At 40.3% G+C, this 144,179-nt stretch overlaps 1 protein-coding gene and 1 pseudogene across 2 annotated transcripts; both read left to right on the forward strand.

Moving 5' to 3' along the window:
• Nucleotides 1-12,357: 12,357 nt before the first annotated feature.
• On the forward strand, nt 12,358-98,388 carry WAPL (WAPL cohesin release factor). Of its 2 annotated transcripts, none has more exons than XM_049894339.1 (19): nt 12,358-12,837; nt 15,930-16,450; nt 29,829-30,872; nt 34,241-34,359; nt 56,630-56,725; nt 58,307-58,459; nt 58,744-58,880; nt 59,969-60,080; nt 62,533-62,760; nt 66,932-67,043; nt 67,401-67,498; nt 68,186-68,262; nt 70,165-70,340; nt 70,659-70,774; nt 71,155-71,319; nt 79,340-79,547; nt 81,987-82,075; nt 95,652-95,747; nt 96,039-98,388. In XM_049894339.1, exons 2-19 carry the CDS (start codon nt 15,952-15,954, stop codon nt 96,102-96,104), a joined length of 3,591 nt encoding a protein of 1,196 aa, XP_049750296.1. In that variant the 5' UTR covers nt 12,358-12,837; nt 15,930-15,951; the 3' UTR covers nt 96,105-98,388. The 2 variants fall into 2 exon arrangements, with proteins under 2 accessions (XP_049750296.1, XP_049750297.1); XM_049894340.1 differs by having other exon boundaries at nt 34,259-34,359.
• On the forward strand, nt 73,803-74,468 carry LOC126082040 (60S ribosomal protein L17-like; annotated as a pseudogene).
• Nucleotides 98,389-144,179: the final 45,791 nt, after the last annotated feature.

Genomic DNA, 144,179 nt, shown 5'->3' on the forward strand with positions numbered 1-144,179 from the left:
AGCACCTGGGAGACTGCTCACCTCTGTTTTCACAGGCTTTACTGTGGTAGTGAGGGTGATGTCACCAGGCCATGGAAGTGAAACACCTGAAATGGCATTGCTCTGGCATCCCAGCTTGGGTGAGCAGAGTCAGAGGCAGGTTGACTTTCAGAGCAAGTGACACCCCAGAGGCCTCTCCTGTGGCCAGCGGGCAGTCAGCTAACAGTCTCACCACTGAGATCTTGCTCCTAGCTGGGTATCCCACTGCCTGTGGCCTAGGAGGTGAGCCCAAGCTGATCTTCACTTAGACATTCAATAGCTTTGATCTGTTTCCACTATTTCCATCTCAAGGACATTAATCCCTAGCCAGAGGCTATCAGAATTCTCTTCCAACATTCCCAGGATTAATGTAGACAGCCATCATACCTATTCTCCAAATTCTCATTAGAAAGGGGCATAAAAATGACCCAAATGCCATATGCTAAGTTTTCTGTATCTACTTTTAATACGGACCCTTTGGAAACAAGGAATAGAGGATGATCGATTCATATGAGAGGGTGTACGGCACATGAATGGGGACACTGGTGTTTCAGTGATAGAATTCTTGCCTTCCATGTGGGAGACCCGGGTTCAGTTCCTGGCCAATACACCTCATGTGCAGCCACCACCTGTCAGTGGAGGCTTGTGTGTTGCTGTGATGCTAAACAGGTTTCAGCAGAGTTTCTAAACTAAGATGGACCAGGAAGAAAGGCCTGGCAATTTGCTTCTGAAAACCCACCAATGAAAACCCTATGGACTACAACTGTACAATCCACAACCATTCAAGGGAATGGCACAGGACTGGGAAGCATTTTGTTCTGTTGTGCATGGGGCTGTCATGAGTAAGGGGTCTACTGGAAGACCACTAACAACCATGACTCATGATAAGATTCCACAGGCAAAGAGGGAGGACATTTTAGGCAGGCTGACTGCATGAACCCAGGCACACAGGCGTGATACCCTGAAGTAGGGTCTGGTATTGCTACACATAGTGGAATAGAAGCTGAGGAGGGAAATGGGGAGTGGTAAGGAGGCAAACTATTGTAATTGTCATGATAATAGATGTAAACTCATTTCCCATAGACAGTGGGGAGCCAGCGAAGATTTTTCAGGAGAGAAAAGTGACATCAAATATAGTTTAATAAATCACTTTGGCAGCTATGCAGAGGTGAATTAATTTTTAAAAATACTTTTTTTCTATTTTTACTTACTGTTTTAAGTGAAAGTTCACAAATCAAGTCAGTCTCTCATACAAAAACTTATACACACCTTGCCATGTAACCCTAGCTGCTCTCCCCCTAATGAGACAGCACACTTCTCCTCTCTACCCTGTATTTCCCGTGTCCATTCAGCCAGCTTCTGTCCCCCTCTGCCTTCTCATCTCCCCTCCAGACAGGAGCTGCCCGCATAGTCTCATGTGTCTACTTGAGCCAAGAAGCTCACTCTCCACAAGTATTATTTTCTGTTTTATAGTCCAGTGCAATTTCTGTCTAAAGAGTTGGCTTTGGGAATGGTTCCAGCCTTGGGCTAACAGAGGAGGGTCCAGGGGCTGTGACCTCTGAGGTCCCTCCAGTCTCAGTCAGACAAATAGACTATTTTTTAAAAGTTTTAGGTCACAGAAAAATTGAGCAGAAAGTACAAAGTTTCCACATATTCTCTCCCACACAGAGTTTCCTGTTACTACATATTTGTTATGATTAATGTAATGATGTTCATACATTATTAGTTAAAGCCCATAGTTGACAGTAGGGTTCACTTGCGTTGTATAGTTCTATGGGTTTGATAAGCACATAATGTCAGATGTCCGCCACGACAGTATCACGCAAAATAGTTTCACTGCCCTACGTATGCCCTGACTCCACCTATTCAGCCCCCCACCTCACTTTCCCCTAGCAACCACTAATCTTTTCCCTGTCTCTTTTGTTTTGTCTTTTTCAGAATGTAATATGGGTGGAATCATACGGTATATAACCTTTTAGACTGGCTTCTTTCACTTGGTAGCATGCATTTAGGGTTCTTTCCGCATAGCGGCTTCAGAATTTTTTTTGTGAATTCATTTTTTATATTTTCCTTTTACTGAGCTTCTATGTTAGTGCTGCCCAAGGGACATATTGCAAGCCACAAATGTAATTTATTTTTCTAATAGCCACATTAAAAAGGTAAAAAAAAGAAACAGGTGAAATTAATTTTAAGAACATACTCTATTTAGGAAACCCTGGTGGTGTAGTGGTTAAGTGCTATGGCTGCTAACCAAAGGGTCGGCAGTTCAAATCCACCAGGCGCTCCTTGGAAATTCTATGGGGTTTAGTTCTACTCTGTCCCATAGGGTCGCTATGAGTTGGAATCGACTCGACAGTACTGGGTTTATTCTATTTAACTCAGTATACACAAAATATCGTTTCAACATCTAACGATAATAAAAATTATTAATGAGATATTGTATTACATACCTGTTGCCGTTGAGTTGATTCTGACTCAGAGTGACCATACAGGACAGAGTAGAACTGCCCCATAGGGTTTCTGAGGAGCAGCTGGTGGATCTGAACTGCCGACTTTTTGGTTAGCAGCTAAACTCTTTAACCACTGCACCACCTAAGTCTTTGAAATTGCGTGTGCACATTACATTTTCAGCACATCTCAATCCGGACTAGCCACATTTCAAGTGCTCAGTAGATACGTGTTGCTGGGGGCTATCGTGCTGCACAGGACAACACTGGGCTGGATGCTGAGGGCACAGCAGTGAATGGAGCCCACAAGGTCTCTGCCCTCACACAGCTGACATTCTAGTGTCAGAGTCAGATCAGAAAGAAGTAAATAACTTTGGAGAGCGATAGTGTTATTAAAAAAATAATACATGGTATTAAGGTAGAGACTGGGAAACTGCTTTCAATTACTTAGGAAAGCCTCCTCCCGAGTGAGGTGGCATTAACCAGGGGAAAATCACTGCTTGTATCAATTATCAGTTGCCACTGCATAAGAAACTGTCCCCAAATAAAAAGATTTAACCCATTAACTACTATTGCTCATGAGTCTACAGGTCCGTTGGGCAGTTCTGATCCTGCTGGGCTTACTCAGGCATCTGTGCGAGATTACCTGCAGCTACAGGTCAGAAAGGTGGCTCTGCGGGCTGAGCTCACAGGTTTGGGGTCTGCTGGCTGTTGTCTAGGATGACCTCAGCTCTTTGCCGTGTGGCTTCTCACCCTCCAGGAGGCTAGCCCTGGCTTGCTCTCATGGCAGAAACAGGGATCCAAGCACACCGCGGGTGCATTCAAGGTTTCTTGAGGCTTAGTTTCAGAACTAGTAACTTCTGCGACATTCTTTTGGCCAACGCAAGTTAACAAGGGTAGGCCAGACTCAAGAAATAAGGAAATTCTGTCTCTTAATGAGAGCAGCCACAAAGTCCCATTGCAGAAGGTGCGGATAGGGGGAAGGGTAGAAAATTTGGGCTATTTTTTTGGAATCAATCTCCCATATTACTTAAAAAGGAAACCCCGGTGGCGTAGTAGTTAAGTGCTACAGCTGCTAACTAAAGGGTCGGCAGTTCAAATCCGCCAGGTGCTCCTTGGAAACTCTATGGGGCAGTTCTACTCTGTCCTGTAGGGTTGCTATGAGTGGGAATTGACTTGATGGCACTGGGTTTGGTTTTTTTATTACTTAAAAATGTTTTAATTTCACTAGAAAGCTGTATTTCTAAACTTTTGTGTGTCCAATAAAATAGCATTTAACCAGTTGCCATCAAGTTGATTCTGACTCATGTATCAGAGCAAAACTGCACTATAGGGTTTTCAGTGGCTGCGTCTTTGGAAGCAGACAACCAGGCCTTTCTTCCGAGGTGCCTCTGGGTAGAGTCAGACCTCCAACTTTTCAGTTACCAGCCAAGCATGTTATCTGTTTGTAGCACATACATACACATATTAAATGAAACTACAGGGAGAAAATGACAAAATTATCTTTATAGTGGGAGGTTTCAAAGTACCCTTTGCAATTATTGATAGGTCAGGCAAACAAAAACATTAGTTTATAGAGGAATTGAACACAATTTACAAGCTTGATTTAATACAGGTATTCCATCAATAAATGTTTACAGCACACTTTCTGTATGCAAAGTTGTATTGTAGACGTGCTGGGCATATGTTGTTGCTGTTAGGTGACTTTGAGTCAATTTGGACTCATAGCGATCACATGTGACAGAGTAGAACTGCCCCATAGGGTTTTCTTTTTATAATTTACTTGATGTTGTTGAGAACATACACAGCAAAACATACACCAATTCAAAAGTTTCTACATGTACAATTCAGTGACACTGATTACATTCTTCAAGTTGTACAACCATTCTCGCCCTCCTTTTCCGAGTTGTTCCTCCGCCATTATCACAAGCTCGCTGCACCCTAAGGATCCTATCTATCTTTCAAGTTGCTGTTGTCAGTTTGATCCCATCTTAGATAGAACTTAAAAGTGCATAATGCTCAAGGCAGACTTTTTTAGTAGTTAAGCTTCAGGGGCTATTTTTGGTTTAAGGTTTGAAGATGACCTCAGGGCAATAGTTTCAGGAGTTCATCTAGCCTCCATGGCTCCAGAAAGTCTGAATTCCATGAGTATTTAAAATTCTGTTCTGCATCCCCCCCTTTTTGATCAGGATTCTTCTACAGAATCTTTGATCAAAACGTTCAGTAATGGTGGGCAGGCACCAGCCAGTTTTTCTGGTCTCAAGGCAGAGGAGGCAGTTTTCATGGAGGCAATTAGCCACCATACAGTTTTCTTGGCTGCAATCTTTAAGCAAGCAGGTGTGGTGCAATGAGTTCCTCTATATGGCCTTTTGCCTCGGTTCTTTGGAAAAAGTTTGGGAGATTTTCCCCCCAAACCCTGTGGAGTTACTACCTTTGCCCAAGTTCCTTGGAGAAGCAATTTGGGGGTGGGGGACTCCCAGGTTGTTTCTTACCCCAGAGAGTTTGCTACTTTTGCCCAGGGGATTCCCCACAGTGACTGATATTTCCTGAGTTAAGGGATAAATAACTTGATGTTTTGATACTTTTGTCTGGCCTGGCCTGGTAATTAACAAGACTTGAGTTGATTGGCATTTCACGCATAATTGAGGATTTGTTCAACTCTGGTCACGAGAGGGAACTCTGGTGGTGTAGTGGCTAAGAGCTCTGCTGCTAACCAAAAGGTTTGCAGTATGAATCAACCAGCTGCTCCTTGGAAACTCTATTGGGCAATTCTACCGTGTCCTGTAGGGTCACTATGAGTAGGAATTGACTCCACGGCAATGGGTTTGGTTTTGGTCTGGTGAGGGAGGCCCTGCCTTATAAATGATGACAATTGGGATATATAAATAGCTGAAATGCAGAGATTTTAGAGTGGCCTCCTGGTTGAGAGAGATGCTGGCTAAGAGCTGGGCCAGTTAGCAGCAGAGAGGCTGATGACAGAGAGGCCTCATGGCCGAGAGACCAAAAGCAGATAGCCTGATGGTAGAGCACTCAACGGCAGAGAGGCCTGATGGTGGAGAACTGTTGCTAGGAGAGGGGCAGCTGAGCTGAGTAAGCTGGGCCAGTTAGTGGTGGATAGGCCTGGCCTGATGTCAGAGAGCAGCTGAGAGAACTGAGCAAGCTGCTACACTGGCTATGAGTTAGGCCAGTTAGCAGCAGAGAGGCTAACAGCAGAGAGGCTGAGGCAGATAGCCTGACGGCACAATGCCTGATGAGAGGCCTGATGGCAGAGAGCTGTTGCTAAGCGAGTAGCGGCTGAGAGAGCTGAGCAAGCTGCTACACTGGCTGGGCCAGTTAGCGGCGGAGAGGCCTGGCCTGATGGCAGACAGCAGCTGAGAGAACTGAGCAAGCTGCTACACTGGCTATGAGTCAGGCCAGTTAGCAGCAGAGAGGCTGAGGGCGCATAGCTGACAGCACAATGCCTGATGAGAGGCCCGATGGCAGAGAGCTGTTGCTAGGAGAGTAGCAGCTGAGAGAGCTGAGCAAGTTGCTACATTGGCTGGGCCAGTTAGCGGCAGAGAAGCCTGACGGCGGAGAACAGATGAGAGAGGGGTCCTGATGGGAAGCTGTTCTGCAGTGAGGAACGGAGGGATGTGCTCTCCACTTCTGGGACCTTTCCGAAACCTGCCTGTGTGCTTCCAGATCCTGATCCCGAGTTATACCCTGTTACTTCCCTAATAAACCACGTAACTGTATGGTCTGTGAGTTGTGTGGCCACTGCAAAAAATTATCAAACCCAGCAGAGAAATAAGAGTGCTGTGGGGGGAATGGCTGGTGTCAGACACCGTGAAGAAGTCGGGAAAGTGGATCTATGTATAATCTCCACCCCGTAGGAATCAGCTTTGTGCTGATCCTGATTGTTATTCCTCATGAATTTAGATAATTCACTATGGTAGACTACATCAGGTCTTTCCTCTGCAGAGCTGCTAGGTAGGTTCAAACTGCTAACGTTCCCGGTATCAGCTGAGCGCTTAACTGTTTGCACCACCAGGGCACCTTGCTGCGCATATAGTAGTGAACAAAAGTCAACCCCTGTCCTCATGGAGTTTATATTCTAGTGGACTGATAATACGTAAAACAAACATGATGGCTACTATGGAGAAAAACAGCAGAGAGAGGGGATACAGAGTGCTGGCATGGCACGCTGAGGGTTTTAACTTAAGCAGCATGGTCAGGGAAGGCACTACTGAGAAGACACTTGAGCAAAGACCTGAGGAGGCGAGGGAGTGAGCCATGTGCCTATCTTGAGGATAGCAAGGGAACAGCAAGTTCAAAGGCCCTGAAGCAGCAGCTGGCTTGGCATGTTCTAGTAGAAGACAGAGGCAAGCTTGGCAAGAAGGGAAAGGATAGGAGTAGGCAGGGGCCAGGTAACACAGGGCCTTGTAGGCCATGGTAATGATTTTAGATTTTAGTCTTGGTGATGGGAAGACCCTGGAGGGTTTCTGATCAGGAGAGGTATCACAGAACAGTAGGGGTGAGGACCCCACGGAGAAGAGGGCTGTCTCCAGAGGCAGGGGTCAGGTCACGAGAATTCTAAGAGTTGCTGGGTACCAATCCTTGTCAAGCAACACGTCCCCAGGGAAAGTTTCCCTTGCTTTGTCTTTCAACTACTCAGCAGTTTATTCCCCAAAGGATGTTACCATCTCTGGAGAACATATTCCAATTATCCTTGAAAACAAGGTAATTGGGATTATAGTAGTATTCACATTCTCAGTTCTCAGAATGAAAACCTATCCAAGGCCAGAACAAAAGGTAACTCCTGAAAGCGTCCCCTTCCTATTGGGAAAACCCAGTCAGCAACCATTCATGGAGCCACTAAGCTACTGGAAGCTATTGCTAGTGATTTTAAGGTCACTTTCTTTCTAAGACATAATCTTACGCAAGAGAAGGACGTAAGTGGGGGTATTTATTCAACAAATATTTACTGAGGTTCACTTTGTGCCAGGTGCTGTTCTAGGTGTTAGGGGTGCAACAGTAAATAAGACAAAGAGCACTTCCTCACGGGGAAGAGAAATACAGAAGATAAATATAACAAATATGTGATAGGTTTGATGGGGGAGATAAGTGGCCCCGAGAAAAATAAAGCACAAACAGAGAACACTTGGGATTGACAGTGTTGCAATTTACAACAAGCTGGTCAGGGGGAGAGTCACTGAGAAGCTCCATTTGGGTAAAGACCTAAAGGAGTGAGGGAGCTGAGGGAAACTTGTTGTAGAAGAGGTCCTGACAAGTGCAAAGGGCCTGAGGTGGGAACATATGCCCGGCAATTTTGTGAAACAGCAAGGAGATCATGCAGGGCCTTGCCACACAACCAGTACAATGAATAACTGTACAGTTCATAACTGTATTCCACATTCTATCACAAGGGAAAATTCACTGTAGGCAATGTAGTAGTCTCTGACACCAGGTTCCCTGAACCGAATTCTCTTAAGTTGTAATACATTTTACCACATATTATCAGAAAAGGCCTTATTAGAAACTCCAGGTCTGACAGTTCATGCCCATGCCTTGCTAAAAGGGGTGCAGCAATAGCAGAACAGTTTTCTTTGCAGGATTTTCTTAAACACTCAGCCAAAGGAAGTACTAGCCCACCCCTGTGCAGCCCAAGGTAATGGGGTTCTGCCCTCCTCCAGGTAGCACAGGAGGATGTCCTGTGCCACCGAAGGGTACAAACAACACGGCTCACGTCAATATTTTCAGTTTTGGGCATACATATGACATTTCATAATAAAGAAAAATCAGAGAACTTGCATAAAACAACAAAGAAAAACAGCTGCTGTCGACTCCAACTTATGGCGACACCACGTGTATCAGAGAAGGGCTATGCTCCATAGGGTTTTTAAATGACTGATTTTTCAGCAGCAGATCACCAGGCTTTTCTTCCAAGATGCCTCAGGGTAGATTCAAACCACCAACCTCCTGGTTAGCAGTTGAGTGCGTTAACAGCTTGTACTACCCAGGGACTCCAGGGCTTGCATAGAGGCATTCTATTTTAACAAAGTACCTATTGTCTACCTGGTGTATGTGTGTAGCAGACTGAGAACCATTCTAGGGCTACAGGGTGTGAGTGAGGGGGGTGCTGGTTATGAACTAAAACCTATTGCTGTCAAGTGCATTTTGACTTACAGCAATCCTACAGGACAGAGTAGAACTGCCCCCTAGTTTCCAAGGAGTGGCTGGTAGATTTGAACTCCTGACCTTTTGGCTAGCAGTTATGAACTAAACGAACCAAGAAAACAAAAAACAGCTCACCCTGGCGTAGAACTCGGGGCCATGGCAAAGGAATGGAATGCGGCCTCCGAGGGCATTTGTCTGCCTCAGTGGAACCAGGGAGATAAAGGGTAGATACCTCTAACCACTCAAAGGAAACTGAACTCCAGATTTCAAGGTGGCGGTACAGGCTGAAGGCCCAGGGACCCTGAATTTCCTTCAAGGAGGGGCCCTAGAGTGAGCAGGCTCTCCACCTGTCTTTAGTGTGGGGCACCTGAGAGTAGAGAGCAATAGCACAGCTCTGTTCAATATTCATATACTAAATAGGGGGTCAGTGAAAAAAGAGGAAGTCCCTTAATGAGATGGATTAACACAGTGATTGCAACAACAGGCTCAAAACACAGCAAAGACTGTGAGGATAGCGCAGGACTTGTCGACATTTCGTTCTGTTACACACAGGGTCACTGTGAGTCAAAACCGACTCCATGGGACCTGATAACAAGCTTCCATAGATTAAACACATACACCTACAGACATAGTTTTTTACTTTCTAAATCCTGTACTACTTTCTACCAGATTCAAGATTATCTATAAGTAATGAGTACCCAATGCTTAAATATGTTTGATTCCTCCTATAGTTGCAGTGTCTTCAGCAAATGCCAAACCTTCCATTCCTCACCTGTTAAGACAAAGACAAAAGGCTGGGATACCAGCTAAGTCCCTGAAGAGCCTAGGATTGTTCCTCACAAAGACTAGGTTCTTGACATTTACCCTTCCCCTCCTAAGAAAAATGTTAGATTGGGGTCAAATGTTATAGGTATGCTTTAAGTCAGTGCCTGCCAAAATTCAACGTGTGGACCAGTCGCTGGGGGGAAACTTGTTAAAGTGAAGATTCTGATCCAATGGAGTCGGGGCTGGGATGGGAAATATGCCTTTCCAACAAGCTTCTATCCTATGCTTCTGCTGCTGACCAAGGACCACTCTTTGAAAAGCTGGAATTTTTGTCTTTTATTAGCATTAAAAATTTTTTTTTTATTGTGCTTTAAGTGAAAGTTTACAAGTCAGTCTCTCATACAAAAATTTATATACACGTTGCTATATACTTCTAGTTACTCTCCCCCAATGAGACAGCACAGTCCTTCTTTCCACCTTCTTTCTGTGTCCATTCAGCCAGCTTCTGACACCCTCTGCCCTCTCACCTCCCCTCCAGACAGGAGCTGCCCATATAGTCTCCTGTGTCTACTTGACCCAAGAAGCTCAGTCCTCATCAGTATCATTTTCTATCCTAGAGTCCACTCCAATCCCTGTCTGAAGAGTTGGCTTTGGGAATTGTTCCTGTCTTGGGCTAACAGAAGGTCTGGGGACCATGACCTCCGGGGTCCTTCTAGTCTCAGTCAGACCATTAAGTCAGGCCCTTTTACCAGAATTTGAGGTCTGCATCCAACTGCTTTCCTGCTCCCTCAGGGGTTATCTGTTGTGTCCCCTGTCAGGGCATGAGTAGCGGGAATTTAACAATACAAAGTTCCATTATTGGAAACCCTGGTGGTACAGTGGTTAAGAGTTCGCCTGTTAACCAAAAGGTCAGCAGTTCAAATCCACCAGATGCTCCTTGGAAACCCTATGAGGCAGTTCTACCCTGTCCTACCGGGTCGCTATGAGTTGGAATTGACTCCACGGCAATGGGTTTGGAAGTTCCATTATTAACACAACCACCACACAAACAGTTCTGGTGGAGACCTTACCTGTTTTGTGGGATAACAAGAGCTCCAAGGACAATTTCTTTAACTAAATTCTTTCACTTCAGCATACTTCAGTCACTAACCTACTCAACTGCCCAGCCCCGCGGAGGCCAGGGCATAACGAATACATCCTTTGGTCTCAGGGTTCACAGCATTCTCCTACAGGAAAACCTTGCAATTGTCTCTCTGGCCACTTTGGGCTTTTTGATCATAGCTTTTGCCTCTGCTGATAATTACTCCCTAATTAGCACCCTCTACTGTGTTTTTACTGTGTCATCTAAATAATTATAGGAAGTAAAACCTGCGCCGCTGCCTGCAATTCTCAAACTGATAAAACAAGATCCTACCCTGGTTTTTCAAAAAACACAAAACTGATCCAACTGAAAATCATGTTGGTACAACCCTCAGTGGAATACACAGACGACTGGTAACTTCCATTAACGTAAAAGACAGAAGAGTTGATTTCTTTCACAACGAGAAAATACTTATATAGCGGTTGGAAAACTGTAAATGTCAAAATATAAAATTTGCAAGCAGTCACGTCCAAATAAAACAATCCAACCATGCTAAAATCCACCTTACATTCCTATTGGGAAGAGCAGCAAGGTCTCTGAACTACTTTTTCAGGGTTTGCCCAATATATCGGAGAGAGCTTGGTAACTTACAGGTGCATTCAAAGCAAATTATTCATTTGTGGAAGAAAGACAGGCGTTTCACTGGAAGCAATTACGGTAGTACTTTCCCCATTTCCCAGGTGTGTCTATCAACAGCCTTCCGAACAGCAGGGTCGTCAGAGCCTGATGAATCATGCATCTCTATTAGGACGAGCCCATTGTGCTACTCTTTGGAACGGTGTTTTCCCACTGCGGCCTTTTAAAAACAACTTTCCAATTTTCTTAATAGGTAATGCTGACAAGGAAAAAAAACCTTAAACAGCACAAAAGGATGTGCAGCGAAAAATAAGTCTTCCTTCACCCCCTCATTCCCCTACTTCCCCAGAGACAATCACTGGTTCAGTTCTTTAAACTTTTTACTACAAAAAATTGCAGATACACAGACTGGTATAAGGAGCCCGCGTGTGACGCATCACGCAGCCTCCACAATGGAAAACATCCCGCCGTCCTGTATTATTCCCCCTCCCCCGGCTTTTTGCTGGAGTATTTTAAAGTAAATCTAAGGCACCAGATCATTTTACCTGTCAAAAATTCAGTACGTGAATTTAAAAATGGGGGGGGGGACCACATTACCATTATCACGTCCAACAAGATTGCCCATGGCTCCTTAATACCACCCAGTAACCCCGGGGTCATTTTAACCCGAGGGAGTGGGACGGCCAGGAAACTACGAGAGTCAGGTCTGCGGAGCCGGACGGTGGCGCATGAAGGCGCCGGGGCTGAGATGACCGTGGCAGTCGAGCGCCCAGCGCCCGGGCCTCCCGCAGCGCCGTCATTACCTGCGCCGGGCCCGCACAGGCCAGGCCGGGCCGAAGGCTGCTGGAGCCGCGAGCTCCCTGCCTCCCCTCTCCCGGGCGGTGGCCCCAGCAAGCCCGGCGCAGCTGCACAATCCACTGTCCCCAGACACCGGCGGGTCCCAGGAGGGGAAACGATTGACACAGCTGCCTGCACCGCGCCCCCGGCCCTCCCCCGGGGCACCTGCGTCTCCCGGCGGGCCCGGGAGCTGGAACCGGCTCCCGAGCCGGGACGGGCCAGGCCCGCGGCGACCGCTCCACCCACCGCCCACTCCCGCGCCGGGCTCTCGACACTGCGATTCGCGGACCGGGACTACAACTCCCGTCGGGCCCCGCGCCCGAGCCAATGGCGGGCCCCGGAGCATGCGTGTCGCGGCGCCTGCGCGGCAGTTTGAGTAAGCGGCCGCTCGATTGGCTGCGGGGTCGGGCGGCCGCGCGGGGCCTGTGGGAAGCGGAGTGACGGAGCGAGCGGCTGTTGGAGGAAGGAGGTGGGGGCCGGGAGCGCAAATGGCGTTGAGATGGTTCAGGGCCCTGTTCAAACTCCAGCGCTGACCATTCACCGGCGGAAGCGGCGGCGCAGGAGGCGGTGGCGGCCCAGCAGGGGCACGTAGCGGGCTCCGGTACCGGCTCCGGCGGCGGCGAGGCCAGGGAGGCCTAGGCCCGGGCCCGGCCGGCGGCGGTCAAGGCGGGGAGGGAAGTTGCGGGGTCTCCGCTGCCCCCCCGCCCGGTTTCCTATTTACCGAGAGCGGAGCGGCAGGTTTTGACGGTGGCAGATCCCCCTTCCTCACCCCCTTCCTCTCTTCGCTCACCGGCCGGCCCTGCGCTCACGCGCGGGGCTCCCGCGCCCGCCCGTGGGCCGTTGGGAGCGGGAGAGGCGGAGGCGACCCGAGGCCAAAGCACCCGCCAGGCGCCGAGGGTAAGTGAGGTTTCGGGCGGCTGCCTAGGCCGGGAGCGAGCCTGGGAGGGTGGGGGACGCCGGGGCGGCGAGAGTCTCGCTACCTCACCCGCCGTGTCTCTGAGGAAGTTGGGCAGGGGAACAAACTGCACAACTCTTTTTTTCCTTTTTTTCTCATTTTTTTCCCGGCAGCTGCTGATTTACTTCCCTCGGTATACCTGGTCGAGTGTGTAGGTTTCAGCTCTAAGACCTTTCCCGTCTTTTTCTCCACTGAGGAGACGGCCACTGAGGCCTTTACACTGTCCTAGGGATTTGGTGGCAGAGGCTTCCGGGGCGTTGGAAACTACATCCCTTTCCTGGGCGGTCAGGGTAGGAAGGGTCGAAAAGTTGCTTGAGTTTCCAGCCGCAGGGGCCCCCTCTCCCATTACCGTCCTCCGCACCGTTCGCCTCCAGGTGAGGATTTCTGAGTGGTTAGGTTTGCCCCTTTCGACTTTCCTTTTTTTTTATGGAAGCTCCTAAGCCGGACAGACGCTAGATATGGTCGGTGGCTAAGTGTGAGGACTCTGTCTCAGCTCGTTTCCCTGAAAATTTGACCTGCCTTTGGGCTGAGGCAAAGGCCCAATGACCGAAAAAACTTAACTGTGCATCATTCTTTCCTTTTTAGTTAGGGTAGTCTTTGGAGTTTGAAGCCTGAACAAGATAGTCTGTGTACTTGAGGCCCCACTTAAAACACGTCCAGTACGTCTGCGTGCTGGTGTTTTAATTTATACATGTTTTACACTTTATGCTTAGAGACAGCCACTGCAATAGTCTGTTTACTGACTTTTAAGAAAACTTTTTTTTAATGGAAAATTATAAAGGAAATAAAAAATAGGGGTTTTATATAATGAACTCTTTTGTACCCGTCGCTCGGTTTCAACACGTTAACTTTTAATCAAATTTGTTTCACCTACACAGGTTCCATTCTGCACACCGTAGCGTTAAGGAAAAAAAACGCTGAGACTTCATCAAGAAGTATTTTAGTATTTACTTGTTAAAAGACGTGGACTCTTTCGAAAAATATAGGCTCAGTATTATTATCATTTAGCCAAAAGCCAAACCCGTTGCAGTCCAGTCGATTCTAACTCGTAGGGACCCTATAAGACAGAGTAGAACTGCCGCATAGTGCTTCCAAGGAGTGGCTGGTGCGTTTGAACTACCAACCCTTTGGTTTGCAGCCATAGCTCTTAACCACTGCGCCACCAGGGCTCCATTATCACTTTTAAAATAATTAACCATTCATTTGTATCAAATGCCAATGTATGAAGTCTATTGCTAGACTTTAATTTTCAACAGTGAATCTTTTGTGGTTCTAAGTGCATTTTTATAATGATTTTTTCTTGTGTGGGCTTAAAGGAGCTCAAGTCTAAATTTTTGGTTTGGCCCTTCAGTCTGCATTTTTAGGTGATTACTGCATAAGTGTATCCAAAACATTCTAGGGTTGTTGTTGTGTTCTAAATGCAGGTCTGCAGATCAGGGCTTTATGTTCTTGAAGGAATAAGGAGAAAAAATGACTATTTTTCTGGTCTATGGTAGCTCCCCAACGTGCTTAGTTTTGTTTAGAATGTAAGTAACAGGAAAGATACAAGATTCTTTATCGTAAATCTGTAGTACAAGGAGAAATCGATCTTCTCAGGAAAAAGTTTTATGACATGTTAGGAAGTTTTTAGATAAATTACCAATTATTTTAAGACAGATGTGTATGATGACCAAATTAATCGTTATTGTGTCAAGTTATAATCATGGGAGGCAGGAATGTTCTACTTAATATATATAACTAAGTTGGACAGTGATGAGTCACTATAAAATGTCTTTAAAGCATAGGCCGTATATCATTAAAATTGTTCTAAGTTTCAAAGTAATGAAGATTTTCAAGTCTGGAGGCAGCTGCTCACTTTTTTCCTTGTTATATTGGTATTTGGAAACCCTGATGGCGTAGTGGTTAAGTGCTGTGGCTGCTCAACAAAAGGTTGGTGGTTCAAATCCACCAGGCGCTCCTTGGAAACTCTATGGGGACAGTTCTACTCTGTCCTGTAGGGTCGCTATGAATCGGAATCGACTCGCCGGCAGAGGGTTTGGTTTGTTTTGGTTTATATTAGTATCTAAACTTCACAAGGGCAAAGTGTAAGAAATCGATAAGAAGTATTTAAAAATAACGTAATTTGCTTTTTAAAAATGTTTGATTCTTGACTTACTGTCCTGACAATTTTTTTTTCCTTCCTAGTATCTGTTGTTGTTATAAAGATAAATCAATTTGTCCCTTATAAAGGTAGTAGGAAAAATAAAGATAATGTGTTTGTATTGCTTTGCTTGATAATCCACGGAACAACGTAGTACGCTAGATTTCACCAGCCCCAGAATATATAACTCGGCAAATGAGCACAGCGCTATGGGGACAAGGAAGATAGAATAAGGATGGTTTCTTGCACTCTGGGACATGACCACCTAAGCAATAGTTTTCAAGTCACTGTCCGAATTACATTAGACCAAGAATCAGAATCTTCAAGTTTGGGTTAAAAGATGCAGGTTGTAATACATAAGAACACTGCACCAAATTCTGGCTTTCTTTTCTGCTGTGAATAAGTGCTCTGAAATTTCAAGAAAACTAAACTTAGTCGAGTATTTAACGTTTCTGAGATGCTAACAAAAAAAAATTTTGTTCTACCTAAGATTTTATATTAGGGTAATTACCCTATTTAGAGTACATTTTTAAGGGTAAACTTGATGTTTGTACAAATAGTAAATAGTTCATTTAGAACACAGATGTTTCACTATAAGTAAGTTTTGTGGATGCTATCTTATAAATTGGCTGGTCATGCCTTTTTTACTTTGTAAGTAGTGTATGAGTATGTACTCATCGTTAAAAAAAAATTGAATTGGCGTATGGAAGTATATGGAGTAAAAATGAGCCTCTTTACACCCTTTCCCAGTATTTTTTAAACCGTTTTTAAAGGCTTGTATCTTGTCCTGAATGTTGAAAGTAAGATGGGGAGAATCTGTAAGTTCTTATTTTTATATTTGGTATTAGTTACTTGGAGGTTATATATATGTATGTTTTTTTTTTTTTTTTACAGGGAATATGAAACAGGTGTCAAAATGACATCCAGATTTGGGAAAACATACAGTAGGAAAGGAGGAAATGGCAGTTCAAAGTTCGATGAAGTCTTTTCCAACAAACGGACTACCCTTAGCACAAAATGGGGAGAGACCACATTTATGGCTAAATTAGGGCAGAAGAGGCCCAATTTCAAACCAGATATCCAGGAAATCCCAAAGAAACCTAAGTTGGAAGAAGAAAATACTGGGGATCCTTTTGGATTTGATAGTGACGATGAGTCTCTACCAGTTTCTTCAAAGAATTTAGCCCAGGGTAAGGGTTCCTCTTATTCAGAATCTAGTGAAGCTGCTCAGCTGGAAGACGTCACGTCTGTACTTGAAACTAATAGCAAAATTAGTCATCCAGTGGGTGAAGACAGTGTTGAATCTGATAAATGCTTACCTTTGGAAGATATTCTGGTTGGAAAAGAAAAGAGCACAAACCATATCTTTGAAGGTGACGCAAGCAAAAGTAGCTGTGCTAAATTAATAAGTTCAGGTAAGTTTGGATTTTCTTTATCTTGATCCATGTAGCATCATGCAAGCCATTTAGTTAAATGGTTTAAATTCAGAAATATTAAAACTCTTGGATTTTGTTTCTACACTTAAGATTATTGGAGACTGTTGACAATTTTGTAAAGGAAATTTAAGAACTTAAACCAGTTGGAGGTTGGAATTTTATTTAAACAATTTGGACTAGATGTTCTAGACTGTTTTTCCGGGTACATTTGGGGAACAGTCATTCATAAATCCCTGATTCCAGTTCCAACTAGAAACATCTTTTTCTGTTGTGTCTCATTTCTGTTATTGTAGAGGGTTTGGATGGTTATTGATAATGAAAGTGAGATGAACATTTACAGTGAAGATGAGCTTTAGGAGTGATACACTTTTCTCCAGAACTAGTTCAGGATGGTTAAGGAGGTATTGAGTGGAATCAGTGAAGAATTGAACTGTATTGTATATTGAGATCAGTTTGGAATCTTTCTGGGGCTAGTAGCAACTTGTATTAGTAAATTTTAATCCATAGAACTGGTTGTATTTTATAAATGTTAATTGGTAAATATGGAATCTAGTAGTCAAGAAACAGTTCGTTTTATTAGTTACACTCCTGCTGTAAGGGCTGAGACATAATAAATGGTAAAGGTACGATTAATTAAAGCTTGAGGAGCTAAAAAGGAAGTGCAAGGAAGGGAGCGAGCCTGTTGTCAGCAATAGGACAGAGGTGGCCACTGTAGTGGCAGACAGCTTAGTTCACAACTTGTGACAGTCACAATTTAGCAATATGAAAGTTTAGATAGATCTTATGTTTTGAAAAATTAAAGACAGGCTGTCCTGGTACTGAATTCTTAAGAGGAAATTTGTCCTTTGGGAGCTCAGTATTTTATGTCAAGCTGCATAATGGACTGTGCCTTGCATAGTTTCACTAAAAATGCTGAGCATTTTTCACTCCTTTTTTGAATGTCTCACCCTTGGATGAGAGGATAAGCCAGCTGTTATTGTCATTCCCTTGATCTTCTGGGTTAATTCTGATTTGGCTGTCCTTACTGCTTTGTCCACATTTCTCTGGAAGCATTGTTCATAAACTAATGATAAGCTAAATCTTCATGAAAAAACACAGTATAAAAACTGTTCCCAAGTCAGCTCCAAAGAATGTATTATAACCATAGAATTATTGTGCTGCAATTAATTTTAACTAAACTCTTCGTTTTTTTCCCTAGATTTTATTTATTTATTTTATTGTTGTTGAGAATACACACAGCAAAACATACACATATACATTCTTTGAATCATGCAACCATTTTCAGCCTCCTTCTCTGAGTTGTTTCTTCATTAACATAAACTGATTGCCCCTTACGATTCTTCACTAACTTTTTGAGTTGCTCTTGTCAGTTCGGAAACCCTGGTGGTGTCGTGGTTAAGAGCTATGGCTACTAATGAAAAGGTTGGCAGTTCAGATCCACCGGGCGCTCCTTGGAAACCATATGTGGAAGTTCTGCTCTGTCCATAGGGTCACTATGAGTTGGAATCGACTCGATGGCAATGGGTTTTTATGGGGTTGTCAGTTTGATTCTGTGTAATTCTTAACAAGTGCATAATGCTCAAAGTAGACGTTTTTATTTTATTTATCACTTATTTTTATTGTGCTTTAGATGGTTTACAGAGTAAATTAGTTTCTCATTAAACAATACGTATACTATTTTGTGATACTGGTTGCCAAACCCACCATGTGTCAACGCTTTTCCCCTCCTGGGCTTTGGTTCCCCATTTCCATTCATCCAGCTTTCCTGTCCAGTTCCCTTTTCGTCCTTGCCCCTGAGCTGGTGTGCCCATTTAGTGTCATATACATGATTGAGCTACATGTATCATTGTTTGTTTTATGGGCCTGTCTAATCTTGGCTGAAGAGTGAGCCTCAGGAGTGACTTCAGTACTGAGTTAAAAGGGTGTCCTGGGTTAAGGAAGAACTTTTTTACGAGTTAAGCTCAACTATTGTTCGGTTTTAAGATAAGGGAATGATTTTTGGTTTAAGGTTTAAAGATTATCTCAGGGCAGTGTTTTCAGGGGTTCATCCACTCTCCATGGAAACCCTGTGGGGCAGTTCTACTCTGTCCTGTAGGGTTGCTATGAGTTGGAATTGACTTGACAGCACCTAACAACAATAACAACGTGGTAGTTCTATGTTTAGTTTTTTGAGGAACTGTGACACTGTTTTCACAATGACTGTAGCATTTTGCATTCCCACCAGCAATGGATAAGGGTTCCAATTTCCCCACATCCTCGCCAACATCTGTTGTTATTTTTTTTAATGCCTTAGACATCCTAGTGGGAGTGAAATGGTATCTCACTGTGGTTATGATTTGCATCTCTCTGATGGTTAATGATGCTTAGCATCTTTTTATGTGGCCAGTTGAATGTTTTTTTTTTTTTTTTTGGTGAAATGTCTGTTTGGGTCCTTTGCCTGTTTTATGATGATTGGATTATTTGTCTTTTTGTTGTCAAAATTTTATGTTGTATTTTGGTTATTAGATTCTCAGTGGATATATGGTTTCCAAAGATATTATCCCAGTCGGTAGCTTGTCTTTTCACTTTTTTTGTGATTTTTTTTTTTAATTGTGCTTTAAGTGAAAGTTTACAAATCAAGTTAGTTTCTCATACAGAAATTTATATACAACTTGCTATAAACTCCTAGTTGGTTTCCCCCTAATAAGACGGCACGCTCCTTCCCTCCACTCTCATTTTCGTGTCCATTTGGCCAGCTTCTGACCCCCTCTGCCCTCTAACTGGTAATATCTTTTGATGAACAAAAGTTTTTAATTTTTGTGTGGTTCCATTTTTTTATTTTGTCTTTTGTTATTAGGTAATCCGTTGTCAATAAAGTCTTCATTTTATGAACACACACAGAGGTTAAGTGACCTGTCCAAGGTCTGCTAGTGACTGATGGGAACTAGGTTCATTTATAGATTTTTCAGTATGTTTGTTGAGCACCTACTATGTGTCAGCCAAATGCTATTCCACTTCAGTTAACTAGTGTTCTTAGTGTCATATCTTGCTGTGCCCCAATAGTTAATCCACAGTGTAAGGCAGATAGGCTGGAAAAAGATGAGACTGGGCAAGTGGTGAGAGTGGTCAAGGAAGACAGGCGCAGGCTCTGGTGGCAGAGGGTATCAACAGGGATGAATGCTTAGCCAGAGGGGTTCCAGGAACTGGGAAGCTGAATATTCATAGGCAGCAGTTACATAGCTGTACTAATGATAACTGTATTTGTGTCTCAGTTGCCATTTGAACTGGAACGGGAACTGGCAACAGTTTCTGTACATGAGATACTAGCTTCCCGGTCTGAAGTTTGTAGCTAAATAATAGTTCTCAAGCTGATACTGTGAAAATAGGAACCCAAAATGTTTACTAAAGTACAGGGAAATAGGTATTCAGGAACATCACCCTTAGTTGGAAGGGAATCATGTAGCACTATGAATAGTCTTTTTTTTTTTTTTCCTTTGTCTCCCTTAACCACTCAGAGCTCAGCAACCCTGGCAGCCCCCTGTAGGATAAGGAAGTAACTTTGAGGAAATACTTTTAATTCTCAGATAGTCTTATCCTATACCTAACATATACAGATTAGCTCTTCTTATAAACTGCTTGTAAGTTTATATGTTTATAAGTCAGTTATATGTCTGGAAATGCTTGTATACGTTATGACTTTTCCTTTCTTTGCCCCTCCCTCAAAAATTTGGCATTTGTGTCTGGAGCGTTGTGTAACATATGTCAGAGTGTCATTGCCTTTACTTCCACTCAGAAAGCCTTTTGATTTTAGTTGAAGTTTAGAAAATCAAGTTATGATAAGGGGATTTTATAAATTCAAAGGGGTTCCTAACCATTTTTGAATTAGGGACTGTTTTTGAGAATGATAAAAATTTTGGACCCTTTCTCAAGAGAAGAATGCTTGTGCACCTACTTAGATCTCAGAAATCTTTTGGAGGGCATGTTCAGGCATTTTATCCAGGAACCTGTGGTAAATTTTACCAACAAGTTGTTCAGACTACACAGGTTAAGTTCCATAATATCCTTCTCATTGAGTGTTCCTGCTCATTCAAAACATTTTTTGCTGTAGAAACATATCATAGAACAGGGCTCATCCAACTCAAACTTTTACTATATTCTCCTAGTATTAAGTTTGTAAGTGTATTCTCTTTCAAAAGGGAAATAAGTGTTTAATTCTTAGGCACTGTTAAATACTTTATAACACATACTATTTTTTCCCCCCCTTTTTTTAATTGTGGCTCATTTGAAAGGGGCAACTCATGGTGAAGTCATGATAAAATGTGTAGTGGTTGCCATTTTCCATTTAGGTGCATGATGGGTAGAAAACCGGGAAGCTAGATTACAAACTGAATGAGAACTGTAGGAAAAGGATTGAGTTGCTTAAATATCCTAACCTTTAGTTATTTAAAAAAAAAAAAACTCTTGTTCAAATTTCAGCCACACTAGCATAAAATCGTAAAAACACCTTCTGTTTTTTTAAAAAAAAAACATAGCCATCGAATTGATTGTGACTCATAGTCACCCTGTAGGACAGAGTATAACTGCCCCATAGGATTTCCAAGGCTGTAATCTTTACAGAAGCAGACTGACACATCTTTCTTTTGCGGAGCAGCTGGTGGGTTTGAACCTCAGACCGTTTGGTTAGCAGCTGAGCGCTTAAACCGCTGTGCCACTCGGGCTCCAAAAAGAACCCCCAAGTACCCATTATCCGGGTTTAACAGTTGTCAGTATTTGGCTAGTCTTGTTTCATCCGTTCTACACACTGCTCTCTCCCACCTCTTATTCTCTACCCCCTTGATTATTTTAAAATTATCTAATCTTTTTAAAAACAAAAAATTCTGATTGCGGCATCCATAGAAATGATCATGTAGTTCTTTTCCTTAGCTCTGTTGATGTGGTGTATTATGTTGATTGATTTTCCAATGTTCAACCATCTCTGCATTACTGGAGTAAATCCCACTTGGTCATGGTGTATGACTCTTAATATGCTGTTGGATTCTGTTAGTATTTTGTATCTATGTTTGTAAGGGATATTGGCCTGTAATTTTGTTTTCTTGTGGTGTCTTTGTCTGTGTCTGGTATAAGGGTTATGTTTGCTTCATAGAATTAGAAAGTATTCCTTCTCTGTCTTTTGGACTTTAAACAGGGTTGGTGTCAGTTCTTTTCTAAGTGTTTGGTAGAATTCCCCAGTGAAGCTGTCTGGCCTGGGACTTTTCGTGTGTGTTATTTATTTTTTAAATAGTTTGTCTATTTCGTTTAGGTTATCCAGTTTGTTGCTGTACAGTTGTTCAAAATATTCTATTGTAATTCTCTTTATTTCTGTGTGGCCAGTTATAATGTCCCCTTTCATTTCTTATTTTGGTTATTTGCATCCTCTTTCTCTGTCTTTTTTGTCAGTCTAGCTAAAATAAAGGTTTATCAGTTTTATTGATCTTCTCCAAGAACCAACTTCTGGTTTTGTTGATTCTATTTTTCTGTTTTCTATTTTATTTATTTCTGCTCTTATCTTTGTTATTTTCCTGTGGGTAGGTTTAGGCTTAGCTTGGTCTTCTAGTTCCTCGAGTTATCTGTTGGGCTGTTAATTTGAGATCTTTTTTTTATGTGGGCATTTATTGCTATAAAGTTTACCTCTGAGTATTGCTTTTGCTGCATCCCATAAGTTTTGGTATGTTGTGCTTTCATTTTCATTTGACTAAGAGATTAGTGATTGCTTCTTTGACCCATTGGTAGTTTAATAGTGTGTTGTTTAATTTTCATATATGAATCTATTTTCCAGTGTATTGTTATTAATTTCTAGCTTCACCCTGTTGTCGGAGAAAATACTTCCTAGGATTTCCATCCTTTTAAATTTGTCAAGACTTGCTTTGTGACCTAAAATGTGGTCTGTCCTGGAGAGTGAGTGATCCATGTGCGCTGGAGTAGAATGGATATTTTGCTATTGTTGGGTGAAGTGTTCTATGTATGTCTGTTAAGTCTAGTTGGCTTTAGTGTCATTCAGGTTCTCTGTTCCTTGTTGCTGTTTTTTTCTAGATGTTCTATAATCAAAGTCGTGTATTGAAGTCTCCAACTATTACTGTAGTGCCATCTATTTTTCCCTTCAGTTCTCTCAGTGTTTGTTTTATATATTTAGGTGCCCCAGTGTTAGGTTCATATGTATTTATGATCTTTACATCTTGGTGAATTGACCCTTCTGTCACTATGTAATGTCCATCTTCATCTCTTCTAAAAAATTTGTCTTAGAATCTGTTTTGCGTGATAAGATTGCCACCGCAACTCTTTTGGTTATTATTTGCACAGAATGTTTTTGCCATGCTTTCACTTTGAACCTATTTATGTTCTAGGATCTAAGGTGTGTCTTAGTTACCTAGTTTCTTTATAATGTGTATCTGGTTTTGTTTTTCATATTTAAGTCTTTGATTTATCTAGAATATATCTTCATGTTTGATCTGGAGAACTCTGTTTTCCCCAGGAATTCAAATGCCCTTCATCATCCGTCTTCATGTGGATTTGAGGTTGCACAGTCAACATACACTTAATTCCTGTATACGTTTTCCTCCTCTTTTAAACCAATTTTTAGAAAGTATATTTTTAGAGTGTTTGAAAACTTGGTGACACTACAGGTACTCTCCTTGAAAAATGTGTGCATTTTTCTCATGCAGTTTCACAAGATTTGCAGGACCTGTCCATAGATCCCAAACCAAACCTTCCTCCCCACTTTTTAAAGAAGTGAGGGGTTTTACTTATAAGAATTGACTTCGCTCAAACCAAAAACCAAACCCGTTGCTGTCAAATCGATTCCTACTCATAACAGCCCTATAGGACAGTGGAACTGCCCCATAAAGTTTCCAAGGACCACCTGGTGGATTTGAACTGCCGACCTTTTGGTTAGTAGCTGTAGCACTTAACCACTAAGCCACCAGGGTTTCTGACTTCACTCAAGGAAGCCTTAAATCATCCTACCTGTTTATTTTAGCACTCAGTCCTTTGTAAAACTATGTATGCTTGTGCTATTGCAAGTACTGATATTGTTAGTGTTTTTATTTTTAAGGGATTGATCTCTTTACAAAATTAAAAATCCTTAAGGGAATAATGAGCTGAAGTTGCTTATTGTTTTTTGGACAAGTAAAATGAGGCTTATAGAAGTTATATGCTTTGCCAAATTTTCACACACCTAGTTACTGGTTTAGCTGTGGTTCAGCCTTAAGCTTCTAAAACTCTAAATTCCATATTGTCTTCTTTAGTATGCTGAATTTCCTCCCTTGAATACTACCTAGTATATGGAAGACTAAGCACCAATCTAGGGATGCAAAGAACTAAAATTCAAAAGCATTTGCAGGCATACTTTGGAGGTATTATGGATTTGGTTCCAGACCACTGCAATAAAGTGAATATCTCAATAAATGAGTCACACGGATTTTTTTGGTTTTCCAGTGCATATCAGAGTTATGCTACCGTAACTGTTAAGTGTGCGATAACATTATGTCTAAAAAAAAAAGTACATACCTTAATTAAAAAATACTTTGTTGCTAAAAAATGTTAACCATCTTCAGAACCTTCAGAGAGTCATAATCTTTTTTGCTGGTGGCGGGTCTTGCCTGGATGTTGATGGCTGCTGACTGGTTGCTGAAGGTTGGGGTGGCTGTGGTAATTTCTTAAAATAAGGCAGCAGTGAAGTTTGCTGCATCAATTGACTCTTCCTTTCACAAGAGATTGTAGTATGTGATGCCGTTTGATAGCATTTTACCCACAGTAGACCTTCTTCCAAAATTGGAGTCAGTGCTCTCAAACGCTGCCGCTGCATTATCAACTAAGTTTGTGTAATATTCTAAATCCTTTGTTGCCATATGTCAACAGTGTTTACATCGTCTTCACTAGGAGTAGATTATATCTCAAGAAACCACTTTCTTTGCTCATTCATAAGAAGCAACTCCTCATACTTTAAAAGTTTTATCATGAGGTTGCAGCAGTTGAGTGACCTCTTTAGGCTGCACTTCTAGTTCTCTTGCTGTTTCCACCATGTCTGCAGTTACTTCCTCCGCTGAAGTCTTGTACCGACTGAAAGTCATCCATTAGGGTTGGCATCAGCTTATTCCGAACTTCTGTTAATGTTTGTGTTTTGACCTCCTTCCATGAATCACTGATGTTCTTAATGACATCTAGAACGATGAATCCTTTTAGAGAGTTTTCAGTTTACTTTGCCCAGATCCATCAGAGGAATCACTATATATGGCAGCAATCACCTTGCAAAATGTATTTCTTAAATTTTAAGACTTGAAAGTTGAAATCACCCTTGATCTGTGGTCTTCAAACGGATGTTGTGTTAGCAGGCTTGAAAACAGCGTTAATCTCCTTGTATGTCTCCATCAGAGCTCTTGGGTGACCAGGTACATTGTCAGTGAGTAGTAATGGTTTAAAAGGACTCTTGTTTTCTGAGCAGTAGGTCTCGACAGTGGGCCTAAGATACTCTGTAAACCACGTCATGGAGAGACGTGCTGTCATCCAGGCCTTGTCGTCCCATGGACGGAGCACAGGCGCAGTAGATTCCGCCTCAGTCTTAAAGGCTCTAGGAGCTGTGGAGTGGTAGATGAGCGTTGGCTTCAACTTAGTCGTCAGCCGTGTTGGCCCTCAGGGAGAGAATGAGCCTGTCCTTCGAAGCTCTGAAGTCAGGCGTTGACTTTTCTTTACCTAAGGAAGTCCTAGATGGCATCTTCTTCCAGTGTGTAAGGCTGTTGCGTCTGCACTGAAGATCTGTTGTTTAGTGAAGTCAGGCATTGACTTCTCTTTACCTAAGGAAGTCTGAGATGGCATCTTCTTCCAGTGTGTAAGGCAGTTGCGTCTGCACTGAAGATCTGTTGTTTAGTGAAGTCAGGCGTTGATTTCTCTTCACCTAAGGAAGTCCGAGATGGCGTCTTCTTCCAGTGTTTAAGGCTGTTGCATCTGCACTGAAGATCTGTTGTTTAGTGAAGTCAGGCGTTGACTTCTCTTCACCTAAGGAAGTCCGAGATGGCGTCTTCTTCCAGTGTTTAAGGCCGTTGCGTCTGCACTGAAGATCTGTCGTTTAGTGAAGTCAGGCGTTGACTTCCCTTCACCTAAGGAAGTCCGAGATGGCATCTTCTTCCAGTGTGTAAGGCCGTTGCGTCTGCGATGAAGATCTGTTGTTTAGTGAAGTCAGGCGTTGACTTCTCTTCACCTAAGGAAGTCCGAGATGGCATCTTCTTCCAGTGTGTAAGGCCGTTGTGTCTGCGCTGAAGGTCTGTTGTTTAGTGAAGTCAGGTGTTGACTTCTCTTCACCTAAGGAAGTCCGAGATGGCATCTTCTTCCAGTGTGGCTCGTTGAATCAGTTATCTTAGCGAAATGTTCTCGGTAACTTGCTGCAGCGTCCACATCAGCACTTGCTGCTTCGCTCTATATGTCTGTGTTATGAAGATGGCTTCCCCTTAGACCTCTGGAATCAGCCTCTGCCACGTTCAGACTTCTCTTCTGCGGCTTCATCACGTCTCTCAGCCTTCATAGAATGGAAGGGAGTTCAGCCTTGCTCTGGTTTACGCTTTGGCTTAAGAGAATGTCCTGGCTGGTTTGATTTTTCTATCCACACCACTAAAACTTTCTCCATATCAGCAATAAAGGCTGTTACTCTTCCTTATGTTTCATGTGTTCACTGGAGCGGCACTTTTAATTTCCTTCAAGGACTTTTCCTTTGCATTCACACTGTGACTGTTTGGTGCAAGAGGCCTACCTTTCTGCCCGTCTTGGCTTTTGACGTGCCTTCTCACTAAGGTTAAATCGTTTCTGGCTTTTGATTTAAAGTGAGACACGAGCGAATCTTCTTTGACTTGAACAGTTAGAGGGCATTGTAGGGTTATTAATTACCATAATTTCGGTATTGTTGTGTCTCAGGGAATAGGGAGGCCCAAGGAGAGGGAGAGAAGCAGGAAACGGCCTATCGGTGGAGCACTCAGTCATCTTGTATGGTCATGGTTCTTGGTGCCCAAAAACAAATAGTAACATCAAAGATCACTGATTACAGATCACCATAACAGATATAATAATAATGAAAAAAATATATAGTGAGAATTACCAAAATGTAACACAGACACGAAGAGAGCACATGCTGTTGGCACCAGTAGACTTATTGATGCAGGGTTGCCAGAAACCTTCAGTTTGTAAAAAATGAAGTATGTGCAAGTCTCAGTAAAGCTAAGTGCAATAAAATGAGGTGTGCCTGTGTTCAGTATCTGATAACAGATGGTGCTGGGCTGTCTTGCACAAAGGTCTATAGATCCAGTCTTCACCCTTTTTCCTTGAGGAAGAACATTAGGCTCTAGAATGTGGTTTTAGATCCCTTGCACGAAGCAGGAGTACTCAAGAATTAAGGGATTGATGAGTTTATAGGTTAGATTCCCCTAAGAAAAGTCTTACAGATTGCTAAAAGTACTTCCCAAATTTTGGTGAAGTTGTAATAGTTTGAAATTACTTGCATTTGTGTGATGTTCTATAAGCTGCAAAATATCTTGAAGTGTATTACCTTCTTTTATCTGTTCAGTGTACTTTAATAGTAACGGATCTGTAGTTTATGCTACGTAGTTGAATAAATGGATAGATTATGTTTGCTGATGATACAGTTCCTTTAGTGAGAAAACTTCTATGTGGTTAGATGCTGGCGAGTCAGTTCCAATTCATAGTGACCCTATGACCCTATGTATAACAGAAGGAAATGCTGCCCAGTCCCGCGCCATCATTGCTGTTTGAGCCCATTGGTGCAGCTACTATGTCATTGCACGTTATAAGGGTCTTCCTGCCATACGCATAGCATATGACACAGCTTCTTTCCGTAGAGCACTTTATTACTATTTCCGTTTGAAACAAATTTACAAGATAAGCTCACAACAAAGTTCGACCCTTATTATCATATGAAAGGCAGCCTATTGATATGAACAGTAACTCAAAGTATTATCCCTTTAGGCCAAAATGCAAACACAACATAGTACACTCTCACTCAGATTTTAGGGGAAATGAGGGCAATTTAAGTAAAACCTGATGTAATTTTTTAAACATGGGCAATAAAGTTTATTAAGACTGTATAGAGCTGCTGTGAGTCAGAATCGACTTGATGGTTTTTGGGGGTGGTGGGATAAGTTTATTGTCATACTCTTTTTTTTTTTTGATCAGGAGAATGATCATAAAACAATTAGAAACAGCCTAATTAAATTGTTGTATGAAGACAGTGGAATGCTGTACAACTGTAAGAAATGGTGTAGTATATAACATTTAATGGTGTTTTACAGACTTTTATTTTTTATTACCTCTTATAGATTTTACGTAGCTAAGCTTACCAAGCATTTATTAAACGTTTCTGTAGTCATTTATTTTCAATAATTCCTTCAGTAGACTTTGTTGGTGTCTTCCCCATTGAAGAGGTGAGGAAGTTGAAGCTGTCAGGAATACTTTCAGAAGTTAGACCCCAGAAGTTAGGGGTTTTACCTGAGATCTACAGAGCTAGTTAACCAGGGCGACACATGCCTAGGGTCAGCTGCCAGTGCTGTTTCCACTTGTTATGAAAGCATTGGTATCTTTTCCTCAGATTTGGTTTTAGACTTGACTTTGTTTCTATCCCGTTTAAGTTGTCAAATATCAGAGTTAGCTTTTAATCTTTAGCTTTTCAGTGTCTTACGATTAGTGATTAGCATTGCAGAGATGATGAGAACTAATGTTTGGAAAATCACTAAAAATAAAAAAGATATCCCTTGTTTGGGGCCTGAGTGGCATGGTGGTTAAGAGCTCTGCTGCTAACCAAGAGGTTGGCGGTTTGAATCCACCAGCTGCTCCTTGGGAACCACACAGGGCAGTTCTGCTCTGTTCTGTAGGGTCGGTATGAGTCAGAATCTTTCTTGATGGCAACAGGTTTTTTTTTAATCCCTTGTTTATGTATTAAATGCTTTCTAAAGTTAAGTAAATACAAATTTAACTTAGATTATATTTAAACCTATTGAGTAGCGTTAAAGTTTTTACAGCGAATCTTTGTAAACCATATCTTTCACCTGTATCTGATAATTGAAAGTTATATATGTTTTTCTTAAATATAGGTACAACTTTTTGTAATTTTATTGCTTGGCATCGGGGTGTTTTCTGCCAATAAGTGCAGGGGTGATTAATCATAATACTAGTTTGAATCATATTCCCTTTTCTCTTCTGTGGATTCTAAAACCATAGCAGTGAACGTGTTACATTGCTGTTACATTAAAATCTGTTGGTCTCTTTCATACTTTGAATGAATCTTTTTACCATGCATGCTTTTATAACATCATAATTTGGTCATTTAGAAGATAGTGGTTCGTGAATTATGCAAATATTTCAAATGGTGGCACATTTCATTATAGAGTATCAACAAAATCACATTTGAAAAGATTTTTGAAGTGTTTTTGAGGATAAAAGTTTAAGACAACAAAAATGAACTCCCCACGTACAAAACAAATAGGCAGTTTAAGGCTTACTATTGGCTCATAGGCACATCCACTGTAGCCATTTAACCTTAGGCACTACAGCCACCATTAAAAATTCTTTGCAGTTGCATATGGCTTTTGGGATTAGAAGAAAGGAAAGCAAAAATAGCTAGAGAAACCTGTCCATGGGGACAGGTCCGTGCTAGACAAAGCTGGCATGCCTTATTGGGCAGCCCTATCCCAGATAAATGTGGACACTGCCTGAATGTTTCTATTTGTTATACTGCTTTAAAAAAACATTGCCATAGAGTCAATTCCAACTGATAGTGACCTTGTAGGACAGAGTACAACTGCCCCATAGGGTTTCCAAGGCTATAAATCTTTACAGAAGCGGACTCTCAAATCTTTTCTCTTGTGGAGTAGCTGCTAGGTTTGAATTGCAGACCTTGTGTCTGATTAGCAGCCAAGTGCTTAACCAACACACCACCACCAGAGCACCTTTACTGGTTTAGGGTCTGCGAAATAATTTTTAATTTAGGCCTCTTTATGTGAAAAACCCGTGCCCCCGAGAAGTTGTAACAGAGTTGTTTACATGTCACTCTGAATTGATTCAGTTCCTTCACGGTGCTGAAATCTCTTGGGAGAAGTTTAAGGCAACAACTTTAAAGGATTTGGATGCCTGGGGAAACGTTGTCACTAGAAGACATGAGAGTTACATGTTGGAGTGGGGGCAATGTCAGATATAAGCATTGATTTATTCACAATTTAAGATTACTGCAATTATTTCAAGATTTTGAAATATATTTTATGTTATTAGCCAGATAGCCTAGTTAGTTAACTTTGAAACTGATTTTATTCATGCTTTTATTCTTTGACGTAAATATTTTTCATTTTCGTAGGTAAAGTGGAGAATTTTAGTGAAGAACATGAAAAGAACATTCACCATATTTATAAAAATGCTGAAGACAGTAGTAAGAAACCCAGTGCGGAAACTACAGTGACCTCTGAATGCAAAGCTGATGAAATCAAGGAAACAAATGATACTTGGAATTCCCAGGTTGGGAAAAGGTCAGAATCTCCATCAGAAATATCTCCAATTAAGGGATCCGTAAGAACTGGTTTGTATGAATGGGATAATGATTTTGAAGATATCAGATCAGAAGATTGTATATTAAGTTTGGATAGTGATCCTCTTTTGGAGATGAAAGATGAGGATTTTAAAAAGAGGTTGGAAAATCTCAATGAAGCCGTTGAGGAAGACATTATGCAAAGTGTTCTTAGGCCAAGTAACTGTAGGACGTACTGTAGGGCCAATAAAGCAAAATCTTCACAAGGAGCATCCAATTTTGATAAGCTAATGGATGGCACTAGTCAGGCCTTAGCCAAAGCAAACAGTGAATCAAGTAAAGATGGCCTGAATCAGGCAAAGAAAGGTGGCGTAAGTTGTGGGACCAGCTTTAGAGGGACTGTTGGACGGACTAGAGATTACACCGTTCTCCATCCGTCTTGCTTGTCAGTTTGTAATGTCACCATACAGGATACCATGGAACGAAGCATGGATGAATTCACTGCATCAACTCCTGCAGATTTGGGAGAAGCTGGCCGTTTAAGAAAAAAGGCAGATATTGCGACTTCTAAGACCACTACTAGATTTCGACCTAGTAATACTAAATCCAAAAAGGATGTTAAACTTGAGTTTTTTGGTTTTGAAGATCATGATGAGACAGGAGGTGATGAAGGAGGTTCTGGAAGTTCCAATTACAAAATTAAGTATTTTGGCTTTGATGATCTCAGTGAAAGTGAAGATGATGATGATGATGACTGTCAAGTGGAAAGAAAGACAAGCAAAAAAAGAACTAAAACAGCTCCATCACCCTCTTCTCAACCTCCCCCAGAAAGCAGTGATAATTCCCAGGACAGTCAGTCTAATACCAATAATGCAGGTAAACTTGTATTTTTTTTATTACAGTAAGTAGGTGTGTTTTTTCAGGCTTAAATCAACAGCTGCCTAGTTGCCGCTTAGAAACTCAATTTTAGCCTGTTACATTTAACTTTTAATAGAAATACCTGTTTAGAACTAAAGGTATGGCCTTTTAAATGTTAATGATTAGGTCTCAAGTTGTAAGGAACCGATTTGTAGATTGAGGAGTCTTTTCATATTTGTTTTTTAATTCTTCTGTTAGCACTTGAGAATTTTAAAGTGTGCAAATACGGAGTCAGGGTTACCAAACATCTTGACTTTTCAGCTTTGAAAATCCAAATGCAATGTAGACATAAGGATAGATTTTGGACATTTAGAACCAGTTGTTATTAAAAGGTTCTGAAAGGGAGAGACACAGTCAGCCCTCATTACTTGCAGATTCGATGTTCTGCCTGTTTGCTGAAGATACTCGCAGCACTTTCACGCTCATTCAGAGGCATGTGCAGAGTGGCCAAAAATTCCCAGCTGAGGTCGAACCAGCAGGTTGGATATTCACTCGTGCACTGTTTGCTGGGACTTTATAGAATGTAGCTACATTAGGTAACAAAATCAGCTGTAATAAAAAATTAAAATGAATAAAAATCCTTTGTAGTTGGCTCAAAACTAATCAGCTAATAAAGATTTTAGAAATTCTCAAACCCCCTTAAATTGACTCAATAAAATTAAAAAGTACCAGTTAAGTATTCATTTACTCTTAACAGTTAAAATTTAATTTAACTTTTAAGGTAGTAGAACCAGGAATGACTTCAGAGACCCTCAAGGAGTTTATAGTCTCCACTGAGAAAGACAAACAGAATAGGTTAGCTGTGCTGTAATTATTACCTGACTAGGGCTTTATGAAGTGGGTTGACTACTGCATGATCAAGAATATGGGGAAGCCTCCATTCATCTTTATCGGTTATTCAATATAACTTGTCCTGTTAATGTGGAAGGAAAAGTGTCATCATGGTGAGTTAGAATTATAGTAGTATTTTTAAACATAGATTCTTGGTATAGTATAAGTCATACTTGAGTCTGCCTATCGGCTTGCTTTATTTGGCCTACTCATAGTTTTGCTAGGTTAAAATTAATCTTATCTTCAAAACTAGAATTATATAGGAGTAGTCCCAAGGGAAAGAGCCTTGGTGGTGCAATGCTTAAGTGCTTCACTGCTAAACGAACCAACCAGTAGTTCTGCAGAAGAGAAGACCAGGTGGTTTGCTCCCTTAAAGATTACGGCCTAGGAAACCCTTCGGGGCAGTTCTACTCTGGACTATAGCATTGCTGTGAGTCGGAAACTACTCGATGACACACAGTCCCTAGGGCATACCGCAGGCCCCCCCCACCAAAAAAAAAAAATTAAGGGTATTGTCAGAATTCATCCAGTGTTTCCTCAAATCCCTCCTGGGGACTAAAGTCTGTAGCAGCCTTGCTAGTCACCTCTGAGTTCCGGCTGGCCAGAACAGCTATACAGTTGCTTTCTCCAGGGTGATGGGTAACACTATACCATACCTGGCTCCTGTCCTGCTGCAGTTTACTTAACAGCCCTTGTGCTAACCTTGAAGTAAGTTATCCTAATCTGCAGTGGAAAGTCTGTGGCTGAAATTTACATCTTGGAGTAATATAACTTTTTAAGGTTTAAAATGTGAAATTGTTGTTAGTTGCTGTCCAGTCGACTCTGACTCATGGTGACCCCACGTGTGCAGAGTAGAACTGCTTACGGGGTTTTCAAGCCTGTGACCTTTTGGAAACAGATCGTCAGGCCTGTCTTCTGAGACGCCTCTGGGTGGGTTTGAACTGCCAACTTTTCCGCTAGTAATTGAGTACTTAACCATTTGTGCCACCTAGTGAACCCATGAAAGTGTTGTTGGGTGCCATCGAGTCTACTTTCGACTTAGATAGTGACCCCAAATGACGTAGTATAATTGTTCAATAGAATTTTCTTAGGCTGTAATCTTTACAGGAGCAGATTGCAAGGTCTTTCTCCTATGGAGCTGCTGGGTGGGTTCAAACTTCTTACAAAATCCTTCAGCTCCCTTTTAAAAAACTTGAAGTTGATACCAAATAAAACCAAACCAAACCTACTGCCATCGAGTCGATTCCGACTCATAGCGACCCTATAGGACAGAGTAGAACTGCCCCTAGAGTTTCCAAGGAGCGCCTGGTGGATTTGAACTGCCGACCTCTTGGTTAGCAGCCGTAGCACTTAACCACTACTTCACCAGGGTTTCCTGATACCAAATAACATGTAAAAATTAGAGACCACGTGGTTGTAATACTCAAAATTGGAGTTTGAGTCTTCATATAATTTGCGAAACATTTAAAAAAATAATTTATGTTCTTGTTATTGGGAATATACAGAGCAAAAATGTATACCAATTCAAGTTTCTACGTATACGATTCAGTGACATTGATTGCGTTCTTCGAGTTATGCAACTACTCTCACCCTTTTCTGAGTTGTTCCTCCCCATTGACATAAACTCACTGCCCTCTAATGTAGGATATCGTTCTTAACAGGCACATTTTCCGGGTGTAGAGATAAGCGTAGAGGTGTGCAAAAGGTTAGTCTTTTTTTCTGGAGACTTCAGCCAACTTAGGAACCTAGGAAACCTGAAGACCTGTCTTTCCTCTTCACCTCAAGATCTACTTTTTTATTATATCATGTGCAAAACATTTTTAAAGGTTGGGATAGAGAAAAGCCGCTCAATTTTTCTTTAGGTTAGAAAATAAATATTTATAACCATTAGAGGAATAATCTGATCTTTGGTTAGTTTTGTGTGAAGACCTACAAATTACTACGCTATGTTGTACTAGGTCATTTAGGTTGTACTGGGTCATTTAATATACTTTGCTAAGGAAAGGTATCCCATTTTTTTGATTTTTTTAAATGTCGTCTTACTGAACTCTTTGTAAATTTGTAAGCAGGCATTCTTCGAAGGCTTAAATTCAGTGGACTTAAATTGTAGAAAAGTGTTAAAGGTGGATCCCGCCAGATATTTTCTATCAGTGTGTGCATGTGTGTTTTTGAACTAGTGTTAGTGTCCTACAGATAGCCAGTAGCTCTATGAGCTATGAAGAACAGAAATTAGTAGGAAAGTTTTGATTTTTCCACCTTACGCAAAGTATTATAGATACACAGCAACCAGGTTTATGATTTCATTTAGAGGAGACAAGCAGGGGGAGAGAATGAGAGAATTAGACTTAATGTCATTGGGAGTATTTTGTCAGCTATGTGTGGTACTTTTATTCCTTTAGTCTGTTCTCCCCTCAATATGCAAAGAAACCTTCACAGGTTATCTGGTAGATCATTTGAAATGTTAGAATGCTAGCTAGTTTTGATTACCATTTCAGAAAACTTGGATTTTACAGAGGACTTGACTGGTGTGCCTGAAAGTGTGAAGAAGCCCACAAATAAACAAGGAGATAAATCAAAGGAAAATACCAGAAAGATTTTTAGCGGCCCCAAACGGGTAAGTAAAGCGCTACCGGTGATTTTTATTAATTATTATTGGAGGGCCCAACTCTTAACTAATTTTTTATTTGAAAGTTACTAACAAATACCATGGCAATTAAATGTCTTTCAAAGGATGTACCTCAGTCATTTTAATATGTTCCACCATAGACTTTGAGATTAATTTGCCTGAGCTTATCTTTTTGTAAAAAATTAATTCACCTACTTAAATTACTTGTTATAATGTTAAGATACAGTTTTGTTATTGAAAATTGTAGTTAAAGGTTGGCAACACCTTTTATTTTTGGAGGTTGAATTACTTTTAAGCAACTAAAGAATGAGTTTGTCCAATTTTTGTGGCCTTACTTGTTTTTATTCTTCATTTACCTCTGTAAAGAGTCCATTGGGAATCTTTTCAAAGTATTTTGCTACGATTTTACGTGCTCAGATGCCCCTCCCCTCCACCCCATGTCTTGCTTAATGCTGACAGAGCTAACTTGTTCCGGGGCGAGGTAACGTCGTGTAGTGGCTTCAGTCACTGGTGCTTAGGTGAGGTTTCTGGTTTATATAAAACGGTGTGTGGCATGTGTTGATTTCCAGAGCAGCTGCTTTCACATTTTTGGTCTCAGAATCACTTGACACTCTTAAAAAAAATTGTTGAGGATCTCAAAATGCTTTTGTTAAAGTAGATTATATCTGTTTATCACGTTAGAAATTAAAACACATTTTAAAGAGAATTTATCAGTAATTAAAAAAAAATCCATTTTTGTTAATAAAACATTTTTATGAAACATTATTTTCTAAGACAAAAAAATTAGAAGATTAACATCATTTTATATACTTTGCAAATCTCTTTAGTGCCTGGCTTAATAAAAGCTGAATTCTCATAACTGCTTCTGCATTCAGTGTTTCACTATGTTGTGTTGGGTGAAATAACGTGAAGAAAATTCAGCCTCGTACAGATATGTACTGTAGTTGTATTATAAATTAATCTTTTCGGGTAATTGTGGACATTCTTCTCTGATTCTGCACCAAAACTTAAGTGCGAGCTTCTTAAAGATGAATTGCAAATTGGGATCTAAAACCGTACCAGTAAACCATTACTGTTACATTAACATCTGTTGGTCTCTTTTACAGTTGTGGTTGAATCTTTTTACAGTGCATGCTTTGTAACATCATACGTTTGGTCATTTAGAAAGTAATAGTTCATGAATTGTGCAAATCTTTCAAATGGTGGCACATTTCATTATAGAATATCAACAAAATCACATTAATATTACCCACAAACTCATCACAAAAGTCTTTAAATATTAACAATAGATAGAAAATTTCAATTTTTGCTTGAAGGCGCACATTTTTCTGTTGGCAACAGATATTTCAAGGAGAACAGGCTTGCTTTGTTCATTTCGTTTTCAAGAAAGTGTCTGCCACGTGCCCCGATCTGAATAAGTATAATTTGTCAGTATCTCAAGTAGGAGTGGGATGTGTTTCAGAGAAAAGTGGCTAGTTCAGCTCGCAATTCAAACAGCTAGTGTTTTTTTCTATTTATTTTTTAACTGCAAGTGTACGGCAGTGAAGAATACAACTACTTGTGCGTTTTGGAGCCACTACCTTGATTCATGCCATAACAGTTTTGCGCACCATTGCCTTTGCATCATCTGTGCAAACGTCAGCAGAGTGAAAAAAGGCAAATAACGTCTTACGAAAATTATTTGGGGCTAGTAGATACCCTGAAAAAGTCTTCTGGATCCTGAGATACCCACCAACCACACTTGAGAACTTCTGATTTATAGTTTCTTTCCCTTCCCATCTTTTTACTATGATTCAAATATACAGAAAATGTGAAAGAGCAGTACAGTGAGTACTCATACCCCTCCAATAGATTGATTCAACAGTTAATATTTTGCCATAATTGCACGCATTTGGGGTCTGTCTCTCCCACTCTGTATATATATACACATATACACTTACATACATGTACGTGTGTGTATATACAGACATAAACATCTGTATTTGCTCTTATTTTGTGGATTGCATGCATTTCGTAAGAAAAAGGATAATCTTGTATCTGTGTGGTTATATGATTATAATAATTAATAGTAGTTCTTTGATGTAATCTAATGTCCAGTCCATATTCAATTTTCCCAGTTCTCCCCCCCCCCCCCCCCATTTTTTTAAAATTGTGCTTTTGGTGAAAGTTTACAGCTCCAGTTAGTTTCTCATACAAAAATTTATACACACATTGCTGTATGACCCTGGTTGCTATCCCTATAATGTGACTGTACATTCTTCCTTTATACCCTGAATTTCCCATGTCCATTCAACCAACTCCTGTCCTTTTCTGCCTTCTCATCTCGCCTCCAGTCAGGAGCTGCCCATTTAGTCTCATGTATGTACTTGAACTAAGAAGCACACTCTCCATGAATATCATTTTATGCCTTATAGTCCAGTCTGTTCTTTGTCTGAAGAGTTGGCTTTGAGAATGGTTTTAGTTCTGGGATAACAGAAAGTCCGAGGACCATGTCTTCTGGGGTTCCTCCAGTCTCAGTCAGAACGTTGTCTGGTCTCTTTACTAGAATTTGAGTTCTGTGCCTCTGTTTTCTCCTGCTCTGTCAGGGACTCTCTGTTGTGTTCCCTGTGTGGGCCATCATTGGTGGTAGCTGGGCACCGTATAGTTCTTCTGGTCTTGGGCTGATGGAGTCTCTGGTTTTAGGGCCCCCTTTGTCTCATGGGCTAATATTTTCCTTGCGTCTTTGGTATTCTTCATTCTTCTTTGCTCCGGGTGGGTTGGGACCAATTGATGCATCTTAGACGGCAGTTTGCTAGCTTTTAAGACCCCAGAACTGCTCACCAAAGTGGGAGGCAGAACATTTTCTTAATAAACTTTGTTATGCAAATTGACCTAGATGTCCTCTGAACCCCAGATGTTTTTTTGGAACTGTTTTTATCCCAAACCATAAATGTTGAACCTGAATCTAATCAAGCTTCTAAGGAGCCTGTGTGGCATAAGTAATGTGTTCAAAAGTTTCTTGAAGTAATTTTTATCTTATGCGATTGTGTTATTATTGTTATCGTTGTATCTTTTTAGTCCCAAACAGTCCTTTCATCTTTCTGAAATTCCCTATGGTGCTGGTTTTTTTTTTTTTTTAAGAGTCTAGGATATTGGTTTTGTAGAATGTTCCACCTTCAGAACTTAATCTGATTGTTTCCTCATGGTTTCATTTAACTTGCTGCTCTACTGTGTTAAAGTATTATAGTGTCAAAGGTCACTGGAAGTTAGGATTAGAAGCTTGGTTGTTGATTGTTGCTGATTTGCCTCCAGACTGATTCTGACTCATGGTGACCCAGAGTAGAACTGCTTCATAGGGTTTGCTTGCCTGTAATCTTTATGGAAACAGTTGGCCAGGCCTTTGCTCCACAGAGTTGCTGGGTGGGTTAGAATCTTCAACCTTTAGGTAAGCAGTTGTGTGCAAAATGCTTGTGCCACTCAAGCTCCTTAGAAGCTTGAATAGATTGAGGTTAAGCAGTTTTTGGCAAGATTACATCAAAGGTGACATTGCGTACTACTTATTGCTTCACATTAGGAGCTATGTAACATCTCGTTATTCCACACTTAACATTGTTCAGTCATTTAGTTAAGGTTGTGATCACCGTCTGTCTCCAAAATAAAGGTACTTTTTTTCCCTTTAAAATTTTTTAAATAAATTTTTATTGTGATTTCAGTGAAGGTTTGCACAGCAGTTTAGGTTCTCATTCAATGATTTCTTCACAGGTTGTTCAGTGACATTGGTTATATTCTTCACAAAGCGTGAACATTCTCATTATTTCCATTCTGGTTGTTCTGTTTCCATTAATTTAGTTTTCCTGTCCCCTTATGTTCTAATCTTTGTTTCTAAAGTAATTGTTGACCATTTGGTCTCATATAGGTGATTTTTAAAAGGAGCAAAGTACTTGTGGGTGATATGCATTGTTTTGTCAGCCAATTTGTTAATAGCTACAAGGTGACCTTAGGGGTTCATTTTGGTTCAGGGTTTGAAGAGTATCTCAGGCAATAATCTGGGGAGTCCTCCAGTCTCAACCAGTCCAGTAGGTCTGCTGTTCTTTGTTGTTTTTTTTTTTTTAAGGATTTGAAGTTCTAGTCCACATTTTTCACCCATTCTATTGGAATGGTCCTAATTAGAATGGTTGGTAGTAATGACCGGGCACCATCTAGTTCTTCTGGTCTCAGGGTGGCTGAGTCTATGGTTTGTGTAGATTATTTGTCCTGTAGACTAGTTTCTTTGAGTCTTTGGGTTTCCTTCTTTCTCTTTTGCTTCAGACAAGTAGAGGCCAATAGTCATATCTTAGATGGCCACTTGCAAGCTTTTAAGACCCCAGACATTACTCATCAAACTAGGATGTAGAACATAGCTTTATGAACTGTATTATGCCATTTGACTGAGATGTCCCAGGAGACTATAGTCCTAATCGTTCAGACACAGAAACCCCACAGGGTGTTTGGTTATGTCTAAGAAGTATCTGTAAGTGTGCCCCCATGTGCTTTATTATGTATATGAATATATGTACATACAGTAACATAGATACGTAAACATGCATACACCTATACATGTACACATACATACATTCCTGTACACATATATGCCTACTGCCTTAGGCTGGGTTCTCTTAGAGAAGCAAAACCAGTAAAGTGTGTGAATATATATAGAGAGATTTATTTCAAGGAAATGGCTCATGCGGTTGTAGAAGCTGGAACATCCTAAGTCTGTGGGTCAAGATAGAGGCTTCTTCTCAGTTACATAGCTGCAGGGGCTGGCTAACCCAAGATTGGCAGGTGAGAGAGCAGGAATTTTGCTCATAGGTTGTGAAGATCTGATGAATCCCAAGATCAGCAGGCAAGACTGCAGGTAAGCTGTTAGCTCAGATCCCAGAACTGGAGGTCATATGAACAGGGGCCAGCTACAGGATCTAGCATGCGCAAAAAGCCCTCAAGTCAGGCCTGAATGTCCGCTTATACTCCATGCAGGTCATACGCCCAAGGAAACTCCCTTTCATCTAATTGGCTATTCAGGACAGCAGATCCCATCATGGCAGTGATCACATACCAGTTCTCAACAGGGAAGTGATCATAACATTATACAACTGCCAAAACACTGAGAATCATGGCCCAGCCAAATTGACATACAGTCTTAACCATCACAGTCCACCCCTTTTCAACTTGACACCTGTACACATCTTAAACCATATATAATCTCTGAATAAAGACAACTATAAAGTCACATTTGTGCCTGACATAATACAGTGAACACACATACAACCAAAAATGTACTAGCCCAGTTTATGTCTTATATTTTATAAAGAAAACGAAAATATTTAATGCACACATACAAAGCAGAAATCTCAACAACAATTACAGTCCTCGTTTCTGCAGCTGGTCATGTCATATGTGGTACTTGGAACTGCCTTCTTCTACCACCCCTTCCATATTTCCTTTGCCCTGAGCATGCACCTCAGCTGGTCATGGTTCTTTGCATGGTGGGGTGACCCAAACCTTCCTTCCTGAAGGGTCTGGACAGTTAGTAGTTGTGATGGTCAAGATTGTGTGTCAGCTTGGCTGGGCCATGATTCTCAGTGTTTTGGCAGTTGTATAAAGTCGTGATCACATTCCTGTTGAAATTTGATATGTGATCACCCCCGTAAGGGAATCTGCTGAGTGGTACCGGCAGAGGTGGGGCCTGTGGCCTCTCTTTGCCCCCTCAGCCTTCATCTCTCCGCCTTCTGCCGCCTACTCCTTCCTGCTCACTTTGCAAAGGTGGTTGGCTTGTTCTCGATCCAACAACTGTCACTTGTCTGACCTCTGGCTCTTGGGACTTGAGCTAGCAGCTTACCTGTCCATCTTCGGATTTGCCGATCTTCACGGCCTATGATCAAGAGTCCTGCTCCCCGAACTGCCTGTCTTGGGTTTGCCAGCCCCTGCAGCTAAGTGACTCAGGAGAAACCCTGCAGTCTTGGCTACCGACCTTGGGGGTTCCTTGAATGTCACAACCTGCTCCCCAACCTGCTCATCTTGGGTTCACCAGCTTCTGCGGCTCCATGAATTGGGAAAGGACTCTATCCTGATCTAAGGACTTGGGACGTTCCAACCCCTACAATCACGTGAGCTGTTTCCTTAGTATATATCTTTATATATTTATACGCATTACTGGTTTTGCTTCTTTAGAGAACACAGCCTAAGACAGTAGTCATGTAGGAATTGCGATGCTGTAGTTTTCCATTAACTTTAATCACAGGGCATGGTGGTACTAAGAGACACCCTAAGGGATCTCCTGCATTCCAGACATACTCTTCTTTATCTCCATTATGTACTGTCAATCTGAGTTCCCCTTGGTAATCAGGATCAGTAACACCAGCCAGTACAGTAACTCCCTTCTTTGCCTGTTGATACAGAGGCATAAGGAGCCCAGAATGGCCAGGTGGCATTCTTACCTTCCAGTTCAGTGAAATCAGTGATGTGTCTCCATGTGGGGACATTCCTCCCTTTGGAACTAAGACCCCTAAACCCACAGAACATAAGGTCACAGGACAGGAAGCAGAAATCTTGTAAGTGGGTCACCAGGGGTAATAGTGATGCCACTCCCATTTCCACCCCTTGATTCCTGACCCATGAATCCTGGCTATGAGGGAAATAGCACCACATATTGGATGCTGGTTTAGAGCATGTACAGTCTCCTGGAGAATATTGCCTCAACCCTGTGAAGTATTGCTTCCCAGCTGGTGCTGTAATTGTGTCTTTAGAAGGCCATTTCATCATTCTGTCAGACCAGCTGCTTCAGGATGATGGGGAACATGGTAAAACCAGTGAATTCCGTGACCACGGGCCCGTTGTCGCACCTCATTTGCTGTGAAATGAGTCCTTTGATCTGAGGCAATGCTTTGTGGAATACCATGATGGTGGATAAGGCATTTTGTAAGTCCATGGGTGGTAGTTTGGCAGAAGCATTTCGTGCAGGGAAGGCAAATCCTTATCCAGAGTAAATACCTATTCTGTTAAGAACAAAGTGCTGCCTTTTCCATAATGGAAGTGGTCCAATATAATCAACTTGTCACCAGGTTGCTGGCTGGTCACCGCAAGGGATGGTGCCATATCGGGGACTCTCTTGGTCTGTACAGCTCAAGTTAGTTTCTCATACAAAAAATTTACACACACAATGTTATGTGACCCTAGTTGCTATCCCTATAATGTGACCGCTTCTGTCCTGGATTTTCTGTGTTCATTCAACCGTCTCTTACCCCTTTCTGCCTTCTCATCTTGCCCGCTGGAGCTGCCCATTTAATCTCATGTATCTACTTGAACTAAGAAGCACATGCTTCATGAGTACCGTTTTCTGTCTAATAGTCCAGCCTGTTCTTTGTCTGAAGAGTTGTCTTCAGAGATGGTTTTAGTTCTGGGTTAACAGAGAGTCCGAGGACCATGTCTTCTGGGGTTCCTCCAGTCTCAGACCATTAAGTCTGATCTTTTTTCTAGAATTTGAGTTCTACACTCCACTTTTCTCCTCTCCTGTCAGGGCCTTTCAGTTGTGTTCCCTGTCAGGGCCATCGTTGGTGGTAGCTAGGCACCATCTAGTTCTTCTGGTCTTGGGTTGATGGAGTCTCTGGTACATGTGGCCCCTTTTGTGTCTTGGGCTAATATTTTCCTTGTGTCTTTGGCGTTCTTCATTTTTCTTTGTTCCAGGTGGGTTGGGACCAGTTAATGCATCTTAGATGGCCGCTTGCTAGCTTTTAAGACCCCAGATGCCACTCACCAAAGTGGGATGCAGAACATTTTCTTAATACGCTTTGTTATGCCAGTTGACCTAGATGTCTCCTGAAACCATGGTCCCCATACCCCTGTCCCTGATGCGCTGTCTCTTGAAGTGTTTGGTGTTGTTCAGGAAGCTTCTTAGCTTCTGGTTTAGTCCAGTGGCGCTGACCTCCCCTGTATTGTGTATTGTCCTTCCCTCACCAAATTGTCTATTGTCTACTTAGTGAATTCCCTCTCCTTCCATCCCTACTCTCGTAACCATCAAAGAATGTTTCCTTCTGTGTTTAAACCATTTCTTGAGTTCTTATAATAGTGGTTTTACAATATTTGTCCTTTTGCAACTGACTGACTTCACTCAGCATAATGCCTTCCAGATTCATCTGTGTTATGAGGTGGTTTGCAGATTCATCATTGTTATATTATTTCATTGTGTGAATATGCCATAATTTGTTTATCCATTTGTCCGTTGATGGGCACCTAGGTTGTTTCCATCTTTTTGTTATTGTGAATAGTGCTGCAATGAACATGAGTGTGCATATATATGTTCGTGTAAAGGTTCTTATTTCTCTCGGGTATATTCAAGGGACTGAGATGACGGGATTGCATGATGCTTCTATCTCTAGCTTTTTAAGGAAGCACCAAATCGATTTCCAAAGTGGTTGTACCATTTTACCTTCCCACCAGCAGTGTAGAAGTGTTCTGGTGTCTTCACAAAGTCTCCAGCATTTATTAGTTTCTGTTTTACGGATTAGTACTAGGCTTGTTGGGGTGAGATGGTATCTCATTGTAGTTTTGATTTGCATTTCTCTAATGGCTAATGATCATGAGCATTTCCTCATGTTAGCTGCCTGAATGTCTTCTTTAGTGAAGTGCCTGTTCATATCCTATGCCCATTTTTTAATTGGGTTATTTGTCTTTTTGTGGTTGAGGTTTCGTGGTATTGTGTAGATTTTAGAGATTAGGCCCTGATCGGGTATGTCATAGCCAAAAATTTTTTGCCAGTCTGTAGCTTGTCTTTTTTTTCTTTTAGTGATGTCTTTTGATGAGCATAAGTGTTTGATTTTTAGGAGCTCCCAGTTACTTAGTTTCTTTTCCGGTGTTTGTGCATCATTAGTTATGGTTTGTATTCTGTTTATGCCATCTTCGAGCATTTCTCTTGCTCTCTGCACAGTAAGATGACCCACACTCATACTTGCCATGTTTCAGACGTGGTGTCATCTCTGAGTGTTGAGTGTGCTCATTGGTACTAGGGCATCATTACTTCTAGGCCCTTCCGTTGTACAGAAGTAGGAAATACGTTGAGAAGTGTGTTGAAAAATCATGAGTTCATGTTGATAGTTTCATTTCAAATCTATATTACAAAATTTTGTACTTAGCTTTTGCTTTTTATTTTGAATTTTTTGACTCAAAGTCCTAATGCTCCTAATGTACTTACTTGATTTATCCTACCAAAACAAAAAACCCAAACCCACTGCCGTCGAGTCGATTCCGACTCATAGTGACCCTATAGGACAGAGTAGAACTGCCCCACAGAGGTTCCAAGGAGCACCTGGCAGATTTGAACTCCTGACTTCTTGGTGAGCAGCTGTAGCACTTAACCCACTACGCCACCAGGGTTTCATACCTTAAATAATTTTAAAATTATAATACCAATATTACTATGAACAGTAAACATACCGAGTGGAGTTTAAGATTTCTTTGAAGTTCTTTTTCTCCTTAGGTTTCGTTTCACTGAGAATGAACGATATAGTAATACGTTCGAAAGTTTCTTGGAATTTTATCTTCTATCTTTGTTATCAATTCAGTATTGTTGATTTGTATTTATTTGTGTTCAGCTTTTTAAGTTAATGAAGTTAGTATTGGGATCTTTTTTTATTTGTTTTATTTTTTTTAGCATAGCTTAGAGAAGGCAGCATGGTATGGGGTACTTGACCTTATTATAAAGAAATCTATCTGCTCTAAAGTAAATTAGGTCATGGCAGTCTAGTAGGTGGCAGTCCTCTACTGTTGATTGATGTCATACGATTGTGTCATTAGCTTGAGAGGAAAATTAAGGATATTATTGCTAATTTATAAAACTCAAAGAGCTGTGAGATTGAAATCATTTGAAAGATGTGATATGGGTAAAGCCCTATCTTAAAAGCAGTAGTTATAACATTTTATCTGTGAAGTGGCTTATTCAGTAAATTTTTAAATTTCCCTTTTAACCTCTTAACGGAATTAGTTTTCAAAATCTTTTTATTTTAAGTGGGATTGTATGAGAATTTCTTCCCTTAGATACTATCACTATTTGGGAAGACCAGTAAGCTTTAAAAATGAAAATTTGACCTTAAGTGTTGTACTATAATAAAAATGTTTTAGATCCCATGGAAGTTGTGTATCCTTATATGAAAATATCTAGGTAAAGAATTTAGACTCCTCCCTCGGCAAGAAGTTAAGCAGTATAAAATCCCTAGTACTTGTACGAAATGGGACATCAATTTGCCTTCAGAATACTGAAAAACTACCCAGAGCTGTTTGGTAAATGGTACCTCAGAACCTTTGGGAAACAGAAATAAAGGAAATTTCGTCTGTTGAGTTTTCATGACCATAAAGGGATAAAGGAAGCATGTATGGGATCAAAGTTTTAAGCATATATCTAAATGTCATATAAAAATTAATATAGTGGAAATGATTGATTTGTTCTATATATGAGAAATTGGGATTTATGTTTTCTGTGAAAAGGAAAGCTCAGTTCTCCAAGGAATTTTTACTTAGGTTATTCCCCAAATGCCCAGAGAAAAAGCGAGGGAGAGAATATTTAGGTGGGTGTAGGAAATGTTTTCTCAGCAGTTGTTCTGTTACTGTAGAAACACCTTTGTGTAAGCTGATGGTCCTGTGGAAGTGTCCCCCTGATTTGAGAGTATTTTATTCTTGGTTCACAAAAATAAAGTTTAGGTTGTTTTAGGAGGGTTATTCATCCAATTTGGTACTGGGAATGGTTCCAGAGATACAGAATTTTAAGGGTGAGTTGTCCAAATTATATCTGGATTTTCTGGAATTGGTTCCCTAATCTGATTAGACCCTGTTTCCAAGAGGTAAAGGTGTACGTGGTCCATGACTTGAAGTGACAAGAGAGTTTTTCTTCTTTATCAGGGTTTTTCAACATCAGCATTATTGATATTTTGGAATGAATAATTTGTTGTGGGGGCAGCCCTGTACATTGGAGGATGTTTAGCAGCATTCTTGGTCTCTACCCACTAGATACCAGTAGCATTCCCAGACACCCAGTTGTGACAACCACATATGTCTCTAGACATTGCCAAATGATCCCTGGGGGGCAACCCTCCCCCCGTTGGGGTGTGTTTGTGTGTGTGTGTGTGTGTATGTGTGTTCACACCACCACATGGGAGTGAGTTGCAGACTTGATGCTTATTACTCCTAAATATCTTAGTGTGTATTTTCTAAAAACAAGAGCACTCTCCGGTATAGCCACGGTGTAACCATCAAAACCAGGAAATTAACATTGTTGTAATAATACAGTCTAATCCACAGATCCCATTCAGATTTCACCAGTTGTCCCAATAGTATCCTTCGTACAAAAACAACTAAGCAACCTCCTCACATCTCCCAGACAAAAAGCGAACGATCTAATCCAGAACCACATGTTACATTCAGTTGTCACAAGTCTCTCCTTCAGTCTGGAGCAGTAGCTCCATCTTTCCTGGTCTTTTCTTTTCATTTTTTAAGAGCCAGTTATTTTGTAGAATGTCCCTCAGTTTGTGCTTTCTGATGCTTCTTCATAACTCAGTTTAGGCTACACATTTTTGATAGAAATACCACTTAACATGATGTGTTCTCCCTACATTGTATCTGTTTGCACACAACGTTGATTTGTATGTTACTGTTGATGTTCACTTTGATTACTTGGTTAAGATGGTGTCTGTCAGGTTTCTTAGCCATTAAGTTAATAGCATTTAGTGCGGAGCTGTTTTGTGACTGTGTATAGTTTACTCATCAAACTTTGACCCAGTAGTTTTTTAGCATCCATTGGTGATTCTTGCTTGGATCAGTTTTTACTGTGATGGTTGCCAAATGTGATATTCTAATCATATCATTCCTCCTACAGTTATTTGGAGCCCTGGTGGCGAAGTGATTAAGAACTTGGTTGCTAACCAAAAGGTCAGCAGTTTGAACCCACTGGCTGCTCCTGGGAAACCCTATGGGGCAGTTCTATTATGTCATACATGGTCATTATGAGTCTGAATTGACTTGAGGGCGAGGGCTTTTTTTTTTTAAATGTATGTAAGAATGTACGTATGTATTTATATATTCATTCATTTCTATCCTTACGAACATGTATTCCTGTTTTATTTAATCATTTATTACTGTGGTTCAGTGGTAGAATTCTTGCCTTCCATGCCAGAGACCCAAGTTCAGTTCCCAGCCACTGCTCCTCAAATGCATTCACCTGTCAGTGAACGCTTGCATGTTGCTGTGATGTTGAACAGGTTTCAGTGGCGCTTCCAGACTAGGACAGACTTGGAATCAAGGCCTGGCGATCCATTTCTGAAAGTCAGCCAGTGATGACCCTGTGGATCATAATGGTCTGATCACATTGTGTACGGGGTTGCCCTGAGTCAGGGGCTGACGCCTTGGCGGCTAACGTCAGCATCGCTTATTTAAGTACTCAGGTTTTCTTAGCTTTGGCCGGTGAACATGCCTTCAGGCTGGCTCCTTGACATGTCCTCTTCATTTTGTGAGCATTTTCCTTACTTTCTGACTCAGCTCTGGAAAAGCTATTTCTCTAAGGAGCCCTGGTTCCTTTTAGTGGAAGATGGCATTTAAAAATAAAAGTGTGCTTACATACAAATTGTTGAATAGGAATCTAAACTGCTAACCCACTCATATATACCCAAATCTTTTCTAGGCCCTTGGAGTAGACAGAGTTAGGACCCATGTAATATATGCATGTAGACACACTTTGTTTCTCTGTCTCTTGTATATAACATGCTTGTGCGTGTGTACACACACACACCTATTCTTGATTTATCTATACGTAGTCAGAACAATGGGTTTATGCGGATATCTCCAGTTCCAGTCCAACACCACGTTTCATTCTAGCCTTCCCACTTTTTATATTTTACTTCCTTTCACTGACAATGAGAAATCTGGTTCTCATTATCCTCAACATGTTTACTTACGTGCTTAATCCTTATATATGTAACCAATTTCTGGACCACATAGGCTGTCTCCTTAGCCTTTGTGACAAGAATCTTCCCCTGCCCCCCCAGCCCACCCCACCCTACCCCATGTTAACCAGTTGCCCTCAAGTGGACTGTGACTCATGGCAGCCTCGTGTGTCAGAGTTGAACTGTGCTCCATAGGGTTTGCAATGGCTGGGTTTTTGGGAAGTAGATTGCCAGGGCTGTCTTTCAAGGTCCCTCTGGGTGTACTCAAACCTCCAGCCATTCAGTTTTAAGCCAAGGGCGTTAACCGTTTGCACCACCCAGGGACTCCTGATCCCGTGTTAGAAAGCATTAACTTTAAGCATGCTGTCTGATAATTTTCTCTTAATACTTCACCAGGGATAAAGAACCAAAATGGAGAAGGGTTTTTTATACCAGAATCTGAGGCTGACTGGGGGAACATGCAGCAGAAAGATGGGTGAAGGGTGAAGAAAAATTCTAGTTAAGAGCATAGTAGAAATGATTACTTAGAAGGTTGTGACTTGCTAGGGAGAAGAGTAAAGAATATGATAGAGTTTGAGGGATTGGGTTGGAAAATGTCTGGATTTAATGTACCTGTTGTTCCTAGGTAAGGTTTGATTGATAACTTGCTAGTTTCTTGTGTTTTTTTCTTAAGATGCCTTCCTATTTCTGATTGTTGGCTGTAGTTTCTCTGACCTTGTCATTTGCAGTTGTCATACATGTACAGATACACTTAGATCGCTTCTGCCGGCTCACCGCATAGTTTGATTTCTAGCTTTCTGTTCAGCTGCTGCCTGTTTGCCTTGCTGGTGAGACATTATCTGTTTCACTTAGCCTGACTAACCTTTAGTGCTTGGAGAGTTGAGTTTTACCTGGGACATTGGCCATCTTGTTTTGTCAGTTGAGACTGCTGGGTCACTGATGCCGGTAACCATAATGTCAGTCTCTGCTTCAACTCTCAAGTATTGACACTTTAACTTTTATTGTTATGCTGGGTCCATCTGGTACTATCTTTTGTCTGGCTCTCTGAGGAACATTCTGGACTTGTTCTTTTTCTTCCCTTCTGTCATTTATTATGGCATTGGATGATGGGGCTTCTAGGCAATGAATTAAAATTTGATTATCATAATAAATCATGGTTACATACTTAGCTGTATTAGAAAGTTCTAAGTCCTTGGGTGATGGAAACGGTTAAATGCTCGAGTACAAGCCAAAAGGTTGATGGTTCACACCAACCCAGGGGCACCTTGGAAGATAAGCTTAGCCGTCTGCTTCTGAAAAATCACAGCCTTGAAAACCCTATGGAGCAGTTCTACTCTGCACACATGGAGTTTCCATGAGTCAGAATTGACTCAGTGGCAACTGACAGCAAGAAGTTATAATTGCCCCAAAGCTGCAGTTTTAAAATTGAGTATGGTTTTATAGTTGTATAAACTCATTTTTTATTTCATAAAAAAATCTCGTCAACTTAAAAACAGCCTCCTGCAATAGAAGAGACATAAAAGGACAAGTAGTCCCACATCCCACCCAAGAACAGATGCTCCTTCCACAGTATCCTGCTTTAGCTGTTAGAACCTACCCTCATGTGGCAACTTACTTTTCTGTCAAATGGTTTTACCCATTGTAAAAAATGGCATAGTGGTGGGGGCATCAGACCTCTTCTTCATACTTCACAAGTGGGGGAGAATCATTATCAACATCAGCAGCTCAAGGTTGATTGCTATGAGGTGGAGGTCAGACATACCTCCAGCCTTTTTACCAATTCTGATACCAGCCATCCCTCTCATAGTACTCTGTGCTTCTCTGCTGGGCTCGATAATTCTTTGAAATGCCCACACAGGACTCACAAACCGTACTTACAGTTATGGGGTTTATTAGGGAAGTAACAGGTTACAATTCAGGATACAGTTGTTCCATCAGGACAACCTCTTGTCAGCTATGCCCGTAGGCAGGCAGCTCTCTGGCCCTCGGGCCCGCGGGCCAGCCTCTGCCCTGCTTGGGCAAGTGTTACAAAGCTCTTTCGCTCTGCCAGTAAGTGCCCAGAGACACCCTACTCCACCAGTAAGCTTTGACCTGAAGGCACTCAGCTCTCTCACTCCTTGGGTCGGCAAGCGTAGCTCCACTGACAAGTGCCTGGAGGCACCCCACTATGCCAGGAATCCTCCTGCCCAAAGGTGCTCAGGCCTCTTGCTCTGTGATTCTGCACACTCATTGTAACTGCCTTGCTCTGTGGGCTGGGAAGGCCACTGTGCTGTCTTGCACAAGCCTCCTGATTCTGCTGCTGCTGTTTCTCTGCTGGCACTTTTTGCCGTCTTGCACCATCTCTGGAGTTACAGCTCTCTCTCTCTGCCTCCTGGGTCTAGGAGGTTCTCAGCACAGGGACCCTGGGTCCAAGGATGCAGTCTGCCCCCGTCTCTTCACCTTGGTGGTAGTGAGGTCCCTGTCTTTGTGATTTTGGGATAGCTTATTTTAAGCCTAGTGGGATAGTAAAACTGACCAATCCCCTCGTTAGGGTTCCATATATCTTATTTGCATTGTCCCACCCCCACAAGGATGCCATGCACCTTATTTGCATTATTGGCAAGCTGTTCAATCCCCTTCATGGGCCATAGCACCTTATTTGAATAGTCCCACCCAATCATTTGGTGGGAGTTATAAGACCACGGCTAGAAAAGGCCATATAAATGCAGCCAGTTGCTTAACCCCGGTGCTACCTGTATAACCTGTATAGTACGTTTTAAAATCGGCAGGTGTGAGTCCTGGTTTGTTCTTCTCTGTCAGCATTGCTTTAGCTATTCTGGGCTTCTTGCCATTCCATGTAAAGTTGAGGATTGGTTTTTCTATTTTTGTACAGATTAGTTTTTAATAGATAGATTATTTTTCTCTGGAGTCTTTAGGTGGCACAAACAGTTAAGCGCTCAACTACTAGCTGAACGATTAGCAGTTCAAACCCGTCGAGAGATGCATTGGAAGATAGGCCTGGCGATCTGCTTCTGAAAGGTTACAGCCTTGAAGACCCTATGGACCAATTCTACTCTGCACACATGGAGTTGCCATGAGTCAGAATTGACTCAATAACAACTTAACAACTAGTGCTTCACTGTTTTTCTCTGGGAGGTGCTGCAGTGTCAGGGGCCCAGGCTTCTTCCTCTGGTTTTTTTCTGTTGTCTCCCAAGTATTGAAGACTATAGAAGGAACAGAAAGGGGAGGCAGTGAACCATGCCTGCAAGGCCAGGGCCCACAAAATTTTAGCTGCTATTTTCTGCATGGATTATTCCAGTAACTTTATAATTGTTGGATGTTAGACTAAGTCGTGTTAACTCTCACAAAGTGCCAGCCATCTGTATTCTATGCTGTGTTATCGGGACGTTTTAGAGTTTATAGCCAAATTCTCCTATCTCAAGGTGATATTCTGTTTTTATAAAACTGTAGGTACCAATTATGTTTTAAAAGTTATACTCACAAGCATGATCTCACTTGTGCTCACACACCATTGACTGTAGCTTTAGTCAAGTGCACAAACGAGCAGCAAGGGGTGTTGGGAAATCTGGGTGAGCATGTTTTCAGCTAAAAATTCTTTTGGCAAAATGAAGGGGAAGATGCGTATTCTCTTAACCACGTGTCTCAGGATATTTACAACTTCTGTTCTGTTAGTTCTCACTATACAACCAGTCCCAATATATTTAATAGTATCTTTAATTGCAAAAAATGCATCTTATTTTAGCTGCTATTTTCTGCATGGATTATTCCAGTAACGTTATAATTGTTGGATGTTAGACTAAGTCGTGTTAATTCTCACAAAGTGCCAGCCATCTGTATTCTGTGCTTTGTTATCTGGACGTTTTAGAGTTTATAGCCAAATTCTCCTATCTCAAGGTGATATTCTGTTTTTATAAAACTGTAGGTACCAATTATATTTTAAAAGTTATACTCACAAGCATGACCAAGTAGTAGTATGCTTTGTTCTTCGTGTAAGAGAGGATCGATTTTGTCATAAAAATCACAGCTGTCTTTTTTGTTGGGTGCTGTCAGTTAGAGGCTACCTGTAGTTTTCCCTCAAATAACTCAGTACTCTAAATATTTGACAAATTGATTAAATTTATTTAGGTGTTTTTAATATATTTAGGATAATTTCAGACTATATGATTATGCTTAAAAGAAGATAACCTAATCCTTTTAAAACTTTCTTCCTTATAACTCTTTGTGTTGCCATCACCCATGTTTTATAAAAATCCTTTAAAAAAACTTAAAAAACAAATTCAGATTCAGGTTTTTTTTTTTTCCGTTTTGAATTGCCACTGAAATACCGTACACAAGTACGTGCACATTTATGCACTGCAGCAGTCTGCCTTGCAGAAACCATTCAGTCGCTCAGCATGCCGATTGCATGGCTGGTGAGGATGCCGTGAGGTTTGCATGGTGTGTCTCATGGTACCGTTTTGGAATGATGTGAAGTTTTCAGAGTCAGTCAGTGCCCTGTCTCCTCTTCCTGCTTCCCTCCCTAGTAGCTCCCTAGTGCACATGGAGTTGACGTACCATTTTGGAATGATGAAAGGGCCTCAGTCAGTCAGTGTTCCTTCTCTCCCTCCTTTTTTTCCTTCCTCTCTTGCTCTCCCTCTTTCTTTCTCCCATCTGTCCATGTTATTTTTTATTTAAATATTTAGTTAGTAGGCTGTATCTTCCAATTATTAACCATGCCAGAGTTTGAAACAGTAGTCAAAGGAACATTCTGTTGGATCCACTTTCTGTTTGAGACTTAGAAGATAACGGTTATGGTCTGTGTCCCAATTAAAAAAAAAATCTTTTCTGGAGGACATTGAGTGTAAACGAGTAGTTGAGTTTAGTAATTAATACATGAACTTTTAAAACTGTAAGTACTGCTCTTAGTGTTTTTGCTTCTAAGTGGAATATTTCACTTCGTTTTAGTATGGGAGCAGTTTTAGTATCTCTTATTTTTAGGAGTCCTCTGATTTCTCTCTCTCTTCCCCTCTGTTTTGTCTCATTGTCAAAAAAAGTTTTTTGGTTTTCCTCCAAAATACTTAATTAGCATTAAAATGGTAAAACATCATCAAAAACTTAAAATTGTGTTACTAATTTGCCTTCTTCAGTAGAGTCAAAAAAAGCTTGTTGAATGTGAACTTAAATTTTTTTTTTTGTCTGTGGTAAAACATGTATCATAAGAAAGCCACTTTTTCAACCAGCCGTTAAGTGTACAGTTCATTGTCATTAATCACATTCACTGTGCTGTGCAACCATCACCGCTATCCCATTTCTGAAAAAAAATTTTTATTACCCCAAACAGCAGCTCAGTGCCCCTCGAGCAATAACTCCCCATTCTCGCACTCCCCATCCCCTGGTAAACACTGATCAACTTCTGTCTTGGCACTTTATGTTCTAGATACTTCATACAAGTGAAATCATGCAGTATGTCATTTTGAGTCTGACTTAGTTCACTCGGAAACCCTGGTGGAGCAGTGGTTAAGTGCTACAGCTGCTAACCAAGAGGTTGGCAGTTCGAATCCGCCAGGCGCTCCTTGGAAACTCTATGGGGCAGTTCTACTCTGTCCTATAGGGTCGCTGTGAGTCGGAATCGACTCAGCGGCAGTGGGTTTGGTTTTTTTGGTTTTTTAGTTCACTCAGCATAATGTTTTCAAGATTCATCCATATCGTAGCATGTGTCAGAACTTCATTTCTCTTTATGGCTGATTAATATGCCATTGTACGTATGTACCACATTTTGTCTTACTGATTCGTCTGTTGTTGGGCATTTTGGGTTGTTTCCATCTTCTGGCTATTGTGAATAGTGCTGCAATAAACATTGCTATACAAGTCTCTGTTTTAGTCTTTGATTTCAAGTTTTTGGAGTGTACATCTAGAAGTGGAATTGCTGGGTCATATGGTAATTCTGTGTTTTAAGTTTTTGAGGCACTGCAATACTTGTTATCCACAGCTGCTGTACCATTTTACATTCCTACCAGCAATGGATGAGGGTTCCTTTTTATCCACATCCTCGCCGACACTATTTTCCATTTTTCTAGTAATAGCCATCCTAGTGAGTATGAAGTGGTATCTCTTTGTAGTTTTGATTTGCATTTCCTTAATAATTACTGATGTTTAACATCTTTTCCAGTGCTTGTTAGCTGTTTATCTTTGGGGAAATGTCTGTTTAAATGTTTTGCCCATTTTTTGATTGAGTTGTTTGTTTTTTTGTTGTAGGTTTTCTTTTTTTTAATATATTCTGGATATTAAATCCTAATATGGGGTTTAATATGATATATGGTTACCAGATATTTTCTTCCATTTTGTCGATTGTCTTCATTTTTGTGGTAAAGTCTTTCGATGTACACAAGTTAATTTTGAAGTCCATTTTATCTATTTTGTCTTTTGTTGCTCATGTTTTTTGGTGTCATGTCAAAAACTAGGTCCTGAAGGATTACCCCTATGTTTTCTCCTGACTTCTATGGTTTTAATTCTTATTTTTTCATCCTTGATCCATTTTGAATGAATTTTCATGTATGATACGAGATACGGGTCCATCTTCATTCTTTAGCGTGTTGGAGATCCAGTTGTCTCGGCATCGTTTATTTAAAAGACTGTTCTTTCCCCATTGAATGGACTTTGCACCCTTGTCAGAAATTACTTGACCAAAGATGTATGGATTTTGAAGTAACCTTTTAATGTAACTTACTCAGTTACTCTGCATACTGTTAGGCTGCAAGGGCTTTTGAGATGAGTAGGACAGTATATTCTCACTCTGCTTTTTATGACAATAATCCTTGTTAAATGGAAACCCTGGTGGGATAGTGGGTTAGCTATAGCTGCTAATCAAAAGGTCGGCAGTTCGAATCCGCCAGGTGCTCCTTGGAAACCCCATGGGGCAATTGTACTCTATCCATTGGGGTCGCTATGAGTCGGGATCGACTCGATGGCAACAAGTTTGGTTTTTTTTTTGGTTTATCCTAAGTCTGCTTTTAATACTAATAATCCTTGTTAAAAGTGTTTTCATGTCACTTACCTTGTTTATCATAGTCCCTCTTTTAGGTAGGTAGACTATATATTCCAGTTTTCTTAGGAAGATGCTGAACTCAGATAGAGTGGCACATCGTCACATAACAATTACCATTAGTAGTGTGAATGATGATTAAGAATTATAGAGCACATGTTGTGTCAGGCACTGTTCTGTGCCTTTTACATATATTCATTTAATCCTCCCAGCAACCCTTGGCAGTAAGTACTATTATTAACCCAGTTTTCACAGATGAGCAGAAACACAGAAAAAAGTTGAGTAACAAGTGATTAAAAAACCAGTTGCCATCCAGCTGATTCCAACTCATGGCAACCCCATGAGTAGAACTTAAAATTTATGTGGATTTTAACACAGGTCACCTGGTTCCTGAGTCTGCTTTCTTAACTGGTACGTATATTGCCACTCACAACTAGAAGGGGATAGGTTTAAATTTAGACCTTGAGCTTCCCTGTTATTTTGTTACCTGTGGAAGTAGATAAACATTCATTATCCAAAAGATTATTGATTACCTGAAGCGAATGCATTTTGAGAAGTGCTTGAGCTTTGAGGCAACTATTCTTGCAAAAGCCTTCCTGGGTTATGGTTATGCTTTGGGTACTAGTGGTTGATCAATTCAGGGATCAGTAATAGTAGGGATACAGATTATATAGCTCGTGTTTGAGAAGAACAGTAAGGAATAGAGAGCTGGATTTTAAAATTTATGTTGAGTTCACTCAAACGGTTGTGCCTCCAGAAGCTTGAGCTGAGTAAGTTATGTGAGTTTAGCATAAATTATTTTAGATGGCTCTTGCAGCACCACTCCTGCAAACCTGGTAGATAAGAATAGTGGGTGTGTGCATACAACATCAGTTAGGGATTTTGCTTTACGTGGGTTTGTTTCACAGTAAGATTCATTTTAGCATTGGATTTTCTAACATATTTAATATGTGTATCATTTTAAACTTTATCTTTTAGTAAACCAGTTGTTTTGTGGAGCTTATACTGTTGATTGACTTGAGGTCACAACGTGGTTATTAAATATTCGTAGAAAAAGCTAACTACCGGTATAATGATTAATGCCAATTATAATTATGTTGCTTTACTGGAGGAGAGAAGGTTAATTTTTTATGTAGATTTTTGGCTACTCTTGAAGTATGCTTTTTCACTTGAATTCTTATTTTTCATGTGTAATACTGAAAATATGAAGAAGATTCCAGTCTTAGAAACAGAAAGTGTCTAATCATATCAACCTATTTATGTGGAGTTTAAAAGATGTAATTTAGTATCCCTTTTGCCAAGGATGTAAGGAGCCCTGGTGGAGCAATGGTTAAAGTGATCCACTGCTAGCCCAAAGGTAGGCGGTTTGAAACCACCAGCGGCTCTGTGAAAGATGTGACAGTCTGCATCTGTAGAGATTCACAGCCTTGGAAGTCCTGTGGGTCACTGTGAGTGGGAACCGGCTTGACAGCAGTGGGTTGTGAAAGGTGTAGAAGATGAATGTTACTTTTCTATGTTGTCATTCTTTGTTTAATCAATCCTCCTTTTGAAAGGAAAGGTTTTGCTTCTTTATACAGGTTTAATCCTATCGATTTGATTATACAGATTCAAAGTTCTTCATTCTCATTTCTGAAATTTGAAGTGTTAAAACTGAAAGTTTTTTTGTAAGTTTATAGGAAGTTAATTTGGCAGCAAAACAGCCAGAACTGATATGAGGCAGTTTACATTTTTATCCTGCTTAGTGTGAGTTTTTATACATTCTTACACATTTTGCCACAGAAATTATGTGTTGTATTACCTGATACTGCTCGGGACACCATTGTGCCTTGTAATATGTGGTGTATGTGCCATACTTTATAAAATTTGAAAGATTCTGAATAATGGCACACATCTGACCCTAACGATTTTGGTTAAACAAATAATACCCGTAATAAGCTGCCCAATTACTGCTGTTGGAAGATTGTGGGGCATGATTCATAAGTTATGAAGAACAAAAGTTTTGCCATAGAACATGATAAATTTAAATATATTAATTACTGAGCCTAGCAAGTAACCATTTTCCCCTGGTTGGTAATAGTTGTCTAGAGCACTGATTGCCAGCTTTGTGGCTGAACCACCACAGAGACCTCCATGTCTACCATAGCCTTGGGAACATGGTGGGAGCGCTTGCCAGAGACCATTGGTGCTGCTCTCCTTAGGGATATATGTTTATGCTTTGACTCTTAATTTATTAAATGAAACACTTTTATAAGGATGCAAAATAAGATGGAAACAGTTGATGTTTTCCTTATTTCTCTAGTCTCCCACAAAAGCTGTTTATAATGCCAGACATTGGAACCATCCAGACTCAGAAGAACTACCTGGGCCTCCCGTAGTAAAACCTCAGAGTGTCACGGTAAGTTACCTGTGTCTTAATTTCATGTTTGTTTTGTAAGTTATAAATTAGTTAAGCAGTTTCTGTGTTTACAATTCATAGTTGTTTTGGCCTTTTTTACTGAAAATTAGTGGCTTCAGTTTCAGTCACTGGAAAAGTAAGAATTGTAGACAGGATAGCAGAAATTCTAGTGCTACTACATTATAAACGAAAACCTTGACAGATACTTGACCCTCTTTTACTCCTGACCCACATTTTACGGAATCTATTGTATTTAGTGTTTAAGAGCAAGCAGTTCCTTTATTTGAAGCTTGTATTAGCCATTAAGGGCTGTTTGTAAATTTTATCATACGCAGATCTAAAAATGACTTTCAGTGGTTAGTTTACTTTTCAGATGAGAAACTCTTCTGCTCTCCAATAATACCTTTCAGTTCAAAACACATTTGAAAAAGAGTCTTACCAAATTGTTTTCTTGAGAAGGACTGGTAATATATATTAACATTTTTAAATGAACAGTAAAACCTCAGTCACCTGGAGATGTCAAGGGAATGAGATCTTTATATATATATATTTTTAATTGGGGATAGAGGTATTTTTTAAATATAACGCACAATTCCCTGTCCCCCCCTCCCTTTTTTTAATTGCACTTTAGATGAAGGTTTACAGAACAAACTAGTTTTTCATTAAATAATACACACATCGTTTCATGACACTGGTTGGCAACGCTGCGACATGTCAACACTCTTCCTTTCTCAACCCTAGGTTCCTCATTACCAGCTCTCATGTCCCCTCCTTCCTTCTTGTCCTTGCCCCTGGGCTGGTGTGTCCCTTTAGTCTAGTTTTGTCTTATGGGCCTGTTTAATCTTTGGCTAAAGGGTGAACCTCAGGAGCGACTTTATTATAGAACTAAAAGGGTATCCAGGGGCCACACTATTGGGGTTGTCTTTATTTTTTTAATGTGGTAAAATACATAAAAAAAAATACATATAACCAAAAAATGGCCATTTTAACAGTTTTTAAATATGCAGTTCAGTGACATATCAATTATGGTGACCACGTTGTGCAGCCATCACTGTTTCCTAAAGTTTTTGTCCTTGTCTTCTTACAAAATATATTAAACATATTTTAAATTCCTTTTGATAGTACGAAATCATCATTGTGCACACTAGTACCATGTGTATGCCGGTGTACCATACTCTTAACAGCTATTTATTTCTGCCCTGAATTACTTCAGAATCCAGTGCTTTTTAAATTCCTTTTGTCTGTCTCTGGTAGTTTTTCTTCCTCATCCCTAGCTGCTTCTCAGTATTATTTATGTGTATAACTGTGGCTCTTCATTCTTTCTACTGGTCCTGGAGACAAATAACAAATCGTGTGAAGTGAAGGGTTAGAAAAGACCAGAATGAATTCCTGAGTGGTTCTTTAGCAAGTAAAAAAATAGTGCATGGAATTCTATGTATACCTTGTGACTTTTGAGAAGCCTCCATTTTTTTTTTTATTTTTAATGTTATTTATGATTTTAAATTTGCCAGTTAGATGGATGAGGCATTACTCTTTTTATATATTTATTTAGAACAACTAATTTAATACCTTTATTAATAGGTGAGGCTGTCTCCAAAGGAACCAAATCAAAAAGATGATGGAGTTTTTAAGGCTCCTGCACCACCACCCAAAGTGATAAAAACTGTGACCATACCTACTCAGCCCTACCAAGAAATAGTTACTGCACTGAAATGCAGAAAAGAAGACAAAGAAGTAAGCAGCTATGTTCAGTTTTCCTGCATGTGGATAGATTTTTGTGTGTGACATTTAGCCTTTTGATGTCTTGAACAAATGTCAGTACACTGATACTTACAGTTTTGAACCATGAGCTAAAAATTATCTTCTCCTACCACTACCAGTGTTTTAAAAAGATCTTTTGTTCTATCTAATGAACTATGTTATACACTTTTAAATAAAGTACAGCAAGCCCATGGACTTAAATATTCTGGTTCGTTGTTACAAAAGAGGTGGACTTTTTTTTTTTTTTTTTTTGGCAGTTATATACTGTTGTTCAACATGTGAAGCACTTCAATGATGTGGTGGAATTTGGTGAAAATCAAGAGTTCACTGATGACATTGAGTACTTACTAAGTGGCTTAAAGAGCACTCAGCCTCTAAACACGCGTTGCCTTAGGTAAGATCTTGTTTTTATACTTGATAATTATGTGCGTGCTGTATCTCATTAAATTTTTCCAACAGGGTGGGGTGTTGTCGAAGAAGTCAAACACTTGTGAATTTGTTGTCCTGGATGTAGCTTATGACCAGTCATAATAAGTTAGAATTTGATCAATATCCTTTAAAAAGACTAGATTCTACATGGAGTTGTTGTTGTTAGGTGCTAGTGAACAGATTTTTGACTCATAGTGATCCCATGTGACAGAATAAAACTGCCCCATAGGGTTTCCTAGGCTGTAATCTTTATGGAAGCAGATTGCTACTCTCCCACGAGCCACTGGGTAGGCTCTAACTGTTAGCCGGTTGCAGTGCTTAACCGTTGGTTAGCGGTGGAGTGCTCACCCATTGCACCACCAAGGCTTCTTTCGACATGGAATAGAGGAGGGCAACCTGGGTGATAGCCTTGTAGCATGATGTTGGCTTCAGTTTCCAGATACTTACTGTCATACCTTGGGCGTTGCCATTTGGAACTGGAATCTAGCCATCCATAATTTTTTCCTTTGACATATCAAATTATTAGTTGCCATCTAGATTTTGAGAGTTTTGTGGATAATCTTAAAAAAAAGGCCTAGTTTTATATTATGAAATCCTACTTATAAAAGTTTGTGCCTTAGTTAAATACAGTAGTTCTTTTGGTTATGCTGAGTAGTGTTTTGGCACAGTGAAAATTAGGAACGGTAAATTACAAGTTATTAAATAAAATATTCATTATGTGTTTTTAGTGGGAATAATGAATCAGTTTCTAATGTTTTATTCACCTGTACATTTAATTTTTATATATCAGAAGCATTATGAACGTAGCTAAGACTTCTTGCTTGAGATACACCAAAGACGATCATGTGCTTATGCTTTTTAATACAGTATACACACTAGGCATCAGTGAATTTGTCGTAATTTGGCTTGCTCATGCTTTTTATATTGTGATCTGTATAGGCAGTGCTTTTGACACACCTTCCCCCTCCATGTGCTTGTTTTGGTATTGCACAAACTTAGGAACTAATACACTAACGATTTTGAGTCCTCCTAACCTAGTGTGTTTTCTTCTAGTGTTATTAGCTTGGCTACTAAATGTGCCATGCCCAGTTTTCGAATGCACCTGAGAGCACACGGGATGGTAGCAATGGTCTTTAAAACCTTGGATGATTCCCAGCACCATCAGGTATTTTTAAATTTCTGGGTTTTAGAAACATTTTTTAAAAAAATTTGAGTCTATTCGGCTGTTAGAGTGTCTTCATTGGTCACACGGTTGCATATATAAATATTTCCTGATTACAGGTCGGGTTGATTTTATTTGCTGGATATGTAGCACTTAATGCTAGAATGTTTTCCTTAGTAAAGTCACTTGAGATTATTTTCTTGGCTGCATTTTTCCCCTTTTAACTTGTAATTTATACTATTAAAACTTTATTCAGTTACCATAGGTGATATTTAATTCTGTGAGCATTGATTTTAGCTAATCAGAAAATGCTGAGAAGAAACTTTTAATATTCAGTATTAATAGCATGAAAAATAAGTGGTTTTGAAATGTAGCCCTAATTTAAAAAAGCATTTTGTCCGGATGTAGCTTTGTGGGAAACAATTACTGTATCAGAAGAAAAACGCTGATGCTGATAAGAAATAGGAACAGTTAGTTACAAAGACCCAAGTAACACTTGCTGCTATCTTTTTGGAGCTAGACAGAGTGTTTTAAGTTAAATTTCTCTAGTAAATGTATGTGGATAATATATATATTCAGTAATTGGATTATTGAATTTTCTTTTCCACTGGGTTTTGTTTTCTCTTTCTGTATTAGAAATCATAAGGTCTGCTTTCAATTCTGGAATTTCCAGTGCCTGTAGACCCTTTTCCTCAAATCAGCTTACAGTGTGTACAGTACTTTATGATTGGTTGGGGATATGGCAGATTCAACATACTGAATATTTATCGTGAGTCTGGGACATAGCCCCACTGTGAAAAGCAGTTCTTCATTTTTACGGACTCTGGCTCTTTCTCTTAAATGAAACAGAAGTAATAAAATTCAGGTTTAAATCTAGGGAGTTATATTTTTAACATTGTCAAATTCAGAAGAAGGTAATCCTCATTACTAATTATTATCCGTATGATAATTTTGAGATGGCTTTATTATATTTTTGTTCAAGGAAGTTATGTCCCAAATACAGATTAGGCGACACAGGATTAATCTAATACCAGGTCTTCTGAAATTGAAAGCAATCTGCGTAACCCAGAGTGGACGTAGCTGTGTTACCAAGTCATAGCAGATACAGAATAATCAGTGAGGGGGAAGAGATGAGAACTAAGAACTCATTTGCTTTGTGATCTTGGGGGCATTGGATCACCCACCTGTACTGTGGCATCCTAATTGCCAAAAATAATTTGCTAAGTAAGCATTTAATCAGTCACCTAGTCTGAAATTTCAGTTTAAATCTTTAGATTGTTAATTATGTTTCTGCACATTGAGGTAAGTACAGAATATCTCAAACAGGGCCTATTTGTTCCACTATTGCTTACCTAAAGCATACCACTAGTATTTGTAGATTATTTAAAACAAACCAACCTGTTGTTGAGTTGATTCCAATTTATGGCAACTCCATGTGTTTACATAGTAGAACTCCTCCAAAGAGTTTTCTTGGTTGTAGTCTTTATAGAAGCAGTTCCCCAGGCCTTTACTTTTGAGGCGCTGCTGGATGAGTTCTAACTGAAAGCCTTTAGGTTAGTAGTTAGTAGCAAAAGGCTTCTGCCATGTAGGGACCTCACTTGTAGAACATAATACCTATAAAAGCAGAGTGTGGAAACCCTGGTAGTGTAGTGGTTTGGCTGCTAACCAAAGGGTCGGCAGTTCAAATCCACCAGGTGCTCCTTGGAAACTCTGTGGGGCAGTTCTACTCTGTCTTATAGAGTCGCTATGAGTTGGAATCGACTCGATGGCACTGGGTAACCACCTGATGGGAATGATTTTGAGAGCACATGGTTAATAGTTTAAAAAATATTACTTGGTTAAACCAAACTTGATTGGCTTACTTTAAAGAAATGAACCCAAATGTTTATTTCAGCATCCCAAGTTTATATACTGACTCAGCCTAGCTGTTTATTTTTCAGAAAAAAAGTATGCTAATTTTCTGGTGCAGATCTTAAAACACATTTACATTATTGATTTTAAACTGAAATTTGGCTGTGTCTACTATATCATAAAGAATAAGGTATGAGGTATATCATAATATCATTTTATGTATATATATCAAACAGTTTCTATAAACTCTTCATTTGGCACATAATGACCAAAGAAATACGTGATTCAGCTTTTCTTCCAGCTTTGGGGCATCATGTAGAGGAGGACCATAGAAAGGAAAATTTCAGGCAACAGTACTTTGTTCATTTATTTTATAAATGTATTTTATAGAAAATGTGTATATATATATAACTATATTTCCCTAGAATATTTTAGGGAGGGGCACTGAATACAACATTTTAAAGATTTTCAACATGGTCAGCAATACGACTTTTAGATAGTTGTTGCCATTAAACTGTTGACAGTGAACAGTATCAGAATGGTCTGATGTCTTGAAATGATCCCTAATTGCTTATATGAATTTTTCTTTTTTGGTTTATTTAAGAATCTGTCCCTTTGTACAGCTGCCCTCATGTATATATTGAGTAGAGATCGTTTGAACATGGATCTCGATAGAGCTAGTCTAGACCTAATGATTCGACTGTTGGAACTGGAACAAGATGCTTCATCATCTAAGCTGCTGAACGAAAAAGACATGAACAAAATTAAAGAAAAAATCCGAAGACTCTGTGAAACTGTCCACAACAAGCATCTTGATCTAGAAAACATAACGGTGGGTTCCTTTCTTCCATTATAAAATGAAAAATGCTTCTCAGCAAGTTTTTGTTTATCACGGTTCTCCTAGCAGCTCTGTGACTTGGGCAAATCATTTAACCTTTCTTAGCCTTGATTTACAGTTCAGCAGATTCTTCTGAGGTTTAGTCCTGAGCTGAATTCCATTCCCTGTCTGAAATTCCTAAACTAGCTCTTCTGCATTTAGGTTTCTTGCCAGTAAACAGCTGTAAATTTTCTTTTGCATTTTGCCTAATCTTTCTCTCTCTCTCTTTTTTTTTTTTAATATAAAAACTAAATTTAGGCCATTAGGAATTTGAATTCTTATCCTCTGTGGGCTTCAGGAATAAAGGTTCAGAGGATTTGCAAGAGCCCCTTTTATTAAGCTGTGGCTTATTTCAGGGTGTCTCAGGGTGTCTGACTGAATGCCTTCAAGGCCCTGAGGAACTCAGAAGACTCAGATGGAAGGTCGCTAGGTGCTGCCTTCCCGAGAACAGCGCCTCTCATAATTGGAGCTGTGGCCGGCGTCTAGCCTTACGCTCCCTTTATTTGAGATGGCCATGCTGCTTTTGCTTGATTCCAGCTCTGCTTTCTTCACTTGTAGAATTGATAATATCTCCAGTGATCAATAGGCTATTATAAGGTAATTGGACTGTGGTTTTGAAAAAGATTGTTGTATAATCCTTGCTCTTCAGATATTTACATCAGCAGTATATAAACTTTTTTTCTATTGCCTTCTACTTATTTACGATTTAGGTGAAAGTTTACAGAACAAATTGGTTTCTCATTAAAGAGTTAATACACAAATTGTTTTGTGACAGTTGATTGCAAACCCTGTGATGTGTCAGCATTCTCCCCTTCTCCACCCCAGATTCCCTGTTTCCTATTGTCCGGTTTTCCTGCCTCTTCCTGCCTTCTTGTCTTGTTTTTGGGCTGGTGTGCCTGTTAGTCTCTGCCCATTTGTCTCGTATACATGGTTGAACTAATGCGTTCTATTTTCTACTGCAGCATTTGTCTCAGAAATTTATAGAATGCTTTGTGCTGCCAAGATACTGACTTAGGACTATTGCTGTATTTAATTAGGGTAGGGTTAGGGGATAGGGTTAGTGTTCGTTGGGGTTGGGGGACAAAGTTAACTTCAGCAAGCGAGATAACAGAATTGACATGAACTCAGTATGTCCTAACTGGTAAAATAGCTGTTACGCTCAGACAGTAGAGTTGCAAATGACCTTCGCACTTGACCATCACCAGATTATCTGTGTGCTGCCTTCAACAGTATGTTATTGATTGTATTTACTTTTAACGCTTCTAAAAAGTATACTAATTTTAATGTTATAAAAGAATAAAATTGAGCCTATAATGTTTATTTGCTGCACAACTTAATGATTATTCTCTAATTTATTTTTTCTCCCGTATTAAACATTTAGATTCTTTTCAGGCATTTGCTATTATATGACTTGATGATAAACTTGTACATTAAATTTATTAGGATGGAAAATACCAATAATAACTTCCTTAATACTTTGTTAAATAGTTTACTCATATGATTACAACCAGAACACAGTTGCCAATTTTAGAATGACTCTTTTTTTCCCTAACTTCAGCTATTCTTGAACGTTGTAGTTTTTTGAAAACTATACAATAGACATTGTCTTATAGGATGAATATACCCTATACATTAGTTTTTCATCTGTTTTGTTTTTGTTTTTCATCAGTTTCTTAACTTCTACCTTGAAATATAATAAGACTGCTGATGTGCTATGGAAAGATAATTTAAAATAATATTAAAATTATGGTATTTTCAGATATAATTCAAACGACTGAAAGCTAACAACAGCAGAGTAGTACTCTGATAAATGAATTAGCTACTCGTTTTCAAATAAAATGTTTGAGTAACAGCCTATTTTTAAATGCTAGCTTATAATATACTCAGCATAGCCTTAAATATTAAACAGTCTTGTACAGATAGAAACAGTATAGTTTCTTCTTCGTGTAAAAAGGCTTGCACGTTTTTATTGTATCAACATCAAATTGCTACCGCCCTTCTTACTAAACGAAGAATGTTTCGTTAGGCTTCAGCCTCCCTATTGTGACACATGAGCTGGTGGGTCTGAACTGATCTCATGACATAACTTTCAGCAACTTAGAATGAAAATTGGACAAAATTGAGTCTGTTTTTATAGTACTTGGATTCTGGTATTCTATCTGTGTCATGTTGGTCAACAACCTTGGGGTTTTTTATTTAAGAGTAAAGTCTTCAGAACTCCCCTAAATCTATAATGCTAAGATTTTCTCTAGTAAGATGTGTTTGAATTTCTCAACGTAACATGCAGTTCCAAATAGACCAGCATGACTTAATGAAAATTTGCATCTTTTTAAGGGAAAGAGGACCAGGTCTTTTCAGTCTTTGCTGATTAAAACCTTTCTTTTCTTATGGTGAGGTTCCTTTATTACAACAGGAACCAGGTCACTCTATGTTAATGGTTGGCTTTGTGCTTTAAAAAAGCCAAACAATTAAATAAAGAGAGAGAAAAACTTACATCTGGTTGTAAATGTTATTACATAGTCAGGATCCCTGCTGGTGCAGTGGTTAAAGTGCTTGGTTGGCTAACCAAAAAAGGTTGGCAGTTCAAACCCACCAACCGCTCCACAGGAAAAAGATGTGGTAGTCTGCTTCTGTAAAGATTTACAGCCTTGGAATCCCTACGTGGCAGTTCTACTCTTCCTGTAGGGTTACTGCGAGTCAGAATTGACTCGAAGGCAGTGGGTTTGGTTTTTTGGTTTTATTTACAAATTCTTATATGCTCCTTCTAGTGGTAGTCCTGAAACTTTGTTTATATATAATTTTATAATGGCGGCCTCAAGCTACTCGTATCCAAGCTGCTAGCCCTTGGAGCATAACGTTTAAAACTCTGAAACTGCAACACTTTAAAGAACAGAGGATTTGAATTTAAAATAGATGAGAAAATCTACAAAACATTAATACATAAGACAGACAACCTTGCAGAAAAATAAGGAAATAATGAACAAGGAACTATTAGTAGAAGAGATATAATTAACTAATAAATATGTGGAAAATGCTTGTTTACTGTAGTCAGAAAAATCCACAACAGAACAAGAAGGTAGAAAATTTAAGTGATAACTTGTAAAATCAGTGAGGGGGCAGTGTGTGACCTCCTCTAAGCCTACAAGGGGAAGGATAACCAAGATCCACAGAGCAAAGCTAACTCCCATGAGGCAGAGGCCAGAGGAGCCTCCTGTCTGCCATCTCTACCAATTCTGACGTCAACTGCCCCTCCCTCAGCACTCTCTCCTTGTCTCTACTAGGTTCAGGAATTCATTGCAGGGGCCACAGGGAACTCACAGACCACACTCACCATTACAGGGTTTACTAGGGAAGTAACAGAGTTGAGGCTTAGGAACAGTCAGGACACAGTTCTTCCTTCAGGACAGCCTCTCCCCAGCTGTGCTCACAGGCATGCCTCTCTCTAGCCAAAGTTACCCTGCTTTCTCTCTGTGGGCTGGGAAGACCATGGTGCCAGCTCCCGCTGCTGGGTCTCCCGTCCGCTGCTAATCTCTCCTTCCTTGGTGGGCACTTGGCTCCTCCCCTCTGCTCTGGAACTGGCTCTCTTGTAAAATTGACCAATCCCCTTTTTAGGCCATAATTACCCTACCACACAATCACCTGCGTAGGTTACAAGACCATGGCTAGAAAGGCCACACACAAAAGTAATCAATCGTACCACACTGTGCTTTTGAGGGGTTCAGGACAACTGGCACTAATATTTTTCCTGGGAGTGTTTACTGGTTACAGCCTTTGTGGGAAATTAATCCAGTATATCAATTTATGTTTGAAATATGTATATACTCTGACTCAACAATCCTACTTCTTGATTCTCTGTACTAAGAAATAACATACCTATGTATGATTTTGAACTGGCAGATGATAAACTGCTTTTAATAAGTTTTCTGTGAAAACAAGCCATGTGATTAAAAACATTTCAACTTAAACTGTTCTGATAAAATTAAAAATTAGTTTGAAGGCACTTGTGCAGTGAAAAACTGCAGCCAGCATGCAGTGAACTTTTGTAAAGAAACGCCAATCTCTAGAAATCTTGCCATGGAATTATTGTTAAAAGTCAATGTTCATTATTGGTGCTTCTGAATTTTAGACTGGGCATTTAGCTATGGAGACGTTACTATCCCTTACTTCTAAACGAGCAGGAGATTGGTTTAAAGAAGAACTACGGCTTCTGGGTGGCCTGGATCATATTGTAGATAAAGGTATGATATACACATGTGTAACTTTTTAATGTATTATTTTAGCCAAGGAAAATACTCTATTTAAATACTTCAAAAAGTAATTGTATCAGTTTGAAAAACTCAGATCTCTTAGTAGCATCCTGCAAGTCCCTAACCTTTAAAGACAAGGCTGTTAAGACTTTGATATTGGGGGGTTGTGGAAATAAAATAATTATAAAGCAGAACCTCGTACATTTTAGTATTTCAGAGTATAAAACCTAGAGTAATGTTCAGAGAGGCTGCAGCTTACTCAGAGCACGTGAACAGACAGTAACTAGCTAAGGGGTCAGCGCTGAGGTAATGAGACGTACTACCTTATGCCCGTTTCTTTTTTCCTAGTAAAAGAATGTGTGGATCATCTAAGTAGAGATGAGGATGAAGAGAAATTAGTGGCCTCATTATGGGGAGCAGAGAGATGTTTACGAGTTTTGGAAAGTGTAAGTATTGACAGCTATTTGGGAGAATGATTTAATTTTAAATGTGATTGTGTGGGGCGGCTGCTATATGTTATATACCCCTAGAGAGTTACACTTTTGTTAATCCAAAATGAAATTGCAATGCTTTCTTTAAGCAACCAGTTATTAATAAACAAGTGAGCAGTTTCATATTTTAAGAATACATATATTTTATTTATATTATTACCCCAAAAGAAACCTTGCATGTCAGGTTTGTTTATATGTGCCAAACTTTATTGTTCTTTCTTTAATGTGAAATTTAAAAAAATACATTAACTTGTTTGAGGAAAAAAAGTTAAGTGCAGTCAGGGTTTTTATTATTATTATTATTATTTTTTAATTAATAGCCATTTTCTTGATTTGACTGTTATTTGAGTCATTGTAATCACAGCTTACAATATTTGGCTTTAAAAAATGATACTTTTGAACTGCAGTGGTTTGAAATAAGTATACTTTGCTTTTTGGCTTTTATGAATGAATAAATGATTTAGGCCAGTTCAATAGCTAGTGGAAGTTACTCCCTTAGATGGCAAGGGCTGTTCCTTCTTCATTTTTGTATCTTCTGAAGCACCAGGCATAGTGCATTGTATGTAAATGAGTGAGAGTTATGGATTACCATAAATAGATCAGGGAAGTAGTATTTACTGTTTTCAATTTTTTTACTTTTAGGTAACAGTGCATAATCCAGAGAATCAAAGCTACTTAATAGCATATAAAGATTCACAACTCATTGTTTCATCAGCTAAGTAAGTTTTTCTAAAGTTTCGTTTTCTTTACAGAGTGTATGCTTGGGCAGGTCACTTACTGGTTTAGAAGTTTTCAGATGTAGATGTGGAGTCATATTTGTTGTATTTATTCACCTGAGGTTGTGACAGTTAAATGAGTTAATATATGTTGATATATTACTATATGTGATATATGTATTATACGTAATACATACGTTATATATAACATAGATATAAATAACATATAAATGAGTTAATATATGTCTTGCTGCAGCATTCTGGCTATGCTTCTTCCAAGACACATTTGTTTGTTTTTTGGCAGTCCGTGGTATGTTCATTATTCTTCACCAGCAGCATAATTCAAAGGCGTCAATTCTTTGGTCTTCCCTATTCGTTGTCACACTTAGTACCCTTAATACGTGCATTCCAGTTGTTTATTACCATGTTTCACTCTCTTTTGCCAAAGAGTATTCTTGGAAGTTAAATCTGTTTCTGATTTTAAAAATGTCTCTTTTATATATGTCATAATTCCTGAAAAGTGCCTTGTGAAAGGAGGTATTTAATGACAGTTTTCAGCTCTTTGTTTTGATTAGTGTAGATTCAGGTTAAATGGCTTGGAAGTGGATGTTTGTGAAAGCACACACATCTGGCTTTTTGAGCTCTTCGGTAGAACTCTGATAAATGCAGAAATACATATTGAAAAGTCAAATAGATACATCCCCGCCACCCGCTTTCCATACCACGATTCAGCTCAGTACTACTAGAGGTAGTTATTAACGATAATGTTGTAGTTCTGACTAGCGCCCCAGACATCAGAAGAACAGATTTAAGGTTAGTCATGAAGTATACCTTCCTAACAAAAAGGTTATGAAATATTAAGGGACCTTGTAGAACCTCCTCAGTATGTTTAAAGACCAGCATGGAGTAGACTAAATGTGGTACAGTTTTCTTTATGGGTTTTGTATCATACGTATGTGTGTATAAAATACATGAAAAGTGAGCTGACAGAGTCAGTTTACCTAATCTCTTTCAAACTTTTTCAAAATATATTAATGGACTTGGTGATTTAAAAAGAGTCTTCAGAAATACTAGTCCCATTTAAGGATTAAATTTCCTTGTTATTTTGGGTAGCACCTTGAGAATCCTTGGATATAGTTGATACCCTTGTATGACTGCCAGGCGATGTGTCAGTTATGACTTCCTGTTAAAAATTTTGATTTGCTCTAATGTATTTGAAGTACTTAATACCTGTCTATACAAGGTTATTATTACCCCAGTGCCATCGAGTCTATGTACCATTGATATAAATAATAATCCCTGCCTGCTAAGATCATGCAATCTAAATGGAAAACATTCAGTGAGATTCAGAAATGTTCAGTGTTAGCTCTGTTTGGGGACTGGTTGTGATGGGTCTGTTGTATAGAAGAGAGTGGTAACATGAGAAAGAATTCCTTGGGGAAAACAGAGCTGGTGATAGAGGTAGGTAGTACCAGACATAAACGAAACTTTTGCCATGAGTTTGTAACTTACCTTTGCTTACAGAAATTTTTTAAATTCTTGAGTTTTTCCAAAATAAAATGAAATATAGCACCTAGTGTGATACTTGACATACTTCAGGTACATAACTGACTATTTTAATACAGTATGAATTCTGTTGTTGCTAGGTGCTGTCTAGTCGACTCCAACTCATGGTGACCCTGTGTACAACAGACCAAAACTCTGCCTGGTCCTGCCCCATCCTTACAGTCGCCATTATGCTTGAGCCCATTGTTGCAGCCCCTGTATAAGTCTAGACTAGGGAAAAAAGAAAACTAAGGTCTGACAACATTTATGACAGATTTAAAACATAAAGTCCCAAACAAATGGAAATTCTTAGTATAACTCATTCGTTAGCATAATAGTCTGCATTTCATTTTCTCTTAGAGCATTACAGCATTGTGAAGAGCTGATTCAGCAGTATAACCGTGCTGAAAACAGTATATGCCTACCTGACAGTAAGCCTCTGCCTCACCAGAATGTAACTAGCCATGTGGGCAAAGCAGTGGAAGACTGCATGCGGGCCATCATCGGGGTGTTGCTCAATTTAACTAACGATAACGGTAAGTAATGTTTTATACAGTTTTTTCCTCAGTGATTGATTGTATATCGTATGTTAATTTTTGATGGAGTGATTTTTTTAATTGCTATACTGTAGTTCATGTGCTCTTTTATAGATTTAGCTGGTTTTTAACCACCAGTTTTTAGAACTGGCCTAGTAGCTTGGCTCAGAAAATACTGTAGAGGCAGCAGTGTATTTCAGTAAAGGAGTAACTGTTCATTTCTAGTTTTTCAATAAACATCTGACCATTTCAGTAAATACTGGTTGTTCAGTGTCATAAGAAAGAAACAAGTGTTCTATTTACCTTCCAATCTTTTAGAATGGGGCAGCACCAAAACAGGGGAACAGGATGGCTTGATTGGCACAGCAATGAACTGTGTGCTTCAGGTTCCAAAGTACCTACCTCAGGAGCAGAGATTTGATATTCGAGTGCTGGTGAGTTGAACTTGTTATTTCAGAAGTAAGTACTTTATCTAGTAAGATGATGAAAACGTCATCTTAGTTTTGGGTTCAAGAACCAGTGGTTGAATATATTGTCGGTTGTTTCCAAGATTTGCTCATGAATACATACCTCTTATACAAAAGAGAGCAATGAAGGGCCTTAAGTAAAAATAAAAAGTATGAGAACAAAAAGTGGTAACTAGAACTAAAGAAATCATTCTTTCAGGAGACCATTGTTTTACATACTGGTTTTTAACCACTTCACAGATGGTAAAATGATTATTAGGTTTCTAGCTGCCAATAAAAAGTGTGTATATTGCATTCGTTTGATTTTAATTCTCATCTGTGAAATAGACATCTTTTCATTTTTGTAGGGCTTAGGTCTGCTGATTAATCTGGTGGAGTATAGTGCTCGGAATCGGCACTGTCTGGTCAACATGGAAACATCGTGTTCTTTTGATTCTTCCTTCTATAGTGAAGACGGAGGTGATAGTCTAAGGATAGCTGGGCAGGTTCATGCTGTTCAGGCGTTAGTGCAGGTAAGCGACAACTTCAAAACAAACTGACGTCTGCAGTTCGTTGCATTCGTCCAATTCCTTTATCAGTTTCACCTTTCTTCCTCTCTTTTCTTTTTTGTTAAGAACTCTTGCAACATGTCTTTGCTGGGGGAGGGAGGTCTTTTTAGATCTCACCAGTTCCTAAAAATTCACGGTTTCTGGGCTTAAATTTAATTTTTAACCGATAAAATTCTTAACCAGTGAAAACTGTGGTAAAGTTCCTCTGTAGACCAGGGAGAGGTACACTAGCTTAGATGCATCCTTGCTTTTACTCTGCCACTTCTTTAATCCCTCCTCAGGCATATGGCTGCGGAAGGGCGACTGTTACCATTGTTGCAAAAAGCAGAGACAATACGTAATGTTTTATGAATCAAAGGTAGATTATTGAATTGTGTACTTAAAAATGGTTGAAACGGCTAGTTCCTGCTGTATATTTTACCATAATAATAAAAATAATTGTATCCAGTCAATTCACAGGGGGAAGAAAAGGTAGATCATTGATAACAAATTGGGAATCCAGGTGCAGCCACATGTCACCCATTTCAGATCTTTCAGTATTTATTAATTCGTCAGGACTGTGTTAGGCCTGTAGTAGACCACAGAAAAACTGGAAGCTTTTTGCTCCCTATTCCTTAGCCAGTCTGGGAAGTGGCAGAATGACTGAGCATGGGCGATCCTGGGATGAGACAATTTCTTTCACTTATTTAAAGTCATGTTTTCCATTATCCTATGTTATTCTTCTCCATTATGTATATAATTGAGAGTTGACTGTGGATAGGAAGTAATCTCTAGGCTTTTCTTCCTAGGATTCAGTATATTCAGTCGTGAATAGCCTTGAAATTTTAGCCTTTAGTTATTTAAAATATTATATGTGAAACCAGTGAGAAATTATCCTCTTATTTATTAAAAATCCATAAACTAATAGTAATCAGTAATAGTGGTTGGCAGTAGTAAACTATTTTTGATCTTCAGCTGTCATTTAGAGGTTCATGTCTTTAATTTTTTAATAGAACCGATTGACAACATTTCTCTGCTAAAAGAGACATTCCTTTCCTATATAATTTGTTGTTGTTTTTGTACTTTTTATTTTGAAATGATTGTAGACTCACAGGAAGTTAGAAAAGTAGTACAAAGGATTCCATGTACCCTTCATCCACTTCCCCCTCATGGTGATATCTTACATGTTTTGTATAGCTGTAGTAAGGAGCCCTGATGGTGCCATGGTTAAAGCACTTGGCTCCTAACCAAAAGGTTGACTGTTGGAACCCACCATCCGCTCTGAGGGAGAAAAGACCTGGCGATCTGCTCCCATAAAGATTACAGCCTAGGAAACTCTATGGGGCAGCTCTGCTCTGTCACATAGGGTTGCTAATGACTCACATTGACTCAGCAGCACACAACAACTTATCTGTAGTACAATATCAAAACCGGGGAATTGACGCTGGTACATTATTGATAACTAGAGTACAGGCCGTATCAGTTTCACTTTTTAACCTGTGTTCATTTGCGTGTGTGTGTACTTCTGTGTAATTTTATCCTGTGTGTAGATTCATGTACCCACCCCCACAGTTAAGATACAGAATTGTTGCATCACCACAAAAGAAGTGTATCCACTACCCACTCCGTCTGTTCTATCTCCTGGCAATGCTCATCTGTCCTTCATCTCTATAGTTTTGCCATTTCTGGAATGTTATGTAAATGGAGTTATATAGTATGTAATCCTTTGAGATTGACTTCTTTTCACCTCAAGCATGTACCCTTGAAGTCTATGCTGATTGTTACATTTACCAATAATTTATTCCTTTTTATTGCTCAGTAGTATGTAGTATTCCACGTATGGATGTACCAGAGTTTATTCAACCATTTCTATTCCCTGTCTTTTAAAAATTGACCTTTGTTGAAATGGAACCTAGAAGTGGATGATTGGTCTGCTTTATTCGCCTTGTTGTTGTGTGCCATGGAGTTGATTCAGACTCATAGCGTCCCCATAGGACAGAGTAGAACTGTCTCATAAGGTTTCCTAGGCTGTAATCTTTACAGGAGCAGATCACCAGGTCTTTTCTTTCACGGAACTGCTGGTAGGTTTGAACTGCTGACCCTTTGGTCAGCAGCCAAGCACTTAACCACTGCTCAACCACTTAACCATTGCTTCTTTATTCACATAAACCCAAACCAAACCCATTGCCGTTGAGGAGATTCTAGCTTATAGCGACCAGCCATCCCTACCTCCCAGAAGGTCGTGTCAGGGATAGTGCCGGGTTTTTCTACTATGTGTGATGGACCTGGGATTATTTGGCACATCCCCAGAGACTGTCCTTTAAGACACCACCCTACAGCATGGCTGGCTTTATTTTACCTGCTATGGTATGTCATTTTTTAATCAGTCCATAATTTTTGCTCTTAGACTGTTAAACCTTTTGGGCAGTTGGTCCTGTTAGTCTCACTTTGTTATATCAGTTATTTTAAGAATTAAAAAAAAAAGGCTCTTCCCGTAAGCGGCCTGAGGTGATCTTGCAAAATGGTTCGCTACTCACTTGACCCAGAAAACCCCACAAAATCATGCAAATCAAGAGGTTCAAATCTTCGGGTCCATTTTAAGAACACCTGAGAAAGTGCCCAGGCCATCAAGGGTATGCATATCAGAAAAGCCACCAAGTATCTGAAAGATGTCACTTTGCAGAAGCAGTGTGTGCTGTTCCGACGCTATAATGGTGGAGTTAGTAGATGTGCCCAGGCCAAGCAGTGGGGTTGGACACAGGGTCGGTGGCCCAAAAAGAGTGCTGAATTTTTGCTCCACATGCTTAAAAATGCAGAGAGTAATGCTGAACTTAAGGGTTTAGATGTAGATTCTCTGTCATTGAGCACATCCAGGTGAACAAAGCCCCCAAGATGCGCCGCCGCACTTACAGAGCTCATGGTTGAATTAACCCATATATGAGCTCCCCTTGCCACATTGAGATGATCCTTACCGAAAAGGAACAGATTGTTCCTAAACCAGAAGAGGAGGTTGCACAGAAGAAAAAGATATCCCAGAAGAAGCTGAAGAAACAAAAACTTATGGCTCGGGAGTAAATTCAGCTTAAAATAAAATACAAATTAAAGTAAAAAAAAAAAAAAGGCTCTTAATTCTGATATTCAAAGATGTGGTAGAAAAAAACATGTTCTGGTTTATATTCTTTTTACTACTGATAACACATTTATCCTCATTCACTTGTTTTCAATTAGATCGTTAACTCCTGGCATGAACTTTTTTACATTAGTCTTTTTAGTTGTCCTCCTATTTCTTAACTCCTTTCAAAATTAGCACATCAGTTTATTTTAAAAATCAAACGTAATGCGTGCACATCGTAAGAAAAAAAATTACACATTCAGGAAAGTTTAAAAATGCATATGCTCATTTCCTACAAAGTAATCACTTGTAGTTGTTTTGTTGCTGGGTGCTATCCAGTCAATTTTGATTCACAGCGACCTTGTGGGACAGAGGAAACTGCTTCGTAGGGTTTTCTTGGCTGTGATCTTTGTGGAATCTGGGTGGGTTTGAACCGCCAACCTTTCTGTTTACAGCTGAGCACTTAACTGTTGCACCATCAACATATATGTGCAATATTTTTTATATAAATGGCATCTTAGTATGCGTATTCTGGTTAGTGTGTATTACTTTTTTTCTTACTTAGTGAGCTTTTTATATCAACACATAGGTTTACCTTATTCTCCATGATGACTGCATAACATTCAGTAATTTAGCCAATCCTCTTCGGACAGACTTTAAAGAAAATTTTATTTTTTTAGTGAAAATATACCTGACAAAACACAACCAATCAATAGTTTTTACATGTACAATTCATTGACAGTGGTTACACACTGCTCATTGTGTCACCATTCTCTATCTGCCCATATTGTTTCACCATCGTTAACTTAGGCCAAAGTTCTTGTCTGTATTTTAGAGTTAGTGTTCTCCATTTAATCTCGTATAGATAATTCTGTAAAAGAGAGCAGTGGTCAAGGAGAACATTCTTCATTAAATGAGCTAAATTGTTGTTTAAAGATGATTTCATGTAATAGTTTGGTTTAAGGCTTGAAAGTTGTTTCTAGGCAATAGATTCAGGGGTTCCTCGAGTCTCAATGTACCCAGTGAGTCTGATTTCCAATAGGCATTTAAAGTCCTGTTGCACATTTTTTTCTCCTTTTGATCAAGATCCAACTTTTGGGTCCTTGATCAAAACGTTCAGTAATGAGAGCCGGGAACCAGCCGTTTCTTCTGGTCTCCTGGCAGTGGAGGTAGTAGTTGATGGAGGCAGTTAAACCTGCACTCCATTTCCTTCTCTGATTCCTGGATCTCCTTCCTCTACTATCCCAGGTGAATAGAGATCAATTACTGTATTTTGAGTGGCCGCTCACAAGCTTTTAAGACCCCAGCTGCTACTCACCAAACTAGGAGGTAGAATAGAAACTCTAAAAACAACATTAAACCAATGGACTAGATAGACCCACAAAGCCATGACCCTAAACCTTTAAACCAAGAAAGTGAATGCCATGAATTTGCTTAGATATACTTAAGTAGTATCAACAGGCACAGCTTTTTCTGGTAGACTTTTTTTGATTGTTTTCTTTTGCTACAAAAATTAACAGAAATAAATGCTGTAGTACCATACTTGGGTCGGTATGTATGTACACTTGTAGTTAATTTCCTGCAGCAGGAATTGTTGCAGCAGAGTATGTATGTTTAAAATTGATGTCCCCAACCCACATCCATCACCAGACACAGTCTCCCCTTTTCCCTCAGTAAGTACTTCCTGATAAAACTGTATGTGTGTCCTTGTTATTTTTGCATATTCTTGGCAATATTGAGCATTACAGTTTTTACTTTATGCCAGTCTAGTAGGTTCCTAGCTATTTTCTTAAATGGCAGTTTGCACATGGGTGTTGGAAGAGACTTTAAACTTGCTCTTGAGCACAGAGTAGCTAAAGCAAGCAGAAGAACTGATGAAGTAAAAGAACTGAACAGAAGATTTCAAAAGGCCGCTTGAGAAGACAAGGCATAGATTTATACCTTGTTAGAAACCCGAAAGGCAAGAGAACGGGATTAACGTTTCTGAAGCTGGAAAAACTAAAAAGAAAATTCAAGCCTTGAATTGCAATATCGAGGAATTCTCTGTGCAAAAAATTGACACAGAAAGCGTCAGAAGAAGATGGAATACACAGAGTCACCATACCAAAAAGAATTGGTCATCATTCAACCATTTCAGGAGTAGCATATGGTTAAGAACTGATGGTACCAAAGGAAGAAGTCCAAACTACGCTGAAGGTGTTGGCAAGAAAACGAATCCAACCCATTGCTGTCAAGTCGATTCTGACCCATAGCAACCCTATACGACAGAGTAGAACTGCCCCATCGAGCTTCCAGGGAGCGGCTGGTGGATTCGAACTGCCACCCTTTTCGTTAGCAGCCAAAGTCTTAACCACTGTGCTACTAGGGCTCCAAAAACAAGGTTCCAGGGATTGATGGAATACCCGTTGAGATATTTCAGCAAACAGATGCAATGCTGGATGAGCTTATGCATCTGTGTCAAATTTGGAAAAGAGCTGCCTGGCTAACCGACTGAAAAAGATCCATATTCATGCCTATACCAAAGAAAAACGATCAAACAGAATTATCAAATAATATCATTGATACAGCATGCTGGCAAAATTTTGCTGAAGATAATTAAAAAACAGCTACAGCCCTGCATCAGCGGGGACTGCCAGAACTTCAAGCAGGATTCAGAAGAGGATGTGGAACAAGGAATATCATTGTTGATGTCAGATAGATCTTGGTCAAAAGCAGAGAATACCGAAAAGATGTTTACCTGTGTTTTATCCACTACGTGAAGGCATTTGATTGTGTGGATCAAAGCAAAATATGGATAACATTGTGAAGAATGGGTATTCTAGAACATTTAATTGTGCTCATGCAGAATCTGTTCATGGATCAAGAGGCAGTTGTTCAAACAACATGGGGATGTTGCATGGTTAAAATTGGAAAAGGTGTGCAGCAGGGTTGTATACTTTTCACTTTACCTATTCAATCTATCTTTTGAACAAATAATCCAAGAAACTGGGCTATATGAAGAAGAATATAGCATCAGGATTGGAGGAAGACTCATTGACGGCCTGAGATGTAGATGACACAACTTTGCCAAAAGTGGAGAGGACTTGAAGCACTTACTTATGAAGGTGAAAGATTACAGCCTTCAGTATGGATTAAACCTGAAAATAAAGAAAACAAAACTCCTTACAAGTGGACCAGTAAACAACATCGTAATAAACGGTGAAGAAATTGAAGTTGTCAAGGATTTCATTCCTGTATCAGCAGTCAATACCCATGGAAACAGCAGGTAAGAAATCATATGATGTGTTGCATTGGGAAAATCTGCTGTAAAAGATCTTTTTAAAGTTAAAAAGCAGAGATGTCGCATTGAGGACAAAGGTGTGCCTGACCTAAGCCATGTTTTTTTCCCTCATATCCTTGTGAAATCTGAACATTGACAATGGAAGAATCAAAGAAGAATCGACGCATTTGAATTACGGTGTTGGTGAAAAATATTGAATATGCCATGGGCTGCCAGTAGAACGAACAGATCTGCCTTGGGGAAAGTACAGCCAGAACGCTCTTTAGAAGTGGTGGTGCTGAGACTTCATATCACTTACTTTGGACATGTTATCAGGGGAGACTGATCCCTCCAGGAGGGCATCATGCTTGGTCGAGGGTCAGCAAAAAAGAAGGAGCCCCTCAACAAGATGGATTGACACAGTGGCTGCAACAGCGGGCTCAGATACACCTACTGTTGTGAGGATGGTGCAGGACCAGGAGCATTTCATTCTCTTTTACGTAGGGTCGCTATTAATTGGAGCTAACTTGATGGCACCAAACGACAACATTTTCAGAAGCAATAATGAGCCATCTTTTTCATTTTTCTCCAAGCGCTTGCTAAAGATACTCATTAAGTTTTATTGGCTTTTTAAAAATTATTAATACATGAACTTGTATCTTCAGAAAGTAACCTGTAACTACTTGATTTTTTCCTGCGTCTTAACTGGTGGCTTTGATCTCATCATTCTCTCAATTGGTTGTTCTGAATATTTTGATCTCAGAACTCTTACACACACTTAAAAATTATTGGGGACCCTAAGGAGCTTTTGTTTTTGTGTGCTCTGTCTTTTGATAATTCACTGAATTAGGAATTAAAACAAAATTTTAAAACTACAACAATACTTAAGTGGTCATTTCATTAGTTATCAGCACTGCCTTAATCACATGGCTTGTAGACTGTGGAAAACTCTACTGTACACTCAGTAGAGAAAGAAAGACGTCAAATGACCTTGTAGTATTAATGTTCCTGGGTGGCGCAGATAGCATACTCCAGTACCAGCGTGGTGGTGGCTTGGACCCACGCAGTGATGCTGCAAAAGACAGACCTGGTGATCTGCTTCTGTAAAAAAAACATGGCCAAGAAAATCCTGTGAATCAGTTCTGTTCTGTTTCACGGTGTTGCCATGAGTTGGAATTGATTTGATGGCAATTCCTGTTGCCGTTGAGTCGATTGCTACTCATAGCGACCCTGTAGGGCAGAGTTGAACTGCCCCATAGGGTTTTATTCATTGTCCTTTCTTAGAGTTAATTCACCCAGACTGCCCAGTGTTTTTTGTTTTGTTTTGAATCAAGTTTGTATTTTCAGCTTGAGGTTCCTGTCAGTCTTATCTAAATTAAGGGAATTGAGACTTTCATTCTTACAAATAGAATACCTACATCATTAGTGAATACACTTAATTTACTTGGTTGTATCCCAGGAGCATTTTTTTGATTTGGCCTTTAGTAGGACTTTTACTTTTATCAGACAGCATGCCTCTTGCGGTTAGATTCTTATATTTGATTATATATAGTTTTATGTTGGTTGGTGATCTCTTTTTAATGACCTTAAAAAAATCTTCTCTTAAATAAAATTTAAAAATTAATTTTTATTAGCTCTTCCTTGAACGAGAGCGAGCAGCCCAGTTGGCAGAAAGTAAAACAGATGAATTGATCAAAGATGCTCCAACCACTCAGCATGATAAGAGTGGAGAATGGCAAGAAACAAGTGGAGAAATACAGTGGGTGTCAACTGAGAAGACAGATGGTACAGAGGAGAAACAGAAGAAGGAGGAGGATGATGAAGAACTTGACCTGAATAAAGGTATATTTATTTTGAGTGGTATATACAAATTGAGAATAATGACCGGATTTTGTTTTTCTTCAGAACCTATTTTAATTTATGTATTACGGTCATAATTTTGCTGTTACTTAATTTATTCAACCCAGACAGTCTTTTCTACATTAGTGCTCTTGTATTTCTTTACCAGCTTCACAGCGGCCGGAAAGCAGGTGGTACAGTGGCAGGTATGCGGCTATTGGAATAGTATGGCTAGCCAGGTCCCTTTCTGTCACACAGTGTGCCTTCCCTGGCCTTTCTTCCCTGTAAAACAACAACAGAAAACCAAACCCGTTGCCATCAAGTTGATTCTGACTTATAGCAGCCCTATGGGACAGAGTAGAAGTGTTCCAAAGGATTTCCAGGGAGCAGCTGGCGAATTCAAACTGGTGACCTTTTGGTTAGCAGCCAGTCTCTAAACTACTGCACCAAGCAGTTGACCAATATGACCCCTAAAGGCTTTTCCAGTTTTGAAAATTTGAGGTTCCTCACCAGTCTCACTTTAAACCTACATCTGTTGTCATAAACTGCAGTAGTAGTTTTCAAATGATAATTCGTAAGTGACAGGCAAATAAGGAATATGCTGGATTAGTCTTTAGTAATCAACCATTTAATGAGTATCTACCGTTGTCAGACGTGGTGATACCCTAAAAACCCTGTACTGTACTTCATCATTAATACAAGCTCTACAGAATAGCCGTTTGTAACTTCATTTCACTGACATTAAATAATTTAATTCAACACAGCTAGGAGGAAATCACCAGCAAGGGTTGGTTACGTAGTTTTACGTGCTCCTTTTTTTATGTTGGCTGTTTCCCAAATCTATTGTCGTTACTTCTTATTAAGTTGTAAGAAATGTCTGTTCCATGTTCAAAGTTTTGATGTTTCCTTCGTTATAAAGATATTTTTGGTTTATCAGCCTTTTTCTTTTTCTTAATAATAGCTTTATTGAGATATAATTCACATACCATAAAATTCACCCTTTTAAAGTATACAGTTTAGTAGTTTTTAATATTTTCACAAGCTTGTGCAATCATCATTGCTATCTGATTCCACTGCTAATACCACCTCAAAAAGAAACCTCATAGCCATTAGCAGTCACTCCTGTTTTTCCCTCCCCTCAGTCCCTAACCAGTTACTGTTGAGTCGGTTCCAACTCATAGCCACCCTATAGGACAGAGCAGAGCTGCTCCCGTAGGGTTTCCAAGGAGCGCCTGGTGGATTCGAACTGTCAGCCTTTGGGTTAGTAGCTGTAGCTCTTAACCACTGCACCACCAGGGCTCCCCATAGCCCCTGGCAACCGCTAATCTACTTTCTGCCTTTATGGATTTGTTTATTCTAGACATTTCATGTAAATGCAGTCATATAATACATGGTCTTTTGGGATGGGCTCCTTTTACTTAACATAATGTTTTCGCGGTTCATCCAGATTGTGGATGTATAGGTACTTCATTCCTTTTTATGGCTGAATAATAATCCATACTACGCGTATCCCACCTTTTGTTTATTCAGTCATTAGTTAATGGACATTTGTTTGTTGTCGCTTGTCTTGTCGGCTGTTAAGAATATTGCGGCTGTGAACATTTGTATACAAATTTTTGTGTGGACTTGACGTTTTCATTTCTCGTGGTATATAGTTAAAACGGTGAAATTGCTATGTTATATGGTTAGTATATGTTTAACATTTTGAAGAGCTGCCAGACTGTTTGCCATAGTGACTGTACCATTTTACATTATACCAGCAGTATGTGAGGGAATTTGAGTTTCTTTTCATCTTTAACAACACGTTATAATTTGTCTTTTTAAGTTTTTTTGTTTTTGTTTTCACCATCCTAATGGGTGTGAAGTGGTACTTATGATTTCGTAACCACTGATGTTGAGCACCTTTTCATGTGTTTAGTGGTCATTCGTATATCTTTGGAGAAATGTCTCTTCAAATTCTTTGCCCATTTTAAATTTCAAATGGAATTATTTGTCTTTCCCTTTTTGGGTTGTAAGATTTCTTTATATAGTCTCCATACTAGTCCCTTATCAGTTACATGATGTGCAGATAGATTCTCCGATTCTCTGGGTCAGGTGGTGTCCTTTGACACAGGTTTTTGGTTTTGAGGAAATCCAGTTTGTTTTTTGGTTCATCATTTGTGCTTCTGTTATTTTATCTAAGAAACCATTGCCTAACCCAAGGTCATGAAGATTTATTCCCATGGTTTCTTCTAAGAGTTTTATGGTTTTTCGCTCTTAAATGTAAGTTTGTGGTCCATTTTGAGTTTTTGTTAGTTGGTATTAGATAGACTACCCAGTTGTCCTAGCACTGTTTACTGATGTTCAGCAATTTTAAAGAAAAGACAGCCAACAGAATGAGTGATTTTGTGGGTTTTTTCTTTTTGGAGGTACTGTTATAAATTTGTTTTTAAATGTTCTCAGCCCTTCAGCATGCCGGCAAACACATGGAAGACTGCATCGTGGCCTCATACACAGCACTGCTTCTTGGTTGTCTCTGCCAGGAGAGTCCAGTAAGTAAATCGTTCAGTGAAGATCCCAGGTAACAGCTTCAGGCCAGCACCTAATTAAACTACCTGTGATTTTGTTTTTTCCTACTTATATCCGCTTTCAGGAAGGCTTTCGGCTGGCTATACAATACAGTTTATTTTTTAAAGTAGTTTTCTTTATTCACTGTGATAGAAAAATAGCAGGAAAATTTCTCTGTTTCCAATAAGTTCTTTTAAATTACTTAAATAGTTTTGTTTCCTACACTCTAAACATGTTCATTCTCTTTCCAGTGTAGGTTTTACTAAATAAGATTTAGAATGAAATTAACTGATTTTCATTTTATGAAAGTACATTGTTGATATTTGTTTTTACTAGAACTGATTTACCTTTCCAAGTTGGTATTTGTGATTAAAAATGCTGTTATGAAAAATAAGTTGGTCGGAGAGCTTCTAATGTCATGGGGAAGGAAATATTTACAGACATAAAATTAAAAATTAAAATAGCATAAAATGTTACAAATTTCTGAATATCTGTGAACTCGTTAAGGTGCATTCCAAGGTAAGAGTGCTCGGGACCTAGTGAGAGCTCTTGAACAGTGGGTGAATCTGTTCAGATGCGTCTGGTTGGAGTTAAAGAAAGCCTGCTTTAAAACTGGGACTCAGCCGGCTTAAACAAGATGGAAGAGTCTAGTTTGGGTTAATTCACTGCCTCAGTTGTGTCATTAAGGACTGAGGTCATTTCTCTCTTTAAACCCTACTGTTCTCTGCATGTTTTCTTGTCCTTTGCTAGCTCTCCTCGTGGTCCCATGCTGGCTGTAGATAGTTGTCTCATCTAGTTAAATAAGGTCCAGCGGAAGAGGGTGTCTCGTCCTTTGTGTTTCTTTTTAAAAGCAGAGTGTTTTTCCGTAGAACCTTCCCTCATAGATGTCCCCTCATATGGGCCAGTCACTAACCAGGAAAAGAAGATTACTCTGACTGGTTGAGATCATCGAGATGTACCTATAAGGCATATGAGTGTCTAAGACAGTCTGGCTCAGTCGGCACAGAAGTGGAAGGTTGTGGTTATTGGGACAGTTTTTCCTTGAAAAACCAGAAGTAAAGTGGTACATGAACGGGGACATCAGCGTCATTTTGAGTGCTCCCTTTAAAATGGGAGGGGGGCACTGGTGGATATTTTTAAAGGGAGGGTTCACTAGGAGTCCCTGGGTGGTGTACATGGTTAATGGGCTCGGCTGCTAACAGAAAGGTCAGAGGTTGGGGCCCACCCAGCGGTGCCTCAGAAGAAAGGCCTGGTGATCTGCTTTGAGAAACCAGCCGCTGAACACCCTGTGGAACACAGTTCTAATTTGACACACGTGGGATCACTGTAAGTTGGAGTTGACTCAGCAACTTGGGTGTTTCCACTAGCAAAGCTGGATTTAAAAACAGAAGGAAGATTATTAATGGGGAAAGAAGGATTGGTTGTTGTCGTTGTGTGCCATTGACTCATAGCGGCCCTGTAGGACAGAGTAGAACTGCCTGATGGAGGTTCCTAGGCTGAAATCCTTATAGGAGCAGATTGTCAGGTCCTTTCTCCTGTGGAGCTGCTAGTGGGTTTGAACCGCTGACTTTTCAGTTAGCAGCCAAATGTTTAACCATTGCACCTCTGGGACTCCTAAGTAAGAGTGGAGGGTTGGCTTTAGTAGGGAAAAATGTCCATCTCTTTTCTGAAGACAGAGGAGTGGATACAAAGAATATAAGGATGATACCCAAAACCAAACCAAACCCACTGTCGTCGAGTCAGTTCTGACTCATAGCAACCCTATAGGACAGAGTACAACTGCCCTGTAGAGTTTCAAGGAGCGCCTGGCGGATTTGAACTGCTGACCTTTTGGTTAGCAGCCGTAGCACTTAACCACTACGCCATCAGGGTTTCCATAAGGATGATATGAAGAGCTTAATTAGAGGTGTTCATGCTAGCACCTTGTGAATGGGTCCACTCACCCAGGCACATGTCCTCATTTTTGTCATCTGTATTGCAGTTTTCTGTATCCATTCTTCCAAGTCCTATTTTTCTAAGCCTTTCTCTTCTGTCTCTTCCATGTTTACATCATTGTCAAGGTCTGATCTGTATGCGCACCTGCTGGTCCCTTGTGGCCCTTCCTGGCGCCAATGCTTTCAGACTGAAGACCAAAGCTCTCATCTTCTCCTGAGACCCTTGATCCCCCTTTCTGATAATCTCCATCAGCCCTTTTCCTTATTGCCGGTGACAAAACTTGAGTGCCATATGAGAAGGGAAACAGAGGGAAAGAGGGAGAGGCCTCAAATAAACAGTGATCTGCATAATATTTACATTTAAAGATGTTTAGGTATTCTGTTTTGCATACAGTCTAGTTTCAGTCGTTATCCACTCATGTTCTTTCTTAAGTCATGTTTCTTTAAATTGTGTTATTACCACAAGTCATTCATCTTGGGCCATCTTTCTCATGTTAGTGAATTCCTCTTCATGTTTTTCTTTCTCTCTGTCTCTGATTATATGGCTCATAAGTTGTAGGGAATGTTGTGAATTCATAGAGCCCAAGTGTCTTCGTTGCTTTGGATATTATGATTAACCCCAGAAAGCAAGCTGATACCACCAGCTGTGAAGGAGGTTGGTTTTCTCAGTGTGTAAGGGAAAGAGAGAGACAAGAAAGCAGGTGGCAAGCAACCAAGGTGCCTATCAACGGATGAATGGATAAATAAATTATGGCATTCACACAATGGAATACTGTGCATCGATAAAGAACAGTGAGGAATCTGTGAAACATTTCATAACATGGAGGGACCTGGAAGGCATTATGCTGAGTGAAATCAGTCACTTGCAAAAGGACAAATATTGTATAAGACCATTATTATAAGAACTTGAGAAATAGTTTAAACTGAGAAGAAAACATTCTTTTGTGGTTACGAGAGGGGGGAGGGAGGGATGGTGGGAAAGGGGCATTCACTAATTAGATAGTAGATAAGAACTACTTTAGGTGAAGGGAAAGACAGCACACAATACAGGGGAGGTCAGCACAATCGGACTAAACCCAAAGCAAAGAAGCTTTCTGAATAAACTGAATGCTTCGAAGGCCAGGGTAGCAGGGGCAGGGGTTTGGGTACCATGGTTTCAGGGGACATCTAAGTCAGTTGGCATAATAAAATCTATTAAGAAAACATCCTGCATCCCACTTTGAAGAGTGGCGTCTGGGGTCTTAAACGCTAGCAAGCAGCCATCTAAGATGCATCAATTGATCTCAACCCACCTGGATCAAAGGAGAATGAAGAACGCCAAGGATACAAGGTGGTTACGAGTCCAAGAGACAGAAAGGGCCACATGAACCAGAGACTACATTATCCTGAGACCAGAAGAACTAGATGGTGCCCGGCTACAGCCGATGACTGCCCTGACAGGGAACACAACAGAGAACCCCTGAGGGAGCAGGAGAGCAGTGGGATGCAGACCCCAAATTCTCATAAGACCAGACTTAATGGTCTGACTGAGACTAGAAGGACCCTGGTGGTCATGGCCCCCAGACCCTCTGTTGCCCCAGGACAGGAACCATTCCCAAAGCCAACTCTTCAGACATGGATTGGACTGGACAGTGGGTTGGAGAGGGATGCTGTTGAGGAGTGAGCTTCTTGGATCAGGTGGACACTTGAGACTGTGTTGGCATCTCCTGCCTGGAGGGGAGATGAGAGGGTAGAGGGGTTAGAAGCTGGCGAAACGGACGCGAAAAGAGAGAGTGGAGGGAGAGAGCGGGCTGTCTCATTAGGGGGAGAGTAATTGGGAGTGTGTAGCAAGGTGTATATGGGTTTTTGTGTGAGAGACTGACTTGATTTGTAAACTTTCACATAAAGTACAATAAAAATTATGATTAAAAAAAAAGCAGGTGGCTGTATACAGTCAGTGCTGTCTTATGGTTAAGGCAGCAGATACAGGCAGCTCAGGAGAACCTGGTCTCAATTTCTATTGTCCACTGTTAGTTCTTCCCTCTTTGGGCCTGGTACCTTGCAACTGTCAGTCTTCTCAGGTCATCCTACCCTTCCTGCTCTCCTGATTCTCTCCATTCCTGGAGACTTGCTCACTGCCACTATAGTTCCTTAAAAGCAATTCTGATCATGTAACTCCTCCCTCTAGGCTTCAAGTCCTATAGGGAGTGACTTTTTTATTTACTGCCATGAGATACCAAAATTAAGACTGCTTCTCCAGTTTCCAAACTTTAATAAATTTCCTAAACAAGCCATGCTTTGTCACACCTTTTTTGAAAAAGAAATTTTGTTTTGTTTTCAGTGAAGGTTCACACAGCAATCTAGGTTCCTGTTCAACAGTTTCTCCACAAGTTGTTCAGTGACATTGGTTACATTTTTCACAGTACGTGAACATTCTCATTATTTTCATTCCAGTTCCATTTCCATTCATCTAGTTTCCCTACCTCCTTATATCCTCACCTTTGTCTTATATGCCTTTCTTTTTGTACCTGCTGCCGTCTTTAAATTCTGTGACCATCCTTCCTGTTGCTCTAGCCACTATGTTTCATTCTGTAGTCTGTTGGTAGAAAATAATTTGATTGAGATTAATGAAGTGCTTTCATCTAAAACCTAGACTCTAGTAATTTATTTCTATTATGAAAGTGTACTTAACTGCTGTTTTTCCCGCTGGCCTGATATGCTTCTTTTGTAGAAAGTGGTTCAAGAAGACATTCTTAAATCCAGCTTTTCCTTAAATGTGTGGTTACCATTGCTAATGCCTTTATGATGATATTCTCCATTTCAGTATATTTTAAAATACATATATAAAATAGCTAGGACTTAGCTGCAAGGTTTGTTACTTAGTAGGAGTAAATGTGCACTTGGCTTACAGCTGGAAACCCGTGGTAATATTTGGTGGGAGGCTCAGTTTGAATGTAGATGATTGATAAAGTATACCTTAGCACATGGTGACTTTAGCAACATTTTGATTAGCTCTTTTCTGAAACTGTAGTTATACCATTATTTTGCTTTTTTATAATTTCAAAAGTACTCTGGCAGAAGGGTTTTTTTTTTTTAAAAAAAAAAAAGGAAGTGTGGGGAATGATATGTAATCTCTCATTCCCTGTCCCCACCAAAAAAATTTGAATCAAAAGCCCCCCCTTTGCCTTGTGTTCCCAAACTCAGGACAACCTATTTTCTTTTATGCTTTTTATTATAGGTGAGCCTTTTGAGAAGAGCTGTTCCTTTGATTCTTTGTGAATGTTAAAAACATTTTTTTAATTGTGCTTTAAGTGAAAGTTTACAGTTCACATTAGCTTCTCATACAAAAATTTATACACACATTTTTAGGTGACCCTAGTTGCTCTCCCTGTAATGTGACTAAACACTCTTCTTTTCCACCCTGTATTTCCCGGGTCCATTCATCCAGCTTCTGTCCTTTCTGCCTTCTCATCTTACCTCAGGACAGGAGCTGCCCATTTAGTCTCACGTATCTACTTGAGCTAAGAAGTTACTCTTCAGGAGTGTAATTTAACGTCTTAACATTCCAGTCTAATCTTTGCTCGAAGCGATGGCTTTAGTTTTGGGCTAACAGAGAGTCCTGGGGCCATGTCTTCTGGGGTTCCTCCAGTCCCAGTCAGACCATTAAGTCTGTTTTTTTTTTTTTAAACAAGAATTTGAGTTCTGCATCCCACTTTTCTCCTGCTTCATCAGGGACTCTCCGTTGTGTTCCCTGCCAGGGCAGTCGTTGGTTGTAGCCAGACACCATCTAATTCTTCTGGTCTCAGGCTGATGGAGTCTCTGGTTTATGTGGCCCTTTCTGTCTCTTGGGCTCATATTTTCCTTGTGTCTTTGGTGTTTTTCATTCTCCTTTGCTGGAGTTGGCTTGGGACCAATTGGTACGTCTTAGATGGCTGCTTGCTAGCAGAACATTTTAAAAATAAACTTCATTATTCCAGTTGACCTACATGTCCCCTGAAACCATGATCCCCAGACCCCTGTCCCTGCTACTCTGTCCTTCAAAGTGTATGGTTGTACTCAGGAAACTTCTTAGCTTTTGGTTTAGTCCAGTTGTGCTGACTTCCCCTCTATTGTATATTATCCATCCCTTCACCTAATTCCTATCTGTCAAGTTAGTGAATACCCTTCTCCCTCCCTTCCCATCCTTGTAACCATCAAAGAATGTTTTCTTCTGTCTTTAAGTCTTTTCTTGAATTCTTGTAATAGTGGTCTTATACAATATTTCTGCTTTCGCGACTAATTTCACTCAGCATAATGCCTTCCAGATTCTTCCATGTTACGAGATGTTTTGCGAATTCATCGCTGTTTGTTATCGTTGCGTAGTATTCCATTGTGTGAATATACCATAATTTCTTTATCCGTTCATCCGTTGGTGGGCACCTAGGTTGTTTCCATCTTTTTGCTATCGTGAACATGGATGTGCATGTATCTATTCGTGTGACAGCTTTTATTTCTCTAGGATATATAGCTGGATTGTATGGTAGTTCTATTTCTAGCTTTTTAAGGAAGCACCAAATTGATTTCCAAAGTGGTTGTACCATTTTACATTCCAATCAGCAGTGTATAAGCGCTCCAATCTCTCCACAACCCCTCCAACATTTATTATTTTGTGTTTTTTGGATTAATGCTAGCCTTGTTGGGATAAGATGGTGTCTCATTGAGGTTTTGATTTGCATTTCTCTAATGGCTAATGATGTGAGCATTTTCTCCTGTATCTGCTAGCTGCCTGAATGTCTTCTTTGGTGAAGTGTATGTTCGTATCTTTTGCCCATTTTTTAATTGGGTTATTTGTCTTTTTGTTGTTGAGATTTTATAATATCTTGTAGATTTTAGAGATTAGATGCTGATCGGATTTGTCGTAGCCAAAAATTTTTTCCTAGTCTGTGGCTCGTCTTACTCTTTTGGTGAAGTTTTTGGATGAGCTTAAGTGTTTAAGTTTTAGGAGCTCCCAGTTACCTGGTTTCTCTTCTGGTGTTTGTGCATTGTTAATAATGTTTTGTATTCTGCTTATGCCATGTATTAGGGCTCCTAGCCCTAGTACATGATCCTTATCATTTCAGATTTTATATTTAGGTCTTTGATCCATTTTGAGGTTTTGTGCGTGGTGTGAAGTGTGGGTCTTGTTTCATTTTTTTTTTGCAGATGGATATCCAGTTATGCCAGCACCATTTGTTAAAGAGACTGCCTTTTCCTCAGTTATTGGACTTTGGGCCTTTGTCAGATATCAGCTGCTCATACGTGGATGAATTTAAGTCTGGATTTTCAATTCTGTTCCGTTAGTCTGTGTATCTGTTGTTGTACCAGTACCAGGTTGTTCAGATTATCGTGGCAATACAATAGGTTCTAAAATCAGGTAGTGTAAGGCCTCCCACTTTGTTCTTTTTCAGTAATGCTTTATATACCTGGGCCTCTTCCCTTTCCATATGAAGTTGGTGATTTGTTTCTCCATCTCATTAAAAAATGAGAGTTGGAATTTGGATTAAAATTGCATTGTATCTGTAGAATGCTCTGGGTAGAATATTTTCACAATGTGAGTCTTCCTCTCCATGAGCAAGGTATGTTTTCCCACTTAAATAGGTCTCTCTTGGTTTCTTGCAGTAGTGTCTTGTAGTTTTCTTTCTATAAGTCTATTATGTCTCTGGTTAGGTTTATTCCTAAGTATTTTATATTCTTAGGGGCTACTGTAAATGGTATTGATTTGGTGATTTCCTCTTTCAAGTTCTCTTTGTTGTAGTAGAGGAATCCACCTGATTTTTGTATGTTTATCTTGCATCCTGATACTTTATTGAAACCTTCTATTAGTTCCCGTAGTTTTCTTGTGGATTCTTGGGGCTTTTCTATGTATAAGATCATATCATCTGCAAATAGAGATACTTTTACTTCTTCCTTGCCAATTTGGATGCCCTTTATTTCTTTTTCTAGCCTAATTGCTCTGGCTAGGACCTCCAGCACAGTGTTGAATAACAGTGATGATAATGGGCATCCTTGTCTGATTCCAGTCCTCAAGGGGAATGCTTTCAGACTCTCTCCATTTAGGATGAAGTTGGCTGTTGGCTTTGTATAGATGTACTTCATTGTGTTGAGGAATTTCCCTTCTATTGCTATTTTGCTGAGAGTTTTTATCATGAATGGGTGTGGAACTTTGTAAGATGCCTTTTCTGCATCAGTTGATAAGATCATGTGGTTCTTGTCTTTTGTTTTATTTATGTGATGGATTATATTGGTGGTTTTTCCAGTATTGAAACATCCTTGTATACCTGGTATGAATCCCACTTGGTCATGGTGAATTTTTTTTTTTTTTTTTTTATGTTGTTGAATTCTATTGGCTAGAATTTTGTTGAGGATTTTTGCATCTATGTTCATGAGGGGTATTGGTCTGTAATTTTTTTTTTTTTTTTGTGGTGTCTTTACCTAGTTTTGGTATCAGGGAAATGCTGGCGTCATAGAATGAGTTTGGGAGTATTCCATCTTTTTCTATGCTTTGAAATACCTTTAGTGGTAGTGGTATTGGCTCGTCTCTGAAAGTTTGGTAGAGTTCTCCAGTGAAGCCGTCAGGGCTAAGGTTTTTTTTTTTTTGTGGGGAGTTTTTTGATTACCTGTTCCGTCTCTTCCTTTGTCATATGTTTATGTTTTCTACCTCTGTGTGTGCGAGTTTAGGTTGGCGATATGTTTATACGAATTTGTCTGTTTCCTCTAGATTTCCAAATTTGTTAAGAGTACAGTTTTTTGTAGTATCCTGTTACGTTTCTTATAATTTCAGTTGGGTGTGTTGTGATATTGCCGATCTCATTTCTGATTTGGGTTGCCCATCTCATTTCTTATTTGGGTTGTTTGCTTCATCTCCTGTTTTCCTTTTGTCAGTTTGGCCAGTGGTTTATAGTTTTTTGTTTTTTTAATGTTTTCAGAGAACCAGCTTTTGGTCTTATTAACTCCTTCAGGTGTTTTTCTGTTCTCTATTTTATTTAATTCTGCTCTCATTTTTATTATTTGCTTTCTTCTGGTGCCTGAGGGCTTCTTTTATTGCTCTCTTTATATTCGAGTTGTAGGGTTTATGCTTTGATTTGGGCCCTTGTTTTTGGATGTGTGCATTTATTGCTATAAATTGACCTCTGAACACTGCTTTTGCTGTGTCCCAAAGGCTCTGGTAGAACGTATTTTCATTCTCATTTGATTCTGTGAATTTCTTTATTACATCCTTAATTTCTTCTGTAACCCAGGAATTTTTGAGCAAGATATTGTTCAGTTTCCATGTGTTTGATTTTTTTTTCCTCATTTTTTCTGTTCTTGATTTCTATTTTTATTGTTTTGTGGTCAGAAAAGATGCTTTGTAATATTTCCATGCTTAGGATTTTCTTAAGGCTTGCTTTATGGCCTAATATGTGGTCAATTCTGGAGAATATTCCATGTGGACTGGAAAAGAAAGTATATTTGGCTGCTCTTGGGTGAAATGTTCTGTATGTCTGAAGTCTAGGTGGTTGTTTGTGGCATTTAGATCTTCCGTGTCTTTACTGAGCTTGTTTCTGGATGTTCTGTCCTTCACTGAAAGTGGTGTATTGAAGTCTCCTACTTTTATTGTGGAGCTCTTTCTCTTTTCAGTGCTGTTACAGTTTGTTTTAAGTATTTTGGAGCCCTGTTGGTGGGTGTGTAAATATTTTTTATGGTTATGTCCTCCTGTTGTATTTACCCCTTTAATCAGCAGATAGTGTCCTTCCTTATCCTTTGTGGGGGATTTTACTTTAAAGTCTATTTTGTCAAATTAATATTGCCATTCCTGCCATTTTTTGATTGTTGTTTGATAATACATATTTTTCCATCCTTTGAGTTTTTTTTTTTTTTTTTTTTTGGTTGAGTTTTAGTTTGTGTCTTTTGGTCTAGTATGTCTCTTGTAGGCAGCATATAAACAGATCAAATTTTTTTATCCATTCTGCCACTCTCTGTCTCTTTATTCATGCATTTAGTCCATTTACATTCAGTGTAATTATTGATCCATATGAGCTTAGTGCTGTCATTTTGATGTATTTTTGTGTGTGGTGTTCTGTGATGAGTCGTTTTTCTTTATGTATTTTCACCTTTTTCTTTGTAGATTTTGTGTTTGCTGAGTCTTCACGTTTTTTATTTTGAGTTATAGGATTGGTAGCTTCCTTTGTGGTTACCTTAACATTTACCCATTTTTCTAAGTTTAAACCAAACTTCTCTTTCTTTATGTCACCTTGACTTCCTCTCCGTATGAAAGACCTCGGTGACTACGTTTTTTTGTCACTCTTTTTTAATGTTGTCGTTTTTGTCATAATGACATCTCTGTTTCCTATTTGCACTGTTTTAGCTTTGATTTATTTTTGCGATTTCCCTATCTGGGTTGATATCTGGTTGTTCTGTCGTTTGTTCTAGTCTTGGGCTGTTACCTGATGTTATTGATTTTCTAACTGGAGGACTCCCTTTAGTATTTCTTGTAGTTTTGGTTTGGATTTTGCAGATTCCCTAAACTTCTGTTTATCTGAAAATGTCCTAATTTCGCCATCATATTGAATGACAGTTTTTCTGGATATGTAATTCTTTGCTGGCAGTTTTTTTTCCTTCAAGGCTTTATATATGTTGTCCCATTGCCTTCTTGCCTGCATGGTTTCTGCTCAGTCGTCTGAGCTTAGTCTTATTGACTCTCCTTTGTAGATGACTTTTTGTTTATCCCTAGCTGCTCTTAATATTATCTCTTTATCTTTGGTTTTGGCAAGTTAGATTATAATATATCTTGGTGCCTTTCTTCTGGGATCTACCTTGTGTGGGGTTCGATGAGCTCCTTGGAGAGAGATCTTCTCATCTTTCACGATATCAGGGAAGTTTTCTGCCAACTAATCTTCAACAATTCTTTCTGTGTTTTCTGTTATCCCCTCCTGTTCTGGTACTTCAGTCACTCTTAGGTTATTCCTCTTAATAAAAGTCCCACATAATTCTTAGGGTTTCTTCATTTTTAAAAATTCTTTTATCTGATTTTTCCTCAAATAAGTTAGTCTCAAGTTCTTTATCTTCAGTCTCACTAAATTCTGACTTCCGTTGCGTCAATTCTGGTCCTCTGACTTCGTATTGAATTGTCTGATTCTGAAATTTTATTGTTAATCTCCTGGATTTCTGTTTGCTGTCTCTCTATGAATACTTGCAGCCTGTTAAATTTGTCATTGTGCTCTTCTCTAATCTTCTTAAGTTCCTCTTTTGCCTTGTCTGTGTGTTCCTTGGCTTGTTCTGCATTTTGCCTGATCTCCTTCCGGATCTCTTGAAGAGTTCTATATATTAATTTTTTGTATCCTACCTCTGGTAATTCCAGGAAGTTCTTTTCATCTGGAAGATTCTTGATTCTTTGTTTTGGGAGCTTGCTGAAGCCGTCATGGTCTGCCTCTTTATGTGATTTGATATTGACTGTTGTCTCCAAGCCATCAATAAGTTACTGTATTTATTTTCTCTTTGCTTACTGTGTCCAGAAACCCTGGTGGTATAGTGGTTAAGAGCTACAGCTGCTAACCAAAAGGTCGGCAGTTCTAATCCACCAGGTGCTCCTTGGAAACCCTGTGGGGCCATCCTCCTCTGTCCTGTATGGTCACTATGAGTCAGAGTCGACTTGACAGCAGTGGGTTTTTGGTTTACTGTTTCCTAGTTTCTTATTTTATTTTCTTTTGATATGCCCAAATGGTCTGCTCATGTGGGCCAGTTTGATTATTGGTGCCTTTGAAGCTCTAATGTCCTGTCACCTGGTGGTTTGATCTGTTACTAGGAATGTGAGCCCAGGTGTCTGTTTACTTTTCTTGTATGGATTCAGCTCAGGTGTCCAGGTTGTTTGCTTTGGGCAGGGGTGATTGGTGTAGGCACAAGTATCTGACTGCAGTAGGGGGCCATACACTAAGCAAGGCAGGGGCTGACAGCAGCCCCCGAGTATCTGGGAGGAAGACACATCTGTGTTCCCTAGAGCACATAGGTGGGTGGGTTTTGCAGCCGGATTATGGACACCCAATGCTGGTTGGCTCTCAGGACTGGAAGGCATCACTTATTCTTGGACTCCTGTCGTGGGTGGCTAGGTGGTATGGGTGGAGTCACCAGTTCTCAGGTCCCTGATGTGGGTAGGTGAGCACCCTGCTTTATAGGCAGAGCAGTATCCAATGTTACAAATCTGCCTCTTCACCATATAGGTGATACAGTCGAAGTTAGGCTTCATGTATATACCCTATTCTACTGTGCTAATGAGGGCCTGTGCTATTGAAATGGGCCCACACAGGTCTGTGCAGGGGTGAAAGGCATTCAGAGTCCATGGACCCCTTATTCTGTGCTTAGGCAATGGAGGTGCACCTGCCCTGAGCTTCCAACTTAGGGGAGCTGGGGGATTATTGTTTTCCTGTTTTGTTAATTTTTTCCCTCTCCAAAGCTGGGAGAATGACTCGGGGCACATCACGGCTCCTGTTTCCGGCCCAGGGGATATAGCTGTTACTGAAGCTGGCTCAGACCTGGTGGAGAGCAGGGAGGGGTCAGGTAAATGAGAGAGAGGTTTTTCCCAAAGGGGTGTTTTTTGATTCGTGCGGTAGGTTAGACACAAGTACTTATCTTTTGCTGATTGAGCGCCGCTTTCGCTGCTTTTCATTGGTTCTGGAGGTGTGAGTAGACTGTCCGCCGCTCAGTCTCTCCTGATGTGAAAAATGTGTCCGAGCACCAGTGTTTGCCTCACCGTGCACACCAAGCTGATCCAGCCTGTGAGTTGTAGGTTCTCGCCAGGTCAGGTCTGGCAAATCCTTGCTGCTTCTGAACTGTCTCTCCCTCCCCCTGCTGCTCAATCCAATTCCTTAACTTTGCTTTTGATGTTCAGGGCTCCTAGATTGTCATATATGATCAATTCTCTTGTTTTTTTCCAGTCTTGGTTGTAAGAGGGACCACGAGAACCATCTGACTACACCTCCTAAAACATTTTTTAATATAATAAAATAGAACAGTTTTCCAAGAAGGTCAGATAGCTTCCCTACTGTTAGTTTATAGTTTGGCTGCTGCTTGCTAACAGTGAAGGAAAACACCTTAATCTCTTCTGGCATTGTATAAGAAGGCACATAAATACTTTTTAATCTCCATATCATAGATTATATTAGATCACTGCCTTTCCTGTCCTATGTGATCAGTTGAATTCACTTAAGGAGCATGAGAAATTTTCTTTGAGCCTTTCCTTTTTATTCCAGATAAAGGTAGCTCTTATATGAGTACATCATCACGTGTACCTTTTTTAGCCTGCAGCCCTCCCCCTGCAACGCATTTCCCCTAACAGAGCAGTTGTTATTTCAGACATTTTTCTGTGCATTTACAAAAACAAATAAGCATACAAATGTTTCTTTGTAGCCTTAGTTGGCTTTACCTTTTTCTTTTCTGAGGGTAGGTGAGATAGGGAAAGGACCTGCACACGAGCACGGACTCTCTCTTTCTCTCTCTCATGTGTGCAGAGTAATAAGTGTTAAGGAAAAATGAGTGTTAACCCAGGAGTTCAAGGACCTTGTAGGTTTGCAGCAGGATGTGTTCTAAAACTAACACAGTGCAAGGTGCAAGCTTGTGTTTTCTGTGGGCTGACCAGTGCTTCTCTCTGCCTGCTCAGATCAATGTGACCACTGTGCGGGAGTATCTGCCAGAAGGGGACTTTTCCATAATGACAGAGATGCTTAAAAAATTCCTCAGCTTCATGAATCTTACTGTAAGTAGCTCTTACTGCAGCTTACGTGGTTTTAAACTTAAGTATGGTACATTAATGACAATAGAAACAAAAATACTATGGCCATAGTGAATGAAAGCTAAAAGGAATTCTCTCTTAATGTTAATAGTTCTTTTTCTTCAAGGTCATTGTTACCTGTTGTGGCAAAATATGCTGATACTGTGTTATCAAAGCCACAGTTCAACCTTAATGTGCTTTGATTTGTAGTGTTCACTTTAGTAAATCTGAAAAAAATTGATTTGTTAAATATTAACTGTTATTTCCCATTTTCAGTGTGCTGTGGGAACCACAGGCCAGAAGTCTATCTCTAGAGTGATTGAATACTTGGAACATTGCTAGCTGCTTGACCTTTGCTTCAGGTACTCGGCAATGCCGGAGCTATCCTTAGACAAAGAAAAGTCATGAAAGAAGTTCTTCCTTGAAGATATACCAAGAACATTCGTCAGTATCATTCGTGTTTGGATTTTTAAAGCCACCGAATTCTACGTCGTGCATTCAGCGTTTGCTAAATGACAGTTACTACATCAATCTGCAACTATCAAAAATGAGGGGAAGGTTCAGGCTGTTAACAGTTCCACGCAGTATTTGAGTACACTTCCTTGGGCAGAGTTGATCCCCTCCCCTGGTTCCCTTGCTTTGTTCCGGGCAAGTTTTAGGGGGAACTTTGTGCTGCTGTTAGTGCAGCTGCTGTGTGTGCTGAGCCACTGTTGTCACGGCAGCCAGGTGCAGAGGCGGCTCAGCTACTGAGGTGTCGGACGTTCTCAGGACGTTCTCGGCAACAGCTTCGTTCCTTTTCCAGCCTCATGTGCTTTTGCTTTTTTGTGGAATGATTCCAATCGTAAATAAAGCTTTTAATAATTTTGTGAATTTTTTTGGTGGTTGTTCCCTGAACTATTATCTATATTTAAAACTAGATGGAATCCAAAGACACAAGGGATTAATAGTATATTTTTTTATTCTTGATTAGGTTTGGGTTGTTGAACAATTTTTCACTTTTGAGACCATGACCACATTCGATTTCATACCATAATGTGTCATAGCTATAGGCACAAGAAAACAAGTTCGAGGAATAGAATTAAGATGATGTGCCCTGTTAAAGGATGAAGCGGAATAAACCCAGGGTAGTTTACACTTAACGCTAGGTCAGGTTTGGAGGGAAGACTCTTGTAGGTATATTTTCTAATATTCAGTACAATAAATGTACGGAAGCTAAAACACCAACGTGGAGTTGATGTTGCCAGATAACACGCATATTCTTCGAAAGAGCGATAGGACCGACCGGTTGCATAGTGCAAAGCCTTAAATTGCTGGTTTAGAGCAGATCCTTCTTTTGTTCTGATTCCTAGTTCATAGAGCAGTGTGTTGTTTGGAAGACAGTTATGGAACACACAAAACACTTGATATGTTTCATTTCACAGCATAGCAAATTTTTCTCGTACTAATTATTGTTCAGACCACTGGTTATACACTATTTTCTTTTTTATTGTTTTGGCCTAAGTACAAGCTTTCCAGAGATTTGTTTCATTAACCCTTTTAAATACTTTGTAGGTAGTTACATCATGTTTCTTCATTGGATTTGTAAAACTTGAAGCCATAAAAATATTAGTTTGGTGTGTATTGGGGAAAATAGTTAAAAGTCTAATACCCACTTAGACTTTGTTATTTCCTTGTATAAAGTGACAAATCGGGGCTCTTGTATCAGTGCCAGCTGTAATGTTTTTTAATGCAGTGGCTGCCTTCTATTGTCTTCCTATTTTTGATAATGCAGATTGTTGAGAAATCTATAAGGAAGTAACTGATTCCAGGCAAATTGTTTTCTTCTTCCTCCTGTCCACCCCAACACACCCCCACCCCCCCCCCCCCCCCATCACCTTTTAAGAACATAGTGTGCCAGTGTGACTTGGGAAAGATTCTGAGATTGTATTTGCCCTGAGTATAAAAGCTACTTTAGCAAACTATTTTAAAAGCATATTGGTAAATGATATCCGTAAGATTAAGTTATCTAAATATATTTTGTTTAATGAAAAAATACATTGATATTTATTAATCATTGGATTTTAGAAAAGGAACAGATTTTTGGTAAAATTGAGGTGTGCCAGATGGTAAGGAATATTATAAAATATTTGGATGAGAACAATCAGGGCCAACTATTTTTTTTCTGTTACACTGGTAATCATTTGAGAATTGATTTACCTCAGTGTTTAACAGTTTTTTTTTTTTTTTTTTTTAAATAACTAATTGTCAAGCACTGATAGAGATGCAGGTTTTGGTGTGGGGTTGGGGGAGATATCACCTCACAAACTGCAGTGCATTTGTGTGTTTTTAACCCTCAGAGAACTCTGCATTTTAGGGTACTTGAGGCTGACTTGCAAATTAATTAAAGTTTTAAAGTAACCTTTTTTTTCCATTGTAAATATTCTGTAAATATTACCAATTGGAAATTAGAACAGTAGAGTACTTTTCTGAATCCAATCCTATTTTTATTTTATACAGTATTTCTCAGCTGTGATCTTTGGAGCAAAAGCCAACGGCAGGAAAAAATAGTTTGTACCAGTTTCATGAAGTATGTCTTTGGGTTTTTGTAAATAATTTTAACTCAAATAAAATTGCTACTTTCAATACACACGTTGTCTTTAACATAGTCTATTGGACTGTTTGGAGGAAGAGCTCCCTCAAACTCGGCAAGGTGACTCTGCTGGGAACGAAAAACGCATCCGTTACGTGAACACGCACACAAAACTTTAAATGATATAAATCTTCTATTATGTACTTCATGTTTTTAATAAGACTTGTCTGAATATAATGTAAACTCTCAGCAGCTCAGGCTTATTAGGACCACCAGTTTTCCAGTTGTGTAATTATGCCCTTGGCATGTTTACTAAGTTGCATTAGGTCTTTTTGCCTGTGTATGTGACTCTAGACTTAATTGCTTTTGAATTTTTACAGCTGCCTTTTAGTTTTTCAGTTTCTTTCGTAGCCAGTAACATGCATTACCATAAACAGTCTCTTCAGCCTCTCCTCATCGCTTCTGACCTAGAGTGAAGGCATGCTCGTGGGAGTTGTCGCCTACTCTCCCCACTTACATACACAGACAACAGAGAGTTTAAAAGAGTGCTATATGGATGCAGACTATGTAGATAGAAAGATCTCAATCACGTGCATAAATTTTGAACCTGAGATCTGACATCAGCAGGCCCCTGAGGTAACTCTTTTATCCTGTTTTCTCAATGGGAAATGGGGATTTTATTAGTACCTGCTGCAGGGTTATGAAGATTAAGACAGTGATGCATTGGCAGTGCTTCAAACTAGTGAGGTCTTGATAAATTGTAGGTTTTACCAGACAATTCTGCTTTCAGTCTGTAGAATGCTGTGACTCCTGAGGTCCTCTGGAATGATGCTTCTTAATGCTGAGATCATTGGGGGTTTGGGTTACTTAAATAGCATGTCTCTCTAAAAGTGGCATTCCAAAATTGGTCTTGTCAATACCTTGGTAGCTAACTAATAATTAAACAGGGAAATGGAACAGACTTTAGTGGCTCATTAAATGTTTCAAACATGTCTTTCAGGTTTTATATTAAAGAACTGAGAGAGTTTGCACAATTCACTGTCAGTAGTTTGACATTGGATACATAGATTAGTAACTTCATGTAGAAATTCTTTACACGGAGCAAAGAATTGGGATAAACACCACTGAGTGTTTTCCTCAAACCTTTTTTTGTGTGCAATTTTTAGTAACTCCAAACGCCAGGGACTACGTGAAGGAGTCAAAACAAAACCAAATCTTTATACTACCTAGTTTTGAGTTGTCTAAAAGGACCTATCTACTAACCAAAATTGTTTCACAGAGGGTGTGCATAAATGGGACTGTACTGCTGCAGGGTTTGTAATAGTAATGTAAGTGGACTAAACACTCCCAATTAGAAGGTAGATACAGTTGAACAATAACAAACCAAGAAACACATTAAATGCAAATACACAAATAGTTTGAAAGTAAAAGAGTGGGAAAAGTTACAACCTGCAAACACTAGTAATAAGAAAGTTGGAGTGGCTTATATTAATATTTAAAATACACTTTAAGAGAAGAAATGTTACCAGATCTAAAAAGAGTCATGATTAGGAGGAGTCTAGTCAGGAAGAAGTAACTTTAAATGTCTGGGTACCTAAGAATAGAGCTTCAAAGTACATGTAGCAAGAACTAAAAAGAAAAAAACAAGTAGACAAAGTCATAGCCATAGGTTGATACTTAACACCCCCTCAGAAAAAAAGAGAAAATGACAGTATCAACTACCTTGGCCTTAATGATATTTATAGAATATTGCACTAAAGTTTTTTAATCACGTGAAACGTTCACCAGGGTAGACCATGTGATGAGCCGTATATAATAAGTCTCAGTAAATTTCAAATTACATACCTTAGCCACAAGGAATTAAACTGGAAATCAATAACTACACTATCTAGAACGCCCCAATATTTGAAAATTAAAAAGAGTTGAAGAGAAAGTTACAAGGGAAATTAGTAAATATTTTGAACTGAATGATAGTGAAAATATGTCAAAATTTGTGGGACATAGTGTTTAGAGGAAAATGCATAGCTTAAAATGCTTATATTAGGAAGGAGTTGCCGTTGCCATCGAGTCAGTTTCAACTCAGTGACTCTATAGGACAGGATAGAACTGTCCAGCGGGTTTCCAAGGAGCAGCTGGTGGATTTGAACTGCTGACCTTTTGGTAAGCAGCCAAACCCTTCACTGTGCCACCAGGGCTTCTACTAGAGAGGAAGAAGGTCTTAAAAATGAATAATCGTAATTCCTTCCTCAAGAAGTCAGGAAAAGATGAGCCATTAAATCCAAAGTAAGTTGAAGGAAGAAAATAAGAGCAGAAATTGATGAAATAAAAAGCAATAGAGAAAGTTCACCAAAGCCAAAAGTTGGTACTTTGAAAAAGATAAAATGGATAAACATTTAGCAAGGCTAATAAAAATTACCAATGTCAGGAATGAAAGATGAAGTGTCATTACTGATCCTACAGACATAAGAGGATAATAAAAATACCATGAACAACTTAAAGCCAATAAATTTTACAACTTGAGTGAATTGGACAAATAACCTGGAAAATAAAACTTAACCAAAACTTAGGAAAGAGGAAATCTGATTAGTCCTAGAACTATAAAGAGCAACTGAATTTTCTTTTCCACAATAAAAATCCTTTTTCCAGATTTCACTGGAATATGTAAGGAAGAATTAGTATCATTTTTACATAAGCTGATCAGAAAGTAGGACTACTTCCCAAGTCACTGTATCAGATTTACCTAATCTCAATACAGAAGGCAGATAAAGATACCACAAGAAAACAGACCATTTCATAGACGTATAAAATATTTAGCAAAATATTAGAAAATCAAATCCATTAATATATAGAAATTATGACCATTGTGACCAAGTGGGGTTTATGTGATGAGTACAAGATTGGTTTAACATAAAAAATCAATGTGATCAACTACATTAAAAAAGGACTGAAGCTATGTCATGATCTGTTTAGATACAGGAAAAAAAGAAAAATGCCATCCATGATCAAACACACACCAAACCTCAGAAAACTAGAAACTGATGGGAACAACCTTCATTAGATAAAGAGCATGTATGGAAAAGGTTATAACTAATATAATTTATAGTAAGTCACTGAATACTTGCCTCCTAAGATAAAGAACAAGAGAGATGGCCACTCTGACCACTTCTATAATTTTTTTAAATTATATTTTAAATAGAATCCACAAGCTAATTCTAAAATTTACATGGAAATGCAAATGATCTAAAATAGTAATAACCTTGAAGAATAACAGCAGAAGGATGTATACTATTGAACTTTAAGTTTACTATAAAGCTGCAGTAATCAAGACCATGTGATGGTATTGCCATAAGAATAAGTAGATCAATGCAACAAAGACAGAGCCTAGAAATAGAGCCACACGTATATGGTGAGCTGATATTTGGCAGAGTCACCAATTTGATGAAGTATTTTAAACATGGTTCTGAAACAACCAAATATCAATATGGAAAAAAACCCTTTCATGCCATATACAAAAATTAGTCGTAGATGGATCGTAGATCTAATTGTAAAAGGAAAACCATAAAGCGTTTAGAAAAACTCAGGGGAGAATAATACCTTCATGACTTGGGACAGAAAATAAACAAAAGAAAAAAAGGTTTAATTAGAGTTTATCAAAGTAAAAAACATGTTCATTAAAAAGCTATTAAGAAAATGAAAAGGCAAGCCAGAGACTGGGAAAAAATAGTCACACATCATATGTTTGACAGAGGACTTGTATCTAGAATATATAAAGAACCCCTATAACTCAATAATAAGCAAACGACCCAATTAAAAAGACGTGAGCCGGTAGGTCACAAAAGATACACTAATAACTATTAAGCACAGGAAGAAATAACGCATTCTCAGTCAACATGGAAATGCAAATTAAATTTTCATTGAGATACTACTATATACTCTAGAATGGCCAGAATTCAAAAGATGGCAACACCAAATGTTGGGTGATTGGTGGGAATGTAAAATCCTAAAAGCATTTGGGAAGTTTTGGCAATTTCTCTAGTTAAAGACACACCTGACCGCCCTTTGAACCTGCAATTCCACTTGCTCCAAGAGACATTGAAACATTCCACAGAAAAACTTGTAAAAATATATATAGTTTTATTAACAACAGCCAAACGCTAAAAACAACCTACTATGGATTGAATTAGCCCAAGGAAAGTAATACACAGCCTACATGTCCACCAACAGACAATGGATAAACAAGTTGCAATATATTTATACAATAGAATACTACTTAGCAATAAAGAGGAATGAACTACTCTGTCAATCAACAAAATGGATAAATCCCACAATTCTGAGTGGAGGAAGTTGAACACAAAAGTATACATATATGAATCAATTTATACAAAAGCATAGAAGAGGCGAGACTATCCAAAGTCATGGGATGCAGCAAAAACCATTTTGGAGGGGAATGTTGAGTCTTAAATGCTTATATTTGAGAAACAGAATGGCTGAAAATTTTAAAGTACTAAGTGTTTATTTCTAGGAGATAGAACAAGAGCAATAAAAAAGACTTTTAATAAGTAGAAGGAAGAAGCCAAACCAAAAACCAAAACCCACTACAATTAAGTGGATCCCAACTCATAGTCACCCTCTAGGACAGAGTAGAACCACCCATAGGGTTTCCAAGGAATGGCTGCTGGATTTAAACTGCTGGCCTTTTGGTTAGCAGCCGAGCTCTTAACCACCATGCCACCAGGGCTCCTGCAGGAAGAAGGTGATAGAAATAAACATTTTGGCCATTCACAAATTGTGTCCAGTAGCTTTTTAAAAAGATAATATGATGTGTCCTAACTGGAATTACTACAGGAATGCAATGATAATACTAGCAAAAATAAATTTAATTCACTACATTAATAGATGAAAGGAGGAAAACCAAGGAATATGACGGATATATTTTAAAAAGCATTTCATTCAAATAGTATGAAAAGGCATGCTCAAAATAAAATGAACGACTGAGAGAAAAGTTATTATTTAAAGATATAAATAAAACAAAGATATTCAAAGAAAAACTCTTAGCAAACCAGAAAGAGAAGGGCAGTTTCTCGAAATGATTGAAGGTGTCTATTAAAAACCTACAGAAATTTCATTTTCAGTAGTGAAATGTTGGAAGTATTTACTTTGTAATCAGGAACAAAACAAATATTTCCAGGGTTGCTATTTTTATTCAATGTTATACCCGAGGTCCTGGCTAGTGTGGCAAGACAAGACGACTATGAAAGGAAGGAAGAAAACCTGAAACTTTTTGCAGATGATATGACTGTCTACACAGAAAATCCAAACAAATCCACAGATAATTCATTAGAAATGTAAAGATAGTATAGCAATATTGCTAGTCATAAGCTCAAAAAACAAAAGAACAAGCAAGAACCAACAAGCCAATTTTTGCTACTGTAATGCTTTGCTATGTAATTCAGACCAGCCATTCTGTGAAAAACAATTAATGAATGAAAAGATGCTCAATACCATTAAAAAAAAAACAAAAAACAAAAACCAAACCTGTTGCCGTCAAACCGATTCTGACTCATAGCGACCCTGTAGGACAGAGTAGAACTGCCCCATAGAGTTTCCAAGGAGCGCCTGGTGGATTCAAACCGCAGACTTTTTGGTTAGCAGCCGTAGCGCTTAACCACTATGCTACCGAAATACGAATCAAAACCACAATGAGAGATCACTTCACACCCACTAGGATGACTATTATTAAACAACAATGACGAAAACAGAAAATAACAAGTGTTAGTGAGAACGTGGAGAAATTAGAACTCTTGTTCACTGCTGGTGGGAATGTAAAATGGTACAACTGCTATGGAAAACAGTCCGATGAAGCCGTAATTCCACTCCTAGGTACACACCTCAAAGACTTGAAAGCAGGAACTCAAACAGATACTTGTACATAAAGGCTCCTAGTAGTAGTATTCACAATAGCCAAAAGGTGGAAATAATCCAAATGTCCATCAGCATATGAACAGTGAACAAATGTAGTATATACAGACAATAGAGTAGTATGCAGCCATAAAAAGAAAAAAATTATTGTGCTTTCGGTGAAAGTTTACAGCCCAAGTTAGTTTTTCATTCAAAAATTTATATACATATTGTTTTGTGACATTGGTTGCAATCCCCACAATGTGACAGCACTCTCTCCCTTTCCACCCGGGGTTCCTTGTGTCCATTCGTCCAGTTTTCCTGTCCCTTCCTGCCTTCTCTTTTGGGCAGGATTTGCCCATTTGGTCTCTTACATTTGAACTAAGCAGTTCCTTGCATGTGTTATTGTTTGTTTTATAGGCCTGTCTAATCATTGTCTGGAAACCCTGGTGGCATAGTGGCTGCTAACCAAGAGGTCAGCAGTTCGAACCCACCAGGCACTCCTTGGAAACTCTATGGGGTAGTTCTACTCTGTCCTATAGGGCTGCTATGAGTCAGAATCAACTCCACGGCACTGGGTGGGTGAATCATTGTCTGAAAAGTGAGCTACAGGAGTGGCTTCAGTTCTGAGTTAGTATAGTGTCCAGGGGCCACAGTCTCAGGCGTTTCTCAAGTCTGTGTCAGGCCAGTAAGTCTGGTCTTTTTTTTGTGAATTTGGATTTGTTCTACACTTTTCTCCCGCTCTGTCTGGGATCTTCTATTGTGATCCATGTCAGAGCCATCACATAAATAGACATAGGCACACCCATGTTCATTGCAGCACTATTCACAAGAGCAAAAAGACAGAAAGAACCTAAATGCCCATCAAAAGATGAATGGATAAACGAATTGTGGTACATACAGACAATGGTATACTATGGAACGATAAAGAACAATGATGAATCTGTGAACCATCTCACAACACAGATAAACCCGGAGGGCATTATGCTGAAATAAGTCAATCATGGAAGGACAAATACTGTATGAGACCACTACTATAAAAACTCAAGAAAAGGTTTACACACAGAAAAAAACAGTCTTTGATGGTTAAGAGGGCGGGGAGGGGAAGTCACTAAGTAGATAGTGGACAAGTGTCAACTTTGGTGAAGGGGAAATCAACATACAATATAGGGAAAGTCAGTACAACTTGACCAAGGCAAAGTCATAGAAGTTTCCTAAAAACCCATAGAAGTTTCCTAGACACATCCAAACACTTCGAGGGGCCGAGTTGCTGGGGGTGAGGGCTGGGGACCATGTTCTCGAGGATATCTAGGTCAATTGGCCCAAAAGTTCATAAAGAAAATGTTCTACAACCTACTTTGGTGAGTAGCCTCTGGGGTCTTAAAAGCTTGTGGGCAATCATCTAAGATACATCTGTTGGTCCCATCCCATCCAGAACAAACAAGAATGAAGAAACAAAAGACAGAAGGAAAATATTAGCACAAAAGACTAAAGGACCACGCGAACCATAGCCTCAACCAGCCTGAATCCAGAGCTAGATGGTGCCCAGCTACCACCACCGACCACTCTGACACGGATCACAATAGAAAAGAAATGAAATTCTGGTACATGCTACAACATTGAAGACATTATGCTAAGTGAAATATTCCAGACTCAAGGACAGGGAGTGGGGGAGGGATAATGGAGAGTTATTGCTAATGGATATAGTATTCTGTTCGGGATGATAAAAAAGATCTGGAAATAAATAGTAGTGATGGCTACACAACATTGTGAATGTACTTACTGCAACACCATTGTACACTCAAATATGGTTAAAATGACAAATCTTATGTATATTTTGTCACGATAAAACAGGAACAGCATTACGGAATTGGCAGGATAGTGAGACGTTAGTTGCTCTAAATATGGAAGATGAGACAAAACAACCCAGCACTTGTAGCCACCTTGACCCTGAGGGATTCATTGATCCACGAGAAATAGCAGTGAAACTATAAGGTAAAAACCATTACTGGACATAAAGGTTATCATTTCCTAACGGTAAAATAAGAGCCCTGGTGGAGCAATGCTAACCTTGAAGTTAGTTGGCGGTTTGAACCCATCCAGCCACTCTTTGGGAGAAAGACTAGGAGTATATATCAAAAAAATAAAATAAAATCAAGGTGTATATAAATTTTTGTATGAGAGACTGGCTTCATTTGTAAACTTTCACTTAAAGCACAATAAAAATTAATAAAAAAAATAAAAAACCTGTGTATAAGGACATGATGGAAACTTGACCATTATTTGCTGAGAAACAAGATTCTTCGGCAGGAGAAACCCGGAGTGGGGGCATGTGGTGCAATGGGACCACTTTTGTGTGGTCTTTCTCACCTTGGTCTTGTAACTCCCACCCAAGTGACTGGGCAGGACTGTGGCCCACCAAAGGGATTGGTCAATCTTGCCATCCTGCTGGGTTTGAGATGAGCCATCCCAGGGGTGGGAGAGGGAGGACCCACCACCACCAAGGAAGAACAGCCAAGAGCAGAGTGTGTCCCTTGGACCTGGGCTCCCTGTGCTGAGGAGCCCCTGGAACCAGGAGAAAGAGAGAGAGAGCTGTAACACTGAAGGTGGCATAGAAGCAGTGGCAGAGATGCAGCAGCGGAACCTGGCAGCCAAAGAGGCTCTCCTGATGGAAGAACTGTATCCTGAGTGTTCCTGAGCCTGAATTTTAACTGTTATTATCCATAATAAGCCCAATAATCGTGGGTACTGTCTGTGAGTTCTGTGTGGCCATTGCAATGAATTATTGAACCCGCAGAGAAGTAGAGAGTGTCGTGGAAGGGACGGTTGGTGTCAGAATTGGTAAAGATGGCGGAGAGAAGAGGCATGTCTGACATATGACTCATAGGAATCAACCTGGAGCTGTTGGTCTTGACTCTCCTTCCTCCTTATGAAGTTGGAGGAGGTCAGACATGGCTCTTCCAGGCCGTTTTTACAGGTGGCACAAGCTCAAACCTTGCTCAGGAGAGCAGAGTTGAGGAAGATGCCATGGGACCACTAAGCTTTAAAAACCGCCCCTTTAGCTATTGAGAAAACCCTGGTGAGTAGTTGTTCAGAGCTACAGCTGCTAACCAAAAGGTCAGCAGTTTGAATCCACCAGGCGCTCCTTGGAAACCCTATGGAGCAGTTCTACTCTCCTGTAGGGTCTCTGTGTTGGAATTGACGGCAACGGGTTTGGTGGTTTGGGTTAGCTATTAATTAATACTGAATGACGACCTGACTGAAATCTTATACTTCTCTCAGAATGTGAATCCTAAGAATTTTTCCTGGGAGGATTCTTCTCACAACCACTGAATTTCTGACATGCAAAATTTGAGAGTTGGGCTCTGAACAGGACATATGAGAGATGAAGTGGAAGTCATTATTTTCCAGTAAAGTAATTGAGCTTTTTACTCTCCTAGTTACAAAAGTAACTGCTGGAATGTTTTTATGGTGATTTTTTAGAAGAATGATTGTAATATGACATTAAAATTGGCGCAGAGCCTAAGGTACATGGCTCCTAGCTTTTATCTGGGGATTTTTTTCCTTTACTGCAGCTGTTGAGGTTGGCAGAGACACTAACATTTCAAACCTCTAACAGGGTGCTGGGTGCTTTCCCACATCTGTTCTCTGATAGAATCTCCACAAAATGCCGGAAGGATGGGCGGTAATCCTATTTCTCAATGAAATAAATTGAGGCTCTGAGAGATTAATTACCTGAGGTCATGCAGGGACAGAGTCGGGGTTAAATTCCAAGTCACCTGATTCCAAAGGCAGGGTGATGCCACAACCACAAGCCATCTTGCTAGGCAACCTCTCGTCATGTCCTCAGTACTTGGTTCCTGCGTCTTTCTCTTGCGTCGGTTTCTCCACCCATACTGAGTTTCTTGAGGGCAGGAATCACATCTTATTCACATCTGAATCCTCGAGGTCCTAACGAAGCTATCTTAAAATGACTTTTTTTTTCTCTTGACCAATATCTAAATAAATGCTGGCTTCTCCTACCAAGTAGAAAAACCATTTAAGGCTCTAAGGAAGAGAGTAGTTAGATAAAAGCAGGAGGAATCCATTAGGGACATACGTAAGGAAGAAATAAAGCTGATAGGATACCTGCTCAGTTCGAATGTTTTGGAAAGCAATTTATGTGTCAGTTGGCAATTTGGGATGAATTAGAGATAGATACTTAGAAAAATAAGAGAACTATTAACTTTGCGGTAACAAAGTTGTACAAGAAATGTAATCATGTCGTAGTATATATGGCTCATATAGGAATAATATTTCCATAGTTGTGATACTGCATCTACCACCCAACTATCAGTTTGTTGTACTGTGGGGGCCTGCATGTTCCTATCATAGTGGAAGCTATTCCACTGGTATTTCAAATACCAGCAGGGTTACCCGTGGTCGACAGGTTTCTGCGAATCTTTCAGACCAAGACAGACTAGGAAGAAAGGCCTGGTGATCTCCTTCTGAAAAATTAATTAGCCAGTGAAAACCCTCTGGCTCACAGTAGAATACTGACTGATACAGTGCTGGAAGATGAGCCCCATAGGTTGGAGGGTACTGAAAATACACAGTGGTCACAACGATGGACCTGAGCATACCGACGATCGTGAAGACGCACAGGACCAGCAATGAGGTCTTGTTCTGTTGTACACAGGGTCGTCATGAGCTGGGGCTGACTTAGCAGCGACTCGTAACAAGGTCACCAACAATGAAATAATGAATATTGATCTCGCCAAAACTTGTGAAACAGTTATACTGAAAGGGTAAGTAAGTCAAGGTGGCGGGGGCGGGGGGGATATTGTTTAGAAATATGAAGGTAACTGGGAGAAGAAACAGCTGAAAGAGCTGGAAGTGTTTGCCTCGGGGAAGCAGGGATCAGGGGTGACTTGGAGGACAGCCCAGGGCCCATTATTTGCATCGTCAGTCTTTTCACTGTCAAACTTTTGACTTTTTAAGGCGCAGACACATATAGCTCTGATGTAGACAAAACGAAGTTGTCACAGTAAACTGCGCGGCAACTGGGACTTAGCTCGGGGTGGAAACCACATCCTGAGTTTAACCTTTAGACCGTGGAGCCGCTTCTGAAGCACTGAAGCATGGATTCTTGCATGATTTGCCATGTGAAGCATGGTTACTAAACTGAAATAATGAAGAATAAACTTTCCAGTTTCCAGTTGTCCAGACTGTAGCTACCTAGCGTATCACAGAAAATAAAAAGGTACTAACCAAATATTACTTAAGCACATATTGCTCCTCCGGCTTTTCCTGATTGACGTTGCTGTCATCCAAGATGAAAATCTAAGCACGTGTCTCAGGAAAATAGCTCATCTGCACTAACCATTCACTACACACATGCCTGACGCCGGAGAAGCCACGTCTGACGTGTAACCTTCGGATCACTGAACAGTTTCTGAGATGGCAAGTATCAGCTACTGCGCAGTCTACCACGTCCAGCCAGAGTAATAGTCAATACAGGATGTATTTTAGGTGTCAGGGGTAAGTGACGTAGAGAAACCGCACGCAAGCGAAAATAAAATGGAGTAAACCAACCCGTATCACTGAAGCACCGTTATTGTCCCAACTAGGTCACTGGGGGGCGCAAGCTGCTGGCTATCGGCTGCCAGCTTGAAGGTTGGCTTGTCCAACGCCCCCATCCCCTTCGCGAAGGAAAGCCTTGACCACTGCTTCCATAAAGATGACAGCCAACAAAACCCTACGGAGCAGCTTTACTCTGTACACGGGGAGTCTCCATGAATTGGAATTGACTTGAGGGTAACAGGTTTGAGGTTTTTTTTTTTTTTTTTTTTTTAAATCCTTCCAACTATTTATTACCTGTCTTGCCACGCCAAACTAGGATGACACTTTGTGGCATGTTTTAATATTAGTTGCCAACATTTATTGAGCACCTAGAATGTGCCTGGCACAAACTTTGGTGTTTAAATCCTTTTTGTGCCCAGTGGTACATACAGTGACCATGAACTTTTTGGTATCTGGGGTTTATTGGGAAGCTGCCGTACCACTGACAGGGCAAGCTGCCACATGGCAGGGGCCTTTATAACTGTTTGAAACCAAAGAAATGGGTGTGCATTGCAAATTACTGTTTTTACAGGGTATTTATTGTATGAGGTGTCTGAATTTTTTGGTAGAAAAACTAGAAATTTTGAAAATTTTATTTGTTACATGTTATGTACCAACAAAGTCCAGTGGGGTCTCTGGGGTATAATCAGTGGTACTTCATATGTACCACTATACACTTAGAGTAGAGCTGTGGGAGAGGGCAAGAAAAAAAAAAGCCGCACTGCACTACCAAAAATTCAGACACACTCAATGATTCAGCATGCTTCCATTAATGAAAACACATGGTATCAACAAAAAAATTCAAAGCAGAAAATAACTGGGTCACCAAAGGGTAATACTTCCAGAAGAGCTTCAGTTCTGGGGTTCCAGGTCTATCTCCTTGGAGAGTTCATAAGGTGTGAACAAGCTCCATTCTACCTAGTTTCTAAGGCAGTGTGAAGTTAAAAAACAAAACGAAACAAAAGCACACTGCCACCACCACCACCAACAACAAAGCTTTACTTTGGGCCTTGCCTGGATGTTAATGAGTTGCTTATGCTACAGCACATAACTTATACACATCAAATCAATACCATGGCATTTTAATCAAATCATCTACCTAGTAAAATGAGTTGACAGGGATGTAACATGCTCGGGGTAAGCCACAGGTTTGTTCAGGCTTGGGTGGTAGGAAAACGAACCACCCCTTTGCATGGGGCAGTGCCAGGCGGCACAGCACACAGGGCCTGGCACCTGAGGGTTGATCAGGTAGGTAAATGGGTTAGCTTTCTGGAGGGCTGGGCTGCTTCAGTTATCCAAACCTTCCCAACAGAAGCCAACATGTACTGAACACCTATCAGGAGCTAGGCACTGCGCTGAGGGCTTTATGTGCCCCGTCTTCTTAATCATCACCTCGACTCCGTGAACTAGGGCATAAAAAAAAAAAACCCAGTGCCCCACATACTCCTCTTTTAATGAAAACACATGGTATCAACAAAAAAATTCAAAGCAGAAAATAACTGGGTCACCAAAGGGTAATACTTCCAGAAGTATTCCTAAGTTCCTCTGGAACTTAGGCCTAGTGAGGCCAAGAAACACAGGGGTAAGAGGCTAAATTAGTGCTTCAGTCCAGTTCTTCCAGCCTGTACCGTAACAGGGTGCCCCCTGCCTCTGGAAGCTGACAGCTCTCAAGGGCACAGAGACTTCCTGTCTGAGCACTGTGAGTGTTTCCTGAAATAATCTGCCAGGTTAGAAGGCTGATATGTTTGCTCCGGCAAGTCTTTGACATTTATTTCTGTTTTGCTTCACCTAATTGTGTATGGATGCTTTAGTTTTAGGAAGATCTATCCTGACTGAGCAGCCCTGGTGGTGCAGTGGTTAAGAGCTCGGCTGCTAACCAAAAGGTCAGCAGTTCGAATCCACCAGCTGCTTCTTGGAAACACTACAGGGCAGTTCTACCCTGTCCTATAGGGTTGCTGTGAGTTGGAATCGACTTGACGACAACGGGTTTGCTTTGGTATCCTGACTGAGAAACCTGGGAAGAAGCTGGGTGTAGTTGGAAACAGATTTGTTGCTGTGGTTAGCAGCCATGAGTTAGCTCCCGACTCATGGTGACTGCACGCAATACAGGGTAGAACTGCACCACGGCCTTATTTCGGCTGTGATCTTCACAGAGTCCACGGATGGTGCAAATGGTTAAGTGCTCAGCTACGAGCTGGAAGGTTGGTGGTCCGAACCCACCCAGAGGCCCCTTGGCGGACAGGCCTGGTGATCTGCTTCTGAAAGGCCACAGTCTTGAAAACCCTATGGAGCAGTTCTACTCTGCACACGTGAGGTTGCTATGAGTCAGAATTGAATCAATGGCAGCTGACTAAAACAACGATGGCAATCTTCACAGAATGCCTTTCTTCTGTGGAGCTTCTAGGTGGGTTTGAACCTCCAGCCTTTCAGTTAGCAGCTAATCGAAAACCACTTGTACCACCGGGGCTACTCCTTAAAAGAAAATAAATTCAAAAATTATTTTTGAGCAGCCTTATTCTCATGATCATGGAATGGACAGCATCTCTGTGTGTTTCCTCAAGGACAGTGTCTTAGACACTGAGAGGACCCCTGATCCCGATACAAAGCCCAATGCCCTGGATTAGCCTTTGTTTATGTGCTCAGTGGGGCAATGGTGCTTCAGTGCTAGAATCATTGCACTCCATGTAGGAGACCTGGGTTTGATTCCAGGCCAATGTACCTCGTGCATAGCTACCACCCCCCTGTCAGTGGAGGCTTGCATGTTATTATGGTGTTTAACAGGTTTCATTGGAGCTTTCAGACTCAGACAGGAAGAAAGGCCTAGCAATCTACTTCCAAACACCAGCCACTGAAAGCCCTATAGAGCACAGTTCTACTCTGACACACATGGGCTTGCTGTGAGTCAAAGAGCTGTGGCAGCCATCGTCTGAAGAAGGAGATAATGTGTTAAAGTAATTCCGAATGAGCTGGCAGTCTTAAGAAGAAGGCAGAGTTAGGAGGTGACAGCCATTTCTTCTGAAAACTGAGTTTTGACGAGAGGAAAGCCAGCTTAGGGCCAGGCATGGCATGAAGCCCCTTGAATCCTCCAGCCCTAGTCAGGCTGGCCTATATGATACCACATGGAGAAGGACAAGCCATACCCATTGAGTCCTGCCCAAATTCCTGACTCACAGAATAATGACTTGTTTTAAGCTCCAGAGTTTGGGGGCACTTTTTAATGCAGCAATAGCTAACTAAGACAGGCACTTATTAAGAAGAGCCTAAGCTGAAAAGATTAATAGATTCAGAGGCCATGGTTGAATCCAAATAAGCCAAAATCATGAAAAAGAAAAGGTGAGAAGAGGAGAAGGTAAGAAGGTGAGAGGGTGAGGCAGGGACAGAGGGTAACTGAGTTCCTATGAGGGTAACATCAAGCCAGATCTGCTGCTGAGGCATCGTTAAGACGGCATGATCCTTAGAAGAGAGCTTTGTAGGGTGTCTGGACATGGTGGAAATTCAAAAGAAAATTTTTTTAAAAAAACAAGTTCATTAGGCAGTCAGCTTTTCTATTCTTATCTCCACTCCATTAGCCAAATACATTCCTCTCAAATGAGTCAGCTGGTTTCTTGTATATCTTGTGGGCTATCTCATACTCCTATTAATACCTGTCAGCCCTCATCTGTCGGGTTGTCATACTGTGATGGCCTGCACGTTGCTGTGATGCTGGAAGCTATACCACCGGTATTTCAAATACCAGCAGGGTCATCCATGGTGGACAGGCTTCAGTGAAGCTTCCGGACTAGGAAGAAGGACCCGGCCATCTATTTTTTAAAAAGTTGGCCAGTGAAAACCTTATAAGTAGCAGCAGAATATTGTCTGGTACAGTGCTGGAAGATGAGCCCCTTTAGGTTGGAAGGTGCTCAAAACTCAAAATACGACCGAGGAAGGGCTGCCTCCTCAAAGAAGGAGTCAACTTTAATAATGTGGATAGAGTAAAGCTTTTGGGACCTTCATTTGTTGATGTGGCGTGACTCAAAATGAGAAGAAATAGCTGCAAACATCCATTAATAATTGGAACATGGAAGGTATGAAGTATGAATCTAGGAAAATTGGAAGTCATCAAAAATGAAATTAAACGCATATAAAGATTGATATCCTAGGCATTGGTGAGCTGAAATGGACTGGTATGGGCCATTTTGAATTGGGCAGTCATCTGGCCTACTATGCTGGGAATGACAAATTGAAGAGGAACAGTGTTGCACTGATCATCAAAAAGAATATTTCAAGATCTATCCTGAAGTACAAAGCTGTCAGTGATAGGACAATATCCATACGCCTACAAGGAAGACTAGTTAGTACAACTATTATTCAAATTTATGCACCAACTACTAATGTGCAAGATTAAAATTGAAGATTTGTACCAACTTCCGCACTCTGAATTTGATCAAACATGCAATCAGGATGCATTGATAATTACTGGTGATTGGAATTCAAAAGTTGGAAACAAAGAAGAAAGTTCTGTAGTTGGAAAATATGGTCTCGGTGATAAAAAAAAAAAAAAAAAAACAATGCTGGAGAGCATGCTTGTCTGTTTTTCCCATACTTGACTATTCTGTAATATTCCTTGGTCTTGAACAGACATGGCTGTAGCAGCATGCTTGTCCATTTTCCCACTTTTGTCTGTTCTGTAATTTCCTTGGATTCAGGCAGATATTAGCTCTGGCATCATGGTTTTCCACTTCTTACTTTTGCCCTTTTGAATATATGCCAAATAAAACTTTCTTTTTGCTTCACTTAAAAAAGGAAAGAAAAGAAAGAAAGAAACGATGCTGGAGATAGCATGATAGAATTTTGCAAGACCAACAACTGATTCATTGCAAATACCTTTTTTCAACAACATAAATGGCACATGTACAAGTGGAATACACAGGAATCACATGGACTACATCTGTGGAAGAGAAGATGGAGAAGCTCTATTTTATCAGTTAGAACAAGGCTGGGGGCCGACTGCGGAACAGACCATCAATTGCTCATATGCAGGTTCAAGTAGAAGCTGAAGAAAATTAAAGCAAGTGCACAAGAGCCAAAGTACGCCCTTGAGTATATTCGACCTGAATTTAGAGACCATCTCAAGAATAGATTTGATGCACTGAACTCTAATGACCAAAGACCAAATCAGTTGTGGGATGACATCCAGGATATCACACCTGAGGAAAGAAAAGGGTCATTAAAAAGACAAAAAAGAAAGACAAGACCAATATGGATATACGAAGAGACTCTGAAACTTGCTCTTGAATGTAGAGTAGTTAAAGTCAATGGAAGAAATGATGAAGTAAAAGAGCTCAACAGAAGATTTCAAATGGCAGCTAGAGAAGACAAAGTAAGGTATTATAATGAAATGTGCAAAAACCAGAGTTAGAAAACCAAGAGAAGAACACGTGTCATTTCTCAAGCTGAAAGAACTGAAGAAGAAATTCAAACCTCAATTAGCAATATTGAGGGATTCTATGGGCAAAATATTGAAGGACACAGGAAGCATCAAAAGAAGATGGAAGGAATACAGAGCAAGCAGACCAAAAAGAACTGGTCGAAGATCACTCATTTCAGGAGGTAGCATATGATCAAGAATATGTGGTACTGAAAGAAGTCCAAGCTGCATTGAAGACATTAGTGAAAAACAAGGCTCCAGGAATTGGTGGAATACCAACTGAGATGTTTCAACAAATGGATGCAATGCTGGAAGTGTTCACTTCCTATAACAAGAAATTTGGAAGATAGTTACTTGGCCAACCGAATGGAAGGGATCCATATATGTGCCCATTCAAAAGAAAGGTGATCCAACAGAATGCAGAAATTATTAAACAATATTATTAATATCACATGCAAGCAAAATTTTACCGAAGATCATTCAAAACGGGTTGCAGCAGTACCTCAACAGAGAATTGCCAGAAATTCGAGCCTGATTCAGAAGAGGACATGGACCCAGGGATATCACTGCTGATGTCAGATGGATCGTGGCTGAAGGCAGAGAATATCAGAAAGATATTTACCTGTGCTTTATTGACTATGTAAAGGCATTGGACTGTGTGGATCATAACAAATTATGGATGACATTATGAAGAATGAGAACTCCGGAACACTTAATTGTGCTCATGAGGAGCCTATATATAGAACAAGAGGCAGCTGTTCAAACAGTATATTAAACTTTTGTATTCTGCCTCTGGTAATTCCAGGAATGTACTTTCATCTAGAAGATCCCTGGATTCTTTGTTTTGAGAGCTTGTTGAGGTGATCGTGGTCTGTTTCTTTGTGTGACTTGATATTGACTGTTGTCTCTGAGCCATCTATAAGTTATTGTATTAGTTTATGTTTGCTTACTGTGTCGTAGCTTCTTGCTTTGTTTTGTTTTGATAGGTCCAAATGAGTTGCTTGAGTGAGCTAGCTTGATTATTTTCACCTTTGGAGCTCTGACGTCCTGTCCCCAGATGGCTACAGCTGTTATCAGGTATATCAGTCTAGGAGTCCATTCACTTTTCTTGTATGAATTCAGCTCCGGTGTCCAGGTAGCTGATCATCAAGTATGTGGTACAGGCTCTGTCCTACAGTCTTAGAGGTGCAGGGGTGATTGGTGTAGGTACCGGTATCTGGTTGCAGCAGGGGGTCATGCTCTGAACAAGGCAGGGGGTTGAGAACCGACCCCTGAGTTTTTCTGAGGAAAGCATGCCCCTATTCCCTAAAGCATGCAGGTGGGTGGGTTCTGCAGATGGACCATGGGCACCCAGTGTTTTTGGTTGTAAGGACAGGGAAGTACCAGTTACCCTTGGACCGCTGTCATAGGTGGCTGGGTGACCTGAGTGGAGCTACCAGTCCTTATGCCCCTGATGTGGGTAGATGAGGACCCTGTTTAATAGGCAAAGCAAAGTCAAACATCAAACGTCCACCTCTCCACCACACAGCTGAAATGGTTCGAGTCTGCCAACAAGTGAAATAGGCCACACAGGTCCATGCAGAGGGGAAACGTGCTCAAAGTCCACAGACCACTTATGCCTGGACAGGAGCCGCTTCTGACCTGAGCTTCCCCGGTTAGTGGAGCTGGCAAATTATCTTTTCCCTCAAATGCAAATTTTTTTCCTTCTCCAAGGCTGGAAGGATGGCTCTAGGTGCTCAACAGGGCCTGTCTCAGGCCCAGGGAATTCAGCCCCTGAAGCTGGCTTGGGGGTGGGGGTGGGGGCGGTAAAATACACCCAAGTATTTAGCTTTTGCCGAGAGCACCATTCTTCTCTGGTTCGAGATGTGAGTAGGCTGTGTGGCTGGCTGCTTCAACCTGAGGAAACTGTGGTGGAACGCTAGTACCAGCCCGCTGCCACCGCTGCTCCAGGAATGGTGCCTGAGGGCTCCCCACAATTCAGGTCCGGTAACTCCCTCTGCTTCTGAACGGTCTCTTCCTCCCCCTGCCCCTCAGTTTGTTTTCTAAGCTTGCCTTTGATGTTCAGGGCTCCTAGCTTGTCATAAATATACTCGTTTCACTTGTTTTTTCGGGTCTTTGTTGTAAAGAGGTCTCTCCGGAAGCGTCTGTCTATCCTGCCATCTTGGTTCCACCTTTGTTCAAACAGTTTAAAATCAAAGTTGTGCATCACGGTTGTATCCTTTCACCACACTTATTAAATCTCTACGCTGAGCAAATAATCCCAGAGGCTGGACTATATGAAGAACAAGACATCAGGATTGGAGAAAGACTCTTTAACAACCTGCAATATGCAGATGATACAACCTTGCTTGCGGAAATCAAAGATGACCTGAAGCACTTACTGAAGAAGATCAAAGACCACAGCCTTCAGTATGTATTATACCTCACCATAAAGAAAACAAAAATCCTCACAACTGGACCAATAAGCAACATCATGATAAATGGAGAAAAGATTGAAGCCTTCTAGGATTTCATTTTACTTGGATCCACAATCAACACCCACGGAAGCAGCAGTCAAGAAATCAAACGATGTATTGCATTGGGCAAATGTGCTGCAAAAGACCTCTTCAAAGTGTTAAAAAGCAAGGATGTCACCTTGAAGACTAAGGTGAGCCTGACCCAAGCTATGATATTTTCAATTGCCTTATATGCATGCGAAAGCTGGACAATGTGTAAGGAAGACTGAAAAAAATTGATGTCTTTGAATTACGGTGTTGGTGAAGAATATTGAATATATTACGGACTGCCAGAAGAAGGAACAAATCTGTCTTGGAAGAAATACAGCAGAATGCTCCTTAGAAGCAAAAATGGCAAGACTTGGTCTCGCTTATTTTGGACCAATCACTGGAGAAAGACATCATGCTTGGTGAAGTAGAACACGTTGCCATCGAGTCAATTCTGACTCATAGCGACCCAATAGGACAGAGTAGAACTGCCCCACAGGGTTTCCAAGGAGCACCTGGTAGATTTGAACTGCCAACCTTTTGGTTAGCAGCTGTAGCTCTTAACCACTATGCCACCAGGGTTTCCTGGTAAAGTAGAGGGTCAGAGAAAAAGAGGAAGACCCCTGATGAGATGGGCTGACACAGTGGCAGCAGCGATGGGCTCAAGCATAGCAAAGATTGTGAGGATGACACAGGATCAGCAGTGTCTCCTTCTGTTGTACATAGGGTCACTGTGTGTTGGAACTGACTCAATGGTACCTAATAACAACAATAAACCTGATTTCCTTACTTTTTTTTTTTTTTTCCACTGTGATTCAAGTTGCTTTCCACTGGCAAAGTGTCTAGGGTTTCAGAATTTTTATACGAGGCATTGTGGAGAGGGAAAATATCGTTGCAAAGAAGTGCTGGGGGACTTATTTTTTTTAAGCCATAATCTATATATAGTAGAATATACAAATCTTAATAAAATTTTATATACTGTATAACCACCACTCAGATAAAGATTTAGAACACTTCTATCATCCCATAAGGTCCCTCATTCTCCTTACCAGGCAATATCTTTCCCCCACCAAGGAGTAACCGCTATTGTGACTTTTATCATCATCATAAATTAAGTAGCCTGTTCTAGAACTTCATATATATGGAATTAAAAAAAAAAAAAAAAACACCAAACCAGTAGCTGTTGAGTCGAATCCAACTCATAGCGACCCTACAGGACAGAGTAGAACTGCCCCCTAGGGTTTCCAAGGAGCAGCTGGTGGCGTCTTTTGGTTAACAGACAAGCTCTTAACCACTACGTCAGCAGGCCTCCATATATAGAATAATACAGTTTATACTCTATTGTGTCTGACTTGTTTCTCTCAAATATTTGTGTTAGTCTGGGTTCTCTAGAGGAGAAAACCAATGAAACTTACATTGAGATATATATAGAGAGATTTACTTCAAGGAAATGGCTCACACAGTTGTGGGAACTGGCAAGTTTCAAATCCGTGGGTTTGGTGGCAGGCTGGCTGGAGATCTCTGGTGGCTCACAGGGTTGCATGGACTGGTGAATCCACAATCTGCAGGTCAGGCGGCAGGCTGGAGACTTCTGCAGGCTTACGACCCCACTGAGAACTGGAAGTCAGGGAAAGAGAATTGGGGGCTGAGGGGGAGAAAAAGAGAGAGATTTGCCAGAACATCCATTGATATACCGGATTCAGACCACACCCCTAAGGAAACTCCCTTACAACTGATTGGCTGCTCATATCAGATCACAAAATGGAGGTGATTACACTATGGAAGAGCACATGCCAGAGCACTGAGAATCACAGCCTAGCCAAGTTGACACATAACATTAACCATCACAATAATGTTAGAGATTCATCCATGTTGTTGTGTATATCAATAATTTGTTATTTTTTATTGTATGAATATACCACAATTTATTTACCTTGTTGATGAACATTTGGGTTGTTGATGAACATTTAGGTTGTTTCCAGTTTGGAGCTGTTATGAATAAAGCTGTTGTGAACATTCTTGCACATGCCTTTTGTGGACATATGCACTTATTTCTCTTGGGTGTATATCTAGAAGGAAAACTGATGAATCACAAGGTTGGGCATATGTTTAATTTTAGTAGATGTTGCCCAAAAGTTTTCCAAAGTGGGTAAACCAATTTATTCTTCCTGCAGCAACTAACGGTTTCAGGTTCCATATCCTTATCAACATGTAATAGTGTCAATATTTTACATTTTAGCCACTATGTCTGGTATGTAGTGGTATCTCACTGTGGTTTTAATTTGCACTTCTTTGGTTTCCTTGATGAAAAAGTTGAGCACTCTTTCATGTGTTTATGAGCCATTTTTATATCCTGTTTGTGAAGTGTCTATTCAAGTCTTTTGCCCATTTTCTAATTGGATTGTCTTTTCCTTATTGATATATAAATGTTGTTTATATATTCTGGATATGAATCTCTTGTCAGATATATGTATTATGAATATATTCCCCCATTGGTATTTTGTCCACTTTTCTATGGGCTTTTTTTTTAAATTTTTTATTGTGCTTTAAGTGAAAGTTTACAAATGAAGTCAGTCTCTTATACAAAGATTTATATACATCTTGCTATATACTGCTAGTTGCTCTCCCCCTAATAAGACAGCACACTCCTTCGTTCCACTGTCTATTTTCATGTCCATTCAGCCAGCTTCTGACCCCCTCTACCCTCTCATCTCCCCTTCAGACAGGAGCAGCCTACATAGTCTCATGTGTCTACTTGATCCAAGAATCTCACTGCTCACCAGTGTCATTTTCTAGCCCATAAAAAAAAAAAAAAAAGCCCATAGTCCAGTCAAATCCCTGTCTGAAGAGTTGGCTTTGAGGGTGGTTCCTGTCTTGGGCTAAAAGTAGGTCTGGGAACCATGACCCCCGGGGTCCTTCTAGTCTCAGTCAGACCATTAAGTCTGGTCTTCTTATGAGAATTTGGGGTCTGCATCCCACTGCTCTCCTGCTCCCTCAGGGGTTCTCTGTTGTGTTCCCTGTCAGAGCATTCATTGGTTGTAGTTGGCCACCATATAGTACTTCTGGTCTCAGGCTGATGGAGTCTCTGGTTTATGTGGCCCTTTCTGTGTCTTGGGCTCATAATTACCTTTTGTCTTTGGTATTCTTCATTCTCCTTTGCCCCATGTGGGTTGAGACAAATTGATGGGTCTTAGATAGCCACTTGCTAGCATTAAGACCCCAGATGCCACTCTCCAAAGTGGGATGCAGAATGTTTCTTAATAGATTTTATTATGCAAATTGACCTAGATTCCCCTGAAACCATGGTCCCCAAACCCCCGCCCCTGCTAGGCTGGCTTTTGAAGTCTTCAGTTTTTTTCAGGAAACTACTTTGCTTTTGGTTTAGTCCAGTTGTGCTGATCTCTATCATATTATGTGTTGTCTTTCCCTTCACCTAAAATAGTTCTTGTCTACTATCTAATTAGTGAATACCTCACTCCCTCCCTCCCTTCCCACTGTCTTAACCATCAAAGATTATTTTCTTCTCTGTTTAAACTGTTTCTCAAGTTCTTATAATAGTGGTCTTATACAATATTTGTCCTTTTGCAACTAATTTCACTCAGCATAATGCCATCCAGATTCCTCCATGTTATGAAATGTTTCACAGATTCATCATTGTTCTTTATCAATGTGTAGTATTCCACTGTGTGAATATACTCTAATTTATTTATCCATTCATCTGTTGATGGGCACCTGGGTTGTTTCCACCTTTTTGCTATTGTAAACAGTGCTGCAGTGAACATGGGCATGCATACGTCTGTTCATGTAAAGGCTCTTATTTCTCTAGGATATATTCCAAGGAGTAGGATTGCTGGATAGTATGGTGGTTCTATTTCTAGCTTTTTAAGGAAGCGCCAAAACGATTTCCAAAGTGGTTGTACCATTTTACATTCCAACCAGCAGTGTATAAGTGTTCCAGTCTCTCCACAACCTCTCCAACGTTTACTATTTTGTGTTTTTTGGATTAATGCCAGCCTTGTTGGAGGGAGATGGAATCTCATTGTAGTTTTGATCTGCATTTCTCTAATGGCTAACGATCGTGAACATTTTCTCACGTATCTGTTATCTACCTGAATGTCTTCTTTAGTGAGGTGCCTGTTCATACCCTTTGTCAATTTTTTAATTGGGTTATTTGTCTTTTTGCAGCTGAGTTTTTGCAGTATCATTTAGATTTTAGAGATCAGACACTGATCAGACATCTCATAGCTAAAAACTTTTTCCCAGTCTGTAGGTAATCTTTTTACTCTTTTGGCGAAGTCTTTGGATGAGTACAGATGTTTGATTTTTAGAAGCTCCCAGTTATCTACTTTCTGTTCTGGTGTTTGTGCACTGTTAGTAATGTTTTGTATACTATTTCTGCCATGCATTAGGGCTCCTAGCATTGTCGTTATTTTTTCTTCCATGATCTTTATCTTTTTAGATTTTATATTTAGTTATGTGGTCCATTTTGAGTTAGTTTTTGTGCATGGTTTGAGGTATGGGTCTTGCTTCATTTTTTTGCAAATGGATATCCAATTCTGCCAGCACCATTTGTTAAAGAGACTGTCTTTTCCCCAATTAATGGACTTTGGGCCTTTGTTAAATATCAGCTGCTCGTATGTGGATGGATTTATGTCTGGATTCTCAATTCTGTTCCATTGGTCTATGTATCTGTTGTTGTATCAGTACCAGGCTGTTTTGACTACTGTGGTGGTATAATTGGTTCTAAAATCAGGTAGAGTGAGGCCTCCCACTTTGTTCTTCTTTTTCAGTAATGCTTTACTTATCCGGGACCTCTTTCCCTTCCACATGAAGTTGGTGATTTGTTTCTCCATCTCATTAAAAAATGTCATTGGAATTTGGATTGGAATTGCATTGTATCTATAGTTCGCTTTTGGTAGAATAGATATTTTTACAATGTTAGGTCTTCCTACCCATGAGCAAGGTATGTTTTTCCCCTTATGCAGATCTCTTTTGGTTTCTTGCAGTAGAGTCTTGTAGTTTTCTTTGTGTAGGTCTTTTACATCTCTGGTAAGATTTATCTTACCAGAGTATTTTATCTTCTTGGGGGTTACTGTAAATGCTATTGATTTGGTGATTTCCTCTTTGATGTTCTTTTTGTTGGTGTAGAGGAATCCTACTGATTTTTCTATGTTTATCTGGTATCCTGATACACTGCTGAACTCTTCTACTAGTTTCAGTAGTTTTATTGAGGATTTCTTAGGGTTTTCTGTGTGTAAGATCATGTCACCTGCAAATAGAGATACTTATACTTCTTACTTACCAATCTGCATGCCCTTCATTTCTTTATCTAGCCTAATTGTTCTGGCTACGACCTCCAGAACAATGTTGAAATAAGAGTGGTGATAAATGGCATCCTTGTTTTGTTCCCAATCTCAAGGGGAATGCTTTCACACTCTCTCCATTTAGGATGATGTTGGCTGTTGGCTTTGTATAAATGCCCTTATTATGTTGAGGAACTTTCCTTCTATTCCTGTTTTGCTGGGAGTTTTTATCATGAATGGGTTTTGAACTTTGTGAAATGCCTTTTCTGCATCAATTGATAAGATCATGTGGTGCTTGTCTTTTGTTTTATTTATATGATGGATTATATTAATTGTTTTTCTAATGTTGAACCATCCCTGCATACCTGGTAAGAATCCCACTTGGTCATGGTGAATTGTTTTTTGATATGTTGTTGAATTCTATTGGCCAGAATTTTGTTGATGATTTTTGCATCTAGGTTCATGAGGGATATAGGTCTGTAATTTTCTTTTTTTTGTAGTGTCTTTAGCTGGTTTTGGTATGAGGGATATGCTGGCTTCATAGAATGAGTCTGGAAGTATTCTGTCCTTTTCCATGCTCTGAAATACCTTTAGTAGTAGTGGTGTTAACTCATCTCTGGAAGTTTGGTAGAGCTCTCCAGTGAAGCCATCCGGACCAGGTCTTTTTTTTTTGTTGTTGGGAGTTTTTAAATTACCTTTTCAATCTCTTCTTTTGTTATGGGTTTATTTAGTTGTTCTACCTCTGTTTGTGTTAGTTTAAGTAGGTTGTGTGTTTCTAGAAATTTCATCCATTTCTTCAGGGTTTTCTAATTTGTTAGAGTATAATTTTTCATAGTAATCTGATATGATTCTTTTAATTCCATTTGGGTCTGTTGTGATATTGCCCATCTCATTTCTTATTAGGGTTATCTGCTCCCTCTCCTGTTTTTCTTTTGTTAGTTTGGCCAATGGTTTATCAGTTTTATTAATTTTTTCAAAGAACCAGCTTTTGGTCTTTTTAACTCTTTCAATCGTTTTTCTGTTTTCTATTTCATTTAATTCTGCTCTAATTTTTATTTTTTGCTATTTCTGGTACCTGAGGGTTTCTTTTGTTGCTCTCTTTCTATTTGTTCAAGTTGTAAAGATAATTCTTTGATTTTTGCCCTTTTTTCTTTTTGTATGTGTGCATTTATTGATATAAATCGACCTCTGAGCACTGCTTTAGCTGTGTCCCGAAGATTCTGATAGAAAGTGTTTTCATCCTCATTGGAGTCTATGAATTTCTTTATTCCATCCTTAATGTCTTCTATAACCTAGTCATTTTTGAGCAGGGTAATGTTCAGTTTCCAAGTGTTTAATTTCTTTTCCCTGCTTTTTCTGTTATTGATTTCTACTTTTATGGCCTTATGGTCAGAGAAGATGCTTTGTAATATTTCAGTGTTTTGGATTCTGCTAAGGCTTGCTTTATGACCTACTATGTAGTCTATTCTAGAGAATGTTCCGTGTGCACTGGAAAAGAAAGCATATTTGGCTGCTGTTGGGTGTAGTGTTCTGTATATGTCTATGAAGTCAAGTTGGTTGATTGTGGCATTTAGATCTTCCATGTCTTTATTCAGCTTTTTTTCTGGATGTTCTGTCCTTCACCAACAGTGGTGTGTTGAAGTCTCATACTATAATCGTGGAGCTGTCTATCTGACTTTTCAATGCTGTTAGAGTTTGTTTTATGTATCTTGCAGCCCTGTCATTGGGTGCATAAATAGTTAATACGGTTGTACCCTCCTGGTGTATTGTCCCTTTAAGCATTATGTAGTGTCCTTCTTTATCCTTTGTGGTGGATTTAACTTTAAAGTCTATTTTGTCAGAAATTGATATTGCCGCTCCTGCTCCTTTTTCATTGTTGTTTGCTTGATATATTTTTTCCATCCTTTGAGTTTTAGTTTGTTTGTGTATCTAAGTCTAATGTGTGTCTCTTGTAGGCAGCATATACACAGATTGTGTTTTTTATCCATTCTGCCACTCTCTGTCTCTTTATTGGTGCATTTAGTCCATTTACATTCAGCGTATTTATGGATAGGTATGAGTTTAGTGCTGTCATTTTGATGTCTTTTTTTGTGTGTTGTCGACAGTTATTTTTTCTCACTTAATTTTTTTGTGCTGAATAGTTTATATATTGTCTTTTCCTCTTATTCATTGTTGTTGATTTTGTTTCTGCTGAGTCTCTATTTATTTCTTGTATTTTATTTTGATGACTAGGGTTGTTTGTCTTCTTTGTGGTTACATTAATATTTACCCCAGTTTTCTAAGTTTAAACCTAACTTTTATTTATTTATATCACCTTTTCTTCCTTTCCATATGAAAGATCTATGACTACATCTCTTAGTCCCTCTTTCTTGTTTTAGTGTTGTCTTCATTTACATGACATTGCTTGTTCCCTGTTTTGCGCGTTTTTTTTAATCTAGATTTATTTTTGTGATTTCCCTAACTGGGTTGACATCTGGTTGCTCTGTCCAGTGTTCTTTTCTTGGGTTGACATCTGATATTATTGATTTTCTAACCAGGGAACTCCCTTTAGTATTTATTGCAGTTTTAGTTTGGTTTTTACAAATTTCCTAAACTTCCATTTATCTGGCAATGTCATGATTTCGCCTTCATATTTGAGAGACAGTTTTGCTGGATATATGATTTTGGCTGGCAATTTTTTTCCTTCAGTGCTTCATTAAGTCATTCCATTGCCTTCTTGCCTGCATGATTTCTGCTGAGTAGTCCAAGCTTATTATTATTATTCGTTGACTCTCCTTTGCAGGTGACTTTTCGTTTACCCCTAGCTGCTCTTAAAATTCTCTCTTTATCTTTGGTTTTGGCAAGTTTGATTATAATACGTCTTGGTGACTTTCTTTTGAGATCTACCTTATGTGGCGTTCAATGAGCATCTTTGATAGATATCTTCTCATCTTTCAGGATATCAGGGAAGTTTTCTGCCAACAAATTCTTCAACAATTCTCCCTCTTCTGGTACTCCAATCACTCGTAGGTTATTTCTCTGGATAGAGTCCCACGTGATTCTTAAGGTTTCTTCATTTTTTAAAAATTCTTTTATCTTATTTTTCTTCAAATATATTGGTGCCAAGTGTTTTATCTTCAGTCTCACTAATTCTGCCTTCCAATTCCTCAACTCTGCTCCTCTGACTTTCTATTGAGTTGTCTAATTCTGTAATTTATTGTTAATCGTCTGAATTTCTGATTGCTGTCTCTCTATGGATTCTTGCAGGTTATTAAATTTTCATTATGTTCTTGAATAAAATTTTTAATTTCTTCGGCTTTATTTCTGTGTTCCTTGGCTTGTTCTGTGTATTGCCTGATGTCCTTCCTGATGTCACTCCTGATGTCTTGAAGAGTTCTGTATATTAATCTTTTGTATTTTGCATCTGGTAATTCCAGGAAAGCACCTTCATCCAGAAGACCCCTTGATTCTTTGTTCTGAGAGCTTGTTGAAATGATCATGGTCTGCTTCTTTATGTGATTTGATATTGACTGTTGTCTCTGAGCCATGTGTGTTATTGTATTAGTTTATTTTATGTTTGCTTACTGTATCATAGCTTCTTGGTTTGTTTTGTTTTGATATGCCCAAGTAGTTTGCTTGAGTGAGCTAGCTTGATTATTTTCACCTTTGAAGCTCTAACGCCCTGTCACCGGATGGCTAGAGCTGTTTTCAGGTATGTGAGCCTAGGAGTCCATTTGCTTTTGTTGTTTGGATTCAGCTCAGGGGTCCAGGTAGTTGGTCATCAAGTATGTAGTACAGGCTCCATCCTACAGTCTTAGAGAGGCAGGGGTGATCGGTGTAGGTACAGGTATCTGGTTGTAGCGGTGGGTCATGCTCTGAACAAGGCAGGGGTCTGACAACGGTCCCCTAAGTGTCTGTGAGCACATCGCATCCCTGTTCCCTACAGCGCACAGGTGGGTCGGTTCTGCAGATGGACCATGGGCAGCCAATGCTTTTGGTTGTAAGGATTGGGAGGTACTAGTTATCCTTGGACCCCTGTTGCGTGTGGCTGGGTGATGTGGGTGGAGCCACCAGCCCTTAGGCCCCTGATGTGGGTAGGTGAGGACCCTGTTTAATAGGCAAAGTGGTGTGAAACAGCAAACACCCACCTCTCCGTCGCACAGCTGAAACACTTGTAGTCTGCCAACAAGGGCCTATTCTCCTGAAATGGACCCACACAGGTCCATGCAGAGGGGAAAGGTATTCAAAATCTGCCTTGTTCAGAGCATATTCAGAGCATGACCCCTTCTGCAACCAGAAACCTGTACCTACACCAATCACCCCTGCCTCTCTAAGACTGTAGGATGGAGCCTGTACTACACACTTGATGACCAACTACCTGTCCAGAGCTCCCCAGGTTAGTGGAGCTGACAGATTATCTTTTCCCCAAATTGCAAATTTCTTCCTTCTCCAAGGGTGGGAGAATGGCTCAGAGCACCCAGCAGGACCTGTCTCAGGCCCAGAAAAATCAACAGCCACTGACACTGGCTTGGGGGCTAGGGGTGCAGTAAAATACATGCAAGTACTTAGTTTTTGCCAAGAGTACCGTTCTTATCTGGCTCCAGAGATGTTGAATAGGCTGCATGGCTGGATCTCTCTCCCTGAGGAAGTTGAGGCTGGAGTGCTACTACCAGCCCACCACAGTTGCTCCCAGGAATGGTGCCTGAGGATTCCTGGTGATTCAGGCCTGGCAACTCCTCTCCACTTCTGAACCACCTCTCACTCCCCCTACCACTCAGTCCATTTTCTAACTTTGCCTTTGATGTTCAGAGCTCCTAGCTTGTCATAAATACAATCATTTCACTTGTTTTTTTCAGGTCTTTGTTGTAAGGGGGGGTCACTGGAAGCATCTGACTACTCTGTCATCTCGGCCCCATCTCTGTTTTTCTTTTTCTTATTGATTTTTATAGTTACTTATTTATTCTGTATACTGTTCCTTGGTTGGTTATATATATTGTGGATGTCTTCTCTCAATTTGTAGCTTGACTTTTTACTTTCTTTGCAGTTTTTTTTAATAAACAGAACTTCTTGATTTTAATATAGTTTCTTTTCTATGATTAGAACTTTTTGTAATCCTCTACTCAAGTTGATGATTCTATATTATCTTTTAAGAGTATTAAATTTTGCTTTTCACACATTTAGTTTTTAATGTATTTGGAATTGATTTTTTTTTTTTTTTTTTTTACAAAATCCATTTCATTTTTTCCATGCAAACAACCAGTTGTTTCAGCACCAATTCTGTCCTTTCTCCGTTGGTCTTTGAGGTAGGCAGAAAATGGCCCCCAAAGGTGTCCACATCCTAATCCCAAGAACCAGTAAGTATGCTGCCTTATATGGCAAAGGGGACTTTGCAGGTGTGATTAAAATAAAGACTTGAAATGGAGAGATTATCCTGGATTATTTGGGTTGGCTCATTGTAATCTCAAAGGTCCTCATAAAAGGTCAGAGATCAGACATGTGGAGAGGGATGTTAATGGTTCCCAGGTCTCAGCTCTATTCCCATAAGCCCTGGCTTGGCTTCATTTCTGCCCTATAGTGCTCCCCCCGCAGCAGTCCCTATAATGCTGGCCTCCACAGCATCTGTCACAAGATTTTCCATCCTCACCTCACTCAGGTCCTTCTTGTGCAGGTGTTCAAAACAGTTTGTTCTGGTTTGAACTGCTGCTGACAATTTGCTTGTCTAATAAGTTCACAGGTGATGCTGATGCTGCTTGGTTAGGGACTAATTCTGAGAACCACTAGCAAATTTTATTATACATAAGAATCACCTGGGGATCCTGTTAAACTGTAGGTTCTGATTCAGTATATTTGGAGTGGAAACGGAAATTCTCAGCGGGCGTTTGAACTGGAACCAAGCATTTGGAAGCCCTGTTCTTGTTCTAGGTGCCAAATAGTACCCAGTTTACCCACGGGCAAACCACCCTCTGCTCCCCAACGCACCTTTCTGCAGCCTGGCTTTGAGACTGCCCCTCTGCCGCTGAACAACCTGTCCACAGCCTCCTGAAGTCTGCACTGTCACCCTGGCATTAGGGATCCAATGATTTGTTCTCACTGCCCCTTAGAATTCACCCTCTTTTCTTGCCCAAGCAACCCAAGCTGCAACCAGACTGTACTGGCTTTGGGCTCCCTATGCTTCCTACTCTGTACTTAAGGCCTTTGCTCTTGCCATTCCCTCCATCTGCATGGCATGGTCTTCATGTCACTTAGGGATGGAGACACAGTGAAATCAGGACACATCTCAGCAGCCCCAGAATGCGGCTTTTCCCTGGGCAGCCCTGGAGCCAAGAGCAGTGGCGGTGACCAGACCTCTGAAGTGCATGTGCATTGGCCCCCTGCCAGCTGTCCTGCCATTCTCATGACTTGTCCCTTCCCCCACTGCTGCTCCATCTACCGCCTTCTCTGCTGTCTCACTTCAGAAGGACCCTGGAAGCACCTGGACCTCTCCCCAGATGCTCGGGCCTCTCTGCTGATTCCCACTTCAGTCAGCAGAGCTCCACCACTCTCCAGGAAGAGTCTGCTCCAGCCCTTTCCTTAGAAGGGCCTGTGGGTGTGCCAGGCACCTATAGTTCCCAGGATGAATGCCTTCTCCTTTCTTCAGGTTCCTTACCGAATGTATCTTTATCTGTCTAGTTTCACAAACAATGCATAAAATGTATTCCTTTTTTAGTAAAAATGAAAACCACAGTGATAAAACTGGAATTCCACCATGACACCCCTCTGAAAAATGGCTCCCCCCCCGCCCCAGTAACCCTGATGACTATTTGGGGTGTCTTCTTGCCTAGGATCACAGAAGCAAAATTTTGTACTTTTTTTTACCTAAATTATATTTTATGTATTGATAACCTCCACCATTTTATTTATTGTTGGTTTATTTTAAATTATTTTCTCTTTGAAATATTATTTTTAACAGAAAGACATGTTGTTGTTGTTGTTGCTAGTTGCTGACTTATGGCAACTTTATGTACAACAGAACAGAACGTTGCAGGGTCCTGCTTCATCCTTACGACTCGTATTTTTGGGCCCATTATTGGCAGGCACGGTGTCATTCCATCTCATGGAGGGTTTCCCTCGTTTTTACTCACCCTCCACTTTACCAAATATTCAACAGATTGAAGCGGATAAACAATGAAAAGTGTCTTGATCTTCTTTAGAGTCATTCTGTGGAGGCCTTCTCATCCAGAAAGCCACCCACCCATACTAATCAGCTTGTTCTCCCGGCACTTGTCGCCAGCTGACGTATCACAGTAAATGGGTCAGATTCCTCTCTCCCCACTGATTGGAAGCGCCATGAGAGAAGGGACCTTGTCTATCTTCTCACTCTCTCTCTTCATCTTCCAGGACTGCGCCTGACGCCCAGCCCAAAGGTTGGATGTACTAGTCGGCAGCGGTGGACGCAGAGGTTCGGAAGTTGGCCGTAGGTGGCCGGTAGCAGCAGGCTGGGAGTGGAGCGAGTCATTTGATAAAGGGAAGAGGAGAGATTTGAGGACAGAAGTCCACAGGAAAGAAGAAGGGAAAGAATCCAGTGCCGGAACAATGTCCAGTGGGCGGAGTAGGAAATACCTAGGGCGCGGGGCTCCCTCTGCCCATTTCCTAGGGTGCTTCGCTCCTCCGGTCCACTTGTGTATTCTTCTATTACATCTGCCTGCCTGCCTGCCTGGCGCTGTAACCCTTCCTGAGGCTCGGAACCCGCCTGACTCACCCTCCTGCCCCCATGCCCAGCTCAAACTAGGCATTGGGCAGGGTTGGGAAAGTAACCTTGGTGGAATCCAATTCCAGTGGGGGTGCTAAGGCACGTCTCTACACTGGCTGCTGAGTTGTGGAGCAAACCGCGGATGGCACGGGGCCAGGGTTAATAGATGTTATCTGCTTGGGCAGTGGGTGGGCGGAGTGACTCACTGGGGGTGTGGGCGCCGCCTCCTGGGAGGGGAAGGCGTGCGCAGCCTCCGGAGGTTTTGGCACTGCGGGGCTCGTCACGCCTGCGGCCTCAGTCTCCCAATCCGCGCAGTGGGTCGATTAGAGACAAGAGGCGGCGCAGAGCCACCTCTTCCAGCCTCCGCAGTTTTCTGGGGGAGCCCGCCAGCCCTAACCCGACCTCCTCTGTCGCCGCACCTCCCGCCCTGGCCCGCGTTGGGGACAGTGCTGCCAGAGGACTGCGGGGCCCTCCGGTTTAGGTCCTTCCGGTGCGCTCTTCCTCTGGCAAAGCGGGCGTTCGGCGGTTGTGGGGCTGCTATCCTTTTTCCCAGCCTGGGAAGTGTGGCTGTGGGACAGCCGGTGAATTGTGAGGCTGACCCGAATCCAGCGCGAACAGCCCCAGGGACCCAGAGCGAGCCTGGGAGCCCGCCCAAGCGGGGCGCGGGGAAGTCCGGAAGGTTTCCAGGAGGTGACCCTGAGCCGAGGCCTGTAGGAGAAATGGAGTAGGCCCGACCGACGGAGTCGCCGCGTCACGCGGAGACAGGGGCCGGCCCTCCTGGGCTGAGCGCACGCCCGAGCCTCAGGGAGTGGGCCGCCGGGTTCTGCGGGTCTGGGCGGATGGCAGCCTCCCCAGGCCGCGCCCGCCCTCTGCCCTCACGCGCCCGGCCCGGCAGGTTCTTCCAGTCGTCGGCTGCGCGCCGGAGACTGCCCGGGGGCCCCAGGCCTGCGCCAAACCACGGCGGATCCGCTCCCTGCCGCCTTCCCGGCTCTGCTTCCCAAGAACACCCCTGTCCAGCTCGGCCCAGTCCCTGCCCAGCGCGACTCCTGTTGGGCCAGAGCCGAGGTCGCTGCTGACCGCCAGCTTTGCGCCCACCGCGCACGGGGCGCAGCCGCCAAGTGCGTTCACCCGGCGGGGGCCCGTGAGATGCGGGCCCCTTCACAGGGTGGGATACGCCCTCTCCTACCTTTCCCGTTCAGAGTTGGACTGGGAAGAGAGGCCTCTGGGCGTCCCGGGGCCCAGGTCGGAACCGCAGACCCCTCGTAGGTCCCAGTGTGCCTGCAGCGCCCCCTGCCGTCGTCCCCTGCGGGCCGCCTGGGACACGTCCCCAGCTCTGAAGTGTAGACACCCCTGCTTATGGCTTCTCCGTGCCTTCCTTTCTCCTGCCTGGAAGTGTCTGCCCTCTGGGCACTATAGGCAAGGGCATCGGAGTTAGCTCTTGGTACGAATCAAGCCTGCAATATACAGAAAACTACACAACACGAATGTGTAGGTGAACACCCTGTAACCACCACCCACGTCAACAAATAGAACTTTTCCAGCTACTCCGGAGCCCCTCTCTGCTTCCCTCCCATCTCAAGCATCTCTCTCCTCCTAAAAGTAACTACTGTCCTTACTTTTATACTAGCTACTTCCTTGAGTGAAGGAGAAAAGATTGAAGTTGTCAAGGATTTCATTTTATTAGATACACAATCAATGCCCACAGAAGCAGCAGTCAAGAAATCAAAGGACGTATTGCATCGGGCACATCTGCTGCAAAAGATCTCTTTAAAGTGTTGAAAAGCAAAGATGTCCCTTTGAGGACTAAGGTGCTTCTGACCCAAGTCATGATATTTTTGATCCCCTCATATGCATGTGAAAGGTGGACAGTGAATAAGGAAGACCTGCAAAGGACTGAGGCCTTTGAAGGATGATGTTGGCGAAGAATATTGACTATACCACGGGCTGCCACAGGAATGAACAAGTCTGTCTTGGAAGAAGTGCTAGAGTGCTCTTTGGAAGTGAGGATGGCAAGACTTCATCTCAAGTACTTTGGACATATTATCCAGAGGGATCAGTCCCTGGAGAAGAACATCGTGCTTGGTAAGGTCAGCAAAAAAGAGGAAGACTCAGTGGCTCCAGCAGTGAGCTCCAACATAGCAGTGATTGCAGCGGTGGCCCTGGGTCTGGCAGTGTTTCCTTCTGTTGTACATAGGGTTGCTACGGGTTGGAATCGACCCCACAGCACCTAACAACAACAACAACAGCACTTCCCTGAATTTCTTTATGTACGTATTTTTATCACCCAAGCACGCTCTCTCAATGCTATCATTTCCTCTAGTTCATTTTGTTGAAGTCTTTTTTAAGTTTCTCTCCTTTTTATTTATTTTTCTGTTGTGATAAACATATATGTAACAAAACATTTGCCAATTCAGCATTTTTTACATGTACAATTCGGTGACATTGATTACGTTTATCATGTTGTGCTACCATTATCGCTGTTTCAAAATTATTCCACCACCATTAATAGAAGCTCAGTGCCCCCCGAAGTAGTGACTCCTACTTTCTCCTCCCCACTCCCCAACCACTGATAAACTTTGGTCTCTACATGTTTACCTGTTTCATATAAGTGGGGTCCTACGGTATTTTTCCTTTTGTGACTGACTTATTTCTCTGAGCACAACTTCCCATGGTTCATTTACATCGTGGCATGTATCAGGACATTTCTCTTTATGCCTCAGTAATATTCCATTGTATGTAGGTACCACATTTCCTTTATCCATTTGTCTGATGATGGACATTTAGGTTGTTTCTATCTTTTGTCTATTCCAAATAGTGCTGCAGTGAACATTGGTGCTTCTGTTTGCATTCCTGCATTCACTTTTTTGGGGATGGGGATTGCTGGGTGTGATGGTTAGTATTATGTGTCAGCTTGGCTGGGCTGTAATTCTCAGTGCTGTGGCAGACACTATGTATTACCTCTAATTTTGGCTTCTAGACCTATAACTAGACTTACGTCTCAGCAAGCCCCAAGAGGTAAAGTACAAAATGTGACCCATGAGGAAGTACGCTACACTCCAAAAGAACTGCTTGATCTTTCTAACATACACAAACAGAAACCTGGGGAATATGTGTGGGAATGACTGTTAAGGGTGTGAGATAATGGTGCAAGGAACATAAAGTTGCATCAGTCACAGTTTATTGATATGGGCCCACTAAGCCCAGATTCTTCATTCAGTGAATCAGCTGGAAAATTTAGAAAAGGATCTAATAGGCTATTTGGTTGGTTGACTGAAGCATGGATTAAGAGGTGGCTTACACTAAATCAAGTTGAAATGCTAGAACTGCCTCAGTATATGATAGAAGAAGGTCCACAGAAGTTTAGGGAAATTGGCCTGTTAGAGTGGATTTATTAGGTTACACCCACAGACTCATCCATGCACCTGTCAGTTTGTCATACTGTGGGGGCTTTCATGTTGCTGTGATGCTGGAAGTTATGTCACCAATATTCAAATACCAGCAGGGTCATCTATGGCAGACAGGTTTCAGCTGAGCTTCCAGACTAAGACAGACTAGGAAGAAGGGCCTGGTGGTCTACTTCTGAAAGGAATTAGCCAGTGAAAACCTTATGAATAGCAGTATAACATTGATACAGTGCTGGAAGATGAGCCCCCCAGGTTGGAAGACAGTCAAAGGTAACCAGGGAAGAGCTGCCTCCTCAAAGTAGAGTCAACCTTAATGATGTGGTTGGAGTCAAGCTTTTGGGACCTTCATTTGCTGATGTGGCATGACTCAAAATGAGAAGAAACAACTGCAAACCTCTGCTAGTAATCAGAAGGTAGAAATCATAAAAAACGAAATGGAACTCATAAACATCTATATCCTAGGCATTAGTGAGCTGAAATGGACTGATATTGGCCATTTTTAATTGGACAATCACGTGACCTACTATGCTGGGAATGACAGCTTGAAGAGGACTGGCATTGCATTCATCCTCAAAAAGGCCATTTCAAGATCTATCCTAAAGTACAACAGTGTCAGTGATAGTATAATATCCATATGCCTACCAGGAAGATCATTAATATGACTATTTTTCAAATCTATACACCAACCACTAAGGCCAAAGATGAAGAAATCAGAAGATTTTTACCAACTTGTGCAGTCTGAAATTGATCAAACATACAATCAGAATGAATTGATAATTACTGGTGATTGGACTGCGAAAGCTGGAAACAAAGAAGAAGGATTGGTAGTTGGAAAATACGGCCTTGGTGATAGAAACGATGCCAGAGATTGCATGATAGAATTTTGCAAGACCGATGATTTGTTCACTGCAAATACATTTTTTCAATGACATAAACGGTGACTATACACGTGGACCTCACCAGGTGGAATACACAGGAATCAAATCAACTACATCTGTGAAAGAGAGGATGGGAAACTCTATTTCAGAACAAGGCCAGGGGCCAACTATGGAACAGACCATCAGTTGCTCATATGCAACTTCAAATCGAAGCTGAAGAAAATCAAAACAAGTCCATGAGAGCAGAAGTATGACCCTGAGTATATCCCACCTGAATTTAGAGACCATTTCAAGAATAGATTTCACGAATTGGACACTAATGACGGAAGACCAGTTGAGTTGTGGAATGACATCAAGGACATCGCACATGAAGAAAGCAAGAGGTCATTAAAAAGACAGAAAAGAAAGAAAGGGCGAAAATTGATGTCAGAAGAGACTCTGAAACTTGGTCTTGAACATAGACTAGCTAAAGCGAATGGAAGAAATGATGAAGTAAAAGAGTTGAACAGATTTCAAAGGCTGGTGAGAGAAGAAAAATAAAGTGTTATAATGAAATGTGCAAAGACCTGGCTTTAGAAAACCAAAAGGGAAGAACATGCTCAACATTTCTCAAGCTGAAAGAACTGAAGAAAAAATTCAAGCCTCGAGTTGCAATAGTGAAGAGCTCTATGGGCAAAATACTGAACGACACAGGAAGCATCAAAGAAGATGGCAGGAATACACAGTCACCGTACCAAAAAGAATTGGTCAAAGATCAATCATTTTCAAGAGGTGGCATATGATCAAGAACATATGGTACTTAAGAAGAAGTCCAAGCTGCACTAAAGGCATTGGCAAAAAACAAGGCTCCAGAAATTGACCGAATGCCAATTAAGATGTTTCAACAAACAGATGCAGAGCTGAAAGTGCTTATTTTTCTATGACAAGAAATTTGGAAGACAGCTACCTGGCCAAGAGATCCAAATTTAAGCTTATTCCAAAGAAAGGTGATTCAACAGAATGTGGAAGTTATCAAACAATATCATTAATGTCACACGCCGTAAAATTTTGTTGAAGATCATTCAAAAACAGTTGCAGCAGTACATCAACAGGGAACTGCCAGAAATTCAAGCTGGATTCAGAAAAGTACGTAGAATGAGGGATGTCTTGCAGATGTCAGATGGATCCTGGCTGAGAGCAAAGAACACCAGAAAGATGTTTACCTGTGTTTTTTTTGACCATCCAAAGGCATTCAACTGCGTGGATCGTAGCAAACTATGGGTAACATTGTGAAGAATGGGAATTCCAGAACACTTAATTGTGCTCATGTGCAACCTGTACATAGATCAAGAGGTAGTCGTTTGAACAGAGTAAGGGGATAGTGCATGGTTTAAAGTCAGGAAAGGTGTGAGTCAGGGTTGTATCCTTTCACCGTATTTATTCAATCTCTATGCTGAGCGAATAACCCAAGACACTGGACTATATGAAGAAGAACATGGCATCAGGATTGGAGAAAGTTTCTTTAACAACCTGTGATATGCAGGTAACACAACCTTGCTTGAAGAAAGTGAAGAGAACTTGAAGCACTTACTGATGAAGACCAAAGACCACAGGCTTCAGTGTGGATTATACCCAACACAAAGAAAACAAAAATCCTCACAACTGGACCAATAAGCAACATCATGATAAATGGAGAAAAGATTGAAGTTATCACGGATTTAATTTTACTTGGATCCACAATCAACACACATGGAAGCAGCAGTCAAGAAATCAACGAAGCATTGCATTTGGCAAATCTGCTACAAAACACCTCTTTAAAATGTTAAAAAGCAAACGTGTCCCTTTGAGGACTAAGCTGCACCTGACCAGAGCCATGATTTTTCAACCGCCTCATATGCATGTGAAAGCTGAACAATGAATAAGGAAGACTGAAGAAGAAATGGCCCCTTTGAGTTGTGATGCTGGTGAAGAAAATTGAGTATACTATGGACTGCCAAAAAAATGAACAGGTCCGTCTTGGAAGAAGTACAGCCTGAATGCTCCTTAGAAGCGAGGATGACAAGACTTCATCTCATATACTTCGGACATATTATCAGGAAGGACCAGTCCCTGGAGAAGGACATCATACTTGGGAAAGTGGAGGGTCAGCAAAAAAGAGGAAGACCCTCAATGAGATGGATTTACACTGTGGCTGCAACGATGGGCTCAAATGTAACAAGATTGTGAGGATGGTGCGGGACTGGGCAGTGTTGTTCAGAGGGTCGCTATGAGTCGGAACGAACTGGACAGCACCTAACAACAACAGCAATCTCAGATTCTTCATTCAATGAATCAGCTCAAGAATTTTGGAAAGTATCTAATAGTTTATTTGGTTGGTTGACTGAAGCGTGAATTAAGAGGTGATCTGCACTAAATCAAGTTGAAATGCCAGAACCACCTTGGTATACTATAGAAGAAGGCGTCCAAAGGTTTAGTGAAATTGGCATGTTAGAGTGAATTTATCAGGTTAGACCCACAGACCCACTCAAAGAATACCCAGAGGACACACATTTCACCAAAACTGTGAGGAACAAATTTGTGAAGGGAGCCTCCCCCGTACACTTTTTTAAAAAATTGTACTATAGGTGAAGGCTTACAGAACAAACTACTTCTCCTTAAATAGTTACTACACTGTGACATTGGTTACCAACCCCATGACATGTCAACACTCTCCCCTTTCGGACCTTGGGTTCCCTATTACCAGCTTTTCTGCTCCCTTCTGCTTTCTAGTCCTTGCCCCTGGGCTGATGTGCCCCCTTAGTCTCTTTTTGTTTTATGGGCCTCTCTAATCTTTGGCCGAAGGGTAAACCTCAGGAGTGACTTCATTACTGAGCTAAAAGGGTGTCCTAAGGCCATATCTTGGGGTTTCTCCAGTCTCTGTCAAGCCAGTAAGTCTGGTCTTTTTTGTGAGTTAGAATTTTGTTTTACATTTTTCTCCAGCTCTGTCCAGAACCCTTTACTGCTATTCCTGTCAGATTAGTCAGTGGTGGTAGCTGGGCACCATCTAGCTGTGTTGGACTCAGTCTAGTGGAAGCTGTGGTAGTTGTGGTCTGTTAGTCCTTTGGACTTGTCTTTCCCTTGCATCTTTGGTTTTCTTCATTCTCTCTTGCTCTAGACAGGGTGAGACCAGTGGAGTATCTTAGATGGCCACTCACAAGCTTTTATGACTTCAGACGCTACTCATCAAACTAGGATGTAGAACATTTTCTTTATAAGCTATGTTATGCCAGTTGAGCCAGATGTTCCCCAGACCATGGTCCACACAGCCCTCAGCCAAGTAATTTTGTCCCTCAGGGAATTTGGATGTCTCTATGGAGCATTTTTTTATGGAGCTTCCATGACCTTGCCTTGGACAAATTGTTCTGGCTTCCCCAGTATTGTGTACTATCTTACTCTTCACCAAAGTTGCCACTTATCTATTTAGTATTTTTCCCTTCCCACCCCTCCCCTCCCTTGTAACCATCAAAGATTGTTTCTTTTTGTGTGTAAACTTTTTCATGGGTTTTTATAATAGTGGTCTCATACAATATTTGTCCTTTTGTGATTGACTTATTTCACTCAGCATAATACACTCCAGATTCGTCTGTGTTCTGAGATGCTTCACAGATTCATCATTGTTCTTTATGTTGCATAGTACTGCAATGTGTGTATGTACCATAATTTGTTTATCCATTCATCTGTTGACGGGCAACTAGGTAGTTTCCATCTTTTTGCTGTGGTGAACATTGCTGCAATGAACGTGGGCGTGCACATGTCTGTTCCTGTGACGGCTCTAGGATGTACTCCTAGGAGTGGGATTGATGGATCATATGGTATTTCTCTTTCTAGATTTCTAAGGAAGCACCATATCATTTTCCAAAATGGTTATACTGTTTTGCATTCCCACTAGCAGTGCATAAGAGTTCCAATCTCTCCGCAGCCTCTCCAACATTTGTTATTTTGTCTTTTTTTTTTTTTTTTAATTCGTGCCAGTAAATCCGGAGTGGAATGGTGTCTCATTGTGGTTTTGATTTGCATTTCTCCGATGGTGCCCCAGCATTCTTGAAGACTGCTGTGATTGCCATTTTATGTAGGTCAGATTTTACAATGGGAAACTGCCCTAACCGAATTAAAACACCTAACCACGGTGGGGCTGATAGGACCCTGTTGTAGTAGGGGCCAAATGGCAGCACTCAATTGACAAAGAAAAGGTGGGCATGGTTACCATAATAGACAGTGGAGTCGAAACAGTAACGAGAATAGTCTGACTCATATGTACTTATGGAGTTGGCTACTTAGTCATGGTGTTCTCAGGAGTGAAATAGATGAGAAACCTACTAATCATTTCCTTGATCTGTACAAACAGAAGAATTCTAGGTCAAGTGAATGGCAATCTAACTTGCATCACCAGAATAGACAGTCACAAGTCCTCAATCAAGTCCCAGACTCTGAGACAAAGCCCCCACAGTGCTGTATGAAAAATCCTGTTTTCTTTGCTTGGCTTCCTCCCCCACAGTGTTGTATTAAAAATCCTGTTTCCTTTGCTGGGCTTCCTCCCCTCAAGCTTTGCATTTGAATCCTGCTTTTGCTTGAAGGTTATATGTAAACCCAATTGTGCCTGCCTAGTTTTTTTTTTTTTAGTATAATTAAGAATGTTGCTGCCATAACTTGTATGAACTCACTACTTGTAAACTCCTTAGAAGTAACTTACCTGCCTGCCCTGTGGGAGCAGTCTTTGCAGCAGCAGCTCCGACTGACTCCATTTTCTTGTACAACGAAATAAACGTGCCTTTCCTGTTCTCCCACCTTGGTCTTTCATTTATTGGCCAATATGAGTCATGTCAAGCAAGAACCAGGGGTTGCCACCCAGTAATAACTTGAGCCAGTTTACAGACTCAACAACCTTCTAGTGAAGAGGAGGCCGGGTCCCCTTGAGGAAGGACCCCAGTATACTGCCAAAATTTTTTACTGCTAATCTTTCTCTCAGCCTCTCCCAGAGGGATGTGTGGCCTTTTACAAGAGTGACTGTTCATTAGGGAAAAGGAAGTAGTCAGATTTTGGGGGGATTACTGGCCACTGGCTTTGAACCGACACTAATTCCAGGAGACTCAATGCATCACTGTGGCCCACCAGTCAGAGTAAGAGCACAGGCAAGTCAGATTATCAATGAAATCTTAGCTCAGGCCTGTCTCACAGTGGATCCAGCGGGTCTCCAAACCCATCCTCTAGTGATTTCCCCAGTTCTAGAATGCATAATTGGACATACCCAGTAACTGGAAGAGCCCCCACATTGGATCCCTAACATGCGTAGTAAGGGCTATTATGGTAAGAAAGGCCAAGCAGAATTAACTGCTGCCTTTAAGACCCCAGTGGGAGAAGACAACTAGAAGCTTGTACCTGGTCTTTCCTGGACTTTGTCCTATACTTCTTTTCCCTTTGCTGATTTTAATCTGTATCCTTTCACTGTTAAGAAACTATAACCATGAATACAATAGCTTTTCTGGGCTCTGTGAGTCTTTCTGAACCTGAGGGTGGTCTTGGAGATCCCAATATTCAGTACCATATCTACCTTTTCAGAACATAAAGCCATTAAAAAAGCCGTTACATAATGTAGTATCTCCCTTTTAACCCCCATTTAGTCTTTTTTTTTAAAATAATATCTTATAGTGTTTTCAGTGAAGTTTAGGTTTCCATTCAGCAATTTCTACACCATTTGTTCAGTGACATTGGTTACTTTCTTCAAAATGCCTGGACATTCTCATTATTTCTGATCTGGTTGTTCTGTTTCCATTAATCTAGTTTCCCTGCTAGTTTACATTCTTATCTTTGTTTTAAAGTAATTGTTGACCGCTTGGTATCATATAGAAGATTTTTTTAAAGGAGTACAATACTTACAAGTGATATTTATTATTTTTTGAGCCAATTTGTTATTTAGCTACAAGGCGAATTCAGGTGTTTTGGCTCAAGATTTGTAGAGTATTTCAAGGCAACAGTCTCAGGGAATTCTTCCGTTTCAAACAGTTCGGTAAGTCTGTTGTTGTTTCTTAGAAATTTGAGGTTCTGTTCCACATTTTTCTCCCATTCTATCAGGGTCTGTCTATTGAAGCCCTGATTACAACAGTCAGTAGTGGTAGCTGGGCACCATCTTGTTCTTCTGTTCTCAGGGTAGATGACGCTGTGTTGCATGTGGGCTATTTGTCCTTAGACTATATTCTTCTTTAAATCTTTGATTTTCTTCTTTCTGTTGTGCTCCAGATGAGTAGAGACCAATAGCTGTATCTTAGAAGGCTCTTCACAAGCTTTTAATACTCCAGACACTACTCACCAAGCTAGGATGTAGAACATATGTTTATGAACTATATTATGCCAGTTGACTGAAATGTCCCACCAGACTATGGTACTAATCTTTCAAGCCCAGAACTCCAGTCCTGTGAGGTGTTCGGATATATCTAAGAAGTATCCATGACTGTGCTCCCTATATGCTTTATTATATATATGAATATACGTGCATACAGTCACATAGATGCGTATGCACATATGTGTGCATACATCTATATATGCACAGATGTGTACATACCTGTACAGCTGCTCCTTGGAAACCCTATGGGGTGATTCTATTCTGCCCTATAGGGTCACTATGAGTCAGAATAAACTCGATGGCAATGGGTATACACATACATGGCTACATACATACATATATACCTGCACATGTGTTTATGGTTGTTTTTGCTATTGTTTTAAGATTATATCTGCCATAACAATTACCAACAGGTCCTTTTCTCTTGTGTACTTTTTATTGACATTGTTTACCTTTGTCAAGCTGTGCACACTTCACCTTCATTCAGTGTTACCTTTCCCATCAACAAAAATAACAAGCGTATAATAGGTCTGGATAGCTGGTATAGTATGCCTTCCTAACTTGTTCTTTTTTAAGGGTATCTTGACTCTCTTGGCCCTTTGCACTGCTCTACAACTTTTAGAAGAACTTGACAAGTTCCACGAAAATATCGGTTGAGATTTTGATTTTGATTGAGTTTGAATTTACAGACGGATCACTTTCGGGAGCATTATATCTATGCCATATTGACTCGACCGGTGTTTGTTCACAGCGTATCTCCGTCTATTTAGGTCTTCTTCAATACTTTCCATTAAAGTTCTGTAGCTTTCTAATTATCTTTTTATTATCAATTGGAAAGTTATTTACATGTTGTCAGAAAAGTGTTTAATACTATTTGAATTAAGTATGGCTGTTTGCAAATGTTTCATGTATGCTTGAAAAGAATGTGTAGTCTGCTCTTGTTAGGTGCCGAGGTCTATATGTGTCCATTAGGTCAAGTTTGTTAATAACATTGTTCAAATTCTTGATACCTTTTCTGAATTTTGACTGCTTTCAACTAGTTTTTCTAATACTGAAAGGATTGTGTTAAATTTTCCCACTAAGATTATGAATTTATCTATTTCTCCATGTAGATTTATAATTTTAGGATTTATATATTTTGAGAGCCTTTTAAAGGTTATAATTGTTACATCTTCTTGGTAAATTGAACCTTTTGTCATCATAAAATAACCTTTCTACTTCTACTAATATGTATTTTTTTGCTTTAAAATAAATTTTGTCTAATATAACCATAGCTTTTTTTATGCTAGCTCTTTTTTTACATAGCATATTTCTTTCCTTTGTTGTACTTTCAATTTTTCTGTATTTCTATGCTTTAGATGTGACTTCTGTAAGCAGCATATAATTAGATTAAAAAAACATATTGTCATCTGCCTTTTAGCTAAAGCATTTAATTTCATTACATTTAATGTAATTACTAATGTATTTATGTTTATATATTTTACTTTGTGTTTTCTATTTGTTACCCTGTTCTATGCATTTTTTTTTTCTTTTCTTGCTTTTTTTGGGTTTGATCATATTTTATCACTCCATTTTACCCTTCCACTAGTTTCGAAGTTATCATTTCTGTTCCCTTCTTTTGCATGTGTGTGTGTATTTTCCCATTAAAATCATAATCTGCAAACTTAAATTACCAAAGTCTGCAGTTAATCAGTACCTTTACTATATTCCTAGACAAAGCATGTATTGTCTTGTATTTTCATTCACTCTAATGCGTTTTTTAAAAACTCCATTGATGTTATTGCTCCAGATAGTAGTCACTGCTCATTTATATTTATCCACACATTTAAACACTTTTGGCTTTTCATTTCTCCTGTGTATCTGTTCTTCCATCTGGGATCATTTTTCTTATGCCTGAAGTATTCCTTTAGCATATATTCTAGTGAATACCCAGTGCCTGCTGCTAAATGAACTCTATGAGTTTTTGTTTGCCTGAACATGTCTTTATTTTATCCTCAAAGATGAAAGATATTTCATCAGGGAAGTTTTTTTTTTTTTCTCAGTCTGTAATTCTAGATTAGAAATGTTCTTTCCGCTCATTGAAATTACCATTTCACTATCTGCTGCCTTTTTGTGCATGTGTGTGCCATGGAGAAGTCAGCTGTCAGTCTAAGAAATCCGTCTGTTTTCTCCAGCTGTTTTTCAGATTTTTCTGTGTCTTTGGTTTTCTGTTGTTTCTCTATGATGTGTCCAGGTGTGGAGTTTCTATTGACTGGAGTTTCAGAGCCCATAATGGATGGGTTTCAGGAATTGAGAGGGCTGGGAGATAGAATGAAAGAAGAAATATACACAGCTTGTAGGGTGGCTGATCTGGGAAACCTGGCTTCTTATGGTGACGCATGCAAATGATTACTTCCAATCTTTGAGTCTCAGTTTTCACTTCTGTTGAAGAGGGTTGACAATATTTACTTTGAATTCATCCATTCATTCAGTAAACCTTTATTGACCATGTACTAGATGCCAGGCCCTGTCCTGGGTAGTGGAGACACAAAAGATGAACCTCCGTTTTGGAGGCTTTTTCAGCTATGTGACGAGGCAGGCATGGACACAGAATGTGTGATGGTAGGTGTTATAGCCAAAGGTAATCCAAGGGTGAATTAGTTCTATGTGGGGTTGTGGTGTGGGTACCAAAGGCTTTCTGGTTGGCGAAACATAAGATTTATCTTAAAAGCTTAGTAAGTTTTCATTGGGCCACTCAGGACAGGGGTCAATCTGGACAGCATGAGCCTGGACTAGGAGGTAGGAAATGGTGGTACCGAACTGTTCTGCGTG

The sequence above is a fragment of the Elephas maximus genome, chromosome 8 (genome assembly GCF_024166365.1).
Source record: "Elephas maximus indicus isolate mEleMax1 chromosome 8, mEleMax1 primary haplotype, whole genome shotgun sequence".
In the NCBI taxonomy this organism is placed as follows: Eukaryota; Metazoa; Chordata; class Mammalia; order Proboscidea; family Elephantidae; genus Elephas; species Elephas maximus.

What these genes read in the sequence shown, in the direction of transcription:
- WAPL (XM_049894339.1), top strand. Translation starts at nt 15,952, where the DNA reads ATGACATCCAGATTTGGGAAAACATACAGTAGGAAAGGAGGAAATGGC. An exon ending in CAATTTAACTAACGATAACG is followed by an intron (nt 70,341 to 70,658) that starts GTAAGTAATGTT and finishes CCAATCTTTTAG; the next exon opens with AATGGGGCAGCACCAAAACA. An exon ending in AGAACTTGACCTGAATAAAG is followed by an intron (nt 79,548 to 81,986) that starts GTATATTTATTT and finishes AAATGTTCTCAG; the next exon opens with CCCTTCAGCATGCCGGCAAA.